This window comes from Engystomops pustulosus, chromosome 6 (genome assembly GCF_040894005.1).
Source record: "Engystomops pustulosus chromosome 6, aEngPut4.maternal, whole genome shotgun sequence".
NCBI lineage: Eukaryota > Metazoa > Chordata > Amphibia > Anura > Leptodactylidae > Engystomops > Engystomops pustulosus.
Genome location: NC_092416.1, coordinates 23,135,206 through 23,279,384, shown reverse-complemented (window position 1 = coordinate 23,279,384; position 144,179 = coordinate 23,135,206). Strand labels below are relative to the sequence as shown.

Here is a 144,179-nt window from a genome sequence, read left to right as displayed (position 1 = left end):
CTTTTTTTTTATGTACAGAGCTGTGTGTGGGCTTGTTTTCTGTGTAACAAATTTTAATATGCTGAAAAAAAATTCTAAATATGGTGAAATTGCCCAAAAAAAGTAGTTGTATCATTTGGAGAACACGGTGAAAGTTGTAAAAACTGAGCCCACAAGAAAATGACGCAATGCTTTTTTTCCCCAATTTCACCACATTTGGAATTTTTTTCCTGCTTCCCAGTACACGGCATGGAATAAAAAATAATGCACTGAGAAGTAAAATTTGTTATGCAGAAAGTAAACCCCTCACACAGCTCTGTGCACACAATTTAAACGCGATATTAATGAAAAGTTTGTGAGTGCAGGCTAAAATTCTGTTCACACGTAGTGATTTTTAGCTAGAGTTAGTTATAGTCAGTAAGTGTCTCCTCCCAGTACCAGGACCGGGCAGACCCTGTGAGGAGAGGAGGCGGCTGCTGTCACTCAGAGAGAAATATTTGGGAACAACACAAAAAATATTTGCACTTAATACAAATGTCCCCAAATGGCAATAGTTTCCTATGTAGTAATAGTCCCTCTCTTATTGCCCCATAATAATAGTAGTGTAACGGTAAGTCACATGCCGGGTGAGGGTGCATGAAGATGGCTCACTGGCTGAGTCCTCTCCATAGCCGGTAAGTATTTGCTGCATATTGCAGGTCTGGCATAGAACTGTCCGGCTACAGGACTGGAGTCTCAAGGCTCGGGGTTAGTGAACCCCCTGGACCAACGTGGATGATGACACAAGCTGACGCCTGGGACTGGAATTGTAGTGGCACCTGGTCTTCACCAGAGCTGCCATAAAGCAGGATGGTCTTGCAGCGGCGAGGTGCCACCAGGTCGTTCCACAGGTGTGACTTGTCCGCGATGGCAGCCAAGATCGAGGTACAGGAACTGCAGGCAAACTCGTAGTCAGGGACAGGCAGATGGTCAAGGCAGGCGACAAAGATGCAAAGTTGGGGACGGAGCAGAAGGTCAAGGCTGGCAGCGGAGGAGCGAGGTCAGGGTCAGGTCCGAGGTCACAACAGGAGGTCGAAACGCAGGAATAACTCACAGGAAACAGCTTTCTCAATGACATTACCACAAAGATCCGGTGTACAGGAAGAGGCATGCAACAGTTTTCTGAAAATGGCAAACGCCAATTAGCTGTGTCCTGGCCCTTTAATTCTTCTGAAGCCGGCGCGCGCGTGCACTAGGGATCGGGAGTGCACGCGCACAACATTGGGAGTCGAGACAGGAGCTGGGACATATAAGAATATTAGGCAACTATGGAGATATGTTTTTTCTTCATTTCTTACAGGACGGATATCTGGAAAACTACAGGTTATACATTTAGGTGAGTATGAATATAAAAAGTATTTGTTATCACTGTAATTAATAAAAAAAACTATATTTTTGTAAAATTAGCATTTTCCAAGATAATTTTAAAAAGTTGATGCTATGACTGGTCCAACAGGCCAAAATATACCCCAATCCAGACCTGGGCCTAGGCCAGATTATACCCCCTTCAGCCATTGTATACCCCCATCAGTAACAGTGTGACATACACAAGAATTACTTCATTTTATTCGGCTTTGATAAGTGAACCATTGCGAGTGAGAAACATTATTGCATCTGTACATAGTAACACGTTGGACAAATCAACGGAAACTTCTTTGTAAACAAACACAATAAAACTTACCCCCTTACAACTATTATCACAGTAATAGTAATTCCCTTCCAACTCCACAAAGAACACACTGTCATACCAAACATCACCAGAGGGGGCACTGCAGGGAAACTGACATCCGGTCTAAACAACTTTATACCCATGAGTATCCTCTGGCGTGGCCGAACTATACTCAGGTATTATTATTATATGTTCTGGCCTGCTATACCAGGTCACTACCTCTTGGTCCTGTATAGGTGAAAGCTGGCACCCACTGAATATAGCCATATTCTAAGACCTATAACTTTTTTATACTTTGGTGAGCAGAGCTATATAAGGAGTTATTTTTTTTATAATTTTTTATTGTTTATTTATTGTTTTTTATTGATCTTTCTTTGAGGACTTTCAATTTTATATTGGTGTCAAAATGGTAAAAAAAATCATCAATTTTGACATTTAGATGTTTTTCCTTTTTCATAAGAGTTTCCCATATGGGACAGTCATTTCTGTATTTTATGTCATGACTGTTTATTTTATAATTGAATTATAGGGACAGAGGGTTGATTAAAATGTTTAAGGTTTTTATTGTATTTTTATATCTTTGAATTCCATTTTTAGGGGGTCTGATTGATCATGCAGTATAAAGTAAGATACTTGTAATAGTGCCCCCTTACATTGCTACCATCACACAGAACACATTGTAATTCTGAAAATCTCCAGAGGTGGCGCTGCAGGGAAATTGAACACTTTCTTCTTAGTGTGACAATAGATTAGAGCTGATCACTGAAGGTCCCAGTAGAAAGACACCATGACAGGATATATGTGAGACTTTTATGAGCCTCTTTAGGAACAGGTCCCGTTCAGGGGTTATGATGTCTACATCTGGAATATTTTGATATTATTTTTCACTCAAAGTAATTTCTGTTTTTGTTCTCAGATGCAGATGGAAAGCAATCAATGACAGGTAAATGCACTGGAGAAATGTCTATTTACATTTTGTGATATGTGGAGCTGGAATATGTAATAAAAGTGTAGATGTCAGTTCGTAATTAGGAAATGTCATCTTGTAGGATACACTGTATATCTTTACAATGAAGGTCGTATTACTACAGTCAATAAAGAAGTTCAAAGGGAGCCTGGACGCCTTTATTGAAATATATTGTATGATAAATTATGGATAATTTGGATAAACTGCCATAAAAACTTGATGAATCTGCCTCTATGAGCCTATGAATGACCATCGTCCAGCCTTGACAATAATATTAGTAATTCTGTCCCAATGTTCTGTATTCCTGGTCTTTATAACAGGATTCCTCATTTGTTGTCACTTTAATTGCGATAAATCAAGTCTACTGAGGCTAAAGATCAAATTTTTAAAACATACAGTACACAATTACAAATTCTGTAACTATAAAATAATAGTTATTTATAGGCCATTGGAATTAAGAGCAGAACAAATATTTATTTGTCCCGGATCTCAGGGGATAAAAGACAAAACAGTTAGCCCTAAAACTCTAGCCTCCAGCAACCCTGCCTGCTTCCCTCAGTGTATCTTAGGCAATATGGTACAACCAGGAAGACAGTCCCTCCCTATGCCAATGTGTGGACACGAAACAAGATGAACAAACAAACAATTCAAAAGGAAAGTAAAAAATCCGGGTCACAACAGACACAAAATTGCAAATACAAGAAATAGTCAGGAATGAGTGCTATTTCAGAATAGAAATAGAATAACAGTAGCCAGGACAATAGAGACCTTAACCAGCAATGGGTATAGCACACCGGGTATTTAACTGGGAAAGAACGAGCTTGTAAAGAACCAGGAGGGGTCAATTTAATCAGCAGCCAAGCCACTTGAGCACTGTTCAGACTGCTGACTGAAGTGAAGCAGAAGAATTTACCATCTTCTCAGCCTGAACATACAAACAGAGGAAGACTCTGACACACATGTAACAAGTTCTGCATTTTCTATAATCATGGAACATGATGTGAGGAAACTCTTGTAATAAGGGGATGATAAATGGGACACTTATTCAGAAAAAACTGAAACAGAGACTTTTTTTTCCTTCAAATCCTACAGGAGAGAGAGCTGGAATAATTTGGGCTATGGATTACAGTGAGTGTGAATATAATAAATTAATAAGTGTCTGTTTTCCATGGATATAATGCTGTAGAATTGTAAAATTGTGGCGCAGACACAATAGTGGTGCACGTCAGACAGTCTGAATAGCTATGGCACTTATAAAGGGGCATTTACTGTACTTTCTTTGACCAGTTTTTAGCACAAAAGGCTTGAAAGTCCACCTGTGGGATTATCAAGACTATCATAGAGCCCAGTTCTGATAAAGTCCATTGTAACAAAAGGGTCTCTAATCTGTTCATGTGAACCATCTGCCCCCCCCCCCCCAACACAGATGAGACTTTAACATTTTAATGACTCAAATTTTTTTTTTATTTCCGTACAAAAAGACACATTTATCAGGTTATAAGAAAATGTAGCAATTAGTGGCCTTGGAGGAGACACGATTTGTCGACTATTCTTACAGGAGGAGTATCTATATCAGTTTGGGCACCAGGGACACTTGACTTAGTAGTGAGTATAATGTATACATTACGGGGCTCAACTACTAAGGGCTCCGCGGCCGCACTTTCGTCGGGTTTCCCCGACTTTTTCGGTTTTGCACCAAATTCCACCGGGATTTTGGCTCACACAATCGGATTTCACGCGACAGAAATCGGGGGGCGTGGCCGACAGAAAACCCTATGGATTCGGCAAAACCGCGGAATTTAAAAAACCAAGTGTGTCGCAAAATCGAGCACTCACATGCACCGAGAAGAACCAGGTGAACTCCGGGGGACCTAGGTGCAGCAGCGACACCTAGCGCACGACCTTAGTGAATCGCCGGAAGATCCGAATCCTCGTCGGAGAACGTGCCACTGGATCGTGGTAAGTAAATCTGCCCCTATATGTTACTTGGGTCAAGTGTTAATTGAACCCGAACCACAAAGTTCGGATTTGTACAGAACTTTGTTGGTTTGGGACTCCCGGTCCCAACCCATAACTTCATTAGAAGTCCAAGGTCAAGGCCTGATTCCGCTTAAGTTCCTCCCATGGTCATTACCCACCATCAGTGCTGGCTGCATCATTGAGAGCAGCGACCCTCCCCAATATGGCAATGCACTGCCGCAGTAGTTTAAACAGTTAACACGCAGGATCGGTGCGGGTACCCTGACCCGAATGGGATTTTAAAATTCAGGTTCAGCCGAGTTCATGTTTACTGCACTGTAAATAAAAAGTTCTAAAATATTAGGAAATTATATTAAAGGACACCTGTCATCAGGTCTGTGTCACTAGTCCTGTCACTACTACCTGTTGGAGCAGCTCACAAGGATCCCATCCCAGCCTTTATCTAGTTATTACATACATTAATCATTGTAAAATCATCTATTTTTTATCATGTAAATGAGGCTGGTCACATGGTCAGAGGCAGTGATGTCACCCCTGTTACCCCTCCCCTCTCCTCCCCCTGCTCATGTCTGTGTGTAATGTATAGTAAAGCATGGCTAGTGTGCTGCTGACATGCTGCATCCTCCTAATACACAGAGACATGTTCTGTTATAACATGTTCTGCTGTAACATGGCTGCCTGTAGCTGTTGTATCTCTATACACACACACACACAGGCTGCAGGGGGCGTGGCCACCAGCAAGTACATGGAGCCATCACATCATTATACAGCCTCACACCATTATACAGGCTGTCAGTCATGCACTGGGGGTGTGGCTGTGCCTCCCACTCATGAATAGAGTGGACAGCTTGAATATGCTAATGCTTCATTGGACATTTCACAGGTCATTTGCATACAGCTTTAGGACCTCATTACTTAGGTTTACAGGCATGTAGAGGGACAATGAAGGGATACAGGCAATGCTCTCTAATGGCAGAATATGAAAATATATTTAGATTAGGGGGTTATTTTGCATGACGGGTTCTCTTTAAATGTTCTGCTCTTGTTTCAAACAGTAAAACCTCAAATTATAGGGATCCCTGAGGAAACCGTGCAGCCAGGTAGGTGACACCACCTAATGTAGAGTACTTTTTTTTGCAGCCCTTTACCGTTTTGTGTTTCCACATTTTACTCCCCTCCTTCTAAGAGACAGAATTTAGTATTTAGTTTGAAGTTTTTCATTTATAGAGCTCTACAAGTAGACAAAGTGTTAATCCTAAAGACTCACGATGATCACCACCTATAGTTTTGCATTAATGTACAGAAAAGGAATAAGATGGGGGAGACGGGAAAAAGGTTGTGAGTAGAGATGGGCGAATTGATTAGAACGAAGTGGAATTCGAAACAATGTGTTGCATGGGGCAGAGAACTCAGGGAAGGAGAAAGGAACACCCTCGATGACATCTGCAGACCTGTAAGCCAATCAGCGACCGGCAGGCTTATGTGATGTCACACAGGCTCACAGCCCTATAAAACTGTCAGCCATTTTCAATCTCGGCATTTTACACTGCATGTGCTGTCTGTAGCGTCTAGCTGTGTTTGCTGTATTGTGCTGTAGTGATTTCTGCTCCTCTCCAAGGGTATGCGTTTAGGGGGATCTCTTTACCCCAAATAGCAGTTCTTTTTAGTTACTGAATTGAAAAGGAAGAAATCTGTTTCATATCCACACTGCTGCTGTAGTGATTTGTGGACCACTCTCAGGGTGTGCGTTTTGGGGCATCTGTATAACGCAAACTACAATATTTTTTTGGTGCTAAAGTTGAGAGCAAGAAATACCTGTGACATCGACCAGTTTATAGAGTGATTTCTGCTCCTCTCCCAGGGTATGCATTTTGGGGCATCTGTATAACGCAAATTACAATATTATAATCCGTTTAAAATCCACATAGTTTATAGAGTGATTTTTGCTCCAATTTAAGGGTGTCCATTGTGGGGTATCTGTATAACACAAATTTCCATACATTTTTGTTGCTAAAGTTGAGAGCAAGATTTACGTGTCAGATCCACGTAGTTGATTAATCACTATGTCAGACAGAAAGGTGGAAGGTGGAGCAGGCAGAGGTCGCAGCACAGTAATGGGACATCACAGCAGAGGTGACTCAGTGAGGCCAGAACAGCAGTTGTCATCTAGTGGCAGTGTGTTGATCAACAACCCAAAAGTTTTTGATTGGTTGACTAGGTCATCCAATTCCTCAAATATAACATCTGACAACCCCAGCCAAGAGTCCGTAGGTTCCTCAGATACAACATTAGTTGGCAAGGCCCAGGAGCAGGTCAGCGGCCCTCACCTGTCCTCAACCAGCCTCTGTCCTGTTCATTTCACTAAGCCAAAGAGCTACTACATGGTCTGGGCTCAGTGCCACTATTCAGCGAGGACGAAGTGTTTGAGGACAGTCAGCAGCTGCTTGGCAGTGAAGAGGTGGGGCAGACATCGACTGCTTCGTGCAGTAGGCAGGCTGTGCATACTAACACCATTGAAGAGAGTTGCAGTGACAGGAAATTGCAAATTGACAATGATGTATCCGGCTCTTGGGAGCTGGGTGTAGCAAGGGATTCATCATCATCGGGCGAAGAGATTGTCAGCTTGCGCATCAGGCAGCGGAGCAGGCAGCAAGTCGCTACTGTGGCCGTGAATCAGCAGGGTGGCAGCATTGCAAGGACAGGAGCCAAACGTCCGTGGGGTACAAATCCCGATTTTCAGGTCCAAGTAAGCAGTTTCACAGGGGCTCAGTGAGGCAGCGCGCGGTAGTAGTCACTCAGTGCATCTCAGTGGTGTGGCAGTTTTTTGTAAAGACACCAGAGGAGCCGAGAGTATGTATATGTTGATTCTGCAGGCAGAAAGTGAAGCGTGGCAAGGGAGCTAACATTCGAGAGTCCTAAGCTGAAATTTCTTTTCCAAAAATGGAAGTAGCAGCCCTTCACAAATATGTAGAAAAGAAGGTGGGCCAGTCCTCAAGCTTATTGGTTTCTTCAGAGGTGCATGTCAACGCGGACCTGTGGAGCTGTAACTACAGTCAGGGCCAGTATATGTCCTTTACGGAACACTGGGTGAATGTGCTTCCTGCCCAGCCACACCAACAACTTGAGTAGGAGATGGTGCTTTCTCCTCCACTTTGTCAAACTGCTGCTCGTGCTCCAATGTCCGCCTCCTCCTCCTCCTTCTTCACCACCACCCCAGCCTCCACAAGTGTAAGTGCTGCTCCATCATACCACATGTGCAGTACACAGCGGTGTCACACAGTTCTAGATGTGGTTTGCCTGGGCGAACAAAGTCACACAGGGGAGGAACTGCATCATTCAACAAGAAACCAATGTGTGGCTTTCTCTGCGACAACTGCAAATCGGAACCATGGTGACAGACAATTGGAGGAACATGGTGTTCGCGCTGCACCAAGGAGGGATGGTCCATGCCTCCTACATGGCGCAAGTTTTCAATCTGGTTGTCAACAGGTTCCTGAAGTCTTTCACCCATTGGCAAGACATTCTAAAAATGGCCAGGAAGCTGTGAGTGCACTTCAGCCATTCTTACAAAGCAAAACACACCCTCCTTGACTTGCAGTGTAAGAACGGCCTCCCCAAGCATAGGCTGATGTTTCCACCTGTTGGAATTCCAGCCTTCATATGTTAGACCATCTGTAAGAACAGAGAAAAGCCATTAATGATTTTTAGATGATGCAAGCGGACAGTAGTACTCCCCTGTGTAAGTCAGCCACTGCCAGCTCATGCTTAACACCTGCCGTTTGCTCAGGCCCTTTGAAGAGGCCACGTTATTAGTCAGTCGCCAGGACTGGGGGATGAATAACGTCATTCCACTGCTTCATGTCCTGGAACAGATGCTGCAAAATCTGTCTGGTCAGGGCACTGAAGAAGTGGCGACTACAACTCATGGCCAGATGAGCTGCGGGTAACTGTGGAGACACTGGAGCAGTTGCGGGAAGCTGCGGAGACACTGGAGCAGCTGCAGGAAGCTGCGGAGACACTGGAGCAGCTGAAGGAAGCTGCAGAGATACTGAAGCAGCTGCGGGAAGCTGCAGAGACACTGGAGTGGCTGCGGGAAGCTGCGGAGACACCGGAGCAGCTGCGGGAAGCTGCGGAGGCTTGGGCGCCGCTGGAGCAGCTCTGGGAAGCTGCAGAGGCTTGGGTGCCACTGGAGCAGCTGCGGGAAGCTGCGAAGGCTTGGGCACCGCTGGAGCAGCTCTGGGAAGCTGCGGAGGCTTGGGCGCCACTGTAGCAGCTCTGGGAAGCTGCGAAGGCTTTGGCACCATTGGAGCAGCTCTGTGAAGCTGCGGAGGCTGAGGCGCTGCTGGAGCAGCTCTGGGAAGCTGCGGAGGCTTGGCCACCGCTGGAGCAGCTCTGGGAAGCTGCGGAGGAGACACTGGGGACACTGGGACCAGGCAGGAGGGGCGAGGTAGCCGAACTTGAGGTGGTTCAAACCTGGACTGGATTTTTGCCAGGAACTTGGTATGGGTAACAATGTCAGGGTCACCACTATCCCATAGAGGAGTAGCCCAGTCCAGCGCCTCTCCACTGAGCAAAGAAAAAACACATGCCAATTTAGTGCGTTCAGGGGTGGACTGGGAGAACGTCAGTTTGTTACCATCAAATTTGTTTGGCATCAAAAAATCTGATCCAGAGTTCGCTGCCGATAAAAATGGCTGGGGGACAGAAGCAACAGGAGGAGTCACAGGAGCCTGCTGCTGGGAGGCAATAATCCGCAGGTGGCAGCGAGTTTGTCCAAGAGTTCTTTTTGCGCAGCAATCTCTTGGGACTGCTGGGAAGGTCACCCAGAAGCTGGTATGGATCCTTGACACTGTCCATGGCTTTTGCAGAGATCATGACCTTGGCAGAGTCCAGTGCCAGATCTTAATGTCACAATCTCAGGGGAATAGTCAGTGGACTCCCTGGACCACCGCGGGGCATAACAACCTTAGCCGCAATCCGGGAGCGGAGTCTAAGTGGACTCCTGGTCTTCGCCAGAGCCTGCCGCAAAGCGGGATGGACTTGCTGCGGTGGGAAGCCACGAGGTCGCTCCATGGTGTGACTAGGCCCGCGGTGGCAGCCAAGGTAGGGACACTGGGCAGGCAGGACCACGGGAAGGCAGGACCATGGGAAGGCAGGACCACGGGAGGGCAGGACCACGGGATGCCAGAACCACGGGATGGCAGGACCTCGGGATGCCAGGACCTCGGAAGGACTGATGGCAGGACCTCGAAAGGACAGCTGGCAGAACCTCGGAAGGATGGCTGGCAGGACCTCGGAAGGACGGCTGGCAGGACCTCGGAAGGACGGCTGGCAGGACCTCGGAAGGATGGCTGGCAGGACCTCGAAAGACCACTAGGATACCGGACCGCCACAGGATTACAGGACAGCCACAGGATTGCAGGACCGCCACATGACTGCAGGACCGCCACACGACTGCAGGGAAGAAGCATGCGGCCTACACGCTGGGAGCCAGAGTGCAGGCCAGAGCAAGGAGACGTAAGTGAGGGCTGGGGGAGCGGGGACCGCGGCAGCAGGCACGGGTGCACCCTCAATCCGTACTGAGGATCGCGGGTGGAACCATGACACCCATCAATATTTGGGTCCGGCAGGTTCGGCCACCTACCAATAACCACTTGCAGCTTGTAATCGCAGGCAGCCATGTTGTTCCCTACTATGTCCTGGCATCATTAGCTGGGTTGTTGCTGCTAATTGCATCCCATAGGTGGCCGTGGCATGGAAAGGATAACATCCGCAACCGTTGTCAACAACAATCGTGGATGTTACTGATGGGAGGGTGAACCTAACCTAGTTTTCTCACTGAAGTCTAGGTTTGTGTTCTGCTTACCCAAACCAGCAATAGTTATTACGAACCCGAACCAGAATGTTCTGCTCATCGATATCCTCTGGTTCTCAAATTCTGCCATATCAGGACATATTTATAAAAATCAGACAACTTTGGTAATAAATGAATTAGAAATTGAATGACTATTGAGAAAAAGCCATATGAGACATGCTTTTCTTTCATTCTTACAGTAGCATCATCTAAATTGATAAATTTAGGTAAGTTATTTATGTTTTCAGTGTAGATAATAAGAAGAAATACTTTTTAGTAAAATTAACATTTTCATTTCTGAGATATTTTAAAAAGTTGAATTCCATGATTCTCTGCCACGCTGCAGGGAGACCACCGGGTCACTACCTGTGGTCCTGTGTAAGTTACAGTTGGGCTAGGGCTTATAGCCTCTGTTATATAGCAGCAGGGACAAGCGGGAGAATATTCAGGAATGACCGTAGGTCATGATTGTAGAATCAGGGGTCAAGATCTACCTGGGGACAGGCAGCACGAATCAGAATAAACCTGCTCAGCAACCAGACTTAGGACAAGTACAAGGAAACAGTTGGAATAGAGAGTAGTAAACCATCTCATGCACTAGCAATGTAGAAGTTTATATTGCTCAGAAGTAGTGATTGAGTTTGATAAATTTCATTATTAACTTCCCTTTATCTCATTTTAAGTGTCATGGCAGGTTTGATAAACAAAGTTTTTCTATGATCACAGCTTGTGGATGAAGGTCCCAAAGGAAGGACACATCCAGATCAGATCTGATCAATTATTTTTAAGAAATATTTTATGCTAAATCAAAGTTCTGGAATATGTGGACAAAAAAAGTAACCCCTTCTGTCTTCATCCCAGGTATAGATGCAGATAAGGAAGCTGAAAGTAAGTGTCATGAAGAAATATCAATTTTGTTTGAGACTTGATAAGAGAACATCAAGGGACAATGTTCTGTGGTATCTGATGTCCCCACATCCATGAATGGGAGAATCTTTTTGTAGTATTATAGTAAGGAGGCTCGTTCCTGTCCCTCTGTAGCTTCTTAAATATTCTCAGCTTCAATGTTTACAAGCATGAGGGGGATTTATCACACATTGAAAAACTTGGACAATAACCTGTGCAAGGTACCGGTGCAGGCTACAGCTAGTGCGGGGCCCGGCCCACTCCACCACCCAACACCGTCCCTTCCCGGCCCTCAACTGAAACTTGACTCAAAGGAACTCTATGACCTTTTGATAAGTTATTGTTTATTCATTTATATGCACTTACTAGGGAAGGGGGAATTTTTCCTATATTTATTTTTTTTACTATGATTTTAAGTTTCCTCTAGTGTTTGAACCCTAGGGGGGCAGTTTACTTCTATTATACCCTGTGATACGGCAGGACAGATGTGATAGATGTGGCCCAGTGACCGACCTGTGTGCCTCGCAGAGGCTCCTCGATGTCATAACAAATAATCATTGGCCCACAATGATGACATTTACCCATGAACCCCCACTGTTTAGTTGCTACAATCACAGTTGACCATGACACTTAAAGGGGTATTTCGGTCATATGATGCCCATAATGCTATAAATAAATGAATAATCAATGTCATTAGTCACAAAATGGAGCTTAAATTGTTTGATTTTATGAAAATGTTATGGGCTCTGTAAAGTAGGCGGAATTATCACCAAGATGGCCGCCACTGCAAACTGCAAGTCCCATGATCCTGCTATGATTTTTCTTTTGTGTACTCTAAATGTTGGAGAATGTTCACCACCATTTCCTAAGGGATCAAATAAAACGATATTGTATTGTATTGTATTGTATCCTTCAGTTCTCAGTAACTCCTCCTCCTTCTTATGCTCTGCTTCTAGTAATGATGTAACAGACTGTCCTGCTCTGTTACCATAGTAACAATGTGTAACTGCCATCACTGCACATCACCTCACTGCAATGATGTCTCACTACAACACTGGTCATACTGGACGCAGGGCAACCAACTGACCACAGCCAAACATAGTGGTGATCATATGAACTGCCCAGGCAGTTTCATATTTTATATATGAATTATGCTTATTCCTGGAATACCCCCATAAACAGATTGACTGCTGCAATTATCACTAGCACCGAGCACGACAGTTAATGGCAGGTGTCTGCTGTATAGTACAGCTGACACCTGCCCAGTATGGAGAATTCACAGCCGTGACAATGCATGCAGTAATGTTGTAGTATGTCTAGAGGTTATTGAGTTGCACATTTGTGTTAATTGCAGCTAATGTTGGCAGTCGTCCAGTTATTGCAGATACAAAATATGGACCAGGAGAAACACTGAGTAACTATGACAATAACTGAGTCCATTAAATAAAATGGGCTCTAGTAAGTGCATGTGAGGCTGGGTTCACACTTCAGGAGGATTCTGACGTGTCCTTACAACGTATGTCTATACAGTGGGATATGTGGCCCAGGGAGCCCCCTCCCCTGAATGCAGGGGAGGAAGGTGTACATCGGCAGAAGCTGGCATTTGGCTGCTGCCGATGAAATGGGCTTTCCCCCAAGTATGCCACTGTCCTAATATGGACAGTGACATCACCGGGTCCCCCCTCCTCCCGAGCGACATATGTGCTTGGCAGGGCTGCATCTTCTCCCCATAGCGATCTATTGCTTCCACTAAGAGCATACGGCGCTCAGGCGGAAGCTGCAGGATAAAAAGATGTAGCTTGCTACAGCTTTCGTTCTTGCTTTTTTTGTCGTACCGGAGGTACAGTCGTATGATGGAGTCAACAACTATGTTTCCGTCTGACACTATTTGTCAATGTATATGCTAAGCATACATGTTGGGTGCTTTCCCGTCGTATGTGCTTTTTGGGGCAGATTTACTTACCGGGTCCTGTCCCGTGTTTCGTTGTCGGCCACGATTCACTAAGATCGTGCGCCGAGTTCCTGCATGTGTCGCTTCCACGCCGAGGTCCGCCGGAGTTCACAATCTTCTTCCCAGTGCATGTAAGTGCAACACAATTCTATATGTTAAAGCTTGCGCGTTGTCCGAATCCGTCGGGTTGTCTGACGGCCCGACCCCCCCCCCCCATTTCTGTCACGTGCAAGCCAACACCGATGCGCCAAAATCCGATCGTGTGCTGCAAAATCCCGGGGCAATTCGGCGCAAAACGGAAATCGTCGGATAACCCCATGAAAATGTGCTCCACGGACCCTTAGTAAATGAGCCCCAATGTATCCGTAAAACGTGGTGTGAACCCAACCTAAACCAACTGCCCTCCACCCCACCACAACTAGAACTTTTATGAGGGACACAATTTATTAATCAGTAATGCATTTCCTATAGAAGTAACTAAACTTTGAACAAAACGTAAACGTAAACTTTCTATATATCCTGTTTAAATGGATCTTAATGTTTATGTTCTGTGACCTTCTTTTCTCCCTGCTTTTCTTATTTATTTAAGCAGTTTGTATAAATCAGCTTTCTGTCCTTTATCAACTGACAGTTAAGATATAAAGAAACCTTAGAAATTGTCTAATGACTTAGAAAAGAACCTGTCTCCAGGAATTACATTTTTAGCTGGTGAGAGGTTGCAATAGCCTATGCTATGCCAATTTTAGAAATGCCTTTATCAGCATTCTGAAACATTTCAGTACTTAATAAAATTTTATTTCACATGCTCCTTGCTCCCAGCCAGCCTTGCTCCCAGGGGAAGGGCAGGTCCTGCAGCAGCCTCTTTTGCCTGTGTCACATCATCCCCCTCCCCCCCCTGCCTGCTCAATAGATATGAAAGAAAGTGGGAGATGGAGCTTGATGAGTGTGGACGACAGAAGATTGAAACATATGCACACAAGCTGCTGCAGCTGCCCCTCACCCACTCCTAGGACTAACCGTTCACTGTTAGTAGGGAGCCGAGTAATGTGAAATAAAATTTTATAACGTACTGACATGGTTCAGATTGCTGACAAAGACATTTTTAAAATCAGCATAGCATAGGCTATTGTAACCTGTCTCCGGCTTAAAATTAGATTCCTGGTGACAGGCTTGTTTTCAGTCCTTACAGACTGTACCTGGATAGTCTAATCTCCCTACAGAGTTGAATCATCAAGGGAAATATTCTTTGGGCATGGAAAGTTAATTATCAGCCTCTTTATCTGTCTGAGGTGGACAGACATAGAAGGCTTTCAGATACCTTGCTCGCTACAGGAGAAAGAGAAGAAAAAATATGCAGAGAATCTCAGAGGATTAGTAAAACTTAAAAAGACAGAACAATGTATAAGGCAATGAGACGATTCATGGATGATTGATTGGAATATTTTTTGTTAATTTTTACAGGAATTGCAATTTTCATTAAATGGTCACTTTCATTTAGTAGTAAGTATAATGGGAGCCATTGTAAGTATGTGTTATCCAAGCTTTTAATGTGAAAAATCGGGCCTCATTTACTAAAGACCTGGTGCCAGTTTTTCTGTCGGACTTTGCACAATCTTTCAGGTATTTAAGAAGTGTCCGCGCCCCATATGTGTCACATGTGACTCTTGTGTCACGGCTGCACTTTGCTTTATGCTACACAAATTTCGTCATTGAAATGGGCTTTGCAGTGTACAGTCGGACCATGCGCTAGGTTTAACGGGCAAAGTCTGACAGAATTGTGTCACATGCCCCATGTTAAATGTCCACCAAAAAAATGTTGGGGCAGTGCAGGAGGTGCCAGATTCATGAAGAACGGGAGCCAGAAATCCTGAATCTGGCACCCCCTGCACACTACACTGCTCTGTTTAAGTAAATGTGCCCCATAATTTCTAATTTCAAAAAACTGAAACTGAACACTGATGTAAAAGGATGAGATGAGAAGCTTTTATAGGGTTGAGGTTACTTAAAACATCTCTGTCTGGAGCTGAGTATAGTAGTTTAGGGAAGAATGCAAATAAGTTTTCCAAGATTAAGCCAAACCAGTGTATCTATTCCATAAGGAACAGACTCCTAACTGTAAACAGCACTATTTCAACCTGGTTGGGTCTCCTCAGTACAGCGTAGGGAACTGATTTGGCTATGTGAGAGGCTATTGACTAGGGACAGACAGTAGGTGTTCTCCTTAAGGAGACATTGCCAATTAAGGCCACCTTAAAGGCGTGTGGAGACTTAAAGCCATAGATGCTCCACTAGGGAATTCTGGGAAGAATGCAAATAAGTTTTCCAAGGTGTTAAATGGATAACAGTTGGGAGTCTGTTCTTTATGGAATAGATACACTGGTTTGGCTTAATCCCACATCATGTTTTTAGACTTCTTGTGGGTCATACTTGATGTTAAGGGGGCTGCATTTCAAGGTAGCAAAATGAGGTATTGTTATCCATTTAACACCTTGGAAAACTTATTTGCATTCTTCCCAGAATTCCCTAGTGGAGCATCTATGGCTTTAAGTCTCCACACGCCTTTAAGGTGGCCTTAATTGGCAATGTCTCCTTAAGGAGAACACCTACTGTCTGACTATAGTAGTTCACTGAGCTACAGAACTCAATATAAGTTAAAAAATAGGTGGGAAAATGCTCTGCAGATATGATCACTGAATATCAGCTTTATAAACACCACTATCCTTTAAAATGACATAAGAATTATGGATTTTGGTGTAATAGAGCCTCTATAAGTATGACTCATCTCGGGCAAAAAAAATATTTTTTAAGTTCTATGTATATGACTTAAGGCTCTTTGCGTGTGACTTTAGAGCTGTTTTGCAGGTTGATGTGTTACATTTAAGATAAAAGAGGGAATATTATAAAGGATATTTGGTGCTGTATCTCAATGTGATTTGGTCACACATACCTCTAGCGCTACGTTTACAAACACAAACCTAACACACGGAGACGGGTCTTGTTCCAGTGATCGGTAACCAATCGCATGTGGTAGGCTAATGGTACCTGTGACCGCACCCTCGGTTGAGTGTGGTAAATTCTGGTATAAAGTTTCCATTATGAGTCACGGCAGGGATGATAAACACATTGTTTTTTCATTGATCACAGCTTTTGAATGAAGGTTCCTTGTTTTTACTCTGACCTGCGTCTCTTCTTGTGGTAAGAAATTAAAGTGTTGAAAAAAGTCACAATGTTTTGTTGTAGAAAACTTTTGCCATTTGTCTTCTTTCAATTTGTATATTTTTTTGTTTGGTTGTTTATTTATTTATTTTTTAACTGTTATAGCTGTTTATTTTTATTTATTTATTTTTTAATACATTTGTATTAATTTTTCCATAATATCAAACACACAGATGCTATTAATATGCATTGTACATGTCTTCTGCATAGTTACATATTCAATATATATAGTATATAAATATCTCATTTATGCTGGTTGGTAAACATCTTTAGGTTAGTATGCTTATTGACATGTAATCTGTACTGTTTGATTTAACTAACTAATATTTATCAGACTACTTCAAGCCGGGGTTAACTCTGTGAGATCCAGTCATGTGAATAGTCAGTAAACTGAAAGGAAACCTAGCATTTCATTTGATGCAGTATAAAGCAAACATACCTTTGTTTAGGTAAACCGAGCTGATAGATTAATTCCTGTCATTTCTACTTGTCTTATTTTCCTAAAAGCATTGTAACAGATGATACATTTTAAAATGGCGCTGGCATCGTGGACCATAACCAAAACATCAAGGCTAAAGAATTTCAAAAATGCATTATCCTGACTTCAATGTGCGGCAGCAGGGAAGGTCTCCAATCAAGAGACTTCATAAGCTGGGAACTCTCCTCCCTCTTCTGTTTCTCTCTAGTTTTTCTATATAGTTTTGTGAAACCAAATAAAGCTTGCGCAGTGCAATTTGTCATTATTTGCATGCTTATTGATTTGAAACGCAGCCAACGCACACTAAAAGAGAATATCTTAAATCCTACCCTATTAATTGGAGGCACTGCTGAGATCCCCGTGAGCAGAACCAGGGTGCCCCCTCATCCCAGCACCGTTTGCAGCCTCGGGGTCACCGCTTCCCAAACAGGACTGATCAACCCAGATCACAGTAAGGTTCAGATTACATATGTTAACCTGCTACTTGCCTGTGACTCAGAGGGTGGTGATACCTGTGACTGTAGGACGCCGGGATTGGAGGCTAAATATGTATAGCCACCTGGTGTCCTGCGTGGGGTCTGAATTGTTAGACACTTCTGTGTGAAATTGAAACACGTGCCTTGGCTGCTGTGTTGAAGGGGGGGGGGAGACGTTCGAAGTTCAGGCAGAGAGGAGTATAGCGAAGCCGCAGTGAAGATCAGGCATAGGGGCCGTTAGAATTAGGAGAATAGGACGGATGTCTGCACATCAGACATAGGGGCTGCCAGAATAAGGAGAATAGGACGGATATCTGCACATCAGACATAGGCCGCCAGAATAGGAGAACAGGTAAAGAATGGGTGTCTAGGGATTTTGATAGGAATTAGGAGAAAAGGGAGATTGTTAAGGGGGGGGGGCTTCTGATAAACCTCTAACTGACACTCTGTAACTGTTGATCGGTGAGCTTGAAGGTCAGCCCTTAGGCCAGTGAGCAGCTGCAGTGATAAGGGTCTCGGACAAATTATGCTGTGGTCTTGGAAGGGAAAGGACGTCCTCCCAGAGGGAACCACTGGCCCCTTACTGGATGTTCTCCTTTTACAGTATGTGGATGACCTACTGTTTTTGTGCCTCCATTTTGCAGGTTTGCCAGAATGCATTTATTGACCTTATGTGTTTTCTGTGACAGAAGGGTTGCAAAGTTTCTCGAGAAACAAACTTCAGTATTGTGAGGAGAAGGTGGTCTTCCTAGGGCACTGCTTTTCAGCCAAAGGCAGATACCTGACAGATGAAAGAAAGCTGGCAGTCGAGAGTATGACCCTGTCCCGAAGGCCCTAAGCCTCTTCACATGTTTCTAGGACTGGCCAGCTACTGCAGGCCTGGGATAAGGTCTGCTGCCTCCAGGTTGATGCTGCCCCTTGATGACTGATTGCCTCTTCGCCATTTTCCCTTAGTCAGGAGGCAATTGATGCATTCCACAGCCTTAAGCTGGCAAATCCTGTCTGCCCAGGCCATAGGCACACCCCACTGGACCAGGCCTTTTATTTTGTTTTGTACTGAGTATCTAGGCCACGCCACAGGTGTCCTAGCCCAGGAACGTGATGGCCTCCCCAGTGGCCTACTATTAAGCCCGGTTAGACTCAGTCATAAGGGGAGCCCCTCATGGGTTAGTAGCAGCTGCCAGCAATGTGCTCAGCAAGGCCAGTGAGTTGATCCTAGATCCTAGATCACTCAGTTGCTATGTAAACCCCACATGACTTGCACAGTGTCCTCACCTAAGTACAGCCCAAGCATCTGAGCAAAGGACAGACAGCTCAGACTCCTGATGCCCAAGGACACACTGACAAGATGCAACTGCTCGTTGCATGGACGAATATTTCGCCAGCTTCGAGAAAATGTCATCTCCCGCCATTTTGATTTGTGGCGTCCAGAAACAGAGCCAATCACAAGCCAGGAGACTCTGCAGTACACCCAGCATCACGGGGTACACTTACATGTCGATAGCAGTGGTTGGCTGGCCTGATCAGGTGACCCTGGAATATACTAGCCACTGCCCGCGGTGCTCGCATCATTCTCTGCCTTGATGCCTCTAGGGATAGAGCTGCTGCTGGTCAGGGATAGCGTTAGGGTGTTCTATTAGATTAGTGTTAGGCAGTAGCGATTCCACAACAGCCCTTGTTAGGGCTACAATAGCTTTATTTTATTTTTTTTTTAATTTGCTTGTGGCTGGGCTTGCTGGCACTAGTAGTGCAGCTACTACCATATTGTGACAAATTTGCAGGGAGACTTATTTTTGGCTCTTAGTGACACACATATCCATTTCAAATAGCTATTTGGGACAATTTATTGGGGGTTTGATTGAATTAGGCACAGTCTGTCGAATTTTTTTTTTTCAAAAGTGAAAGTCACAGCACAAAATCCTTTTGTGCGCTGTCTGTGGCGCAAATGCAATTTCATCTAGCTTAGTCTGCCTGCTACTGTTTAGCAAGCTAGTCTCCAGAAATCCCAATACACATTGGGGCAGATTTACTTACCCGGTCCATTCGTGATCCAGCGGCGCGTTCTCTGTGGTGGATTTGGGTCCGGCCGGGATTCACTAAGGTAGTAACTACAACGTCCACCAGGTGTCGCTGCTGCGCTGAAGAGCATCGGAATGCACTGGAGTTCACCGAGCTATCGTGAATGAAGGTAAGCGCTAGTTTTTTTTTAAAAAGCGGCGTTTTTTCCGAATCCGTCGGGTTTCCGTTTGGCCACGCCCCCCAATTTCCGTCACGTGCATGCCGGCGCCGATGCGCCACAATCCGATCGCGTGCGACAAAATCCCGGGCACTACAGGGATAATCGTCGCAAACCGGAAATATTCGGGTAACACGTCGGGAAAACGCGAATCGGGCCCTTAGTAAATGACCCACATTCTCTCTGCCGGTGAAGCGTACTATACGTCATGTGGGGCGTAATCAAATACGGTCTTTTGTTCACATCAATACCGGGACATTTAAAAAAAATTGTCTGTGTTGGTTAGAAACTAGCCATAGCAATCATCTACTGAGGTTGCTGTCTGATTTCTTCTGCATGTTTTGTTCTCCTATGAGTCCAAAAAAAACTAACATAAAAAAAAAAAATACCAAAAAAATTTACAGTTTATATTTTTCTTTTGTCTATAAAATAGACTTTTTTTGTAAAATGTTGAACCCGAGGACTAAGGGTAGAGGACGAGGGCGTGGGCGTGGGCATCCAATTACTGCAGGGGTCAGAGGCCGTGGTCCTGGGCGGGGTGAGAACCCTACCTGCTGATGTCTCAACTTACTGGGACTCATGGTAGAGCACAGTTGAAGCCACAACAGTGTGAACAGGTGATATCGTGGATTGTGGACAATACTTCAAGTCATTTGTCCACCAGTCAGTCTTCCACGCAGTACACCCATGTTACCCAAGTGAGCACTCCTCCAGTTCCTCCACCTCAACCTCCTTCCCCCCAGTCTGCCCCCTAGCAGGAAAATTTGGAATTTTTTCCGGCACACTCTGACGAACTATTTTCTGGACCCATCCCAGAGTCACAAACCACTTGTCCGGTTGCTGCTGAGCTCTTTTCCGATGCCCAGGTTTTCCACCGGTCGCAGTTTGTGGGTGATGATGACATTGTTGACGTAGTGGAAGAAGTGTGTAAAGAGGTGTCGGACGATGAGGAGACAGAGTTGTCAGACAGTGGTGAAGTTGTTGTCAGGGCAGGAAGTCCGAGGGGGGAGCAGACTCAGGGATCGGAGGATGATGAGGTGACAGACCCAAGCTGGGTTGATAAGCCGGGTGAAGAGGCAGTGGTGGGGCCAGACAGAGAGGTAGGGCCAAAGCTGGTGCATCAGCGCCAAATGTTTCACGAAGTGAATCTCCTGTGGCGAGGGCTAGATGTTCTCAAGCCTGGAGGTTGTTTAAAGAAACAGCGGATGACCAACGGACTGTGGTGTGCAACCTGTGCCACACCAGGATCAGCAGGGGTTCCACCACTACTAGCTTAACCAGCAGCAGTATGCGCAGGCTTATGAGTACTAAACTACCTACTCAATGGAACCAAGGCCGTTCACCTCTGGCTGGGGCCACCACTGCTCCTTCCCCTGTGTCATTTGCTGCCTCTGCTAGTCAGACCCTGCCCAGGAACCCAGCACAAATACCTCCTGCTCGAAAACCACACCTTCGCCACCACGATCCTCCACAGCGTCCACCAATGTCTCCATGCGCAGCGTTCAGCTGTCTATACCCAAGATGCTGGAGCGCAAGAGGAAATACAGTTGCAAACACCCACACACCCAAGCCCTCAACGTCCACATCTCCAAATTAATGAGCCTGGAGATGCTGCCCTGTAGGCTGGTAGAGACCGAGGCCTTTCGCAACCTCATGGCGGTGGCCGCCCCTTGGTATTCGGATCCCAGCCGCCACTACTTTTCCCGATGTGCCATCCCAGCCCTGCACCACCACGTGTCAGACAAAATCATCCGTGCCCTTGACCAATGCCGTTTCTGACAAAGTCCACCTGACCACCGACAGGTGGACGAGTGCTGCCGGGCAGGGCCACTATGTATCGCTGACGGCACATTGGGTTAACTTGCTGGAGGCTGGGACCGAGTCTGACCCTGGGGCCGCTCATATACTGCCGACGCCGAGGATTGCGGGGCCTACCTCGGTCAGGGTCTCTCAGGCCTACTATGCCTCCTCCTCCTCCCACCCCTCCTCCACCTCCTTCTCTGAATTACCATCCGTGGGCATGGCACCATCAGTCGGTAGCTCTAGGCGCTAAGCGGCAGCAGGTGGTGCTCAAACTGCTGAGCCTAGGCGATAAAAGGCACACCGCCCAAGAGCTATTACAGGGCAACACGACGCAGACCGAATTGTGGCTGGCACCGCTAAACCTGAAGCCAGGCATGGTTGTGTGTGACAACGGCCGTAACCTGGTGGCGGCTCTGCAACTCGCCAGACTGACACATGTGCCATGCTTTGCGCTCGTCATAAGAGACGGAGGAAGAACATTTCCTTGTTGATAGCCAGAGCACCCTCTGGTCTGTTTCTCAGCGCGTATCGGAGGAGATGGAGGAGGAAGAGGAGGAGAATGTCGGTGAGACAGAAGAGGGGACCATTGCTCAGTCCTTATTAACTGTTCAGCGTGTATGGGCAGAAGAAGAGGAGTTGGAGAAGGAGGAGGAAATGGAGAGTCAGGACAGTGAGGGTATACAATTCTAGCGCGTTGGGACTCTGGCGCATATGGCAGATTTCATGCTAGGCTGCCTATCCCATGACTCTCACGTTCGAAGAATTTTTTCCAGCTCCGATTACTGGGTATTCACTCTCCTGGACCCACGGTACAAGCAAAATCTTTCCACTCTCATCCCTGGAGAGGAAAGGAGTGTGAGAATGCATGAATGCCAGCAGGCCCTGGTACACAAGCTGAAACAGTCTTTCCCATCTGACAGTGCTAGCGGCAGAGGGCGTACTTCTGCGGGACAAGTAGCGAGGGAGAGTAGGCGAGCAGGCAGCTTGTCCAGCACTGGCAGGGGTACGCTTTACAAGGCCTTTGCCAGTTTTATGTCACCCCAGCAAGACACTGTCACCTGTCCCCAGTCTCAGCAGAGTAGGGGTGATCTTTACAGAAAGATGGTGAGGGAGTACATAGCTGACCATACCATTGTCCTAAATGATCACACAGCTCCCTACAACTACTGGGTTTCAAATCTGGAAATCTGGCCCCAACTGGCGCTGTATGCCTTGGAGGTTCTTGCCTGCCCTGCCGCTAGCGTGTTGTCCGAGCAGGTTTTCAGTGCAGCTGGTGGCATCATCATCGATAAGCGTACACGCCTGTCGACTCACAGTGCTGACAGGCTGACGCTTATCAAGATGAATCAAGCATGGATTTCTCATGATTTCCATTCTCCACCAGGTGAAAGCAGCTCAACCTGAATAATTCTCATGTATGCACTCTTCCTCCTCCTCCTTGTACACTAAAACAGAGGCAACTGGCTTTTTTTTGCCAGAGCCAACTGGCTCTAGGTATAGTATTTATTTTTTCTGGAGGTCCACCTACCCGTTCCTCTGTTTTAAAAAATTTTTGGGAGTTCCACATACAGGTACTCTATCTATTTAATTTTTCTGGAGACCAACCTACCTGGTCCTCTGTTTTGAAAACTTTTTTGGACTGTTATATACAGGCACTATCCAAATGTAATTGTCTCCATAGCAGCCTCCACACTTTTTCTTTATAGCAGCTTCCACACGTCGTCTTTATTGCTGCCTCCACAGGTCGTCTTTATAGCTGCCTCCACACGTCGTCTTTATAGCTGCCTCCACACGTTTTCTCCATTGCTGCCTCCACACGTTGTCGCCATTGCTGCCTCCACATGTCGTCTCCATAGCTGCCTCCAAAAGTCCTCTCCTTAGCTGCCTCCACAAGTCGTCCCCTTAGCAAATGAGCTGTGTCAGGCTACATTTTCGGGTATTTTACCGGCTGTGATTTTCTGTGTTTTATATGGGTCACTCATTTTGACAATGGATGCAAAGCTGTAAGACTGAGTGTACGTCCCCCCCCCCACATGCCTCCACACGTCGTCTCCATAGTTTTCTCCACACATTGTCTTCATAGCAGCCTCCAGGTGCCGTCTCCATAGCAGCCTCCAAATGCCGTCTCCATAGCTGTCACCATACGTTGTCTCCATAGCAGCCTCCACATGTCATCTCCATAGCTGCCTCCAAAAGTCGTCTCCATAGCTGCCTTCAGCTTAGAAGTAGTTGATTCTCCTCAGTGTTTTGTGTGTGGATGGAAGCTAGGTTTCTGATGTTTTGAGACTAAGTGAACTACACCAAGTCACTATGTAGCCAAGCTCTGCCCAGCAGGGGTTATTAGAGTGACAAAATTCAGTCAGCTGCATGGGGAGACATCCAGGAACTTCTGTATACAGGTATTAACATAAACTATATCTGTATACTCCTATATTCTCCTACACTCCTCCAGTGCTGGATCCTTATATCCTCATATGGTACTACGTTGCAGTGTCAGTCACAGTACCAGTTTCTTCTACAATATCTACATCTGTATACTGTCAGGACAGAGAAGGGGGTGGATGCTTTTAGGTTCTGTCACGGAAGCGGCACTCCTAAAACAAACAATTCTTCTCTACTGACAGTCAACCATAAGGCAGGGAGGAAAAACCAGACACAAAGTACTGGAGCCAGGCCGTTTCACGCAGTCCTGCACTTAGTCTAGCCTACATAAGGTGCTAAGAGGCATAGCAAGTTTAATACTCACCCAATAGCATCATTGGTTAAATTGTGTCACGTGTGTGAAGGTATGTGCAGGGTCACTTGACCAAGTCAGCTGAGGGAGACAGAGGGTACAGAAATCAAACTATGCCTCCTCCTTCTGACATGGCCAAGTAACCGACCCCACCTATTAAAAATACATGTAAGGCTATATGTAATCTTGCATGCATTACCGAAGACACTCAAGGGCATCATGCTCCCCTCCATGCGACCCATCATCTCAGGTTAAGGGTCCCTCAATGAACATCTGGGAGGCTAGTTGGACCACCTGCTGCAGTCGTTGGTTTAACTGACCCCTCGTTACTTAAGGAACATAAGAGATGTTTTGTCCACTATGAGGGATGGAATTTGGAAGGAGGAATTTTTATGGATGAGCTGTGACATTGTAGCTTTAAACTCGTCAATATAACGTGTAACAAATATATATTGGAAGTATGTTATTATCTTTTGAAACACAATCAATTTATGTTTGAAAAACAAATTTTTCTGCAGGTCTGTGGTGTTAGCATGGGGCCATTTTCTCTATCTTTAGCAAACTTCATCATGTCATGGTGGGAGGAATTCAACATACTGGGGCACATTTACTTACCCGTTCTGTTGTGATCCCCTTCGTGCGTTGTCCGATGACGATTCGGGTCTGCTGCGATTCACTAAGATTGTGGGTCCAATTCCCTGCATCTGTCGCTTCCCCCGCTGAGGTCCACTGGAGTTCACCTTCTTCTTCCCGATGCATGTAAGTGCTGATCTTGCAACACATTTTGCTTTTTAAATTCCACGGTTTGACCAAATCAGTCGGGTTGTCCACGCCCACCAATTTGTGTCGCATGCAAGCCGGCGCCGATACAATACAATCTGATTGCGTGCGCCAAAAAACCAGGGCAATTCAGGGCAAAACGGAAAAAAAATGCGGAACCCAACGAAAATGAGGCATTCGGACCCTTAGTAAATGTGCCCCATTCTCCCCAAACAATCCATTTGTGGGTCATGGGGAGTGGTACGGCAGATACATCGATGACCTCTTGCTTATATGGAGGGGCGATGTGTCTATTGTGCCACTCTTCAAGACTTACATTAATCAGTTTAATTTAAGATTTACTCATGTCATGCCTAAGGAAAGCATTGAGTTATTGGATCTAAAACTCATTGGAATTCCGAAACTTGAGGTGAACACAAAAACACACAGAAAAGAAACTGCAGGTAACCCGATACTGCATGCGAATAGCCACCACCCACAACACACGATGAAGGCTATACCGGTAGGGGAACTGACTCGAGCTAAACTGAATTGCAGCACTCCTGACTATCTAGTGGAAGCGAATAATGTCTGCACAAGACTAAAAGCAAGGGGATACAAAAAAGTGGATGCTAGATAGAGCTCAGAATATTGTGGACAAAAAAGATAAAAATAGATTGATCCCAACTACCAATTATACTGTGACTTGTGGTAACAAATTGCCTAAAAAACAAATTTCAACTTCAGTACTTCAGTACAGTTCCCAATTTCATGATCTCAGGGATATTGTATATAAATACATTCCATTACTAACTGATGATCCCACTATGGAAAAGATGTTGAAGGATGACTGCAGAGTGGTATCCCGTAGGAATCACACATTAGGGAATAGAGTTTCACCATCTCTATTTCAGAGTATCAGTCAGCCTTATACATGGTTGAAAACTCAGGGTTTCTATAAATGTAATGCCACTAGGTGTAAAACATAAACATTTACAACTAACACTTTGGTGGATATTTATCATATGCTGGCACTCGTGCACCAGGAGGCTGGCATAGAAATAAACGCAGCTGGCAACTTGAAAGTCGTCGACAGCAATGAAGGCGCCGGCGCAGGGACAGTAGCCAACGACCGAGCCAATAACTTTTTTTTCTAGTGACCGAGCCAAGGAATTTAAAATCAAGCAATTGCTAAATTGTAACACAGACAAAAAGCTAACGTTGGGTGCGTTGATGTGGGGATCCACGGGTGTGCACCAACAATGCCAGAAGGAGAGAGGAGATAAAAGTGTGAGAGATTCAAGTGTATTCTACTGGGAGTGAGATATATATAAAAGAGTGACTCTCACCTTATCCAGTACAGAATGGAGCATGTCATAAGTGAATTAAAGGAGAGGAGCTGCTGCCGACGGGACTCCTGGTCGGAGCATCTAGTGGTGACGGACTTGGCGGTGTAGTGAAGATCCATGAGGTACTCGAGGTACTGTCCCGAGTAAAGCAGAGGAGGGATATAAACTAAAAACTGAGAGATAGGGAAGCATAATGGCTCCTTACTCTGGATACCCGATATCCAAAAGGAATGAACTTTAAAAATGAATTCCAATATCACTATTAATTGTTTTCTGCAGTATTGTTGATGTTATAGACATGTATCTTATAGAGATGAGATCAAGAGGCCCTCAACAATCACTAATGTATGCAAGGGCTGTATCAATCACCAAAAATCAAAAATAGAACTAAGCAAGAAAAAAGATTAAAATATAACGTTTAATTACACTTTCTCAAGGTTATTAAGCATAAAATTCACTCACAAATAGAAGTTTGAATATCGTTTCACACCCACTGGTGTATAATCGTAGACGATATTGACACTCGGGGGTGTCATAACAACAAGTAATCAAATGGTTCTCAACCAGGGGGATATCTGGCTTCAAATCACAAGGATGTTGATCTAAGCACACAATCAATTAGGTATCAAAATCTTATCGACAACTGTAGTTACGGGCCAGAAGATAAGTGATCAGTGCCCATAAATAATAGTGCTCACGATGCCAGAACACTCGAATATGTTTATATATCCAAACAATGCAACATATCGTAGGACCAACAAGGTATTCAGGCAAAAAAAAGGAATGTTCTTACCAATTCCTGAAGACCCATTTCTGCTTTAATTAAGGGAGATTGGACGTAGTAGGCCCTGACACTGACCTTATTCATGCCCAAACTCCCGTCCTTACAAGGACGGTCCACAGCTGTCCCTAAATATCCACTCCTGGAAAGTAAACCGTAGTCAAATTCCCAACGCGTTTCTTCCGCTTTCTTGCGGATTCATCAGGGGACATAAATATTGTAGCAATCCAAGCAACGCATGGAGGTAGTAAGGTTACTCATTGAGGTACACAGCAGTGGCTGCTATACTTCGTTATCCTGGCATAGTGACGCTCGGATAGGCGGCTGGCGTGTGCCCTCAATTAAAGCAGAAATGGGTCTTCAGGAATTGGTAAGAATTGGTAAGAAAAAGTGGCAGTAAAATGTAACTTTTATTAAATATATTTAAAATATGTGTAATAAATATGAACAAAAGTTCAAGATCTAGACAAATAGGGAAAGTTCAGGGGACGGTCTCCCATGCAGATGTAGACCCCTGTAATTTGATCTGCATGGATTCCCTTAGATTGAGGGATTTGTTAGAGGGTATCGTTATTGTGTTGTAAAGATGTTATTTATAGCTTACGTCCTGTGTTATATTGATTAAAGCCTTTGCGTCCTCTGTCCTCATCTGTTAGTCGATTTGTGTCTGTAGCTAATTTGTTTACACTTTATTTTGTAACTCACTTACAATGAAACAGTACTGCATATCTCTGTAATTTCCTTGCCCATTCTTTGTGAGGACATATTTGTCCGGGCTATGAAGCGTTTAATGACACTGTTTATTGCAGTTGATATGTGCACAAGGCGTTGTTTTACACACCCTGTACACACCAAGCGCTTAGTGTAGCATCGACCCTAGTATTCAGAGAAGGATGCTCACACGGCTGGTATCGCTACTGCCCCGTTGTTGTGCTTCCGTACAGCCTTACCAGACAGGATCCAAGAAGCAATAACTTGCCGTGCCCGGACTGTGTTCTGAGAGTGACGCTCTCTCACTCTATTTGAGAGTGCTGAGCTTCTGTGCACAATCACGGCACAGGGAAAGTAACTACTTGTGCAATGAGAGATATATAGTAGAAAGTCTTGGTGTTAGCTAGTGGCATCTGAACGACATCACATAAGAGGAGTTGTGTAGACGCGATCGTGCACAGAAGCTCAGCACTCTCAAACAGCGATACCAGCCGTGTGTGCATTGTTCCCTGAATACTAGGATCGATGCTACACTAAGCGCTGTACTAAACGCTACACTCGGTGTGTACAGGGCATATAAAACAACGCCTTGTGCACATATCAACTGCAATAAACAGTGTCATTAAACGCTTCATAGCCCGGACAAATATGTCCTCACAAAGAATGGGCAAGGAAATTACAGAGATATGCAGTACTGTCTCATTGTAAGTGAGTTACAAAATAAAGTGTAAACAAATTAGCTACAGACACGAATCGACTCACAGATGAGGACAGAGGACGCAAAGGCTTTAATCAATATAACACAGGACGTAAACTAAATAACATCTTTACAACAAAATAACGATACCCTCTAACAACTCTCCCAGGCTGCAATGATCAGCTGTAAGGTGTCTGTAATGAAGCTTTTTTGATAATCCTTGGTCTAATTACAGGTGAAAAATTTGAAACTCCAATTGTCACTGGGGCAAAAAAAAATTTTTGTCTTGAGCTACAATTACAAAATATTCATTTCCGACTTACATACAAATTCAACTTAAGAACAAACCTAAAGAACCTATCTTGTACGTAACCCAGGGACTGCCTGTACTGACAAAACTTTGAGTGTCTATAGATTATTGATTTCATCAATGATCTCTCTTTGGGTGGAGGAAAAGAAAATCATCAAACGAGGGGCACAAAATTAGAATTTTTCTGTTGACAGAGTGGGTTGTGGTTTCATCTATTGTGACCTTTTGTTGTTCTTTTCAGTGGTGCCGTTTATTTGCACATTTTACATAAAAATATGTCATTTTTTAAAATGGATGTGTTAGGTTCGCAGGGGAGAACGCTGGGACTTCTGGTCCTTCCTCTGATGCTTCTGGTGGTGCTAGCAGCGTTCTACGACCTCCGGCGCATCTCCACGCAGACTCCACCTCTCATCTGCAACCAGCGGTCTCTGGTGCATGCTCCGGGCAGCAGCTGTTAAGACCATGCGCTGTTTAGGGATTGTGTTTTGGACTGCTGGGAGTTGTGGTACCTCATCATGGTGCCTGCGATTGTGCTTGGTTATTCTGCCCCATGAGTGGTTAATTCTCAGTAGTTGTCCAGCTCCTATCAGGTTCTGGAGGTGGGGCTCTGGCTGCATAAATTGCAGCTTCTACAGTCACCTGTGCCAGTGTTTGAAATCACTTTCATCACTTGCTCCTTGCTATAGGTTTGACCTACTCTTGTTCTGTATTGTTGTATCTCGGCTAGTTCTTGATGTTGACCCCTTTGCTTACTGATTTTGCCCTTGACGTACCATCTCATTGTGACCCGGCTACTTTACCACTCTTATGTGTTTTATGTTTGTTAGTCTGTTCGTGTTGTTCCCTTCCCACCTTAACCCTTAACCAGTGTATGCCGAGTCTTCAAGTAGTTGCCCCACGGTTTAGCGGTTTAGTCTTCTGTGTTAATCAACCCTAACAGGATGGTGCTAGTCGATGCAAAGAAAGAAGGAAAAGTATGCAACTACAGGCCTGGTCAATAATCTGGAACACCAATATTTGTATTTATTTACCTCATTTATAACACTAGTTTTAAATTACCCCCGCTGGAGCTTCGACCTCTTGGTAAAAACAGATTTAACCGGTTAAGGACCGGCCCTTTCCCGTTTTTACATTTCCATTTTTCACTCCCCACCTTCAAAAAATCTATAACTTTTTTATTTTTACACGTAAAAAGCTATGTGATGGCTTGTTTTTTGCGTAACAAATTGCACTTCATAGTGATTGCATTGAATATTCCATGCCATGTACTGGGAAGGGGGAAAAAAATTCCAAATGCAGCGAAAATGGTGAGAAAACGCATTTGTGTCGTATTCTTGCGGGCTTGGATATTACGGCTTTCACTTCATGCCATAAATGACGCATCTAATTTATTCTTTGGGTCAATACAATTACAGGGATACCAAATTTGTATAGGTTTTATAATGTTTTCATACATTTACAAAAATTAAAACCTCATGTACAAATTTTTTTTTATTTTGCCGTCTTCTTGTGCTTATAACTTTTTCATACTTCGTTGTATGGAGTTGAGGGTGGTGTCATCTTTTGCGACTTTTGATGATGTTTTCAATGATATTATGTTTAGGACTGTACGACCTTTTGATCACTTTTTATAGAATTTTTAATTTTTTTTTAAATGGCAAAAAAGTGCCAGTTTTGACTTTGGACACTATTTTCCGTTACGGGGTTAAACGCAGTGAAAAACTGTTATTATATTTTCATAGATCAGGCATTTTTGGACCCGGCGATACCTAATGTGCTTATGATTTTTACTGTTTATTTATATTTATATCAGTTCTAGGGAAAGGGGGGTGATTTGAATTATTAGGTTTTTTTATTATAATTATTTTTATAATAAAATTTTTTATAACTTTTTTTTAATTTTTATTTTTACTGTTTTTCAGACTCCCTAGGGTACTTTAACCCTAGGTTGTCTGTACGATCCTACCATATACTGCCATACTACAGTATGGGGATTTTACTCCTCATACATTACAATGTGCTGATAGCACATTGTAATGAATGGGTTAACCCGAAGTAGCTTCGGGTCTTCGTGAGACCCAAAGCTACCATGGCAACGGATCGCCACTCCCCGATGATGTCACGGGGAGCGACGATCCTTGGAAAGATGGAGGCGCCCATGCGCAAGAAGTCACCCGCGATCGGTGCCGGCACCGATCGTGGGTGTTACCGGTAAGCCTTTGCTGCAATATGCAGCAGAGACTTACCGGCTATGGAGAGGGCTCGGCATGCGAGCCCTCTCCATGCATCGGAACGCGACCGCCGCCGTGAATACACGGCGGGCGGTCGCGAACCAGTTAAACTCCACCAGTTTCTACCTGTAGACCAGATTAGAACTAGAGGAAGCGCAAGGCGTGAAATGGCCATCGGTCCTACACATGTGGACATCTTCGGCTCCTCCATGTCTGTATTGAGCTTGTTGTTTGATATGCTTTATTTTTTGTGACATAAAAAAGTTTGATTTGAAGTTTTCCATAATAGTCCATGTGACCTATATTACACCTTACAATTTGACCACCAGTCTACTAGAGCCAATACAAAGTAATATATGTTTAATTTCAATAAAATATGTACAGTCAGTACCCGGGTTATGTAGGATCTGTAGGTTTGTTCTTTAGTTGAATTTGTATATAAGTCAGAACTGTATATTTTATAATTGTAAGCCCATCCAAAATGATTTTGCTCCCTGTGACAATTGGATTTTAAAAATGTTCAATTGTCAGAAGATCCAGGAGTAACAATAAAGCTTAGTTGTAGACACATCTGATAACTGAAAGCTGATTATTGTAGCCCAAGGCTAAAGTACAGTAAGTTAACAACATCCAGAGGTCCGCTTGTAACTAGGGGTCGTCTGAAAGTTGGGTGTTCTTAAGTAGGTTCTGTATAGGATATAAAGGATATGTTTAGGCATATGATATTAAGAATGAAGGTCAAAAATCCCTCTTTTATAGGGTTTTTCTGGACTCTAATGACGCATTACAAGAAGTTTACACAGTGACTTACTATAAATCATCACATTGTTCCTCTGCCAGACTCCGCGCAATGCGCTGAATGTGTCTTTCACAATTATGAAGGGCGGTGCACCGGAGGTGATTGTTTATTTTTTGGCTTTCATGAGCTAAGATCCTATAGAATACAATATAAAAACACTGGAATATATTGTAAGAGTCACAGTCTAGAGAAGAGGAGCAGGTAAGTAGTTACATTTATAGGTAGTCATGTAGAAGTTTACACATTCACTAGAGATTTTGTTTACATCTTTTAACATAGAGATTAACATTCTCTAAATATAAAATTGCTAAAATCGTCAATAAGGAAAATTTTACAATATTTCAGATTCAAATTTAAATATGAGAATAATATAATAATATAAACTGTTAAAGAAAAAAATATATAACAAGTGGTTAGTTAGGAGATGATTTGGTTCCAGGAATGAAAGATTAAAACAACGATGTATTGTACCTTAAATTACCAGAACCTTATAATGAAGTCTCCATCTAACCACCAAGAACTTGACATAGCTCCGAAGTCCCTAATTCAGGGCCCTTGTGTATTTGTAAGAGTAAAGTAAAGTTTTGTACATTCCTCATTCTGGAGGACCCTTAAATCCATACTTTCAAGGACCGTTACCAGGATTTCTTTATAGGACTATTACTAGGACTATTAGTAGTAATATTTGAGGACTATTACTAGGACTATTACTAGGACTATTACTAGGGCTATTACTAGGACTATTAGTAGGGCTATTACTAGGGCTATTACTAGGGCTATTACTAGCACTCTTACTAGGACTATTACTAGGACTATTACTGGGACTATTACCAGGACTATTACTAGGTCTATACAAGGACTATTATTAGGGCTATTACTAGGACTATTACTAGGGCTATTACTAGGACTATTACTAGGGCTATTACTAGCGCTCTTACTAGGAATATTACTAGGACTATTACTGGGACTATTACCAGAACTATTACTAGGTCTATACTAGGACTATTATTAGGGCTATTACTAGCGCTCTTACTAGGACTATTACTAGGACTAACACTAGGACTATTACTAGGACTATCACTAGGACTATTACTAGGGCTATTACTACGACTATTAGTAGGGCTATTACTAGGGCTATTACTAGCACTCTTACTAGGACTATTACTAGGACTATTACTGGGACTATTACCAGGACTATTACTAGGTCTATACAAGGACTATTATTAGGGCTATTACTAGGACTATTACTAGGGCTATTACTAGGACTATTAGTAGGGCTATTACTAGGGCTATTACTAGCGCTCTTACTAGGACTATTACTAGGACTATTACTGGGACTATTACCAGGACTATTGCTAGGTCTATACTAGGACTATTATTAGGGCTATTACTAGCGCTCTTACTAGGACTATTACTAGGACTATTACTGGGACTATTACAAGGACTATTACTAGGTCTATACTAGGACTATTATTAGGGCTATTGCTAGGACTATTACTGGGACTATTACCAGGACTATTGCTAGGTCTATACTAGGACTATTATTAGGGCTATTACTAGCGCTCTTACTAGGACTATTACTAGGACTATTACTGGGACTATTACAAGGACTATTACTAGGTCTATACTAGGACTATTATTAGGGCTATTGCTAGGGCTATTATTATTAGGGCTATTACCAGGACTTTTACTAGGTCTTTTATCAGGACTATTACTAGGTCTTTTATTAGGGCTATTACTAGGACTATCACTAGGACTATTATTAGGGCTATAACTAGGACTATCACTAGGGCTACAACTAGGACTATTACTAGGACTATTACTAGGACTATTACTAAGGCTATCACTAGGACTATTACTAGGACTATTACTAGGAGTATTACTAGGACTATCACTAGGACTATTACTAGGAGTATTACTAGGACTATTACTAGGATTATTAGGACTATTACTAGCCTAGTACTTGGCCTCCTATTACTTATCACTGTTCTCTGTTCTTATGTGTAAAAACTGTTTCTTTCTCTTTATTCACAGAAATGCGGAGTCTCTGGATCTCTCAGTTATGGATATTGGCTGCAGTATTTTATGGTGAGAGATCACATTGTATATTTTATGCCATTTACTTTCTATTACAAGCTATAGTAGTTCCACTCTGATGGCCCCTTAGGAAGTGCCACATGCACCGCATAGACTATACATAGCGGCTTATAAAAGACAAGAACAGGAACAGAGTGATGGTCATAAGGAAATCATGTAGGACAATGATAAATAGAGAACATACAGGAGGCAGGAAGATGAGAAGCCTGTAACCAATCACATGTGGTCATTCTTAGCTAGAGGTAGTTACAGTCAGAAATAGGGCCGGATTATGGGTCCCAGTGACATGGAAGCCAATGCGGGGCCCCTCTCTCACAACTATATATGTAAAAGATACCACATATTTATACCATTTCAAATATCAGCCTAAGCGCTAGAGATATTAGAAACCTTTCGTTACTTTTAGATTGGCTTATAAATTCCTTCCTATACTACAATTTCCAAAAGATCCCTTTAAAATTCTACCCACAGCATTTTCACAACACAAAGAACATACCAACATACTGAAAATGAACAATAAACTCTATAAACAGACCAGTACTACCAATAATTTACCACATATAAACTCAACTTATTGATGATCGATACCGCCATATTGTTATTATACAAACACCAAGGACAATATCACTATTGCTATTTCTGTACAGTGCCCGGAAAATTTCACTATACCATGTCCACTACATAATGAGGCTCATTTAATTTCTCCCCGCCTGCTGGAGTTCACCGATAATGCCCTGTGCCACAATTCACTAAGGTCGTGCGCCCGATATCCTGCATGTGTCGCTTCCCCGCTCAGGTCCGACAAAGTTCACCGTCTTTTAAGTGGTGCATGTAAGTGCTTGAGGTTTCGACACAATTTGAAATTAAATACCGCGCTCAGTCCGAATCAGTCAGATTGTCCGACAGCACACCCCCTGATTCGTGGTGCATGGAAGCAGCGCAGCTGCGCCAAAATCCAATAAACTAAAGTGCAATCCACTATATTTACCACTATATAGTGGTGATGTCGTCACTTCCTTCAGTGTGTACTTCCAGGTGACTTCTTCCAGCCATGACAAAGCTCTACGGGTTTATGAAACAGACATGGTTATCATCATGATATAGTATACTCCTCACACTTGACCCCCCCCCCCATATATAATATTTACCCCTCACTCAACTGACCACACTGACCACACTGACCACACTGACCACAACTACCTCCACATGTATCATACAAACAAATAGTCACAGCACAGGGGGTTAATACACACAGTGACATCACAGCACAGGAGGTTAATACACAGTGACATCACAGCACAGGGGGATAATACACACAATGATGTTACAGTACAAGACCAAAGTTATCAGTAAGAAATAAAAATAACCAATGACAATAACCCCACGCCACATATAGGTAGCGGGGATAGGTTTTTATTATAAGCCAGTGCATGGAGAACCAGGGTATGACAGATATCAATGCCATTTGTATCAATTGAGTCTATCGAGGCCAAGGAGCTAAAACTCATCCCTTTTACACATGCAGGGGGGATTTTTCATGACTTACAGGGACTTTCGTACAAGACCCGATACATTTATTCCTTGCATATGGCCAGGTTTGTGCCTATTTCCCCTATTTCCCCACCATCTCTACTGCAAGTTGACCGCTCTCATCCTGTGCCACACATTACATTACTTGACCAGTTCCGGGCAGGGCCTGGTATAGAGCTGTCCAGCTACACAACTGGAGGCGGGAGCCTATTGGTGTATCACCTACACTTGATAAGTCTCCTCCCCCACAGTATACAATTCCAAATTGTGTAACGTGTTCTTAAAAATACTAATAGACAAAAGCTAAGGGAAATGGAAGGAGAACTAGGGGCAAGGACCAAGGGGTGGGAAGATTCAAAATCTATTAAGGTAAAGTTAATTTTTAAAAATGTATGGGAAACCAGGTGTATTTCATTACTTAGTTCTCTGTAAGTTGGACATTTCCTTAAAGGGAACCTACCACCACAAATCTACATATAAAGGTAGATCGGGTGGATGAATAGGACATGAGGATAGCCCTTTTAAGGGCTAATCCTCATGTTCCCGCACTTTTTTGGTAACTTTTATTAAACTTGCATGCAAATTTTGTTATGCGGCTACTGGGGCGTGGAGTAGCCGCATCTGAGGTTACATGGCGTGGCTACTCCACGCACCGCTACCCTCTTTTCTCCTCCTACTCACAATCTTTGGCGCGCAGCTCCTCGTAGCTGCGTGCCCTCATCCAAAGATCCTGCCGTGTGCGCATGCGCATGCGCAGGACAGCAGGCCCCCGCCTGCGTGGCCACTGCTCTGAAGCCGGAGCCGTACAGGCGTGGGCCTGCTGTTCTGCACATGCGCAGACGGCAGGATTGTCGGACGAGGGCGCACAGCTACGAGGGCGTACAGCTACGAGGAGGAAGAAAGAGGCTTATTGGGTGGTAGAGTAGCCGCGCCATGTAACCTCAGATGCGGCTACACCACGCACCAAAAAAGTGCGGGGACGTCCTATTGATCCACCTACCCCCCGATCTACCTTCATAGGTAGATTTGTGGTGGTAGATTCCCTTTAAAGGAAACCTACCACTTAAAAGTGGTAATTTTTACACACATATACATTACATTCTGAAGTGCTGGAGAGCCAGTGATGTCACCGAGCTCTCCAGCACTTCAGAATCCGGCGCACAAACGGGCGCGCGCATAATGCGCCGTGCCCTTGTGCGGTGCACCAAGATAAAAGTTAATATTACTTATAAATCGGCGATAAGGGGTTTATTCTACTAATAAAAATATGCTCCGGCACCAGCTCACCCTGAGCTGGTGCCATGTATGTGTGTGTAAGAATTACCACTTTCAAGTGCTAGGTTTCCTTTAAATCAGGATCCATTTATAAGAACGAGGCAACTATGGAAATAAAGGGATAATAAATTGGAGGATTATTTATAAACAGCTGGACAAGAGATGATTTTCTTTCTTCAATTCTTACAGGACAGATATCTGGAAGACCATTGGCTATGAATTTGAGTGAGTATGATCATAAAAAGAATAAACAGGCGACTTGGCACAATATCAGCCTTGCTACGGTAAAAAGATGTTTTGTGGATACATTCCACAATGCTAGGTTGTGCTCAGGGACAGGCACAACTCTGGTGAAAGCTTTTCGGTGTGAAAGGGGTTTTCCCACCTGTGGAAAGGGCCTAACTTGCTGATCGGAGGAGGTGTCAGTGATGAGACCCCCACAGATCATGAAAAATCAGGGTCCTATGGGGTCCCAGGTACCGCAGTCATACTCCTCATCTCTCTGAGGGAGTAATGGCACAGACGGCCGGTCATGACCATTCTGCTTCATACATCTCAATAGAGCCGATGGAAATTGCTGAGCACTGGGTCACTGAGACCCCCACCGATCAGTAAGATCGGAAGTAAGTAGATACAGGGATATTTATAATGAAAAAGTGAAATATGGGAAAATGATATCCTTAATCCCTTGAAAATAAACTATTTAATGGTGCAGATCCTCTCAGATTATTCGTTTAAATGTTCCCTTTTCCTAACAAATAAAAACTCTGAAAGAAATCTGAGAGGATCTGCACCATCAAATAATTTATTTTCGAGGGATTGAGGATTTCATTTTCCCATACGTCAGGGTGAGCTGGTGCCGGAGCTTATTTTCATTAATAAAATAAACCCCCGATCGCTGAATTCTAATTTATAATAAAATTTGTCTTGGCACACCGCAGTAGGGCACAGCGCACCATGCACGCGCCCGTACGTGCTGGCGATTCTGAAGTCCCGTGAACCGGTGACGTCACCGAGCTCTCTCCGGCACACTCGCACCTGCGCAACTTCACACGGGGAAACAGGCAGTGAAAAGTTGCGCAGGCGCTAGTGTGTGTTGCGTGCCCTACTGCGGTGCCCCGAGACAAATTTTAATATAAATTATAATTCAGCGATAGGGGGTTTATTTTATTAATCAAAATAAGCTTCGGCACCAGCTTACCCTGTGTGTGGTCTCATTTTTTGCGAGATGAGAGGATGTTTTTATTGCTACTATGTTGGGGACTATAACCTGTTTTTACTTTTTATTACATTTTTTATGAGTTCAACAAATTCAACATCAGAAATAACATCAACATCAGAAATTAACCAAAATGTAATTTTGATAAGTCAGGAATTTGGGATGTTTATGATTAGAGATGAGCGAGTATACTCGTCCGAGCTTGATGCTCGTTCGAGTATTAAGGTACTCGAAACGGCTCGTTGCTCGGACGAGTATTTCCCCTGCTCGAGATCGAGCATTTAATTAAAAAAACACAGTGAAGAACAATGAAGAATAGAATAAAAACAGTGAACACAGTGAACACAGGATCATTTAAGTGAAAAACACAGTAAAGAACACAGTGAAGAATAGATTACAGATGTCCGGCACATCTGCGTACTTGTCGGAAGATACGCGCGGAACGGTGCGAACAAAATAGTATGTGAAGAACAATATATATGTGTGAAGAACACATTGAAGAACACGGTGAGCAGGACAGAGACACCGGGGAGCAGCACAGAGACACCGGGGAGCGTCACGGAGACATCGGGCAGTGGCACGGAGACATCGGGCAGCGGCACGGAGCGGCACGGAGACATAGGGGCAGGGAGACATAGGGGCAGGGAGACATAGGGGCAGGGAGACATAGGGGCACGGAGACATCGGGGCACGGAGACATCGGGGCACGGAGACATAGGGGCACGGAGACATCGGGGCACGGAGACATCGGGGCACGGAGACATCGGGGCACGGAGACATCGGGGCACGGTGACATCGGGGCACGGAGACATCGGGGCACGGAGACATAGGGGCACGGTGACATCGGGGCACGGTGACATCGGGGCACGGTGACATAGGGGCACGGAGACATCGGGGCACGGTGACATCGGGGCACGGAGACATCGGGACACGGTGACATCGGGGCACGGAGACATCGGGCAGCGGCACGGAGACATCGGGCAGCGGCAAGGAGACATCGGGGAGACTTCAGTGGAAGAAGAGCAGCGGATCCCGGGACAGCGTATCTCCCGACAAGTAAGCAGATGTGCCGAACATCTGTAATCTATTCTTCACTGTGTTTTTTACTTAAATGATCCTGTGTTCACTGTGTTCACTTATTTTATTCTATTCTTCACTGTTCTTCACATCTGCTAACTTGTCGGGAGATAATATACGCGCGGAACAGTGAAGAATAGATTGCAGATGTTTGCATACATCTGCTAACTTATCAGAAGACATTATTTTTCAATTAATTAACACATTTTATTCCCGAACCTTGGTCCCTTTGAAAAATGCTCGAGTCTCCCATTGACTTCAATGGGGCTCTTTATTCGAGACGAGCACTCGAGCATCAGGAAAAGTTCGTTTCGAATAACGAGCACTCGAGCATTTTAGTGCTCGCTCATCTCTATTTATGATATTTTTTGTTTATTTATTTTTATATCAGTTCTAGGGAAAATTAGGTGATATGAGCTTTCATATTTTTTTTTTATTTTTCTCATTATTTTAGTTTTTTAAATTTTTCTTCTGGTGGTTTTTAAACCTCCAAGAGCACTTTAACCCTTGGTTGTATGATCACTTCTTCCATATACTGCAATACTGCAGTATTGCAGTAAATGGCAGCCATGCTAGTGATGTATAAGCATCTGCCTCCAGCAGAATAGAATAGTATAGATAGATAGTTATTGATCACCCCCTGATGAACTCACAGGGGCAGATTTACTTACCCGGTCCATTCGCGATCCAGCGGCGCGTTCTCTGCAGTGGATTCGGGTCCGGCCGGGATTCATCAAGGCAGTTCCTCCGACGTCCACCAGGTGGCGCTGCTGCGCTGAAGAGCAGCGGAACGCACTGAAGTTCACGATCCTATCCTGGATGAAGGTGAGTGCAAGCTCCGCGACACAATTTCCTTTTTTCCGAATCCGTCGGGTTTTCATTCGGCCACGCCCCCCGATTTCCGTTGCATGCATGCCGGTGCCGATACGCCACAATCCGATCGCGTGCGCCAAAATCCCGGCGCAATTCAGGTAAAATTGGCGCAAATCGGAAATATTCGGGTAACACGTCGGGAAAACGCGAATCGGGCCCTTAGTAAATGACCCCCACAGTGTCAAATCCAATATGGTGGTGAGCATTTACTTAGTTAACACCCATGATTGGTGCAAGCCAATTTCACATTTTCTACTTTTTAGTCAAAAAGTCATAGCACATTTTTTTTGTTGTTGAAAATATTTGCCATTTGTCTTCTTTTTTACAGTTTGTTTATTTTTTTTATAATGTTTATAGTTTGAGCAGTAAGTTCTCAGATTTTCAAGAGATTTAAAAAAAAGGAATATTTTTGGTGATTTAGTTTAGAGGTACCTTTTAGATGCTTATGTATCAACCCCCACGGGGTGACCCTTCTTCTTACAAAGGTGGGGTTTTTGCATATTGCAGCAAACACCCACCACTTATACCACAGATCGTGGATACCAACTGCTTGATTGCTACCGGCTGATTCCCCACTGGCATTTAAAAAACGGCGGAGATGCCACCATCTTTGTGATGGTCGCTCCGAGTGACATCATCAGGTAGCAGCTTTCATCTGCCATGACAGCCTCGGGTCTTTGTAAGACCCGAGGTTGTATGGCTTCCGCAGATTCATTACAATATGCCAGTGGCTGTATAAAAAAAAAACATATACTGCAATACAGTGGTATTGCAGTATTTGGTAGGAACGATCAGAGAAGTATCCTAGAGGGTCTAAAAAATTGTTTTAAAAAAGTCAAAACAATAAAAAGCACGTCTTTTACTCCATTTTACATAACATCAAAAAATGTAATAGAAAGTTATCAAAAAGTTGCATAGTTTTCAAAATGGTAGCACTGAAAACGTCAGCTCATTTTGCAATAAATGACAGCACAACAGCTACAGACACCAAAGTATCAAAAAGTTATTAGTGTCAGAGGAAACAAATTTTTTTTCGTAAACATGTGTTTAGTTTTTGAAAATGTATGAAAACACAATATAAATTTGGTATCACCGTGATCGTACCGAACCAAAGAATAAAGTAGATGTATCCTTTGGAGCATGCGGTGAAAGTTGTAAAAACTGAGCCCACAACAAAATGACGCAATGCTTTTTTTTTTCCAATTTCACCACATTTGGAATTTTTTTCCTGCTTCCCAGTACACGGCATGGAATAAAAAATAACACACTGAGAAGTAAAATTTGTTACACAGAAAGTAAACCCCTCACACAGCTCTGTGCACACAATTTAAATGCAATGTAAATGAAAAGTTTGTGAGTGCAGGCTAAAATTGTGTTCACATGTAGTGATTATTAGCTAGAGGTAGTTATAGTCAGTAAGTGTCTCCTCCCAGCACCATGACCGGGCAGACCCTGAGAGGAGAGGTGACGGCTGCTGTCAGAGAAATATTTGGGAACAACACAAAAAATATTTGAACTTACCCGTATATACACGAGTATAAGCCGACCCGAGTATAAGCCGAGGCCCCTAATTTTACCACATAAAAATGGGAAAATCTATTGACTTGAGTATAAGCCGAGGGTGGGAAATGCATTGGTCACAGCCTCCCCAGTATATAGCCAGCCAGACCCTGCCCCAGTGTATATAGCTTGCCAGACCCTGCCCCAGTGTATATAGCCTGCCAGACCCTGCCCCAGTGTATATAGACTGCCAGACCTTGCCCCAGTGTATATAGCCTGCCAGACCCTGCCCCAGTGTATATAGCCTGCCAGACCCTGCCCCTGTGTATATAACCTGATAGGCCCTGCCCCAGTGTATATAACCCCCCCCCCCGTTGTGCAGCACAACAATACCATTGCAGCGGATGGATCGCACAGAAGATCTACGGGGGCCACCGGAAAGGTGAGTTTTGATTTTTTTTTACTCGAGTATAAGCCGAGTTTGGGTTTTTCAGCACATTTTTTGTGCTGAAAAACTAGGCTTATACTCGAGTATATAAGGTAATACAAATGGCCCCAAATGGCAATAGTTTCCTATGTAGTAATAGTTCCTCTCTTATTGCCCCATAATAATAGTTGTGTTTTTTAAAAATATATTTTTTTGTATTTCAACATAGTAACACACATGACACATTAACAGTGGCTTTATTTGTGATCCTACACGATAAAACTTACCTCCTTGGTGCCATTCTTGCAGAAATAGTGCTACTCTACCACCTCCACACAGAACACACTAAAAAAAGATGTCATTGCTTATTTAAGTTACACTCGGGGTACACTCTATAAGGGAAATTTATCGGAATTGGTCCACCAATCCTGAAATCATCAAAAGTGTTTATCTTCCTATGCAGGAGGTGCAGCCAGCGCTCCCACCCTATGGATTTGCACTCACTAAAGCCACCCAATATTCTTCACTGAATGTTCACAAGTTTTTACCCAACACTATGGCAGGGAGAGCCTGGCCTAGCTTTGCCGGGATAAATCCGGAGCTCTAAGCCTCCTTATTTGTCCACTGCAGAGTGGGTGGGGGTTGGGACATGGCTTCCATCATACATCAGCACATGATAAATTCCCCCTATATCTTTATACATTGGAGGTTGTATTGTTTAAGTCAACAAACAAGTTCAAGAGGGGCCTAGATGCTTCCTACGGATGGAGCCTTGATCCAGGGATTTTTCCTACCTTATTTGTAGTTATAAAGAACATGGGCTGGAATTGTGACTATTTCCCCCACTAATGTTGACTCCATGATAAGTAAGTGTGTAGTGGGCCACTCTCGACCCACACAGCACATTAGCTATGGCTTGCCCCAGTTTCGGGCAGGGTGCGTCATAGAACTGTTCGGGTACAGGACTGGAGGCTGAGCCTCTTGGTATTTCCGGTGCCAGCTCTTGATAAATCCCCTCCATTCATATTATACAATTGCTAATTGTGTAACATCTTCTACAAAAAATATATATATAGAAAAAGCCCAAAGGAATTGGAAGGAGAACAGGGGGCCCTGTTGGGAAGATTCATACATTTTTAAAATGAATGGAAAACCAGGTCCATTTTCTCATGTAGTTCCCTGCAAGTTGCACATATAAGAAAATTAGGCAACTATGGAGATAAAAGGGCTAAATTGGAGGATTATTTAAAAACATCTGGAGAAGAGATTTTTTTCTTCATTTCTTACAGGACAGATATCTGGAAAACTATGGATTATACATTTAGCCTAGTATGAATATATAAAGTATTTGTTTCCAGTGTAAATAATACAAATTTTGGTAAAATTAGCATTTTCCAAGATCTTTTTAAAAAGTTGATGCTATGACCACTGGCAAGAATATACCCCCAATCGGTGAAAGCTGGCACCGATCGTAGGTGTTAACTCTTTAAATGCCGCCAGGCTTTGTATCCTCATGGAGATTTTTTAAAACCCACACAAAAAATATATCTTTCTTTATGTCTAGCCATAATCTAACGCCTATAACTTTTTATACTTTGGCATGCATAGCTCTATAAGGAGTTATTTTCTTTTCAGGGCCAGCAGTTATTTTTTTTATTGATCTTTCTTTGAGGACTTTCAATTTTATATTGCTGGTAAAAAAAAAAAATCATCATTTTTGACAGATGTTTTTCCGTTTTCAGAGTTTCCCATATGGGACAGTCATTTCTGAATTTTATGTTATGACTGTTTATTTTATATTTGCATTGCAGGGACAGGGGGATGATTAAAATGTTTAAGGTTTTTATTGTATTTTTATATCTTTGAATTCTATTTTTTAGGTACACTTAGAGGGTCTGATTGATCATGCAATATAAAGTAATATACTTGTAATAGCTACCCCTTACATTGCTACCATCACACAGAACACATTGGGGCAGATTTACTTACCTGGGCCCCGTTGCGATCCCGCTTTGCGTTGTCCGCCGTAGATTCAGGTCCGGCACGATTCACTAAGATCGTGCGTCCGAGTTCCTTCCTGTGTCGCTGCTGCGCCGAGGTCCGCCGGAGTTCACCTGCTTCTTCCTGGTGCTTGTGAGTGCTTGATCTTGTGACACAAAACCTTTTGTTAAATTTCGCAGTCTGTCCGAATCCGTCGGGTTGTCCGACAGCCACGCCCCCTGATTTCTGTCGCGTGCAAGCCGGTGCCGATGTGCCAAAATCTGATCGCGTGCACCAAAATCCCGGAGCAATTAGGCGCAAAACGGAAATATTTGGGAAACCCGACGAAAGTGCGTCCGACGGACCCTTAGTAAATGAGCCATGCGCTGCAGGGAAATTGAACACCAAGGGTTTATTTACTAAGGGTCCGCTGCCGCACTTTCGTTGGATTTTCTGATGTTTTTGGAGATTGCATGGCCGTGACTGGTATTTTGCAGGGGATTGTGTGGCACGCAATCAGATTTTGGCGCAGCTGCGCGGCTTTCATGTGACAGAAATCAGGGGGCGGCCATTGGATGACCCAACTGATTTGGACTGAGCGCGGGATTTAAGATTCAATTTGTATCTCATGACAATGCACTTACATACACCTGGAAGAAGAAGGTGAACTCTGTCGGATGTGAGCGGGGAAGTGACACATGCAGGATATCAGGAGCATGATCTTAGTGAATCGTGCTCAGGGAATGGGGGTTTTTTACTAAGGGCCCGAATCTCGCAATTCCGTTGGGTATCCCGAAGATTTCCGATTTGCGCCGAAATTTTGGTGCACGCAATCGGGTTGCATGCGAAGGAAACCGAGGGGGGCGTGGCCATTGGAGAACCCGACGGATTCGGAAAAAACGCGTAATTACAAAAAAAAAAGGGTTGCTTGATACGCGCTTACCTGCACCCAGGATAGGATGGTGAACTCCGGTGAACTCCAGCGGACATCGGCGCAGCAGCGACACCGGGTGGATATCGGTGCACGGACCTTAGTGAAATGCCGGAAGACACGAATCCTCGTCGGAGAACGCGCAGCTGGATCGCGACTGGAACGGGTAAGTAAATGACCCCGAATGTGTGCTCAGAAAATGCACTTTCAGGGAACTCCGCGGTAGGTAAGTAAATGTGCCCCTTACTCTTTAGTTTGCCAATAGATCAGAGCTGACCACTGAAGGTCCCAGTAAAACGACACCTTGACAGGTTATATGTGAGACTTTTATGAGGAACAGGTCTCGTTCAGGGGCTATGACATCTACATCTGGAATATTTTGATATTATTTACACACAAAGTGATTTCTGTTTTTTGTTCTTAGATGCAGATGGAAATCAATCACTGACAGGTAAATGCACTGGAGAAATATCTATTTATATTCTGTGATATGTGGAGCTGGAATATGTACTGAAAAGTGTACATGGTAATTCTTATTTAGGAAATCCCATCTTGTAGGATACACTGTATATCTTTACAATGGAGGTCGTATTGCTACAGTCAGGTCAGGTCAAAGAAGTTCAAAGGGGGCCTGAATCGCTTTATTGAAATATATTGTATGATAAATTATGGATAATTTGGATAAACTGCCGTAGCAGACTTGATGAATCTGCCCCTATGAGCCTATGAATGACAATCATCCAGCCTTGACAATAATATTCGTGTGTCATGGGCTCACCTGTGCACCCGCCAGCGCATCCCCCGCGCACCTTACCTGTTCCGGCTCCTGTCTCTTCTTCATCTGCAGTGCGTGCGCATTCCCAACTCCTAGGGTGCGCACGCGCTGGCCATTTTCTGAAAACTCATATAAGCCTGCCTTGTCATGTACACCCTGCCGTAGCTTTGTGCTACCTAGCCATTGTGAAAGTCTCCCTGTGATACTCCTGTGCTCCGTGCTCCTGCTGCAGTATTCCTGCGTTCCTGCTTCAGTGCTCCTGTGTGTTCCTGCGTTCCTGTTCCTGTGCCCTGTGTGTTCCTGCGATCCTTTTCAAATGTTCCTGCATTCCTGTTCCCGTGCTCCTGTGTGTTCCAGTCCATTCCTGTGTTCTTGATCCCATCTGCCTGGACCTCCCTTTGCCACCTGCCCTGACCTTGTGCCTAAACTTTATCATGAGACTGTCTCCTACAAAGGTACCTTGACCTTTGCTGCCACCGCGGGCTAGTCGCACCTGTGGTATGACCTGGTGGTACCCCGCCGAAGCAAGACCATCCTGCTTTGCAGCGGGCTCTGGTGAAGACCAGGTGCCACTTAGATTCTGGTCCCAGGTGTCGGCTAGTACCATTTGACGTGGTGGTCCAGAGGATCCACTGATCCAAAATCCTGACAAATATTAGTAATTGTGTCCCAATGTTCTGTATTGCTGGTCTTTTTAACAGGATTCCTCATTTGTTGTCACTGTCATTGTGATAAATTGAGTCTACTGAGGCTAAAGTTCAAATTTTAAAACATACAGTACACAATTACAAATTCTATGACATTTATTTTTACAAAAAATAATAGATATAGGCCAATGGGATTAAGAGCAGAACAAATATGGCTTATTTGACTTCGATCTCGGGGGATAAAAGACAAGACAGTGAACCCTAAAACTCCAGCCTCCAGCAGCCCTGCCTGCTTCCCCAGTGTATCTTAGGCGATAAGGTACAACCAGGAGGACAGTCCTGGCCAATGCCAATGTGTAGAGACAAACACACAAACAATTCAAAAGGAAAGTTAAAAATCCGGGTCACAACAGACACAAAATTGCAAATGCAAGAGATAGTCAGGAATGAGTGCAATTTCAGACAAGAAATAGAATATAAGTAGCACAGGTAATAGAGACATTAACCAGCAATGGGTATAAAACACCAGGTATTTATCAGAGAAAGTAGGCTGCTCCAGTTGAAAGGGGCAGAACTCTTAGAGTCTGAGCATGTTACCCATTGCTGGCCCTCAACAAGATTGGAAAGGGGGTCGATTTAATCAGCAGCCAACTGTCAAAATTGAGCTCTGTTCAGACTGCTGGCTGAAGTGAAGCAGAAGAATTTGGCATCTTCTCAGCCTGAACATACGGACAGAGGAAGACTCTGATATAGATGTAACAAAAACCCTGCAAGTTCTCCATTTCCTATAATCATGGTACATTTACAAGGATATGGGGAAACTCTTGTAATAAGGAGGTGATGGTTATTCAGAAAAAACTGAAACAGAGCCTTTTTTTCTTCAAATCCTACAGGAGAGATATCTGGCATAAAATGGGCTATGAATTACAGTGAGTGTGAATGCAATAATTTAATAAGTGTCTGTTATCCGTGGATATAATCCAGTAGAATTGTGGCGCAGACACATTAGTGGTGCCTGTCGGACAAGATTGCTGTGCCCGGTCCAACTAACCAATAACACATCCCTTTAGGTGCACATTTTTTTCTGTCTTGTCGGACACCGAGCAGCCGCGACACAAAACTGGTCAGACAGAAAACAGACACACAGAAAACTAGCACAAACAATTAAATAAATGTGGGCTACTGTATTTAGATTAATATATGTTGGGGATTGTGTATCTTGGAGATTCCCCTTATGTTCTATTATAGATTATTATTATGTGTTAAGTTAAAGAGTTGATATATGTGGTCATTATATACACAACAATGATAATTCCTTCTGTTCTCATCTCAGGTGAAGAATCAACTGGAGGTAAATGGACTGAAGAAATTTCAATTCCGTTCAAGATTTGATGACAAAATTAGGGCAAATTTTTGTGGTGTCCATTCGTTCCCCAGCACTAGGGTCTGGTTGGTCTTCCATGGGCTTCAATCTGCATCCTGTCATTTTCCTGTAGAACATGTCCTACTACAACCCTGGAGATGAACTGATGGCCCCTCATCCATCGTTGGGTCATGATTTTTGGAATATTTTCATCAGGACCCTCTGCTGCTTTTTTTCTTTTCTACTATATTCAGCTCATCGTGCACCTGTGGGGTTATCAAGACTATCATAGAATGAGCCCAGTCCCGATACATTCCCCTAATGAGTCTATTGTAACAAAGGGCTCACTAACCTGTACAAGTGAACAATCTGCACTACCCCCCCCCCCCCAACACAGATGGGATTCTGGCACAGGAAAATTTTAATTACTAAAAAAAATTACTAAACACTTCATTTCCTTACATCAAGACAAATTTATTATGTAGTAATGGAGAAGACACATGTTTTGTCGTTTATTTTACAGGAGGATTATCTCTATCAGTTTGGGCACCAGGGACACTTTGGCTTAATAGTGAGTATAATGTATGAAGTATATGTTACCCAAACTTTGCGGGTAAAAGATGGTGTCAGATTTCCGGTAAATTAAGATTTTAATTTTCCAGAGATTCTATATAAACGGTAGCTGCAATGTCAGATTGTACTTTTTAAATGATATTTTATTGTTGTTTAACTTGGGTCAAGTGTTGATTGAACCCGAACCACAACATTCAGAATGTTGTGGGTTTGGGACTCCCGAACCTAACCCATAACTTAATTAGAAATTGGAGGTCAAGGCCTGATTCACCTCAATTTACCCCCGTGGTCATCACCCACCATAAGTGCTGGCAGTGTCATTGGGAGCAGCGCCCCTCCCCAAAATGGCAATGCACAGCCGCCGTCGTTTAAACAGTTAACACCCAGGATCGGTGCCAGCACCTGGACCTGAACAGGATTTTAAAATTCAGATTCAGCCAAGCTTATGTTTTAAATGGATCCTCTCAGCACTACTTATATAAACATATATATTATCCTGTATTTGGGGATCGTTGAGAACAAACAAAGAGTCTTCCAGTAAAACCTGTTTTCTGCAATGTAAATAAAAGGTTCTTGAATATTAAGAAGTTATATTATTTTTTCTGTTCTTGTTTCAAACAGTAAAACCTCAAACTATAGGGATCCCTGAGGAAACTGTGCAGCCAGGTAGGGGGCGCCACCTAATGTGGAGAACTTATCCTGACACATGGATGATACATTCTGTTGTCCTATATATATTATATCTTAAGATAAACCTGCGATCATTGATTAATTTTGAAGTCATTTACCGTTTTGTGTTTCCACATTTTACTCCCCTCCTTCTCAGAGACAGAATTTGGTATTTAGTTTGAAGTTTCCATTTATAGAGCTCTACAAGTAGACAAAGTGTTAATCCTTAAGACTTACGATGATCACCATCTTTAGTTTTGCATTAATGTACAGAAAAGGGATAAGATGGGGGAGACGGGAAAAAGGTTGTGAGCATCACTTAAAATGTAAATTTTATTTATTATTTGATTAGATACAATGACATCTCTTGTGACTGGTGTTACACAGTCACCGCTATTGGAATTGATTTTCAGGGGATTATAAAGGAGAGGTCTCCTTTGTTGGATTCTCCACTCTCCTTTATATAAATTAATTAACCCTTTATTATCTTGCATAAAAGGCTCCACACGACGCAGGCTAGGTTGCAATGTCCAAACGGCCTTAGCCTCACTGGCATCGAAAAAATAACCACCATTTTATATGACCCAGCGGCGCGGTGCTTCCACATTTGCCAATATGGACCTGAACAGGATTTTAAAATTCTGGTTCAGCCGAGTCCATGTTTTTAATGGATCCTCTCATCATTACTTGGGTCATATGTCCAATCTGCCTTAGCCTGCCTCAGCCACTATTCTGATGCTGCCACCCGCCTGATGCCACATATCTGTTGCCAGTTGCTCCATCTGCCTCCTACCATCTTTACCAGGGACTGGAATTGTCCGCCACATCCACACTATATCATTGTGCCACTGTGGGTTCCTACTCCTTCTACTGCTGATGTCACCTCCGCACTAAATCATAGTGCCACTCTGTGGGCTACTGCTGATGCCACCTCCACACTATATCATTGTGCCACTCTGTGGGCTCCTGCTACTGCTGACGCCACCTCCACACTATATCATTGTGCCTCTCTGTGCGCTCCTGCTGCTTCTGCTGACGCCACCTCCACACTATATCATTGTGCCTCTCTGTGCGCTCCTGCTGCTTCTGCTGACACCACCTCCACATTATATCATTGTGCCACTCTGTGGGCTCCTGCTTCTGCTGATGCCACCTCCGCACAAAATCACTTTGCCACTCTGTGGGCTACTGCTGCTTCTGACGCCAACTCCGCACTAAATCATTGTGCCACTCTGTGGGCTCCTGCTCCTTCTGCTGCTGATGCCACCTCCGCACAAAATCATTGTGCCACTCTGTGGGCTTCTGCTACTGCTGATGCCACCTCCACACTATATCATTGTGGCACTCAGTGGGCTCCTGCTGCTGCTGATGCCACCTCCGCACTATATCATTGTGCCACTCTGTGGGCTCCTGCTTCTGCTGATGCCACCTCCGCACGAAATCATTTTGCCCTTCTGTGGGCTACTGCTGCTTCTGACGCCAACTCCGCACTAAATCATTGTGCCACTCTGTGGGCTCCTTCTGCTGCTGACGCCACCTCCACAATACATCATTGTGCCACTCTGTGGGCTCCTGCTGCTGCTGACGCCACCTCCGCACGAAATAATTTTGCCACTCTGTGGGCTCCTGCTTCTACTGATACCATCTCTGCACTCCATAATTGTGCCACTCTGTGGGCTCCTGCTACTGCTGACGCCAACTCCGCACTAAATCATTGTGCCACTCTGTGGGCTCCTGCTGCTGCTGACGCCAACTCCACACTCTGTCATTGTGCCCCTCTGTGGCCTACCATGTTGCCGCCACCTCCACAACTCTGACCTCATGCTGCTGCTGCTGGTGCCACCTTTGCATTTCTTTTTTGGCAAAGACCTAATATTTGCAGGAAAACTGTTGCTGCCGTCGCCGCCTCCATGCTCTATCATTGTGTCACTCTGTGGCTTTCCCTGTTGCTGCCACCATGTTGCTGTCACCTGTGGGCTCCTGCTGCTGCTTCTGCTGCCGCCACCTCCACACTCTTATCATTGTGCCACTTTGTGGCCTCCTGTTGCTGCTTCTGATACTACCTTTACACTATATCATTGGGCCACTCTGTGGCTTTCCAAGTTGCTGCCACCATGTTGCTGTCACCTGTGGGTCCTGCTTCTGCTGCCACCACCTCCACCCTCTTATCATTGTGCCACTTGTGGCCTCCTGCTGCTGCTGCTGCCGCCACCTCCACACTGTTATCATTGTGCCACTTTGTGGCCTACCATGTTTCCACCACCTCCATAATTTGTCATTGTGCCACTCTGCCGCCTACTCATGCTGCTGCCAACTGACCGCTGTTTTCCTGTGATTTTCATAATGCTGTTTTCTATGATGTTGCCACTATGTTTCCCCCTTCATTTCATCTGTCAGAAGGAATGAAAAGCCTCAGGATTGATAGCCAAAGGCAGAAGTGGATACAGAACACACAGGACATGCTAATATCTCATTTACTGGTCAGCTCTGTTTTGGATCAACTCCTGTTTGTTTTTGGCCTTAGCAATACTGATGGATTATTGACCGATTGAAAGAGGACACTGACGCGTGAAAAGAAGGGCAAAATGATCAGTGATGTCAATGCAAAATTACTGCCGACACCCTCTGCACTCTTTTGGGGGGTTTCTACATGTATCTGCGTGTAACAGAACAGGTTCTGTCGTAATCTATGGAATCATCTGATGTCAGTGTAAAAAGAGTGCACTCTTTGATGTTATAGTGGGATCTTGGACCTCAGCTCAGTCCTTTCGAGCTGGCACAGATGTTACCTTGTCAGGCTGCATTGCCGCTTTACTTATTTGGTGAAGTTGGCCTCTGTAAGTGCCCATGGAAGTGAAGAGTGAAGCGATTCTAAGAGCGGCAGCTGTCATGTGCGTGTCTTACTAAAAGACCAAACCACGCTCCCTATGCATATTTAAGCATGGCACAATGTTCTACAACACCCTACAGGCTCTTTTCAGCTAGGAAATACCTGTTTTAGTGCGATTCGTCATGATTCGATTTGTGTCAAATCGAATTTTTTAGAAAAATTCAACGAATCAGGACAAACCGAATTTTAACAAATTCGCCCCCATCTCTAATGATATGATAAACTATGGAGAATGGATTTCTACAGCACGTTGATCAAGGGAATTATTCTGCCCATTTGAGGAGATTTACACTTGCCATGTTAAAGATTATTTTCCGTACGGCTAGTGAAGATCTAAATGTAAGAAAAAAAACTTGAAGCAAAAACATGTTTCTGTTTAATTCCTACAGGAAAGACATCTGGAAAAAAAGAGACTATAAATTTCAGTGAGTATAATAAGCGTAATAAATTACAACCTTTTAGTAAAATTTGCATTTTCATTTCCAAGAAAAGTTGAATTGCTCAGTGCTACAACCACCAGGTTTGATCTGCTCCTATATAGGATGAAAAGAGACACTTTTCATGGACTGAATGGACTGAGGTCAGGGCTGGTATCATGATTGTAAAGTGCAAAAAGTAGATGAATAACAACTCACATCCAATTCAATAGTGTTGAGTGAGGCATGGACCACCCCTCTGCAAGGGCAAGATCATGCTGAAATAATAAGTCCATGGTCCAGCCAAGCTCCAAACACAGTAGTTTCTGTATTAAGTTGTATATAACATTACATAATATCCACTCCGACAGACATAAATGGCCGTCGCATTTCAGACAGTGGACCAGTCCTTAATTGTAAGTATAGACCCAGTGGTAAAAATGTAGGTTGGGGCAGGCAGTACAAATTTACAAGTCATAGACAAACCTGGGATGTGACATAGGTAGTGATAAGCAAATCAGAAACACCCATCGGTAACACCCATGATCGGTGCAGTTTGCTTGTCATAATTTTAAAAAACGCAATCAGTGCTGGCAGCTTGCCCGGAGGGTAAGGCCTGAACATAAGACCAAACTTCTGGATTAAATGAAACTAGCCATAGGCCAAAATGGTGGATACATTCACTTACACTCAAAATGGCTGAAGCAGAAATATAACTAACCTTGAATAAAAAGTGGTCATGGACGAACATCCGTAAGACTAGAGAGCAGATAACATTACGTGGATCTCCATAAGGATTTTTTACACATTGATTCTCACAAAAAGAACATATTGTGATCCGATTATTATTAATACACATGTTGTATTGTGCAAACTGGAAATGTATTATATATTAAGTTAAAGTTTTGGAATATGTGGATATTATATACACAAAAAAGATAATTCTTTCTATTTTCACCTCAGATGCAGAATCAACTGGAGGTAAATGTAATGAAGAAACCTCAATTACCTGCAAGATTTGATGATAGGAAATCAGGAGAATCTTTTGTGACATATATTCCCATAATAATTTATTCCCGCCATCATGGTATTTACAGTCCCCGGGTTACATACAAGATAGGTTCTGTAGGTTTGTTCTTAAGTTGAGTTTGTATGTAAGTCGGAACCGTATACTTTATTATTGTAACCCCAGTCAAAAATTTTTTGGTCTCTGTGACAAGTGGATTTTAAAAATGTTGGATTGTCATAAGAACCAGGATTAATAATAAATCTTAATTACTGGCACCATTGATAACTGTTAAAGCTGTTTATTGTAGCCTAGGACTAAAGTACAGTAAATTACCAATATCCAGAGGTCCGTTTGTAACTAGGGGTCGTGTGTAAGTCAGGTGTTCTTTAGTAGGGGACCGCCTGTATTGGGCTCTGTCCTCCTCCCTCTTATCATAGTAGTCATTATCCTAGAGGACGTGTCCTACAGCGACACAGAACTTGTATCGATGACCCTTCATCCAGTTGTCCAATTACTAAAGATCCTGAATCTAAATCCTGTATAATCAAAGAAAAAGAGAAAAAGAAAAGTTTGGCACTCACCACGTATTTAAAATGTATCTTCTTTATTTCTTTGCATCATTAAAGGACAGCATACACTACAGGGAGAGAAACATGGTAACGCGGAAGCGTTTTTAAGGGACGAATCGTTTTGCGCACCTAGGGCTTCATCTTGCGATAGGCAAGATGAAGCGCTAGGTGCGCGAAATTTTAAATACGTGGTGAGTGCCAAAATTTGATGATGCCTGAATGCTCTGTCCTGTGTCAGACCCGGTTTTGAGCACCACCACCTGCACTCGTTTATATGTTACACTTCTCCAAAAAGAAGAATTGGCTAGAAGGATTCCGACACACTCCACTTGTAATTTCTATAAGACAAGGTCTAAGAAGCAGTGCCCCTTGTACTCTTATTCTTTTTGATAAATCCTGTATAACTATGACACTGAGTCCTCTGAATGGAGGGGGTCTCTTATTAATGCATGTGATCTATCTGCCCCCTCCCACAGCCCACCCAGGAGTGTGACATAGCACAATGTTATTACTCAATTTCTAATTGAATTTCTAATTGAAATGTTCTAATTAGTTTTCTTAAATCAAAGCAAATGTATGAGGCAATTAGACAATTTAGTAAGTTATGGATGATAGACTGGATGGACTGGAGTCATGATTTGTCATTAATTCTTACAGGAAGAATATTAATTATTCTAAGATTTGCAATTTCGGATATCAGTAAGTATAATAAATATGTGTTACACAAGCTTTCAGTGTAAAAGATGACGTCTAATTTCCGACAATGTATCAATTTAACTTGCAATCGATTTTATGGAATATTTTATTGCTTATCTATGATGTATCACAGTATAGTCTTGTGTAACTTGGGTGATATATAATGTTCTGTATTTGGGGATCAGTGAGAACAAACTAAGACTCTTCCAGTAACACCCAATTAGTGGCTTTTCGCCAAAAAGTTGTAGAATTTTAAGGAATAATAATAATTATTCTGTTTTTATTTCCGACTTAAGACTGTGAACAGACTTTTTAGTTTTTTTGCTCCCCTCCTGTAAAAATCTAGTACTTTTAAAAAATTGTATGCAGAGTTGTTTGAGTGCTTGTTTTCTGGGTAACAAATTGTGCTTCCTATTGATGGTATTTAAAGGAAATCTACCATGAGGATTCAGAAGTAGACCTAATGGTAGTTCCTTCTTCCTGCCTCTGCCTTAATCTGTAATTTAATAATACTGGAACCTAACTTGTCAAAAATTGTATTTTAGTAATATTTAAATTAACTGCAGAGACTAATGGGGCATGTACTAGCCTCAGCTCCTAGTGCTAGTACACACCCCAGTTGCCTCTGAAGCTAATTTACGTGTTTCTAAAATAAAGTTTTTAACAAGGTTCCAGGGTTATTAAATTACAGAGAAGGGAAGAGGCCAGAGGAACCTACAATAAGATCTACTTCTGATAGTAGATTCCTCATGGTAGGTTTCCTTTAATACCCCAGAAAGTAGAAAACAAAATAAAAATGCAGTGGAATTGACCAAACAACGCTTTTGTGCCAAGTTCTTGTGCACTTTGTTTTTACTGCATTTACTGGGGCACATTTACTTATCCAGTCCTGTCGAGATCCCCGATTCGGCGGTCTGACGAAGATTAAGTCCGGCGCACATTACGCAGCTCGTGCGCTCGTGTTCCTGCATCCGTCACTTCCCCGCCGAGGTCTGCCGGAGTTCACCTTCTTCTTCCTGGTGCATGTAAGTGCATGTCTTCCGACACAATTCAAAATGTTAAATCCCGCGCATAAAACGCATCGGTCGGGTTGTCCGACGGCCCGCCCTTCCTTTGTGTCACGTGCAAGCCGGCGCCGATGCGCTCAATTCTGATCATGTGCGCCAAACCCCCTGTTAAATGCGGCGCACAACGGAAATCGACGGGAAACCCCACAAAAATGCACTCTGCGGACCCTTAGTAATTGAGACCCACTGTGTTCTCCAAATCTTCTCTGGGTCGATATGATCGTGGAAGAGCCAAATTTGTAAAGGGTTTTATTTGGTTTTAATCGACTATAAAACTTTAAAGCCTTTTGTACGAAAACACAATTCTTAGTTTTACCATATTCCAATGACAATAACGTTTTCATACTAGAGTGTACAGAGCTGTGTACAATTAAACATCAAAAGGTGATGTTTACATTGCTACATATTGGGGACTGTTGGACCTTTTGATCACTTTTCATTTACATTTTTCTGTGTTGCAGAATGGCATAAAAGTGTTGATTCTTACATTTGGGCAACATTTTCCACCGCCAGGCGGAACAGTTTTTATATGTATTTAGATACGATATGATACACCTTCATTGATGCCGCGGGGGATATTATTTTGTACATAGATATAGCATAGGTTACATTTGCCGTTGCACGTTATACAGACATATGTTGACATTTGGCAGACAAAAAAGCATACAGTGAGCAAACCTTTAGGAGTTACTTCGGTTGGTTTCTATTGTTGCTTTCCTAATGTACTAGTTACATGATTGGTTACTACAATACATCACAGTATGGTGCAACACAAGATAATATAAGGGTATGAACAGGTTACATGCTTACAATTGACGTTCGCAGTAGATACAACATGGGTCCCATGGGTATCATTTTTTAAATATCCTTTTATTCTTGGAGGACGTTAGCTTTCAGATCAAACATAGATTTTCATTTTTTCCCCAAAATTTCCTAGCTGATCTTTTTGGGATCACTTTTTTCTCAATAAATTTGAAAAATAAATTATCAGTGTCCCCCCACCCATTTTCAAAAGTAAACCCTTCAAACTATTAAAAACGGCTTTTAGGAAGATTTTTAACCCTTTGAGCGCTGCATAGTAATTAAAACAAAACGAAGGTGACATTTAAAATGGTTTAATTCCCAAAGGATTAAAGGAGAAATCACATCTTAAAAATGTGTATGCAATTTCTCCAAAGTATGGAAAGACCCCACATTTGGACATTACTTACTGAATGAGGGCACAGTAGGGAAGGAGGACTATGCAACTGCCAGTTTTGTCCTATTGTAGGCTATTGTTCTGTCCCCTTTTGTAGGCTATACATTATTTTTTCCATTAGTGGGGCCATGTGGCAATCATCTGCAATATACCCTGCAATACTAAGCAAATGCATAGGCTGACACTGTAACTGTAAGATCTTGTCACAGACGGGATCTTACAGGCACTGCCTGTGGACAGCCATGGGGTCCTTATTGAAAAAGATTGCCACCTCTTGAAGATGGTGTAGGGGCTTAACAAGGGGGAGAGATCCCCAGCAGGCAATTTAATAGCCACATCAAGCTGACAGTGGGTGTTATACCAGTTTTGGACCTTACATACACTAAAACACAATTCTTTCTGTTTTCATCCCAGGTGTAGATTCAGATGAGACTAATTAAGGTATGTGTAATGGGGAAATATGATTTGTGTTTGAGATTTAATGATTGGTATCTGTTCACGTGATAATTAATTCTGAAACCTATAAGCTCTTTCCTGGACTCCACTCTACTTTCTCATACAAGCCTACTATGTCCTACTATGTCCTACTACAACACTGCACTTTACTAATGCCTCCTTTTCCATTACCGGGATAAACGTTTTGTAGTTTTATAGTCAATGGGGGTCATTTATCTTATTTCCCCCTTCTCTGAGCTCTTTTTGCGCCTGTTGTGAGTCTATTTTTTGCACCTCATTTGTCTGTTGTTTTGGCTCTTTGCCAACTGCAGGGTTTTTAACATTGCCTTTGTAGCCTTTGCATGTTTTTATTCCTATTTTACTTCTTTCACTGATTTCTAAAAAGTTTTTGTATTTTAGTTCAAATGAAAAGTTACCACTCCACTTCACAAGTTTATTGGCTTCTTGTGATGTGACCTTCGGAGTCCAGAGCTGTTGGACGAAATTGTATGCACAATTCCAATAAAGAAATGTCTGAGAAAGGTCAGGGAATAAGCCAGGCCACTTTTTAGAAAGTAGATAAAAACAGTGAAGCAAATCCCTCTGTCACCAATATTTGTGTGAATCTATTTCAAATTAGGCGCACACCCCAAAAAAGCATTAGCAATTGCTCAAAGATTGACTAAATATTTTCACAATTTGCTAGGTACATGTGCAATATCCCCCACCGGGGCCTAGCCTTTTCTTGGGGCCTGGAGGCAGCCGGGGCCCAGAATACCGGAGTGGCTGGCGATTACGGCCTAGGGCACGCTCATGTCACGGGGCTTGGTATGGGGACCGGATGGTTGTCCTACATCTTGGCAGGTCTCCAGCGGCTGGTGTGTGCAAGAAATATGGAGGGAGAGGCTGATGTACTGGTTTCTCCCTGGGCAACCCCTGAGTGTCTGTATGATAAGTCCCTGGGTAATGGATGGGGAAGCCCGTGGTGGGAAGCAGTCGTATCCAGGGATAAGATGGAGGCAACATTGTGCAAATCAACTAACGGTTCTTTATTGAACAATAGGTAGCAGGCAGCGGGCCAAAATGGTCAAACAGTAGATTCATATTCTGATACTGGAGTGGTCCTGGAGAGTGGTCTGCAGGAATAGTGCACCAGCCTGATAGTATATATAGGCTGGAATAATTGAGATGGAGCTGTGTCCAAACTGTGGAAACAGCAGCTCTGGGTTTGAGTCTCCTGACTCAGCTCCTGCGCTTGGTTTCTGTGACAGCTCTAAAGGTGTGCTGCACACTCTCTCTCTCTCTATGGAATCAGACCTGAGACAGACCATGAGGTCTGACTCTCTGCTCTGAAGACTGGACCATGTGATTCCCCTGCACAGGGGTTTTATACTGCCCCTGGTCAGGTAGTAGCACCTCTCCAATCAAACTCCAGCTTACAATACAGCCAAGTGATTGGATAAAATCTTACACCCATTTAACTATTGCCTCTCCAGGCAGAGGTTACAGTTGAAGGTTTACCTAAAAGTTCTCCCTGCATTATCCTCTGGGTGAGTTGCGAAGGCTCACCAGATGGATCCTGACAGGACAAGGGCCTGCAACAACCCCCTTGCCTATACATTGCCCTCATTGTGTCAGATGACTGAAACAGCCTGAATTAGAAGAAAGGGAGAAGATGGAGGGGGTAGGAGAGGTATTTACAGTTCAGTTAGGTGTAGATGTTTAGTGTTAGTAATTATTGTTATATACAGGCAGGGATGCATCTGCCATGAGGTGAGATGAGAATCTTGCCTCAGGCAGTAGATGCCTGAGCGCTGAAGGGGGTAGCAGGGAATGTATATAAATTATATAACTGGTGGGCTGCATATTCTATAATCAAAGCAGCTAAATTTGATGCATAAGGATGTATGGATAATATAACAGGGAAGGGGATTTCATATTACATAAAAAGGGCCTCTTTATAATATAAATACATATACTAGGGGCAGGGGCTGACTGGCTGTATACTAGGGCTTGGGCTATCTATATAAATAGGGGTACTGGCTGACTATATAGTAGGAGGCATGGGCTGGCTGGATGGCTAGATACTTGGGAGCAGGAGGCTGGCTAGCTATATAATGGCGGGCATGGGATGGCACCAATGCATTTCCCACCCTAGGCTTATACCTGAGTAAATAGGTTTTCCCAGTTTTTTGTGTTAAAATTAGTAACCTTGGCTAATATTCAGATCAGCTTATACTTGAGTATATATGGTATATGGATGTATGTATAATATAACTGGGGAGTGTAGATATTAAAATATGGATGTATGGGTAACATAATAAATGCCAGGTGCTCTATGTACCATAAATTATTTTTGGGGTGCTATATTTGCATATACTATATACCTCTTCTCCCTTCTCTTCTCTTCTTCCACTCTTGAAACACTGATAGCAAAAAGGCAGGAAAAATGCTAACACAGGAATCCAGTATCTGTTGGTTCAGATGCTGCACATCTCGTATCTTCACAGCATAGACAACTGCCTTAGGATGATCCCAAAGATAAAAGTTTGAGGGAGTCCGCCTGGAAGCCAGTGCTAGCACTTCTATGTGTATAAAGCATCCATATGGGTCAGGGTATTGGTGTCAGCACTGCCTCTTTTATACCCTCTATAACACTCATGCTTACGCCCCAAAATTTGCTCCAGTCCTGACAAGGACGGTTCCAGCTTAACACTTAGTAATAGGATACCCTAGTGCACCCTGCTAATACAAATACACAGAAATTCCCGACACGTTTCACAATCAGTGGACCCTTCATCAGGAAAATAGACCTGAAAAATAAATTTCTGCAGATATCTGACAGTGGTCTGCTTTTTTTTATCTAGAGTTGCAAAAATGAAATATACCAAATCTGACTTACATACAAATACAACTTAAGAACAAACCTATAGATCCTTCCTTGTATGTAACTCAAGTACAGCGTGTAATACATTTACTTCTGCTTTATTAGTCCCCAAGGATGCAAATGTGAGTCAGAAAGTTAGGTAATGTAAGATATACAGGATGACTTAATGGATTTACTGTTTGTATTATATCTTTTGTAGTTGAGTAGTAACAGATAACAGCAAAAATTTACATAATGTGAGTAAATTTAAATCTATCTATCTATGTATCTAGTTACATTGTCTCTTAACTGTATTGGCTATTTCCAAGGGTCTTTTGTAAGCGGTCGTCTGGTTTTCATGGTTAACACCAAAACAACTTTTTGGACATTATAAGGAGTCACCATTTCAGAAGACGTTCCAGTTTAGTGACAGTAATGGGTTGTGCTCTGTAGACAAGTTTAGGTTAGGGCATCTATTGATGGAGATCAGGAAATGGCTGTAGAAGCAATCTTTACCATTATGCTCTTAACCATTTATTAAGGAAAGGCGTCCTAAATTAACCAAGAATTTGAGGGGATATGTGGGACAAACTATAAAATTGTAGAGGGTCTACCAAGAACACTGGACCTGCTGGTATACAGAGGAGATCTAGAAGGATAAATGAAGTGTTGGGTTAGGTGATCGCTGGCCCCTGACATTACACATATCTCATATAAATCTAGAAAATTATATTTTACACAAATTACTTTACAGATAAAATCTCTCAGGTTTGTAGTTTCTTTACATAAATACAAGAAATAACAAAATCCTTGTCTCTTTATCCCAGATTTTGCAATTTGACGTCCAAACTTCCTCAAGAAATTCCTGGTATAAACCAAGAGATCCGAAAATTGTTATCATCTGTAATCAACATCACAAAAAGGGATTTGGGGAGGGGGATGACAAATATCTCTGTATCAATTTATATATTTATTCAAGTCTAAATTTACTTTCACTTAGACCTGGAATCAATGATCTTTAATTTTCTAATGAACTTGTAACCTAAATCAGTAAAATCATTAAAAGTTATGCAACAATGAAATGTGTCATTAACATTCAATGCTTTAGGTTTACACAAATAATAATTCTAATAATGTTATAAATTATATATCCCTGCACCAGATCCTCCACCAAAGGGACATCAGAGGGAGTAGACAGCGGAAGAGGAGGGCGAGGAATACAACCACAAATAACAGAGCCGAGCCTGTGGACCCTGAGTCCAGGGAAATGTAGGAGAACTTAACCCATGGTAGTAGATCAGCCTAGTTGTCTTGACGGGCAGAGACGAAGACTGGTTCATCCTCTCTACTTGATCATTCGACTAAGGGTGGTAGGCAGAGGAAAAGTCAAGGTTGACTTGCAGCTGGTTAAAAAAGGAACACAAGAATTTGGACACAAACTGGACTCCTTGATAGGACACGATTAGAGATGAGCGAGCACTAAAATGCGAGCACTCTCGAATAACGAGCCCCATTAAAGTCAATGGGAGACTCAAGCATTTTTCAAGGGGACCAAGGCTCTGCACAGGGAAGCTTGGCCAAACACCTGGGAACCTCAGAAAAGGATGGAAACACAACGGAAATGGACAGGAAACAGCAGGGGCAGCATGCATGGATGCCTCTGAGGCTGCTTAATCACACCATTATACCAAAATTATGGGCAACAGCATGGCCATGACAGAGTGACCGAATGAGGCTAGATAGCATCTAAAACATCCAATAATTGACCCTAACACTATAGGGGACAGCATGCAGAGGCAGAGGCAGCAGTGGCAGGCTAGAGAGTCTCATGGCGACTTACCCGAAATGGACTCAGGTTTCACCAAAGGAGGTGAAATGATTTCCTATGTGTACAAAAGGTTGACGGTATATTTAGTCGATAACACAGCATGGTGGCGACATAGTGACCAAGTTCCATAACGTATCTGGTGAAACACCCGAAAAATGAGCCTGACACAGCTCTTTTGATAAGGGGACAACATGTGGAGGCAGCCATGGAGACGACTTCCATGATTAAGAGCGACAGTATGGGGCATTCATATTGCGCTGCTATGATTGCAACTTCAGGTCTCCAGCATGGCGGCGACAGATGGGCCGAGTTCCACTATGTACCTGGTGAAACACCTGAAAATTCTGCCTGACACAGCTCGTTTGATAAGGGGATGATGTGCTGCATATCCTCTCGTGCTCCAGCGTCTGGGGTATAGAGAGTTGAAATGAGACATTGGTGGACGCTGTAGAGGATCGTGGAGTCAAAATGGACAGGAAACAGCAGGGGCAGCATGCATGGATGCCTCTGAGGCTGCCTAATCTTGGGATGGAGCTGGCGGTCCACTGCCAGGCGAGCTTTCACCTGTCCAAGCCCCTGTCTCTCGGCTCCTCCCCACCCAAAATGGGCGTGGGGGCCAGAAGCGTTTACTTTGAAAAAATTATCATTTTCAAAGCAGGCCGGGTCGTTTGAATATTTCACCTAGTAATAATGGAATAGCATAGTGGTTCTATTTTTAATTGTTTTTACGGAAATGGTTCCATGATTAAGAGCGACAGTATGGGGCATCCATATTGCACTGCTATGATTGCAACTTCAGGTCTCCAGCATGGCGGCGACAGATGGGCCGCGTTCCACTATGTATCTGGTGAAACACTGGAAATTCTGCCTGACACGGCTCGTTTGATAAGGGGACGATGTATGGAGGCAGTGAACTAGTAGTAGATTAAAGGTGCTGCAGTTAAAACTATGTTAGTTGGATCTTGAGATGGAGCTGGCGCTCCGCTGCCAGGCGAGCTTTCGCCAATCCAAGCCCCTGTCTCTAGGCTACTCCCCAAACAGCACTTCTTAGAACCTTTTGTATAAGATCAAGTGTAGTAGCGTTCTTATAAGTTTAGGATATGGCGGGTGGGGGGAATGTAAACAGATGCGCAAGAAGCGCTTAAATAATATTGGTAAATGATAAAAGTTTGCCAGTATATTTTGTGGATTACACAGCAGGGTGGCGACAAAGTTAACAAGTTTGATGTGGAAGCCATGAAAACAACCCAAAATTCTGCCCGACACAGCTAGTTTGATAAGGGGACGATGTATGGAATCAGTGAACTAGTAGTAGATTAAAGGTGCTGCAATTAAAACTATGTTAGTTGGATCTTGAGATGGAGCTGGTGCTCCGCAGCCAGGCGAGCTTTCGCCAATCCAAGCCCCTGTCTCTAGGCTACTCCCCAAACAGCACTTCTAAGAACCTTTTGTATAAGATCAAGTGTAGTAGCGTTCTTATAAGTTTAGGATATGGCGGGTGAGGGGAATGTAAACAGATGCGCAAGAAGCGCTGAAATAATATTGGTAAATGATAAAAGTTTGCCAGTATATTTTGTGATTTACACAGCAGGGTGGCGACAAAGTTAACAAGTTTGATGTGGAATCCATGAAAACAACCCAAAATTCTGCCTGACACAGTTCGTTTGATAAGGAGACCATGTATGGAGGCAGCTATATGGATGACTTTTGGAGGCAGCTATGGCGATGACGTGTGGAGGTAGCAATGGAGACAACGTGTGGAGCCAGCTAAAAAGACGACATGTGGAGGCTGCTATGGAGACAATATAATTTGGATAGTGCCTGTATGTGGCAGTCCAAAAAAGTTTTCAAACCAGAGGAGCAGGTAGGTGGTCCTCCAGAAAAATTAAATAGATTTAGTGCCTGTATGTGGCACTCCCAAAAATTGCTTAAAACAGAGGACCGGGTAGGTGGCCCTCCAGAAAAATTAAAAACATAGAGTACTATAGCTAGAGCCAGTTGGCCCTGGAAAAAAATAGCCAGTTTCCTATGCTTTAGTGTACAAAGAGGAGGAGAAGGAGGACAATGAGGAGGAGGAGTGCATACATTATTCAGGTTGAGCTTCTTTCACCTGTTGGAGAATGAAAATCCGGAGAAATCCAGGCTTTATTCATCTTGATAAGCGTCAGCCTGTCAGCGCTGTCAGTCGACAGGCGTGTACGCTTATCGGTGATGATGCCACCAGCTGCACTGAAAACCCGCTCGGACAAGACGCTAGCGGCAGGGCAGGCAAGAACCTCCAAGGCGTACAGCGCCAGTTCGTGCCACATGTCCAGCTTTGAAACCCAGTAGTTGTAGGGAGCTGTGTGATCATTTAGGACGATGGTATGGTCAGCTTCGTACTCCCTCACCATCTTTCTGTAAAGATCAGCCCTACTCTGCCGAGACTGGGGACAGGTGACAGTGTCTTGCTGGGGTGACATAAAACTGGCAAAGGCCTTGTAAAGTGTACCCCTGCCAGTGCTGGACAAGCTGCCTGCTCGCCTACTCTCCCTCGCTGGTTGTCCCGCAGAAGTACGCCCTCTGCCGCTAGCGCTGTCAGAAGGGAAATACTGTTTCAGCTTGTGCACCAGGGCCTGCTGGTATTCATGCATTCTCACACTCCTTTCCTCTCCAGGGATGAGAGTGGAAAGATTTTGCTTGTACCGTGGGTCCAGGAGAGTGAATACCCAGTAATCGGTGCTGGAATAAATTCTTTGAACGCGAGGGTCACGGGATAGGCAGCCTAGCATGAAATCTGCCATATGCGCCAGAGTCCTAACGCGCAAAAATTCACTCCCTCACTGGCCTGACTGCCCATTTCCTCCTCCTCCAACTCCTCCAACTCCTCTTCTTCTGCCCATACACGCTGAACAGTGAAGGACTGAACAATGGTCCCCTCTTCTGTCTCGCCAACATTCTCCTCCTCTTCCTCCTTATCCTCCTCCACCTCCTCCGATATGCGCTGAGAAACAGACCTAAGGGTGCTTTGGCTATCAACAAGGGAATCTTCTTCCCCCGCAAAGCTTCCGACTTCATGCTGACCAGAGAGTTTTTCAACAGGCCAAGCAGCGGGATGGTGAGGCTGATGATGGCGGCATCGCCACTGACCATCTGTGTTGACTCCTCAAAGTTACTCAGCACCTGACAGATATCAGACATCCACGTCCACTCCTCATTGTAGACTTGAGGAAGCTGACTGACCTGACTACCAGTTCTGGTGGAAGTTGACATCTGGCAGTCTACAATCGCTCTGCGCTGCTGGTAAACTCTGGATAACATGGTTAATGTTGAATTCCACCTCGTGGGCACGTCGCACAACAGTCGGTGAGCGGGCAGTTGGGGGCGGCGCTGCGCTGCCCTGAGAGTGGCAGCATCTGTGCTGGACTTCCTGAAATGCGCACAGATGCGGCGCACCTTTGTGAGCAAATCAGACAGATTGGGGTATGTCTTGAGGAAACGCTGAACTATGAGATTTTACACATGGGCCAGGCATGGCACATGTGTCAGTCTGCCGAGTTGCAGAGCCTCCACCAGGTTACGGCCGTTGTCACACACAACCATGCCTGGCTTCAGGTTCAGCGGTGCCAGCCACAGATCAGTCTGCGCATCACATGACCTGTAATAGCTCTTGGGCGGTGTGCCTTTTATCGCCTAGGCTCAGCAGTTTGAGCACCGCCTGCTGTCGCTTAGCAATGGCACTGCTGCTGTGCCTAGAGATACCGACTGATGGCGCCATGCCCACGGATGGTAATTCGGAGAAGGAGGAGGTGGAGGAGGGGTGGGAGGAGGAGGTGGCATAGTAGGCCTTTGAGACCTGGACCGAGGTAGGCCCCGCAATCCTCGGCGTTGGCAGTATATGAGCAGCCCCAGGGTCAGACTCGGTCCCAGCCTCCACCAAGTTATCCCAATGTGCCGTCAGCGATATATAGTGGCCCTGCCCGGCAGCACTCGTCCACGTGTCCGTGGTCAGGTGGACCTTGTCAGAAACGGCGTTGGTCAGGGCACGGATGATGTTCTCTGACACGTGCTTGTGCAGGGCTGGGACGGCACATCGGGAAAAGTAGTGGTGGCTGGGGACCGAATACCGAGGGGCGGCCGCCGCCATGCGGTTTCGAAAGGCCTCGGTCTCTACCAGCCTATAGGGCAGCATCTCCAGGCTAAGCAACTTGGAGATGTGGACGTTGAGGGCTTGGGCGTGTGGGTGGGTTGCGCTATACTTCCTTTTGCGCTCCAGCGTCTGGGGTATGGAGAGCTGAACGCTGGTGGATGCTGTGGAGGATCGTGGAGGCGAAGATGGGGTTTTCGCATGGGAGGTGTTTGGGCCGTGGTCCTGGGCAGCGGGCTGACTAGCAGATGACACAGGGGAAGGAGCAGTGGTCTGCCCGGCCGGAGGTGAACGGGCTTGGTGCCATTGAGTGGGGTGTTTAGCATTCATATGCCTGCGCATACTGGTGGTAGTTAAGCTAGTAGTGGTGGAACCCCTGCTGATCCTGGTTTGGCAAAGGTTGCACACCACAGTCCGTCGGTCATCCGGTGTTTCTTTAAAGAACCTCCAGACTTCTGAAAATCTAGCCCTCGCCACGGGAGCTTGACTACGGGCAAGCACTGGCAAGCACTGTGTTCACCCGGCCTATCAACCCAGCCTGCTCCCCCCTCGGACTTCCTGCCCTGACAACAACTTCACCACTGTCTGACAACCGTGTCTCCTCATCGTCCGACACCTCTTTACACACTTCTTCCACTACGTCAATAATGTCATCATCACCCACAGACTGCGACTGGTGGAAAACCTAGGCATCAGAAAATTGCTCAGCAGCAACCGGACAAGTGGTTTGTGACTGTGGGAAGGGTCCAGAAAACAGTTCCTCAGATTTTGGTGGGAAGGGGCAGACTGGGGGGAAGGAGGCTGAGGTGGAGGAGCCGGAGGAGTGCTGATTTCGGTGACATGGGTGGACTGCGTGGAAGACTGACTGGTGGACAAATGGCTAGAAGCATTGTCCGCAATCCAAGACATCACCTCTTCGCACTGTTCTGGCCTCAACAGTGCTCTACCACGAGTCCCAGTAACTTGAGACATGATGAACCTAGGGAGTGTAGCTCTGCGGCGTTCCCCTGCTCCCTCATCAGCAGGTGGTGTCTCACCCCGCCCAGGACCACGGCCTCTGACCCCTGCAGTAGTTGGACGCCCACGTCCACGCCCTCGTCCTCTACCCCTAGCCCTCGGGTTAAACATTTTCCAAATTAAAGTGTAAACTTTTAATGTTTTTTTTTTTGTGTTTATTTTTTTTTATTTTTATTTTTTGTTAACAAAACGATGCTTTCCTATTGCTATGGCTAGTTTTTAGCCTACACTGACAGTACACAACTGGATTTTGTGCTGTGCCTGATGAGTTTGAGCTATAAAATGAAATAAAGGTAAAAAAAATAAATAAATCAGCAGACTCTGCCTAATTCTAATCAAACCCCTAATAAATTGTCCCACTACGGTGTTTGAGGTGGATATGCATGTCACTAAGAGCTAAACACAACGGTCGCAGGTCTCCCAGCAAATTCCTCACAATATGGTACTAGCTGCACTACTAATGCCAGCAAGCCCAGCCGCAAGCAAACAAAAAAAAGGAAAATATAACGCTATTGTAGGCCTAAGTAAGCCGTTGGGGTTCTCCTATGGCTATTTTGTAGCCGACACTGAAAGCACACTGCTTTGCAAGATGAGTTTGAGCTATAAAATGAAATAAAGGTAAAAAAAATAAATAAATCAGCAGACTCTGCCTAATTCTAATCAAACCCCTAATAAATTGTCCCACTACGGTGTTTGAGGTGGATATGTGTGTCACTAAAAGCTAAACACAACGGTAGCAAGTCCCCCTGCAAATTCCTCACAATATGGTACTAGCTGCACTACTAGTGCCAGCAAGCCCAGCCACAAGCAAATAAAAAAAAAAAAAGTATAACGTTATTGTAGCCCTAAGAAGGGCTGTTGGGTTCTTGTAGAATCACTCCTGCCTAACACTATTCTAATAGAACAGCCTAACGCTTTCCCTGACCAGCAGCAGCTCTCTCCCTAGCGGCATCCAGACACAGAATGATCCGAGCAGCGCGGGCAGGGGCTAGTCTATTCCAGGGTCACCTGATCTGGCCAGCCAACCACTGCTATCGACGTGTAAGGGTACCACGTCATGCTGGGTGGAGTGCAGAGTCTCCTGGCTTGTGATTGGCTCTGTTTCTGGCCGCCAAAAAGCAAAACGGCGGGAGCTGCCATTTTCTCGAGCGGGCGAAGTATTCGTCCGAGCAACGAGCAGTTTCGAGTACGCTAATGCTTCAATGCATTAAGCTCGGATGAGTATGTTCGCTCATCTCTAGACACGATGTGTAGCGGAAGACCATGCAGCCGGAAGATATGTTTGAAGAACAAACTGGAAAGCCGTGGGGAAGACAGAAGACCTAGAAGGGGAACAAAATGGGACATTTTGGAAAAATGGTTTGTCACCATTCAGATGAAAGTACTGCCCGAAGAGACAATAAGATTCGTGATAAATTCCATTGCCATGTGAGACCACGAGCGTCTGGATATCAAAAATAGAAGTAACAGTCCAGCCAGTTTGAGACGAGAGGCTTTGTTGTGGGCACCGGAGTAGCAGGATCCATCGGGGTCTCCATCATTTTTATAAGGCATAGAAAGTCTAAGCCTAGGTTCTGGTGTTGGTGGACAAGCCGGGATGACAGGAGAAGTCGCCGAGGTAGTCGCTGGAACGGCCACAGGATTAGTCACAGGGGCCTGATGCTGAGGCTGAGAGTCAAGCACCCATTGAAGGGCGGCAGCAACTTGGCCTAGATGTTCTCCTTGGGAAGCAGTCTGCTGAAGCTGCCGGGCGACAACACCAGAAAGTTCAGCCAGGCACGCGGGAAAGGAATGAAGGAGAAAGATCACGGGAACACAGGAGAAGGAACTTGAACACAGGATACACAAGAACACACAGGAATGGTGGAGACACAGGAGGGCTTTCTCTTCACAGGAATGGCTTAAAGATCCGTCAGGGAATAATAGGAGCCGCCGGATTAAATGCAGACCCGGAAGTGGCCAGTGCCAATCACCGGTGTGCAGGCCCTTTAAATCTCAAAGTACCGTAGGGAGCGGGGATGCGCGCACGGACTAGTCAGGACAGGAGCATGGAGAGGTAATGCCGGGATCGCGGGGATACTTGTGACAGCCCCCCAGTAATATATATATATATATATATATATATATATATATATATATATATATATATATATACATATATATATACAACCACCATTACTACATATTTATACAGCCCACCTAGAGATTATATAACCCTACCAGTAATATGTATTTATACAGCCCACAGTAATATATAACCCCCCCCCCTAGTCTGCACCAGGACACTGACACCCCATGGGCTATACAGTCAGTCTATGGTAGAGCAGGAAACATATTGTTTTCAAATCAGTTCTCCTCAACTGTTGTAATGTGTTTCAAAACCATCTCCCTCTGGTGTGAATACAGTGCTTAAAAATGCAGGACACAGCCTCAAATCCAAAATTTACAGTAGCATTCACTCCTGCATATAACCCTCCCTCACATGGCCTGTAAATAACCCCTCAAATTGCTTGTGTCCTCTACTGTATATAACCCCCTCACATGGCTTGTGTCCTCTCCTGTATATAACACCTCACATGGCTTGTGTCCTCTCCTGTATATAACACCTCACATGGCTTGTGTCCTCTCCTGTATATAACCCCCTCACATGGATTGTATCATCTCCTGTATATAACCCCCTCACATGGATTGTATCATCTCCTGTATATAACCCCCTCACATGGCTTGTATTCTCTCCTGCATATAACCCCTCACATGGCTTGTATTCTCTCCTGTATATAACCCCTCACATGGCTTGTATCCTCTCCTGTATATAACCCCCTCACATGGCTTGTGTCCTCTCCTGTATATAACCCCCTCACATGGCTTGGGTCCTCTCCTGTATATAATCCCTTCACATAGCTTTTATCCTCTCCTGTATATAACCCCCTCACATGGATTGTGTCCTCTCCCGTATATAACCCCCTCACATGGCTTGTATTCTCTCCTGTATATAACCCCCTCACATGGCTTGTATTCTCTACTGTATATAACCCCTCACATAGCTTGTGTCCTCTCCTGTATATAACCCCTCACGTGGCTTGTATCCTCTCCTGTATATAACCCCCTCACATGGCATGTATTCTCTCTTGTATACAACCCCTCACATGGCTTGTATCCTCTCCTTTATATAACCCCTTACATAGCTTGTGTTCTCTCCTTTATATAACCCCTCACATGACTATAACCATCTATAGTAACAGCCCAGTCATAGCTACTGTCCAGCCATGTCTCGCTGATACCCACTGTATCATATTTTTGCTCCAATATCAAGAGTTCCAGTTCCTCCATTTTGTTTGTGAGGCTTCTGGCATTTGTGTACATGCACTTTATATGGTTTTCCCTGTCCGTATTCCTTTTGTTCTTATTCCCCACTCTCATTCCAGCCTCCTTCCTCCCCCATGGACTATGACTCTTCCCAGCTCTCTATCTACACTGTCTTTTTGCCCTGCACATTCTAGTTTCCCTCCCCCCAAGTCTCTAGTTTAAACACTCCTCCAACCTTCTAGACATTTTCCCCCAAAACAGCTGCACCCTCCCCATTGAGGTGCAGCCCATCGCTACTGTAGGGCCGGTAGCCGACAGAAAAGTCAGCCTAGTTCTCCATGAACCCAAATCCCACCTTCCTACACCAACTTTTCAGCCACATTCTTACCTCCCTAATCTGCCATTCTGGTGTGGCACGTGGTACAGGTAGTATTTTAGAGAAAACTGCCGTATATACTTGAGTATAAGCCGACCCGAGTATAAGCCGAGACCCCTAATTTCAACACAAAAAACTGGGAAAACCTATTGACTCGAGTATAAGCCGAGGGTGGGAAATGCATTGGTTACAGCCTCCCAGTATATAGTCTGCCAGCCCCTGTAGCATACAGCCTACCCAACCCCTGTAGCATACAGCCTACCCAGCCCCTGTAGAAGGAAAAAAAATAACACTGTACTCATCTTTCCGACGTCCCCCATAGGTCCTCTTCTGTCTCAGACTGTCTCAGACAGAAGAGGACCTATGGGTGACGTCAGAAAGGTGAGTTTTGTCTTTATGTTTTTAGTTGACTCGAGTATAAGCCGAGTTAGAGTTTTTGAGCACAAATTTTGTGCTGAAAAACTAGGCTTATACTCAAGTATTTAAGGTACCTTTGAGGTCCTTGCCCTGAGATTATGGCCTTAGTGCCTGAAAATGTCCTTCCACCTACCTCTTACTTTGTCATTGGTACCAATATGGACCATAATCACTATATCCTCCTAGAAATCTGGCAACCCAATCCGCAACATGCCGAACCCGAGCACCCGGCAAACAACACACTGTTCAGTATGCACTTTGTAACAGATTGCCCTGTCTATTCCCCTAATAATGGATCCCTGCGCTGTCCGATCACCTAGAAAACAAACTTATAATTAGCAGCACAGAGCGTGTGGACAAGATGTTGGGCACTCCGGGTTGCTAATTATGCACGCACCTGCTTGGTGGAGAGGGACAGGGCCTGGTACTGCTAATTCTAAGGCTACATTCACACGAACGTATTGGGGATGCACCTAATCTATGTATAAAACATTTTTAGATTATGCACTTTTTATCATTGCAAAGATGAATTTTGTATATGTTTATATGTTTATCTTTACGATTAATTATTCACTTCGCAATTCAGAGTCATTCAGTAATAATGTCAAATTGATGAAATGTATTCTGCTGAATAGTGTATTTACTTCCTATCTAACCCCTTATTGACGTGGCATGTTTTTTGTTTTTGCATTTCAATTTCCACTCTCTACCTTTAACCCCTTAAGGACGCAGAGTATTTTCGCTAATTTCTCGCTCTCCATCTTCAAAAATCCATAACTTTTTCATTTTTCCGTGTACAGAGCTGTCTGAGGGCTTATTTTGTGCGTAACAAATTTTACTTTCCCTTGATGTTATTTATTATTCCATGCCATGTAGTGGGAAGCCGCAAATAAATTCCAAATGTGGAAAAATTGAAAAAAAACTGCATGTGCGTCATGTTCTTGTGGGCTCAGTTTTTACGACTTTCACTCTGCGCTCCAAATAACACCTCTACTTTATTCTTTGGTTTGGTGCGATCGCGGTGATACCAAATTTATACAGGTTTTATTGCGTTTTAATACATTTTCAAAAATTAAACGAATGTGTACAAAAAAGTAAAAAAACATTTTGCCATCTTCTGACGCGAATAACTTTTTCATACTTTGGCGCATGGAGCTATGTGAGGTGTCATTTTTTGCAAAATGAGCCAACGTTCTCATTGCTACCGTTTTGAGGACTGTGCGACATTTTGATCATTTTTAATTACATTTTTTATGTGATGTAAAAAGGTGTAAAAGTCGCGTTTTGAACATTTGGGCGCCATTTGCCGTTCCGGAGGTCACCGCTGTCAATAACCGTTTTTATATTTTGATAGATCGGGCATTTTGGGACGCGGCGATACCTAATTTGTCTGTGATTTTTACTATTTATTATATTTTATATCAGTTCTAGGGAAAGGGGGGTGATTTGAACTTTTAATATTTTATTATTTTTTTACATTTTTTAAACTTTTTTTTTTCTTTTTTTTCCCACTATTTCTTAGACCCTCTAGGGTACATTAACCCTAGATGGTCTGATTGCTCCTGCTATATACTGCAATACTGCTGTATCGCAGTATATGGCATTTCTGCTCACTATACATTACAATGAGCCACAGGCTCATTGTAATGCATATGCAGAAGCCATGTATCCTCGGGTCAAACGAAGACCCGAGGCTACCATGGCAACCGATCGCCGCCCCCCGATGACGTTCGGGGGAGCGGCGATCGGAGGTAAGATGGCGGCGCCCATGCGCCGCCAAATTTAAAGTGCCGCCGGCGACTTTGCCGGCGGCAAAGAAAAGGTTAACACCCGCGATCGGTGCAAGCACCGACCGCGGGTGATAGCGATGGGTCTTTGCTGCGATATGCAGCAAAGCCCATCTCTGCATGAAGAAGGCTCAGCCCGTGAGCCTTCTTCATACAACCTTCACAGCTCCGTGGCGGATATATCCGTCACGGAGCGTGAAGGGGTTAAGAATCTATAGCTTTTTCATTTTTGCATTTAAAGAGCTGTGTGACAGCTTGTTTTCTGCATAACAAATTGCACTTCATAGTGATGGTATTTAATTTTCCATGCTGTGTACTGGGAAGCGGGAAAAAAATTAATGTATTTTACGGCTTTCATTCTGCACCCCAAATGCCATGTCTACTTTATTCTTTGGGTCGGTGCGATCACAGGGATAACAAATTTATATAGGTTTTATAATGTTTTCATACATTTACAAAGATTAAAACTTGTACAAAAACAATTTTTTATTTTGCCATCTTCTGGCGCTCATAAATTTTTCATACTTTGATGTACGGAGCTGTGGGTGGTAACATTTTTTGCGAGGTTTTGATGACGTTTTCAATGGTTCTATTTTTAGGACACTACGGCCTTTTGATCACTTTTTACTTCATTTTTTTATATTGTTCCAAATGGTAAAAAAGTTCCATTTTCAATTTTTGGGCGCTATTTTCCATTACGGGGTTGAATGTCATGAAAAACAATTATTATATTTTGATATATCAGGCATTTTTGGATGCAGCAAAGCCTAATATGTTTATGATTGTTACTGTTTATTTATATCAGTTCTAGGTAAAGGGGGGTAATTTGAATCCTTAGGTTTTTTAATATAATTTTTAATTTATTTAATTTTATAATTTTGTTACTTTTTTACTTATACTTTAACCCTTGATTGTCTGATTGATCCTATGATACACTGCCATAGTACAGTATGGCAGTGTGTGGGGATTTTCCTTCTCATTCATTACAATGTACGAATCGTGCCACCATCTTTTCGAAGCCTCCAGCAACTTTGCTGGTGACCATGGATGCGCTACCACTTGCCGGCTTTAGAGAGGGCACAGCACGTGATCCCTCTCTATTCATCCGCAGCCGACATGTGGCATACTAGCACCTCACACATCGGTAAGGGGTTAAACCACTTTACTTACCTTTTGCTTGAAAAACTGTGGAGTAAAGTTTACAGATTTTGTTTCACCATTTTGAAGGGCTGGCATTTCTTTTGTTCATTTGTTCTTTCGTTCGTTTGTTCTTACTTTCTATTTTTCTTTCTCTCTCTCTGTTTCTTTCTTTCTTGTTGTGTAGTAAGCTTCATTTTTTATGATTTGTAGTTTTCCATATAACTCCAAGTGAAATATATTACGCCGTACAATTTATTGCCTTATCATAATTTATCCAAGTTTCTTCATGTGACCACCAGTCTACACTCAGCCGAGAGCCATTACAGAGTCATTTATGTTTAATTTAAATAAACTAAGCAATGTTTGCTAACATATATAGCATATGTGTAGGCATATAATATCATGAATATATGGTAAAAGGGTTGGCCACTCTTCAAATAAGTTACCCATGTGCCTTTACTGCCTTAATAATAGCCCCTCAATGTTAATCACGTCATTCAGTTTTCCTGATACTTACTTTTGTGTTGTCTACAGTCTCTCCATGATGCTTTTTTTTTTACCTGTGTGAGCACTGATGGATAGGAGGAGCTACAGTAGAAGATTATGCCCCGACAGAGTGCATCAACTTTTTTTTTGGTGCACCTTTAACATGGGGCGTACAACACACTTCTGTCGGACTTTGCATAATAAATATGGCGCACAGTCCGACTGAGCACCGGAACACTCCCTTCGGTGCAGAAATTTATGTTGCATAAAGAATAGTGCACCACAAAAGGGTTGCATGTGACACAAATGTAGCACGGACACTTCTTAAATACCTGTGTTGTTTCCCCCTAAAAAAAATCCTAAGTCCAACAGAAAATCGGCGCATGGCCCTTAGTAAATGTGGGTCTATGACTCGTGCTCCTCCCCTCTCCCTGTGTTTGTCAGTGAGAAGGACAGGGAGAGAGAGGTGCTGTGGGAGACACCAGGAGGACAGGCTGGAGCATTCAGGGAGAAGAAGGGGAAGACTAAAGCTCTCAAAGATGGCAAAGTTATAGGTACAAATACATGCAGAGACATGTCCAATGGAAGAGAATAATTGAAAATGGTCAACTCCTTCAAGGACAGGATGGGAACTTCTTCTAGTGACATTAATGCTATTATTATAGGGTTTTATGGGACCCTCTGAGGAATGTGCTTCATAGAGGGGAGAGGAAAATCAGTATTCACATAAAATTTTTCCACAGGAAGACGTGAAGAGGTTTTCACAGTCACTTACTATAAATCGTCACATTGTTCCTCTGCCAGACTCTTCTTTAACAATTGGCACAGGCGGCGCACCGGAGGTGTTGTTTTATTTATTTTTTTTATAAATTGACTTTCATGAGCGAAGATCCTGTAAAATACAGTATAAAAACACCACCCCATGTCCTAATGGTTACAGTCTTGAGAAGACGAGGAGAAGGTAAGTAGTGACATTTATAGGTTGTCATGTAGCAGTTTACACATTTTTCTAAATTATTTTGAAAATAGCAATGACCATTCTTCAAATGTAAAATTGTTTAAATTCTCAATAAGGGAACATTACCAAAAGTACGGACACATATTCCATTTTAATTAATTAAAATAATTAAATAATGAAACAATATAAACATGAAGAAATGTAATGATGTACAGAAGCTACCGGTCTCCATCTAACAACCAATAACTTTATATATAGTTTTGCATGTATATACAATATGATTAATACAATTAATAAAGCAATGGGAATTGGACACTTTACTTGATGTTTTGTAATGTGTGTAAGTGTTGGAGGGGGGGCAGGATATAAGGTAATTTACCAATATACATCTAGTAATAGTTCTGCTCCGCTTTTCTGATGTGTAAAGTGAAGCCTCCTGTCCTTTACCTTGTCAGCCAGACCTTCCTGTCCATAAAATGGCTGCAGATGGAGGGTCATGTGATCTCTAATTGTCCATGAACAATCGCCCTGCCAGAGACCACATGACCCTCCATCTGCGGCCATTTTATGGACTGGAATCTCTGGATGATGAGGTAGAAGAGAGGAGGCTTCACTTTACATATTAAGAAAGCAGATCAGATCTATTACTAGATGTATATTGGTAAACTACCTAATATTCTGCCACCCACCCTCACATACATTACAAAAAACATGAAGTAAAGAGGTCAACCCCTTTAAGTTTCCTATTCATGGCCCTTGATGATTGTACATAGTAAAGTAAAGCTATTTGTATCTCTCACTCAGCAGAAACCAACAAGTCTAATATTTACTAGGACTATTACTAGAACTATTAGTAGGACTATAACTAGGGTTATTATTAGGACTATTACTAGGACTATTACCAGGACTACTACTAGGGCTATTACTAGGACTATTACCAGGACTATTGCCAGGACTACTACTAGGGCTATTTCTAGGACTATTAGTAGAGCTATTACTATAACCATTGTGAGGAATATTATTAGGACTATTGCTAGGGCTATTACTAGGATTATTATTAGGACTATTATTAGGACTGTTAGTATAGTTATTACTAAATCCATTGTGAGGAACATTATTAGGACTATTACTATGACCATTACTAGGACTATTATAAGGATTATTACCACGATTCTTACTAGGGCTATTACTAGGAATATTACTAGGAATATTGCTAGAACTATTACTAGGACTATTACTAGGAATATTACCAGGACTATTACATGGACTATTAGTAAAGCTCTTACTATGACCATTATTAGGACTATTATTAGGACGAATACTACGGCTATTACTAGGACTATTATGAGTACTATTACTAGGGATATTACTAGGACTATTACTAGGGCTATTAATCGGGCTATTACTAGGACTATACTTGGACTATTTTTAGGACTATTACTCGGGCTATTTCTAGGACTATTACTTGAGCTATTACTTGGGCTAGAACTATTATCAGGACTCAGGGCTGCATCTGCCATGAGGAAGGATGAAAATCTTGCATCAGGCGGCAGATATCAGAGGTGGCAGAATGGCAGCCTGGATGATTTAAGAGGCAACTCGTGACCTATCGTCCAGCAGAGGTTCTTGCTGACTGCTCTCTGCTCCCCCCTGCACAGGTCATTAACTATTTAGTTAGGATCATTTTAGCTATCAGCCAACTAACCCCTCAAGCCACCATGACGTTCCCCAATGTTATGGGCAGCAGTGCATAAAGACACCATGACTTCTGTCTGTCACTCTGTCACAAAACGCAGGGTAACAGGATTCATCCTGTAGTTTCTGAGCGCTAAGGCTCTGAGCAACATGTCAGCGGAGGGATAAAAGTCCCCCCCAAAACTTTCCCTGGCTGAACTCACCTTATCAGTATCTGATCTCCTCATTTTCCTTCACAAATAAAGGAGTTCAGATGCCTAGAGTGACCCTCCACACCATAAATCAATGGCACACCACAGACAATTAACCCCTTCACTGCCCAGCTGCATACCTCTGCCATCTGTGCTCTCATCTACATTTTGATCTAACTTTGAAGAAAACCTAAAGAGTTAATTAAGCTCCTTAAATACGTTTTTTGAATAATTTAAGGGGTGTAGTTCAAACATTTAAAAAAGTTTTTCAGTTATTTCATAAATAAATTCAAAATATGTCACTCAAATGTTTCAAATAACATGAAGTTCAATGTGTCACAAACAATTTGAATTCTGAAAAATCGGATCCACAACATGGATTGCGGGGGCACCTACGCCATGATACCAGACCAGGGCCGGACAGTGCACGGGTGCATGTCTCGGAACGCGGGGTCACCCGTGACACTAGGACTATTACTAGGACTATTACTAGGGCAATTACTAGAGCAATTACTAGAGCTATTACTAGGGCTATTACTAGGACTATTACCAGGACTATTACTAGGACTATTACCAGTCTAGTACTTGGCCTCCTATTACTTATCACTGCTGCCTGTTCTTTTTTTCTTTCTCTTTCTTCACAGAAATGCGGAGTCTCTGGATCTCTCAGTTATGGATATTGGCTGCAGTATTTTATGGTGAGAGATCACATGAAGCTGGTTATTTATTCTGGGTGATTTTCTATGACAAGTTACAGCAGTTCTGATGGGACTTTAGTAACCACCACATCACATGCACCAAGTAGTCAGAGGGGCTCAGCATAGACACGGCCGGGGACAATGTCCTGGCCATAAGGAAGTATATTAGAGAATGACACAAAAACAGAAACTGTCCCAGGCCCCTGCCCCTTGACAAAGGCACTAGTCCAGTTCATCTTTTACAATAATAAAGACACTTTTTAAGTGAAGATGTGCCATATTTGTGGATATTCCAGCCTTGCCAACAAGAAATGTCCTTATGGGGGTTTTCATATCTGATGTGTGATTTCTGGAATATGTTGATCCTATTTTAACAAGTAATTCCTCTGTTTCTATCTCAGATACTGATGGAAAATTTTCAATACCAGGTAAATGTCCTGGAAAAATGTCTATTTATGTACAAGATTTTAGGTTAGGAAATGAGGAGCCTCTTTTGTGATACAATGAGCTGGAATATGGAATTCTGGATGTATCACCAGTGTATTGAAAAGATGTAATTTCTCATTCAGAATACACTTTATAGGGGACATTTATTAGTATCCGAGTGCCAATTTTTTCCTAAAATCATTGCAATCATTGCAGCCAGCGTCCCCACTGCATTGTTTTGCACTACCTAAAGCCTCCTTACATTCTCAACTTAACGTTCACAAATTTTTACATAAAACTATGGCAGGCAGAGCCAGGCACAGTTTTGCCCGGTGGCAGCCGCCCTTGGGATACACCAGTAGGGTCTAAGCCTCCTTATGAAGGAGCTGGTGGTGGTGCTGGTGGGAGGTTGACATGGCTTCCATCATACACCAGCATATAATATATTCCTACCATATATTAAAGTCAACAAAAAATTCAATAGGGGCCTAGAAGCTTTTATCGAAAGATTCTATGATAAATTATGGAGAATAAATTTCTAGAGATAGAGCCTTATTTGTTGTTATAAAGGACATGGCCAATAATGGCAACTCCTCGTGAACTGGGTGTGTAGTGGAGCTCTCTTACCCCGTACCTCACATTAGCTATTACTTGGGCCAGATCCAGGATTTTTTACAATAATTTCGGTTATAAAATATGTTGATCAAATTTTAACAAAAATGTAATCCCCCTGTTTCTATCACAGATGTTGGTGAACAAATACCGATATCAGGTAAATGTACTGGAAAATATCTATTTATTTTTAAGATTTTAGGTTGGGAAACGAGGAGCCTCTTTTGTGATCCAATGAACTGGAATATGGAATTATGGATGTATCACCAGTGTATTAATAAATGCAGATGCTTATTCAGGACAGGATAGATTTAGGATATACTCTATACATAGGGACATTTATATACTCTATTTGTATACTCCACTCTATAGAGGACATTTATCAGGACTTGTCCGCCAGATCTTTTGGTGTATAAATCCTGAAATCAGGGTTTTCATATGTGGTGTTAAAGTAATGTAAATGTGATATAAATGAAAAGTGTGTGAATATAGGCTAATATCGTGTTCACATCGCATTTACGTAAATGCAGTACAACATTGAGTTCACTTTGGTTTAACATAAACTTGGTTTGAATCAACATAATTTATTGAATGGAAATTCCATGTAAATGAGAGGTGTGTGAGTGCAGGATGATATCGCGTTCACATGGCGTCTTTCTAAATGCGGTATAGACGCGGCTTTTTCATGTTACTTTTCATGGGCTTGAATTAACATGATTATGAATTTAACATAATGAAAACACAACCTAACACCAAATTAAATATGTTGTTCACACAATCGGGGAAGTTTCTCACCCCTCCCACCTACATCGGGCACCATTATAGTTTTTATTCTTTGAGGTATACTGTGGCCTGGGCTGACTTTATAACTCGGAGGATCCTCTAGTATAGGCTACTTTATACCTCAGAGGATCCTCTGGTCTAGGCTACTTTATAACTCGGAGGATCCTCTGGTCTAGGCTACTTTATACCTTGGTGGATACTCTGGTCTAGGCTACTTTATACCTCGGAGGTTCCTCTGGTCTAGGCTACTTTATACCTCGGAGGATCCTCTGGTCTAGGCTACTTTATACCTCAGATGATCCTCTGGTCTAGGCTACTTTATGCCTCAGAGGATCCTCTGGTCTAGGCTACTTTATACCTCAGAGGATCCTCTGGTCTAGGCTACTTTATGCCTCGGAGGATCCTCTGGTCTAGGCTACTTTATACCTCAGAGGATCCTCTGGTCTAGGCTACTTTATACCTCAGAGGATCCTCTGGTCTAGGCTACTTTATACCTTGGTGGATACTCTGGTCTAGGCTACTTTATACCTCGGAGGATCCTCTGGTCTAGGCTACTTTATACCTCAGAGGATCCTCTGGTCTAGGCTACTTTATACCTCGGAGGATCCTCTGGTCTCGGCTACTTTATACCTCAGATGATCCACTGGTCTAGGCTACTTTATGCCTCAGAGGATCCTCTGGTCTAGGCTACTTTATACCTCAGAGGATCATCTGGTCTAGGCTACTTTATACCTCAGAGGATCCTCTGGTCTAGGCTACTTTATGCCTCGGAGGATCCTCTGGTCTAGGCTACTTTATACCTCAGAGGATCCTCTGGTCTAGGCTACTTTATACCTTGGTGGATCCTCTGGTCTAGGCTACTTTATACCTTGGTGGATCCTCTGGTCTAGGCTACTTTATACCTCGGAGAATCCTCCGGTCTAGGCTACTTTATACCTCAGAGGATCCTCTGGTCTAGGCTAGTTTATACCTTGGTGGATCCTCTGGTCTTGGCTACTTTATACCTCAGAGGATCCTCTGGTCTAGGCTACTTTATACCTCAGAGGATCCTCTGGTCTAGGCTACTTTATGCCTCGGAGGATCCTCTGGTCTAGGCTACTTTATACCTCAGAGGATCCTCTGGTCTAGGCTACTTTATACCTTGGTGGATCCTCTGGTCTAGGCTACTTTATACCTTGGTGGATCCTCTGGTCTAGGCTACTTTATACCTCGGAGAATCCTCTGGTCTAGGCTACTTAATACCCCAATGTATCCTCAGGTATGCCCCTAACTATACTCAGGTATAATCAGGGATGGGGTTATTCTGGCCTACTACACCAGGTCGCTATCTCTTCAATTGGTCCTGCATATTTGAAATCTGGTCCTAAAGCAAATAGACCCTGTCACATTGCACCAGGAGACAACCAAGAGGGACTTCAGTAATGGGCTGGGGTTGTGTCTGGCATCATTAGCTTAGAGTCAGTCGTTAAAATATAGGTTGGGGCAGGCAGTTCAGGTTTGTAAGTCAGAGACAAACTGGGTTTCAATAAAGGTAATCAGCAAGACAAGGTCAAGTAAAAAATAAAAAAGTCAATTACGTGGAAAATATTCAGAATGTAGAATCAAGAAGCCTCTCAAGAAGTAGAACCCTAAGAGCAAATACTACTCAGGAGCCCTTTCAAAGAAGAGAGTTAAATTTATGGGTGAGTATATTACAATACTTGTGGATATTACACATTTTTACACAATTTGATGCTTTCAACCAATTTGCATATATTTACATCACCTAGTAGAACTTAAATTTTTCTGGAAGCCAAATCAGTGCAATATCTCAGCATTACTGATGAGTAGACCCCAAAGTTCAAGTTTGGCCTACTTCACCTGAGCCCAAAACTAAAAATTTGTTTTAGGCTTGAAGCCAAAATCCCCGATTTAACACACCCACCGATCGTTGGTGTTAACTCTTTAAATGTTGCAAGCAACGCTGCCTGGGTTTGTATCATCATGGAGATTTCAAATTAAAGGCTTTGAAACCCGACAAAAAATATTTCTCCATGCCTATATATTTTAACATCTCTACATTTATTTTATACTCTGGTAAGTATTTTTTCAGGACCAGCAGTTATATTCATTGATCTTTCATTGGGGACTTTTCAAATTTATACTGGTGTTGAAATGGTAAAGAAGCATTGATTTTGACATTAAGATGTTTTTTAGAGATGAGCGAACATGCTCGTCCGAGCTTGATGCTCGGTCGAGCATTAGGGTACTCGAAACTGCTCGTTACTCGGACGAATACTTCGCCCGCTCGAGAAAATGGCAGCTCCCGCCGTTTTGCTTTTTGGCGGCCAGAAACAGAGCCAATCACAAGCCAGGAGACTCTGCACTCCACCCAGCATGACGTGGTACCCTTACACGTCGATAGCAGTGGTTGGCTGGCCAGATCAGGTGACCCTGGGATAGACTAGCCGCTGGCCGCGCTGCTCGGATCATTCTGTGTCTGGATGCCGCTAGGGAGAGAGCTGCTGCTGGTCAGGGAAAGCGTTAGGGTGTTCTATTAGCTTACTGTTAGGCAGGAGTGATTCTCAAAGAACCCAACAGCCCTTCTTAGGGCTACAATAACGTTCTACTTTTTTTATTTTAATTTCCATTTTTTACCATTTTGTGAGGAATTAGCAGGGGGACTTGCTACCGTTGTGTTTAGCTCTTAGTGGCACACATATCCATAGCAAAGACCGAAGTGGGAAAATTCAGTAGGGGTTGGATTTCTATTAGGCAATAACTCAGTGTCATCTCATCTGGCATAGTAGTGTGCTTCCTTTGATACTTGGCTAGAAAATAGCCATAGGAGAATACAAACAGCTTCTTGAAGCCTACAGTAGCGTTCTATATATTTGATTTCTGGTTGATCTGCTGGTGGCTGTAGTTTCTGCAGTGCATGTACTTGCCAATTCTGAGCAATTTGTAGTGAGACTTGCGACCGCTGTGTTCTGCGCTTAGTGGCGCACATATCCATAGCAAAGGCCGAAGTGGCAAAATTCAGTAGGGGTTGGATTTCTATTAGGCAATAACTCAGTGTCATCTCATCTGGCATAGTACTGTGCTTCCTTTGATACTTGGCTAGAAAATAGCCATAGGAGAATACAAACAGCTTCTTGAAGCCTACAGTAGCGTTCTATATATTTCATTTCTGGTTGATCTGCTGGTGGCTGTAGTTTCTGCAGTGCATGTACTTGCCAATTCTGAGCAATTTGTAGTGAGACTTGCGACCGCTGTGTTCTGCGCTTAGTGGCGCACATATCCATAGCAAAGGCCGAAGTGGCAAAATTCAGTAGGGGTTGGATTTCTATTAGGCAATAACTCAGTGTCATCTCATCTGGCATAGTACTGTGCTTCCTTTGATACTTGGCTAGAAAATAGCCATAGGAGAATACAAACAGCTTCTTGAAGCCTACAGTAGCGTTCTATATATTTGATTTCTGGTTGATCTGCTGGTGGCTGTAGTTTCTGCAGTGCATGTACTTGCCAATTCTGAGCAATTTGTAGTGAGACTTGCGACCGCTGTGTTCTGCGCTTAGTGGCGCACATATCCATAGCAAAGGCCGAAGTGGCAAAATTCAGTAGGGGTTGGATTTCTATTAGGCAATAACTCAGTGTCATCTCATCTGGCATAGTACTGTGCTTCCTTTGATACTTGGCTAGAAAATAGCCATAGGAGAATACAAACAGCTTCTTGAAGCCTACAGTAGCGTTCTATATATTTGATTTCTGGTTGATCTGCTGGTGGCTGTAGTTTCTGCAGTGCATGTACTTGCCAATTCTGAGCAATTTGTAGTGAGACTTGCGACCGCTGTGTTCTGCGCTTAGTGGCGCACATATCCATAGCAAAGGCCGAAGTGGCAAAATTCAGTAGGGGTTGGATTTCTATTAGGCAATAACTCAGTGTCATCTCATCTGGCATAGTACTGTGCTTCCTTTGATACTTGGCTAGAAAATAGCCATAGGAGAATACAAACAGCTTCTTGAAGCCTACAGTAGCGTTCTATATATTTGATTTCTGGTTGATCTGCTGGTGGCTGTAGTTTCTGCAGTGCATGTACTTGCCAATTCTGAGCAATTTGTAGTGAGACTTGCGACCGCTGTGTTCTGCGCTTAGTGGCGCACATATCCATAGCAAAGGCCAAAGTGGCAAAATTCAGTAGGGGTTGGATTTCTATTAGGCAATAACTCAGTGTCATCTCATCTGGCATAGTACTGTGCTTCCTTTTATACTTGGCTAGAAAATAGCCATAGGAGAATACAAACAGCTTCTTGAAGCCTACAGTAGCGTTCTATATATTTGATTTCTGGTTGATCTGCTGGTGGCTGTAGTTTCTGCAGTGCATGTACTTGCCAATTCTGAGCAATTTGTAGTGAGACTTGCGACCGCTGTGTTCTGCGCTTAGTGGCGCACATATCCATAGCAAAGGCCAAAGTGGCAAAATTCAGTAGGGGTTGGATTTCTATTAGGCAATAACTCAGTGTCATCTCATCTGGCATAGTACTGTGCTTCCTTTGATACTTGGCTAGAAAATAGCCATAGGAGAATACAAACAGCTTCTTGAAGCCTACAGTAGCGTTCTATATATTTCATTTCTGGTTGATCTGCTGGTGGCTGTAGTTTCTGCAGTGCATGTACTTGCCAATTCTGAGCAATTTGTAGTGAGACTTGCGACCGCTGTGTTCTGCGCTTAGTGGCGCACATATCCATAGCAAAGGCCGAAGTGGCAAAATTCAGTAGGGGTTGGATTTCTATTAGCCAATAACTCAGTGTCATCTCATCTGGCATAGTAGTGTGCTTTGATACTTGGCTAGAAAATAGCCATAGCAATAGGATAGCATTGTTTGGTTTTAAAAACTCAAAAAAAAACAAAAAACACAAAAAAAAAAAAAAACACAAAAAAAAACAAAAAAAAGTAAAAAAAAAAAAATAAAGTTATAACTCTCATTTTAAAAATGTTTAACCCGAGGGCTAGGGGTAGAGGACGAGGGCGGGGACGTGGGCGTCCAACTACTGCAGGGGTCAGAGGCCGTGGTCCTGGGCGGGGTGAGACACCACCTGCTGATGAGGGAGCAGGGGAACGCCGCAGAGCTACACTCCCTAGGTTCATGTCTGAAGTTACTGGGACTCGTGGTAGAGCACTGTTGAGGCCAGAACAGTGCGAACAGGTGATGTCGTGGATTGCTGACAATGCTTCGAGCAATTTGTCCACCACCAGTCAGTCTTCCACGCAGTCCACCCATGTCACCGAAATCGCCACTCCTCCAGCTCCTGCACCTCAGCCTCCTCCCCCCCAGTCTGCCCCCTCCCAGGAAAATTTGGCATTTGAACCGGCATACTCTGAGGAACTGTTTTCTGGACCCTTCCCACAGTCACAAACCACTTGTCCGGTTGCTGCTGAGCAATTTTCCGATGCCCAGGTTTTCCACCAGTCACAGTCTGTGGGTGATGATGACCTTCTTGACGTAGTGGAAGTGTGTAAAGAGGTGTCCGACGATGAGGAGACACGGTTGTCAGACAGTGGGGAAGTTGTTGTCAGGGCAGGAAGTCCGAGGGGGGAGCAGACTGAGGGATCGGAGGATGATGAGGTGACAGACCCAAGCTGGGTTGAGAGGCCGGGTGAACACAGTGCTTCTGAGACGGAGGAGAGTCCTCGACCTGAACAGGTTGGAAGAGGCAGTGGTGGGGCCAGACGGAGAGGCAGGGCCAGAGCTGGTGCATCAGCGCCACTGTCAACTAGTGAAGCTCCCGTGGTGAGGGCTCTTGCGGCGAGGGCTAGATCTTCAGAAGTGTGGAGGTTCTTTAAGGAAACACCGGATGACCGACGGACTGTGGTGTGCAACATTTGCCAAACCAGGCTCAGCAGGGGTTCCACCACTACTAGCTTAACTACCACCAGTATGCGCAGGCATATGAATGCTAAGCACCCCACTCAGTGGCAACAAGCCCGTTCACCTCCGGCCGTGCACACCACTGCTCCTTCCCCTGTGTCAGCTGCTAGTCAGCCCCCTGCCCAGGACCCTGCCACAAAAACCCCATCGTCGCCTCCACGATCCTCCACAGCATCCACCAGCGTTCAGCTCTCCATACCCCAGACGCTGGAGCGGAAACGCAAATATAGTGCAACCCACCCGCACGCCCAAGCCCTTAATGTGCACATCTCCAGATTGCTTAGCCTGGAGATGCTGCCCTATAGGCTAGTAGAGACCGAGGCCTTTCGCAACCTCATGGCGGCGGCCGCCCCTCGGTATTCGGTCCCCAGCCGCCACTACTTTTCCCGATGTGCCGTCCCAGCCCTGCACCAGCACGTGTCAGACAACATCATCCGTGCCCTGACCAACGCCGTTTCTGACAAGGTCCACCTGACCACGGACACGTGGACGAGTGCTGCCGGGCAGGGCCACTATTTATCGCTGACGGCACATTGGGTTAACTTGGTGGAGGCTGGGACCGAGTCTGACCCTGGGGCTGCTCATATACTGCCGACGCCGAGGATTGCGGGGCCTACCTCGGTCCAGGTGTTTCAGGCCTACTATGCCTCCTCCTCCTCCCACCCCTCCTCCACCTCCTCCTCCGAACTACCATCCGTGGGCACGGCGCCATCAGTCGGTAGCTCTAGGCACAGCAGCAGTGCCGTCGCTAAGCGACAGCAGGCGGTGCTCAAACTGCTGAGCCTAGGCGACAAAAGGCACACCGCCCAAGAGCTATTACAGGGCATCACGGCGCAGACTGATCTGTGGCTGGCACCGCTGAACCTCAAGCCGGGAATGGTTGTGTGTGACAACGGCCGTAACCTGGTGGCGGCTCTGCAACTCGGCAGACTGACACATGTGCCATGCCTGGCCCATGTGTTAAATCTGATAGTGCAGCGTTTCCTCAAGACATACCCCAATCTGTCTGATTTGCTCACGAAGGTGCGCCGCATCTGTGCGCATTTCAGGAAGTCCAGCCCAGATGCTGCCACTCTCAGGGCAGCGCAGCGCCGCCTCCAACTGCCCGCTCACCGACTGTTGTGCGACGTGCCCACGAGGTGGAATTCAACACTGACCATGTTATCCAGAGTTTACCAGCAGCGCAGAGCGATTGTAGACTGCCAGATGTCAACTTCCACCAGAACTGGTAGTCAGGTCAGTCAGCTTCCTCAAGTCTACAATGAGGAGTGGACGTGGATGTCTGATATCTGTCAGGTGCTGAGTAACTTTGAGGAGTCAACACAGATGGTCAGTGGCGATGCCGCCATCATCAGCCTCACCATCCCGCTGCTTGGCCTGTTGAAAAACTCTCTGGTCAGCATGAAGTCGGAAGCTTTGCGCTCGTCACAAGAGACGGGGGAAGAATATTCCCTTGTTGATAGCCAAAGCACCCTGAGGTCTGTTTCTCAGCGCATATCGGAGGAGGTGGAGGTGGAGGAGGATGAGGAGGAAGAGGAGGAGAATGTTGGCGAGACACAAGAGGGGACCATTGTTGAGTCCTTCACTGTTCAGCGTGTATGGGCAGAAGAAGAGGAGTTGGAGGAGTTGGAGGAGGAGGAAATGGACAGTCAGGCCAGTGAGGGGAGTGAATTCTTACGTGTTGGTACTCTGGCGCATATGGCAGATTTCATGCTAGGCTGCCTATCCCGTGACCCTCGCGTTCAAAGAATTTATTCCAGCACCGATTACTGGGTGTTCACTCTCCTGGACCCACGGTACAAGCAAAATCTTCCCACTCTCATCCCTGGAGAGGAAAGGAGTGTGAGAATGCATGAATACCAGCAGGCCCTGGTGCACAAGCTGAAACAGTATTTCCCTTCTGACAGCGCTAGCGGCAGAGTGCGTAGTTCTGCGGGACAAGTAGCGAGGGAGAGTAGGCGAGCAGGCAGCTTGTCCAGCACTGGCAAGGGTACGCTTTACAAGGCTTTTGCCAGCTTTATGTCACCCCAGCAAGACACTGTCACCTGTCCCCAGTCTCGGCAGAGTAGGGCTGATCTTTACAGAAAGATGGTGAGGGAGTACGTAGCTGACCATACCATCGTCCTAAATGATCACACAGCTCCCTACAACTACTGGGTTTCAAAGCTGGACATGTGGCACGAACTGGCGCTCTACGCCTTGGAGGTTCTTGCCTGCCCTGCCGCTAGCGTCTTGTCCGAGCGGGTTTTCAGTGCAGCTGGTGGCATCATCACCGATAAGCGTACACGCCTGTCGACTGACAGCGCTGACAGGCTGACGCTTATTAAAATGAATAAAGGCTGGATTTCTCAGAATTTCCAATCTCCACCAGGTGAAGGAAGCTCAACCTGAATAATTGATCCACTCCTCCTCCTCCTCCTCATTTTCCTCCTTCTCCTCCTCTTTGTACAGTAAAGCAGAGGAAACTGGCTATTTTTTGACAGGGCCCACTGGCTCTTGCTATAGTACTTCATGCATTTAATTTTTCTGGAGGGCCACCTACCCGGTCCTCTGTTTGAAACAATTTTTGTGAGTGCCACATACAGGCACTCAATCTATTCCATTTTACTGCAGGGCCACCTACCTGCTCCTCTGGTTTGAAACATTTTTGGGACTGCCACATACAGGCACTCAATCTATTCCATTTTACTGCAGGGCCACCTACCTGCTCCTCTGGTTTGAACAATTTTTGGGACTGCCACATACAGGCACTCAATCTATTCCATTTTACTGCAGGGCCACCTACCTGCTCCTCTGGTTTGAACAATTTTTGGGACTGCCACATACAGGCACTCAATCTATTCCATTTTACTGCAGGGCCACCTACCTGCTCCTCTGGTTTGAACAATTTTTGGGACTGCCACATACAGGCACTCAATCTATTCCATTTTACTGCAGGGCCACCTACCTGCTCCTCTGGTTTGAACAATTTTTGGGACTGCCACATACAGGCACTCAATCTATTCCATTTTACTGCAGGGCCACCTACCTGCTCCTCTGGTTTGAACAATTTTTGGGACTGCCACATACAGGCACTCAATCTATTCCATTTTACTGCAGGGCCACCTACCTGCTCCTCTGGTTTGAACAATTTTTGGGACTGCCACATACAGGCACTCAATCTATTCCATTTTACTGGAGGGCCACCTACCTGCTCCTCTGGTTTGAAACATTTTTGGGACTGCCACATACAGGCACTCAATCTATTCCATTTTACTGCAGGGCCACCTACCTGCTCCTCTGGTTTGAACAATTTTTGGGACTGCCACATACAGGCACTCAATCTATTCCATTTTACTGCAGGGCCACCTACCTGCTCCTCTGGTTTGAAACATTTTTGGGACTGCCACATACAGGCACTCAATCTATTCCATTTTACTGCAGGGCCACCTACCTGCTCCTCTGGTTTGAACAATTTTTGGGACTGCCACATACAGGCACTCAATCTATTCCATTTTACTGCAGGGCCACCTACCTGCTCCTCTGGTTTGAACAATTTTTGGGACTGCCACATACAGGCACTCAATCTATTCCATTTTACTGGAGGGCCACCTACCTGCTCCTCTGGTTTGAAACATTTTTGGGACTGCCACATACAGGCACTCAATCTATCCCATTTTACTGGAGGGCCACCTACCTGCTCCTCTGGTTTGAAACATTTTTGGGACTGCCACATACAGGCACTCAATCTATTCCATTTTACTGCAGGGCCACCTACCTGCTCCTCTGGTTTGAACAATTTTTGGGACTGCCACATACAGGCACTCAATCTATTCCATTTTACTGCAGGGCCACCTACCTGCTCCTCTGGTTTGAACAATTTTTGGGACTGCCACATACAGGCACTCAATCTATTCCATTTTACTGGAGGGCCACCTACCTGCTCCTCTGGTTTGAAACATTTTTGGGACTGCCACATACAGGCACTCAATCTATCCCATTTTACTGGAGGGCCACCTACCTGCTCCTCTGGTTTGAAAAATGTTTGGGACTGCCACATACAGGCACTATCCAAATTAAATTGTCTCCATAGCAGCCTCCACACGTTGTCTCCATTGCTACCTCCAAAAGTCGTCCATATAGCTGCCTCCATACATCGTCCCTTTATCAAACGAGGTGTGTCAGGCAGAAATTTGGGTTGTTTTCATGGATTCCACATCAAAGTTGTTAACTTTGTCGCCACCCTGCTGTGTTATCCACAAAATATACTGGCAAACTTTTACCATTTAGGGATATTATTTCAGCGCTTCTTGCGCATCTGTTTACATTCCCCTCACCCGGCATATCCCAAACTTATGAGAACGCTACTACACTTAACTTGGTGCAGGCTGGGACCGAGTCTGACCCTGGGGCTGGTCATATACTGCCGACGCAGAGAATTGCGGGGCCTACCTCGGTCCAGGTCTCAAAGGCCTACTATACCTCCTCCCACCCCTCCTCCACCTCCTCCTCCTCCGAATTACCATCCGTGGGCATGGCGCCATCAGTCGGTAGCTCTAGGCACAGCAGCAGTGCCGTCGCTAAGCGACAGCAGGCGGTGCTGAAACTGCTGAGCCTAGGCGATAAAAGGCACACCGCCCAAGAGCTATTACAGGGCATTCCACATCAAAGTTGTTAACTTTGTCGCCACCCTGCTGTGTAATCCCCAAAATATACTTGCAAACTTTTACCATTTAGGGATATTATTTCAGCGCTTCTTGCGCATCTGTTTACATTCCCCTCACCCGCCATATCCTAAACTTATAAGAACGCTACTACACTTGATCTTATACAAAAGGTTCTTAGAAGTGCTGTTTGGGGAGTAGCCTATAGACAGGGGCTTGGATTGGCGAAAGCTCGCCTGGCAGCGGAGCGCCAGCTCCATGCCAAGATCCAACTAACATAGTTTTAACTGCAGCACCTTTAATCTACTACTAGTTCACTGCCTCCATACATCGTCCCCTTATCAAACGAGCTGTGTCAGGCAGAATTTTGGGTTGTTTTCATGGCTTCCATGTTAACTTTGTCGCCACCCTGCTGTGTAATCCACAAAATATACTGGCAAACTTTTATCATGTACCGATATTATTTGAGCGCTTCTTGCTCACCTCCTTTGGTTCCTCTCTGCCACCCATTGGTTTGAAGCCTGAGTCCATTTAGGGTATGTCGCCATGACACTCTCTAGCCTGCTGCCGCTGCCTCTGCATGCCGTCCCCTATAGTGTCAGGGTCAATTATTGGATGTTTTAGATGCTATCTAGCTTCATTCTGTCACTCTGTCATGGCCATGCTGTTGCCCATAATTTTGGCATAATGGTGCGATTATGCAGCCTCAGAGGCATCCATGCATGCTGCCCCTGCTGTTTCCTGTCCATTTCCGTGGTGTTTCCATCCTTTTCTGAGGTTCCCAGGTGTTTGGCCAAGCTTCCCTGTGCAGAGCCTTGGTCCCCTTGAAAAATGCTCGAGTCTCCCATTGACTTCAATGGGGTTCGTTATTCGAGACGAGCACTCGAGCATCGGGAAAAGTTCGTCTCGAATAACGAGTACCCGAGCATTTTAGTGTTCGCTCATCTCTAATGTTTTTCCTTTTGCAAAAGTTTCCCATATGGAACAGTCATTTTTGTATTTTGTTATAAATCCCTTTATTTTATATTTTCATAATAGGGACAGGGGGTTGATTAAAATGTTAAGGTTTTTATAGTGTTTTAATACATTTGAATTATATTTTTTTAGTTACACTTAGATCCTAGGAGGTCTAATTCATCGTGCAATATAAAGTAATACACATGTAATAGCGCCCCCTTACATTGTCATGCTGAAAATCTCCATAGGTGGCGCTGCAGGGAAATTTAACACTTAGTTTGCCCATAGATTATAGCTGATTACTGAAGGTCCCAGTAGAACGACACCTTGTGCGGAGATTATGGGGCTCATTTACTTACCCGGTCCATTCGCGTTCCAGCGGCGGCTTCGCCGACAAGCGTTCGGGTCTTCCGGCGATTCATGAAGGTCCTGCGCCCGATGTCCACCAGGTGTCGCTGCTGCGCCGAGGTCCGCCAAGTTGCGTCGGAGTTCACTGATCTCTTCCTGGTGCATGTGAGTATGGCGCGTGCGACCAATTTTTTGTTTTAAATGCGGCAGTTTTTCCGAATCCGTCGGGTTTTCGTTCGGCCACGCCTCCCGATTTCCATCACGTGCGCCAAAAATCCGGGGCAATTCAGGGAAAATCGTCGCAAATCGGAAATATTCGGGTAACACGTCGGGAAAACGCGAATAGGGCCCTTAGTAAATGACCCCCTATATGTGAGATTTTTATGAGCCTCATTAGAAACAGGTGATGATAGTGGTTATGATGTTGACATTTGGAATATTTTGATATTATTTTCACTGTTTTTGTTCTCAGATGCAGATGGAAAGCAATCGATGACAAGTAAATGCACTGGAGAAATGTCTATTTATGTTTGAGGACAATATTTTGTGATATGATGAGCTGGAATATGTATCGGAAAGTGTAGATGTCAATTCTTATTCAGGAAATCGCATCTTGTAGGATACATTGTATGTCTTTACAATGGAGGTTGTGTTACTACAGGCAACATATACAGTTAAAATATATTGTATGATAAATTATGGAGGATAGATGGAGTATATCTGCTCCCATGAGCCTATGAATGACTATCATTCAGCAATGTCTATAATATTAGTAATTTCGCCCAATGTTCTGTATACCTGGTCAGTATAACAGGATTCCTGTTTTCTGCATTTTAGATAAAAAGTTGTAGAAAATTGAGAAATTATATTATTGTTTTTGTTTTTGTTTCAAACAATAGAATCTAAACCTGGAAGATGCCCCGAGGAAGCAGTGCAGTCAGGTAAGGGGCACCACCTAATGTGGAGTACTTATCCTGACACAGGGATGATATACCTTGAAATACCGAAATAAAATATGTTGTTCACGCAATCAAGGGAAGTTTCAGGGAAGGAGTGAGCACTCCTCATCCTTCCCACCTTCAAAGGGCACCATTATAGTGTTTATTCTTTGAGGTATACTATGGCCCTGTATGACTTTATACCTCGGAAGATCCTCTGATCTAGGCTACTTAATACCCATAGGTATCCTCTGACATGGCCAAACTATACTCAGGAGAAATCTGGGATGGGGTTAATCTGGCCTGCTACACCGGGTCACTACCTCTTGAATTGGGATGAGTAGATCCCAAAGTTCAAGTTTGGCCTAGTGCACCTGAGCCCAAACCTCAAAATTTGTTATCGGTTTGGAGCCAAAACCCCCTATTTAAAACCCCATTTAATCAGTGCTGGCACCAATTGTGGGTGTTAACTCTTTAAATGCTGCAAGCAATGCTGCCTGGGTTGTATCATCATGGAGATTTCAAATGTATTGCTTTGAAACCCGACCAAAAATATCTTTAAAAAAAAAAAAAATCTTTCTCCATGGCCATATTCTAACATCTGTAACTTTTTTTTTATACTTTCATGAGTATTTTTTCAAGACCAGCAGTTATTTTCATTGATCTTTCTTTGGGGACTTTCAAATTTATATCGGTGTCAAAGTGTCAAAGAAGCATTGATTTTGACATTTAGATATTTTCCCTCTTTCAAAAGAGTTTCCCACATGGGGCAGTCATTTCTGTATTTTATGTTATGGCTCCCTTTATTTTGTATTTGTATTATAGGGACAGGGGGTTGATCAAAATGTTTAAGTTTTTTTTTAAGTATTTTTATATCTTTGAATTCTATTTTTCGATACACTTAGAGGCTCTGATTGATCATGCAATATAATGTAATGCACATGTAATAGCGCCCCCTTAAATTGTCATACTGAATATCTCCAGAGGGGGCGCTGCAGGGAAATTAAACACTTTTTTCTTCGTTTGCCCATAGATTAGAGCTGATCACTGATGGTCCCAGTAGAATGACACCTTGTGGGTAGATTATATGTCAAGTTCAAAAGGGGCCTGGAAGCCTTTATTAAAATATATTGTATGATAAATTATGGATGATAGATTTCTAGAGAAAATTGGCATAGAACCCTTGGTATATCTGCCCCTATGAGCCTGTGAATGACCATCATCCAGCAATGTCGATAATATTAGTAATTCTGTCACAATGTTTTGTATTCCTGGTCTTTATAACAGGATTCCTGTTTTCTGCATTTTAGATAAAAATTTGTAGAAAATGAAGAAATTACATTTCTATTTTCTCTGTTCTTGTTTCAAACAATAGAAGAAAAACCTGGAATGTGCCCTGAGGAAGCAGTGCAGTCAGGTAGGGGGCACCACCTAATGTGGAGTACTTATCCTGACACAGGGATGATATATTTTGAAATAAACCTGTCATCAATGATTAAAGTATACACCCGAATATTTACTACAAAGACAGGAAACCTATTGACTCGAGTATAAGCTTAGCGTGCAAAATGCATTGGTGCCAGCCCATGCCGTCTGCAATGTAGCCAGCCAGCCCACAGTATATAGCTAGCCAATCCCATGCCCCCCGTATTTAGCCAGCCAGCCCCTCCAGTACATAGCCATCCCTTTCCTCACATCCAACCCCTAGTATATAGCCAGCTAGCCACTGCCCTCTAGTATATAGACAGCCCACTGTCCCCAGTATAAAGCTATCAAGCCTCCTGCTCCCTAGTATATAGCTGGCCAGCCCCCGCAGGTATATAGCCATCCCATTCCTCACATCCAGCCCCTAGTATATAGCCAGCTAGCCCCTGCCTTCTAGTTTATAGACAGCCACCTGCCCCCAAGAAATTAGGATGCCCCCCAGCAGTATATAGCCAGCACCTTCCCTTGTATAAAATCAGCACCTGCCCCCGTATAGATAGCCAGAGCCCCCAGTAAAACTGCAAAAGATAAATACAAAGCTTACCTTCCCTTTACCCCCATGATTCTTCTCTTTTTCAGTCTGGCAGTGTCCTGCCAGATAGAAGAAAAGAAGTCCTGCGGGAAGGGGGGGCTGGCAAAAGGTGGGATTTGACTATTTTTTTTTTTTTACTCGCGTATAAGCAGTTTGAGGTTTTAAGCACTTTTTTGTGCTGAAAACTAGGCTTATACTGAAGTATATATAGTCATTTTGCAGTCCTTTTCCATTGTGTGTTTCCACGTTTTACTCCCCTCCTTCTAAGAGCCACAACTTGGTATTTAGTTTGATGTTTCCATGTACAGATCTGTATAAGGGCTCATTATCTGCAGGACAATATGTATTTCCTAATGGATAATAACATGTAATGTTGGTATAAAGTTTAAAAATTCAGCATAATTAATAAGAAAAATGTAATTGCGCTATTTTTAGTAGGCCTTGGGAAGATAAGTTATAGGTCTATGTCTATGACCTTCATTCAGAATTTAACAGAAAAAAATTAAACAGAAATATGTTTTTATCTAATTCCTACAGGAGAGATATCTGATTGAATATAGATTGCAGTAATAAATATAATAAATTACAACCTTTAAGTAAATTTAGCATTTACCTTTCCAAGAAAAGTTGAATTACTCAATGCTACAACCAGCAGGTCACCACCCTTTGATCTGCTCCTGTAGTTTGAAAAGAGCAACTTGAGACATTGGATGAGGTCAGAGCTGCCATAATGAGCGTAGACCCAGTGGTAGATATGTAGGATGGGGCAGGCAGCATAAATAGGACACCGGACATAAGTGGTCATGGCCAAATGGGTTCTAGTTACCCCTCAGTAACACTTGTGATTGATGCAGTTTGGTCATCACAATTTAAGGAACACAATCAGTGCTGGCACAACCCAAACTTCTGACTGAAATCCAGTTTCAGGGACCCAAACCCATAATTTTTGGCATGGACCTAAACATTTTCCGAAGGCTGAGAATGGTCCCTAACCAGTAAGAACTGTCTTTTGCTTTTGATTTAAATAACATATGCCACCAAATTACATCCCCAGTTTCTCATACTGCTCTGGTGTGATTTTGGTTTACTATTTTTCCATTCTTTTCTAAGTCATGAGACTGTTCTGGGTTTCTTGGCCATAACTTTCTCACCAAGGATGTTCTAGATATGGGGCTGGCCATTTTATTGTTTCATTGTTTTTAAGGAACTGCTTTTCTCATTTTGCTGTGTGACTGGGGTCATCCTCCTGCATGTAAATTACTGGCTGAGTGATGAAAACAAGCAGGGAACCATGTATTGATGAAGAAGTTATTGATAAACACATGCATTCACTAGAGCATGTAGCTGTATGAGAGGTCTAACTCCTTCTGCAGAAAACATTCCCCAATCCATAACACTTCCTCCACCACCTTTCACTGACATCTTTACATATAGTGGATCCGTCTTTGGTTAGTTTGATAATGAACAATGTTTTCCTTTAGACCCAAATAAATTAAACTTGCTTTCATAACTAAATTGAACTGTGGACCACATTCTATACATCCAAACAACATGCTCCTCGGCAAAGGTTAGTTTAATCTTTTAATTCTATTGGCTATTGAAAGGTGTGGTCACTGCAGAGTGGGCTTTCACTCCAAATGCTCTTAATGTTGTGACACTGTATAACAAGATAGATCCTTTCTCTGTTTAGTACTGAAATGGCAAAAACTGCTATAACTGTAGCACAGAGAAAGATCTACATTTTTAGAAGGATACAATGTTCCCTAAGCAGTAGTAATTGTACAAGCTTTTGCTTGGATTGACATATGCCACCACAGGACATCCCTAGTTTCCCATACTTCTAAAATTCGGAGACTGTTGTGGGTTTCTTGGCTATAACGTTCTAACCAAGGATGTTCCAGAAGTTTTCTATTGGGTTTAGATCAGGACTCTGGGCTGGCCATTTTATTTATTCAATGTTTTCAAGGAACAGATTTTTCTGTTTTGCTGTGTGACTGGGGCATTGTGGTGCATGTAAATTTTTGGCTGAGTGATGAATGCAAGGTGGGAACCATGTGTTGCTGAAGAAGGGCATGTGGCTGTATGAGAGGTCTAACTCCTGCTACAGAAAATATTCCCGAACCATGACACTTGCACCACCACCTTTCACTGACTTCTTTACACACTTTGGGTTCAATCTTTACCCACTTTGATGATGAACATAACGTTTTCCATCTGACTCAAATAAATAAACTTGCTTTAATCACTAAAATGAACAGTGAACCACGTGACATTTGAATTCTTTTGGCTATTGAGTGCTTTGGTCACTGCAGAATTGGTTTGCACTCCAAATGCCTATAAACGTTGTGACACTGTATAAAAAGACAGATCAGCTGAGGGCAACCAGTCTTATTGGGATACTTGCATGAGTTTGTGATTCTGTAAAGATTCAAAATTCTAATCTAGAACAACCAACTTCTCTTGCTATGTGTGATGGGGTCACCCATTTGTTCTGCATCTGGATAACCTGCTGCTGGAGGATTTCAGTCACTTTGGTATGGCATAGCATTTTTACAAAGGGGTTTTCAGATATTTAATAAAATTGCTGCCAGATTAACAATATCTAACCAATATCTAATTTACATTTTTAACATTTAATTTTCAATAAACACGATTTATAGCAGCTGTATTTCTATACATGAAATCATCACATGACCCTCCTCAATCACATACAGCCAGGCTGCTGACAGTGAAGAGGGGAACAAGGATGGAGGACTAGATATGTGGGGATCCTAGGTAAGACCTGGGGAAGGGATTCCTTGTTGTGATGGAGAGGGGGTAACCTTTGGCGTTGTCAAATTAAACTTGAGTAAAATCTGGGACAGGGTTTTTCTGGCCTACTGCACTCGCTACCTCCTGAATTGTTCCTATATAGGTGAAAGCTGGTTCTTAAGCACTTTTACTAAGGGTTGTGGTGTGCACTTTTGTTGAACCGTGCACGTTCTTCATGGCTAAAACGGTTTGCACAGGTATTTAAGGAGTGTGTGCGCTGGGATTGTGGCGCACATGACCCTTTTGTGGCACATCTGCGCTGGCTTCCATGTGACACAAATTAGGGGGCATGATGTCGGTCGTTCCGACTGATTTGGACCGAGCCCCTTATTTAACTTTCAAATTGTGTCGCATATCCTATGTTAAAGGTGCACTACAAAAAAGATTAACTCTGTCGGACCTGAGCACGGAAGTGACACATTCATGATTTCTGATGTACAATCTTAGTGAATCGCCGCACCCTGCATTATACACGAACAATTAACTTCTAGTGAACTCTAGTGACTTTGTAAGTAAATGTGCCCGATTGTCATACTGAACATCTCCTGAGGTGGCGCTGCAGGGAAATTGAACACTCTCATCTTGGTTTGCAAATAGGTTAGAGCCGATCACTGAAGGTCCCAGTAGAACGACACCTTGTAGGTCTATTATATGTGAGCCTTATTAGAAACTGGTCATGATAAGGTTTATGATGTTTATAGCTGGAATATTTTGATATTATTTTCACAATTTTAATCTATAAAGAAATTAAGAGCAAAACCTATCTAGCTTCTCTGAATCAGTATTTGTAATGGGGACGAAAGACAAAACTCTTACTATATTACCATATTAAGATATATGTTGGGGTTGTGTAAACTGGAGATTCCTTTTAATGTTCTATTATAGGTTTTTAAAGGGTTAAGTTAAAGAGTTGATATATGTGGATATTATATACACAAAACTGATAATTCCTTCTCTTCTTATCTCAGATGAAGAATCGATTGAAGGTAAATGGACTGAAGAAATGTCAATTCCATTCAAGTTTTGATAATGAAATCAGGGAAAACTTTTTGTGTCCGTTTATGTAATCATTAATTCCCTACCACTAGGACCTGGTTGGTCTTTATTGTACTTGTCTAGCATAAAAGACATGAAATACCATTATACCAACTCATTGTGCACCTGTGGGGGTATCAAGAATATCGTAGGATGAGTCCAATCTCAATAAATTCCCCGAAATGAGTCCCTTGTTACAGAGCGCTCCCTAATCTGTCCAAGTAAACCATCTGCCCTCCCAAAACAGCTATATGAAATATAAGGAGCAGCGACCCTCCCAAATATTGCAATAGGCAGTAATTTAAATAGTTAGCAACCGCATTCAGGTTCAGCTTTTTAGGTTCAGGTTTTTAATGGATGCTCTCATCACTACGTGGGTCATATATATTATACTATATTTGCTGATCGCTGACAACAAACAAACAGTAAATCCTTTTTTCTGCATTTTAAATAAAAAGTTGAAGAATTTATAATAATTTCTCTGTTTTTGTTTCAAACAATAGACATGAAACGTCGAAGGAACTTCAAGTACACAGTGCAGTCAGGTAGGGGGCACCACCTTATGTGGACTACTTATTCTGACACATGGATGATACATCTTGAGATAAACCTGACATCAATGATTCCTGTATATACTCAAGTATAAACCAACCCGATTATAAGCCATGGTACAGACAGCCCCTGTCCCCAATATATAGCCAACACCCTGTCTCCAGTATATAGCCAGCCCCCTGCCCCCAGGAAATAGCCAGCTCCCTAGTATACAGCCAGTGCATGTCCCCCAGCTAGCCGATAGTATATCGCCATCCAGCCAGATACCAGTATATAGCCAGCACCTGCCCCCATATATAGCCAGAGCCTGCCCCTGTAAAAACAGAAGACCTGCGCAGGGGACCCATAAAAATGAGGGGTTTGACTATTTTTTTTTTTTTACTCAAGTAAAAGTTGAGTTTGAGTTTTTCAGCACTTTTTTGTGCTGAAAACTCAGCTTATACTAGAGTATACATAGTAATTTTGCTGCCCTTTACCATTATGTTTCCATGTTTTACTCCCCTTCTTCTAAGAGACAGAACTTGGTACTTAGTTTGATATTTCCATGTACAGATCTGTATAAGGGCTCTTTTCCTGCAGGACAATATGTTATTACTAGTGGATAATACCATGTAATGTATGGGGAAGCTGGTATAAAGTTTTAAAATTTAGTGTAATTGATGAGAAAACTGCAGTTGCGCTATTTTCAGTACGTTGTTGGTCTATGTCTATGACCTTTCAGAAAATTTTTTAAACAGAAAAGTTGCTACTCTTTCCTTTGGTCTTTTTCGGTGTCAAGACCTTTTGTGGTTGCACCCAAACTCGGCTTAACAGAAATTGATAAGTGCCACTATAACTTCAATACAAGAAATATGTTTTTATCTAATTCCTACAGGAGAGATATATGGAAAAATTGATTATAGATTACAGTAATAAACATATTGGGGCTCATTTACTTAGGGCCCGAATCTCGTTTTAACGTCGGGTTACACAAATTTTACAGTTATTCGCCGATTTTCCCTGAATTGCCCCGGAATTTTGGCACACGCGATTGGAGTGTGGCGCATCGGTGCCGGCATGCACGTGATGGAAATTGGGGGCGTGGCCATCAGAAAACCCGTCGGATTCGGAGAAACCGGCGTGTTTTAAAAAAAAAAGTGTTGTTTGACACGCGCTTACCTGCACCCGGCCTGGCTTGGTGAACTTCAGTGAACTCCGACGGAATTCAGTTCAGCAGTGACACCTAGTGACATGGGGGGAACTACCTTAGTGAATCACCGGAAGACACGAATCAGCGTCGGAGAACCCGACGCTGGATCGCGAATGGACCGGGTAAGTAAATCTGCCCCAATAAATTACAACCTTTAGGTCAATTTAGTATTTTCATTTCCAAGAAAAGTTGAATTACTTAATGCTACAACCACCAGGTCCCCACCCTTTGATCTGCTCCTGTATGGATTTAAAAGAGAAACTTCAAGAATGGGCTGAAGTCAGGGCGGCCATCATGAGCATAACCCCAGTGGTAAAAATGTGGGTTGGGACAGGCAGTACAAATAGGTCATAGATAGAGATGAGCGAACATGCTCGTCCGAGCTTGATGCTCGTTCGAGTATTAAGGTACTCGAGACGGCTCGTTGCTCGGACGAGTATTTCCCCTGCTCGAGATCGAGCATTTAATTAAAAAAACACAGTGAAGAACAATGAAGAATAGAATAAAAACAGTGAACACAGTGAACACAGGATCATTTAAGTGAAAAACACAGTGAAGAACACAGTGAAGAATAGATTACAGATGTTCGGCACATCTGCTTACTTGTCGGAAGATACGCGCGGAACGGTGCGAACAAAATAGTATGTGAAGAACAATATATATGTGTGAAGAACACATTGAAGAACACGGTGAGCAGGACAGAGACAACGGGGAGCAGCACAGAGACACCGGGGAGCAGCACAGAGACACCGGGGAGCAGCACGGAGACATCGGGCAGCGGCAGCACAGAGACATGGGGCAGCGGCAGCACGGAGACATGGGGCACGGAGACATGGGGCACGGAGACATGGGGCACGGAGACATGGGCACGGAGAGCAGCGGGGCACGGAGACATGGGGCACGGAGACAGCGGGGCACGGAGAGCAGCGGGGCACGGAGACATGGGGCACGGAGACATGGGCACGGAGAGCAGCGGGGCACGGAGACATGGGGCACGGAGACATGGGCACGGAGAGCAGCGGGGCACGGAGACATGGGGCACGGAGACATGGGCACGGAGAGCAGCGGGGCACGGAGAGCAGCGGGGCACGGAGACATGGGGCAGGGAGACATGGGGCACGGAGACATGGGCACGGAGAGCAGCGGGGCACGGAGACATGGGGCACGGAGACATGGGCACGGAGAGCAGCGGGGCACGGAGAGCAGCGGGGCACGGAGAGCAGCGGGGCACGGAGAGCAGCGGGGCACGGAGACATGGGGCACGGAGACATGGGGCACGGAGACATGGGCACGGAGAGCAGCGGGGCACGGAGAGCAGCGGGGCACGGAGAGCAGCGGGGCACGGAGAGCAGCGGGGCACGGAGAGCAGCGGGGCACGGGACAGCGTATCTCCCGACAAGTAAGCAGATGTGCAGAACATCTGTAATCTATTCTTCACTGTGTTTTTCACTTAAATGATCTTGTGTTCACTGTTTTTATTCTATTCCTCACTGTTCTTCACATCTGTTAACTTGTCGGGAGATAATATACGCGCGGAACAGTGAAGAATAGATTGCAGATGTTTGCATACATCTGCTAACTTATCAGAAGACATTCTTTTTCAATTAATTAACACATTTTATTCCCGAACCATGGTCCCTTTGAAAAATGCTCGAGTCTCCCATTGACTTCAATGGGGCTCGTTATTCGAGACGAGCACTCGAGCATCTGGAAAAGTTCGTCTCGAATAACGAGCACTCGAGCATTTTAGTGCTCGCTCATCTCTAGTCATAGACATAAGTGGTCAGAAGAAAATCAGTTAAGTTTTCGGTTGGCCGAGTTTGGGCAAACCTTGAACAAGGTTTGGTTCGGGTACCTTAACACTTATTGGTAACACCGGTGATCGGTTCAGTTTTGTTGTCACAATTTAAAAAACACAATCAGTGCTGACAGCTTACAATCAGGGTTGAGCCTAAATATAAAACCCAAACTTCTGGCTGAAATCCAGTTTCTAGGACCCAAACCCATAATTTTTGGCATGCACCTAAATACTGCAGTTCTGGTCCCATCATCCCTAGACATAAGTAATCATTAAAACAATGGAGATTAATCTCCATGTCCTGCATTTAAATTTCTGGAGTGATGAACACAAGGAGGGCGCCATGTGTTCATGAAGAAGTTCTTGATAAACAGCATTCACTAGGGCATGAAGCTGCATGAGAGGTCTAACTCCTTCTGCAGAAAACATTCCCCAAACCATGACACTTCCTCCACTACTTTTACTGACTTCTTTACATATATGGGTTCAGTCTTTCCTTAGTTTGATGATGAACAATGTTTTTCATCAGACCCAAATAAATTAAACTTGCTTTCATAACTAAAATGAACTGTGGACCACATTGTCTATGTCCAGAACAACATGCTCCTTAGCAATGGTCAGACTAACCTTTTAATTCTATTGGCTATTGAGAGGTTGAGTCACTGCAGAGTGGGCTTTCACTCCAAATGCTCTTAAAGATTGTGACACTGTATAACAATAATTAAAGATCCAGAATAAAAACTAAAGATCCAGAATGTGAACTAGTTTGAAACCTGAATAGCTAGGGGCACTTACTGGGTCAAAGAGGGGGTCTCTAATTATTACGAACTATCTGCCCCCTACTACAGCCCAGCTAGGAGTGTGACATGGGACGATTTCTATTAAGTCATAAGTTTTCTTAAATTGAGCCAAATTTAGAAGGTAATGAGACAATTCAGTAATTTATGGATGATAGACTGGATGACCATATAGGAGAGACATGATTTGTTATTCTTACAGAAGGATTATCTCTATCAATATCTGTTAATGATAATGGTAAGTATAATTAATATTTGTTACACAACCTTTCAGTGTAAAAGATGACGTCTAATTGCCGGCCCCTTAACATTTTAATTTGCAATAGATTTTATGCAATACTTTATTTATGGTTTATCACATTATAGTTGTGTTTATAACATACCGTAAGTCACATGGGATCAATGAGAACAAACTAAAACTCTTCAAGTAAAAACCATTTAGTGATTTTTCATTAAAAAGTGATAGAATTTTAAGAAATAATGATAATTTATTTATTCTATTTCAAACAGTAAGAGTAAAAGACTTTTCAGTTTTTTGCATTTCTATCTCCCCTATCATAAAAATCTAGAATTTAAAAATGTACATTTTGTTTAATACAGAGCTGTATAAGGGCTTGTTAATTTTACTTCCTAGTGTATTTAATATTCCATACCTTGTACTGGGAAGTGGGAAAAAATGACAAATGCAGTAAACATTTAAAAAAAAGTTTGCACTCGGTTTTATTGGAATTCTCAGTAGGATCACAGAAATGCTAAATTTATATTGGGTTTTATAAGGTGTCATTCAACTTTAAAAATTCTAAACCTTTGTATAAACCTATATATTGTTTTACAATATGGTGATGCATATAACTTATTTATACTTGAGTCTACAGATCTGTGCATGGCTACATTCACACGACCATATAGGCGACATATGTACGGCCGCAAGCTTGCAGACTTACATACTTCCCGCATAGACGGGAATGAGGGCATGGAGCGATACGGCGCACATACGTGTGGCACCGTACCTCTCCATTCACAGGGAAAAGATAGAACATGTCCTATCTTTCCCTGTGTGCACAGGCCGTACTCTCTGCATTTCTATGGAGAGGGGAGGAATTTAACTTTTGTTCTCTAATTATGGTCTGCATTGGTCTATATTTTGAATATTTTGAAATACAAAATTGCTAAATGTATACAGTGGTGGAGTTTACATCCATAGGCTTAGAGCACATGACTATGAAACCAGAAGAAGTTTCCGGCTAGGTGGAAATGGGAGGGGTGAGCGTTCCTTAACCCACCATCCTCCATAGGGAGCCAGAAGGACACTCCGCAATATGGGCAGGAAAAGCACCTGCTCTATATTTTGTGTCACCTGGCTCAGTCATGGTATATATAATGTATGTATAACGTTCATGTGCATGAGGCCTTTTTTAATATCTGACGTGTAGAGTGCAGGCACGGATACAATTCCCACAATTGTGATCAAATTGTTATCCTGATGTTGGGGATTGTATAATCTGGAGGTTTCATTTAAGGTGCTAATATAGGTTATTTAGGTTTAAGTTGTGAAATCATTGGATATTATGTACTCACAAATATAATCCTTTCTGTTTTCTTCTAAGGTACAGAAGGTGATGAAAAAGATGGAGGTAAATCAACGGGATAAATTTCAATTGAGTTTAAAATTTGATAATCGTAGTTTAAGGGCAATCTTTTGGGGTAATGATTGTGTACCACTAGGGCCTGGTTTTTCCTGCACTGCATTCTCCATCCTCTGGTGGGAATAAATGTTGGAGAGATTATGTGGTCGGGATTCAGATATGTTTTGGATAAATCATTACAAAATTATTATTTGGTGACTCTTTCATGTGTTGTTAAAATATTTTAGCATTTTTAGCAAATGTATTTTTTATTGTAACAAAGTGCTACCTTAATACATACAATTTAATAGCATTTATGCCACAAATTTTGTTATTTAACATGTCTGTTTTAGAGTAGCTGGGTGTCATATAGGGTGATATTTTTTTAACATTTTACATTTTTTCATGTACACTCACCGGCCACTTTATTAGGTACACCATGCTAGTAATGGGTTGGACCCCCTTTTGCTTTCAGAACTGCCTCTATTCTTTGTGTCATAGATTCAACAAGGTGCTGGAAGCTCCTCAGAGATTTTGCTCCATATTGACATGATGGCATCACACAGTTACCGCAGATTTGTCGGCTGCACATCCATGATGCGAATCTCCCGTTCCACCACATCCCAAAGATGCTCTATTGGATTGAGATCTGGTGACTGTGGAGGCCATTTGAGTACAGTGAACTCATTGTCATGTTCAAGAAACCAGTCTGAGATGATTCCAGCTTTATGACATGGTGCATTATCCTGCTGAAAGTAGCCATCAGATGTTACAGGGTACATTGTGCTCATAAAGGGATGGACATGGTCAGCAACAATACTCAGGTAGGCTGTGGCGTTGCAACGATGCTCAATTGGTACCAAGGGGCCCAAAGAGTGCCAAGAAAATATTCCCCACACCATGACACCACCACCACCAGCCTGAACCGTTGATACAAGGCAGGATGGATCCATGCTTTCATGTTGTTGACGCCAAATTCTGACCCTACCATCCGAATGTCGCAGCAGAAATCGAGACTCATCAGACCAGGCAACGTTTTTCCAATCTTCTACTGTCCAATTTCGATGAGCTTGTGCAAATTGTAGCCTCAGTTTCCTGTTCTTAGCTGAAAGGAGTGGCACCCGTTGTGGTCTTCTGCTGCTGTAGCCCATCTGCCTCAAAGTTCGACGTACTGTGCGTTCAGAGATGCTCTTCTGCCTACCTTGGTTGTAACGGGTGGCGATTTGAGTCACTGTTGCCTTTCTATCAGCTTGAACCAGTCTGGCCATTCTCCTCTGACCTCTGGCATCAACAAGGCATTTCCGCCCACAGAACTGCCGCTCACTGGATGTTTTTTCTATTTCGGACCATTCTCTGTAAACCCTAGAGATGGTTGTGCGTGAAAATCCCAGTAGATCAGCAGTTTCTGAAATACTCAGACCAGCCCTTCTGGCACCAACAACCATGCCTCGTTCAAAGGCCTCAAATCACCTTTCTTCCCCATACTGATGCTCGGTTTGAACTGCAGGAGATTGTCTTGACCATGTCTACATGCCTAAATGCACTGAGTTACAGTGTGATTGGCTGATTAGAAATGAAGTGTTAACGAGCAGTTGGAAAGGTGTACCTAATAAAGTGGCCAGTGAGTGTATTTTATTATTCAATTTTAGTCCTTTAATGGTCATAATAGACCTTATTTTTTATTTTTTCAATTAAAAATTTTTGTTGAAATAGTTTGCATTGCAGCCCTAGTTACAGGTAAAAACTGCCCTTCTTTAGAGATATTGGGGCTTATTTACTAAGGGTCTGCCTCAGCACTTTGGATTTTTTTTTCCGATGTTTTCGGAATTTGCGCCGCTGAGACAGGTATTTAACTGGGGATTGTGTCGCATGCGATTGGATTGCGGCACAGCTGCGCCGGGTCCCGTGCGGCAGAAATTGGGGGTGGCCGTCAGACAAACCGAATGATTCGGACTGAGCGCAGAATTTAACTTACAAATTGTGTAGCAAGATCAAGCACTTATATACACCAGGAAGATCAGGAAGAAACATGCAGGATATAGGGCACACAATCGTAGTAAATTGCGGCACAACGCATTATCGTCGGACAATCCACTTTCGGGGAACTCCTCGGACCGGGTAAGTAAATGTGCTCCATTTACTTTACATTTCTCTGTTTGGGGAAACCTCTTAGCATACAAGCACCATTATACGAAAATGAGACAATTCAGACTGGATGACTGGATAGGAGAGTCATGATTTGTTATTCTTACAGAAGAATTATCTCTATCAATATGTGTTAATGTTAATGGTAAGTAGAATTAATATTTGTTACACAACCTTTCAGTGTAAAAGATGACGTCTAATTGCCAGCCGCTTAACATAGTAATTTAAGGGCAATCTTTTGGGGTATCTGTTATTGAAATAATTGTTGAAATAGTTTGCATTGCAGCCCTAGTTACAGGTAAAAACTGCCCTTCTTTAGAGATATTGGGGCTTATTTACTAAGGGTCTGCGTCTGCACTTTCGGTTTTTTTTCCCAATGTTTTCGGAATTTGCGCCGCTTAGACTGGTATTCAACTGGGGAATGTGTCGCATGTGATTGGATTGCGGCACAGCTGCGCCGGGTTCCATGTGGCAGAAATCGGGGGTGGTCGTCAGACAAACCGACTGATTCGACTGAGCGCAAAAATTGTGTAGCAATTTTCTGATTTGTGTAGGATTTCTGATTTGCCTCGGGATTTTAGCGCACGAGATCGGATTTTGGCACGTGGGCGCCGGCTTTCATGCAACAGAAATTGAGGAATTTAAGAAATAATTTGTGTCGCAAGATCAGCACTTACATGCACAGAGGAGAAGCAGTTGAACTCCGGCGGACCTCAGCGCAGCAGCGACACCTGGTGGACATCTGGCGCACTACCTTAGTGAATCCCGGCAGAACCCGAATCCTCGTCGGAGAACCCGCCGCTGGATCGCGAATGGACCAGGTAAGTAAATGTGACCCATTGTGATCAGACTTGATCAATTATCAAGTAATGTATTGGGAATAATATTAGTAATTATTTTATGATAAGTCAAAGTTCTGAAATACATGGACATTATATACATAAAAAAATAATTCCTTCTGTTATTATCTCAGGTGCAGAATCAGATGTGGAGACTGAAGGTAAATGTAGGGGAGAAATATCAAGTGTGCTTGAGATTTAATAGTTGGAAATCAAGTGCAATATTTTCTGGTGTTCCTTATAAATGAATGGGGAAAGCTTTTTCGAGTATTATAGTCAAGAAGACCTTTGATCATTTATTATATTATACTAGGTAATATATAGGGAAGTTGGTATAAAATTTGAAATGCAGTGAAATTAATGAGAAAAATACAGTTCCGCTATTTTCTTATCAGCGACCCTCCCCAATATTGCAATAGGCAGTAATTTAAACAGTTAGCACCCAGGATCAGGCTCAGCTGAGTTCATGTTTTTAATGGATCCTCTCATCACTACGTGGGTCACATATATTATACTATATTTGCTGATCGCTGAGAACAAAAAACTGTAAATCCTGTTTTCTGCATTTTAAATAAAAAGTTGTAGAATATTAAGAAATTATAATAATTTCTCTGTTTTTTGTTTCAAACAATAGACACTAAACGTCGAAGTAACCCTGAGAATACAGCACAGTCAGGTAGGCGGCACCACCTTATGTGGACTACTTATTCTGACACATGGATGATACATCTTGAGATAAACCAGCCATCAATGATTACCATATATACTGACGTATAAGCCAACCCGAATATAAGCTGAGGTACCTAATTTTACCACAAAGAACTGGGAAAACCTATTGACTCGAGTATATGTCTAGGGTGAGAAATACATTGTTACCAGCCCATCCCCCCCCCCTCCCCTGGAATCTAGCCAAACCCCCAGTTTATAGCTAGCTAGCCTGGATTTTGGTCCAATCTTCTTCCATTCTTTTCTAGGTTTTGAGAATGTTGTGGGTTTCTTGTCCATAACTTTCTCACCAAGGATATTTCAGAGATTTCGGGTTTAGATTATGACTCGGAGATGGCCATTTTATTGTGGCCATTGTCCTGCGTGTAAATTGCTGGAGTGATGAACACAAGGAGGGCGCCATGTGTTAATGAAAAAGGTCTTGATAAACACTTGCATTCACTTGGGCATGTAGCAGAATGAGAGTTCTAACTCCTTCTGCAGTAAACATTCCCCAAACCCTGACACTTCCTCCACTACCTTTCACTGACCTTTCTTTAGATACATGGCTTCAGTCTCTCATTAGTTTGAGGATGAACAATGTTTTTCATAAGACCCACATAAATTAAACTTGCTTTCATAACTAAAATGAACTGTGGACCACAGTGGCTCATTGTAATGAATGTGCTGCAAAAATGCCATATATTGCAATACAGAAGTATTGCAGTATATGGTAGGAGCGATCTGACTATCTAGGGTTAATGTACCCTAGATGGTCTAAAAAATAGTGAAAAAAAAAAGAAAAAAAAAGTTTAAAAAATTTAAAAAATTAATAAAATATAAAAAATTCAAATCACCCCCCTTTCCCTAGAACGGATATAAAACATAATAAACAGTAAAAATCACAAACATATTAGGTATCGCCGCGTCCCAAAATGCCCAATGTATCAAAATATAAAAACGGTTACAGGCGGCGGTGACCTCCGAGGCGGGAAATGGCACCCAAATGTCCAAAATGCGACTTTTACACCTTTTTACACAACACAAAAAATGAAATAAAAAATGATCAAAATGTCGCAAAGACCTCAAAATGGTAGCAATGAAAACGTTGCCTCATTTCGCAAAAAATGACCCCTCACACATCTCCGTGCGCCAAAGTATGAAAAAGTTATTAGCGTCAGAAGATGGCAAAAAAATTTTTTTCTTTTTTGTACACATTAGTTTAATTTTTGAAAATGTATTAAAAAATAATAAAACCTATATAAATTTGGTATCACCGCGATCGCACCGATCCAAAGAATAAAGTAGGTGTGTAATTTGGAGCGAAGAGTGAAAGTTGTAAAAACTGAGCCCACAAAAACGTGACGGTGCGGGTTTTTTTCAATTTTTCCACATTTGGAATTTTTTTTCAGCTTCGCAGTACACGGCATGTTAGAATAAATAACATTACGGGAAAGTAAAATTTGTTACGCACAAAATAAGCCCTCACACAGGTCTGTACACGTAAAAATGAAAAAGTTATGGATTTTTGAATTTGGAGAGCGAGAAATGAGCCGAAAAACCCTGTGTCCTTTAGGGGTTAAAATAACGCTGAACGTGGCACGTCCTGGGCTGATTCCTGAATGGTGAATTTTTTGCTGGGTGATGGCCTGGGTGCCCACAGAGAGGGCTCCAAGTGCAACCTCTGGCACCCGTGCCATAGGTTCGCCATCACTGTTCTAGGTGATACAGAGTCGAAGATCCAGGCACTTGAATTGATTCTCCCCTCCAGATGTTCAACATGACTCAACTCATGCAATAAGTGACTCTTCTAAGAGAGAGAATGTTGAAAAGATATTTCATAATGTATCTGAAGGTGACTTCAGCTGAATGTGGAAAATTTCAATATAAAGTTCCATTTGTCTTCTATTAATAGTCACAGCAGATTCGATAAACACTCCAATGTTTTTCTATGATAACAGCTTGAACACAGATCTGATCAATTATCAAGTAACATGTCGGGGATTAATATTGGTGATTATTTTATGATAAGTCACAGTTCTAAAATACATGGACATTTTATACATAAAAAAATAATTCCTTCTGTTTTCATCTCAGGTGCAGAATCAGATGTGGAGACTGAAGGTAAATGTAGGGGAGAAATATCAAGTTTGTTTGAGATTTAATTATTGGAAATCAAGTGCAATGTTTTCTGGTATCTGATGTTTCCTTATAAATGAATGGGGGAAGCTTTTTCGAGTATTATAGTCAAGAGGAACTTTGATTTTCCTGATCATTTATTATATTATATCAGGTAATGAATAGGAAAGTTGGTATAAAATTCTAAATGCAGTGAAATTGATGAGAAAAATACAGTTGCACTATTTTCTTAGTTTTCATGGCTTTCACTGTGCGTTTCAGGTGACATATTTCCTAGATTTTTGGGTTACTATACTCAGTAATACTCCAAATTTAATAGCTTTTTAAATTAATTTTTTAATATTTCGGTGTACAGAGCTGTTCAATATTATTAGTTATCTATAGCTGTATAGTCACCAAACAAGTTCTAGAGGGACCTGGACGCCTTTATTGAAAGATCATATGATAAATTATGGAGAATGGATTTCTACAGAGCATTGATTCGGGGAATTATTCTGCCAAATTATTATTCTGACATGTTTTTTCTATAATTAAATTGGTTATGAATCACAATGAGTATAATACATATAATATAATTACAACCTATTAGTAAATTTAGCATTTTCAGTTCCCAAAAAAGTTGAATTATTCAATTCTACACCCACCAGGTCACAAGCGTTTAAACGGCTCCCGCATAGCTTGCATACTGTTGTGGGCTAGATAGAGGAAATTCAGGATTTGGCTAAAATCTCTGCAGACCTATTAAGCCAAATAAATTAGGTTGGGGCAGGCAGTACAAATGTGCAAACCTGGGATTTGACATAGGTAGTGATGAGAAGACCGATTCAGGTTTGGGTTGGGCAAAGTTCGGTTGGAGTACCTGAATCTAAATATCCATCGTCAAATCATGTGATTGGTGTAGTTTGCTCTTCACAATTCAACAACTGCAATAGGAGCTAGCAACTTACCGGCAGGGTTGAGCCTGAAGGCAGAACTGGAACATCTGCCTGAAATTGATTTTTAGGGACCCAAACCTGCAATTTTTGGCATGCACCTGAACATTACAGTTCTAGTTCCCTCCTCCCTAGACATAAGTAATCATTAAAACAATGGAGACTAATCTCCATTGATCAACATTTGAAGGACTTTATGTAAGGGGTACACCGCGCAACTAGAACAGTGTTATATTAAATAAAGTTTATTAACATAAAAAGTTTTTTTTTTAAAACATGATGATGAAAATTGGAGAACGCCATGAGTGTAACACAGAGAAACATAATAACCAACTTTTCAGAAGGCTACAGCAGTCACTAATCAGTAGGAAGTGCACAGGCCTTTGCTGTGAATGAAATTGCCCTGCATGTAAATTGATGAACACAAGCAGGGCACCATGGGGGACATTAATCATAGTGGGTCTCAGGTTCGCCTATTTTTGCGCCTGGTTTGTTCTTTTTTTTTTGGCTTATGATCTATGATGGATCTCGTTCTGCCTTTTGGAATTGTCACATGTTCGATTAATTTGCGCCAAATTTGTCTCTAATTTTTACCCTACAAAGTAAATCTCATTTGTGACTAATAATGGAAGGAGATACAAAAAATGTGACAGAACGTTCAGGGCTTAATTTTTATACCAAAAAAGACTCAGCTTGTACAATGTCTGGACTACAAGTGCAGGGACTAAAATTTACAGAAAAAATTCTTGCTCAAATGAGTCTTTGCGTTTTTTATAATAATGTCCAGGAAACGGAGTCTGATAATATTCTCAGATCTGTACAATAAGACAATAATCACTCCCAGAGATGATCCAATAGACAATGATGAAGTCGTTACTGGAGAAATTTTACATTTTAAAACTGCTCCGAAGTATTTTCCATGTTGCATAGAGATAAATTTTAATTTGGGAAGCGAAAACCTTTGGCTTTAGTAATGAAAAGTGAAGTTTTTTTGAAGTGCAGCTGCTCTGAGTAGGTGCATTTTTGCACCTTTTAGGCACAAAATTGTGATAGATCCTGAGCAAACATCTGTATAGCAGCCTCTCACTATGTCAGATAAGGCGCAGGGACTCAGAACCACTCAGTGCCGGACTTTGATGTGCGCCTGAAAAAGTCGCAAAAATGTGCCAAATTAGCTAACTGCGCCAGATTTTTGCGCAAAAAAACATGTGTCCCCCCATATGCTGCTGAAGAACATTTGTCTAACTCCTGCTAAAGAAAATATTCCCCAAACCATGACATTTCCTCCACAACCTTCTTCTTTGCACAAATTGGGGCAGAATTATCAAGCTGTCTAAAAGTCAGAATATTCTTAGTTGCCCATGGCAACCAATTACAGCTCAGCTATCATTTTACCAGTGCTCATGAATTAAATTAAATGAATTAAATGAATTAAATGAATTAAATTAAATTAAATGAATTAAATGAATTAAAGGGGAGTTCTGATTGGTTGCCATGGGCAACTAAGAATATTCTGACTTTTAGACAGCTTGATAAATCTGCCCCATTGGGTTTAGTCTTTCCCCAGTTTAATGAGGAACATAATGGGGCATATTTATAAAATAGTGCAAACTGAACTGTAATGTTCAGAGAGCGCTAGATTTATAAATTGTGGTGCACGTTCTCCGACAGAGTGCACAAACTTTTTTTGGTGCACATTCAACATGGCACGTGCAATACACTTCTGTTGGACATTACATGATAAATTTGTTGCACGGTCCGCCTGTGCACTGGAATGTCCATTTTAGTGCTGAAATCATATGAAGAATAGTGCAGCCACTAATCAAAAGGGTTGCATGCGACACATGTGGCACAGACACTTCTTAAATACTCCCATGCAAGCAGTTTGCGCATAAAAGAACTTTCAAAGACCAACAGAAAATGGGTGCTTGAGATCCTGAGTAAATGTGCCCCAATATTTTCCATCAGACCCAAAGAAATTAAAATTATCGCTATAACAAACTGTGGAGCCCTTCAGTGTTATTGTGTTTCTGTTTTTGATTCTAAAAGGCAGAGATTTTTGATGCCTCTGTATACAGAGATTTTTGAGGGCTTTTTAGCTGAAGGAAGAATTGTACTTTCTAGGAGCACAATTTACTATACCATGTGATAGGTGTTATGTCTGACGTTGGAATTATAACAAACGGTAAATATCCAGGACAAATGTCTATTTATGTTGAGATTTTAGGTTAAGAAATGTGGACACTATTTTGTGATATGTTAAGCTGTAACATGTTAGTATAGATGTAACACGATTGTACTGAAAAGTGTAGATGTCTATATAGGAGATCACAATTTTTGGGACACACTGTTAGGGAGATTTATCATACCCTTCGTAAAAACCCAGCGCCTCTGGTACTACCGGATACAACAGAAGGCCGAAGCAGCAGCTTTTATGTGGGGTGGGTACACAGGCATACAATTCTACACCATGCCCTATCCAGCATAGAATTGTGCTTTTATTTATTTTTAAAGTTTAGTCAATACAATGACTGCCGGGTCACTACCTCTTGGATTGGTCTTGTATAGGCTGGAGCTGAGGGAGCTGAGACCAGGGGACAGGCTAGATAAATTGAATGGGCTGAGGTCTCTGCTGACATCATGAGTGTAGAGTCACTGCTCAAAATGTAGGTTGAGGCAGGCAGTGCAGGTTTGGATGTCATAGAGAAGCCTGGGTTTAGACATGTGTAATCGGGAATACAAAGCTGCAATAATATTAACTTGGTAAAGAGTCAGACTGCAGAAATAACAAGAAGCCTCTCAGGATCTTACACTCTAAGGTCTCAATCAGACGGCCTTCTGCGAAGATGTATATGCGGCCACAAATTTGTGGCTGCATATACGTCCCCATAGATGGCAATGGTGGAACGGCAGTGGTACGGCAGCGGACTGTTCGGCTCCGTACACCAGGAAAGGATACTCCTCCTCCTCTCCAACGCATTCTGTTGTGCCCGCCCGGCAGGGCCATATCCTATTGATGCATTTTGCAGATAAATCGTTACAAAATTAATATCTCTTTACTGTGAATTTTAGAAATTTTATTTTGACTATAAAAAAGTGTTACCTTAAAACAGACAATAAAATTTTATATCCAAAAGTTGTTATATAACAAGTTTGTCTCAGGGTAACTGGGCATCATGTAGGGTGATGTTGGAGAGGAGAACACATTTTTTAATATATTTTTTTATTTGTTCATTTTTTTTTCACTTTTTATTTACGTGCAGTCCTTCAAAGGTCAAAATAGACCTTAAATTAATTGTCCTGGAGATCACATGTTTCATACTGTTATCAGCTGGGGACTTAGAAGTAGAAGACCAGCCACTCAATTACAAATTACAAATCCAATATCGTTTTTCCGAATTTTCAGAATCGACTATTTTAAGGGATAATTACTGTTTTGAATGAAATTTGCACCCCCTCAAACTATCAGAAACAGCTTTTAGGAAGATTGTTAACCCCTTGAGATCTTCATAGCTCTAAAATTTACACATTTCCAAAAGATAAAAAGAGAAAACTCATCTTACAATTTGTTCTGCAATTTCTCTCAAGTACAGAGACCCCCCACATGTGGCCGTTACTTGATTTATGGGCGCACCACGAGGCGCAGAGTGGAGGGAGCACCCTGCAGCTGCCAGGATTTTAGTTTCCTCATTGGTCCCATTTGTAGACTATAACATTTTAGCTTTTTCGTTATTGGGGCCATGTGATGGAATTTTTTTTTGTGGGATCATGCTTTTTCCAGTATTACCATTTTGGGGTTGGTATCACCTATTGGTGAAAATTTCTGAACATTTTTTTGAGGGCAGGAGTAGAAAAACATCAATTCTGTATTGAATTTTTTTAACTTTTTTTTTGGTGTTCACCGTTTAGCCCAATGATCATATTATCTTTATTCTATGGGTCGATGTGATTACGGTGATACCAGAATATTTTTTCTTATGTTTTATTAAATTTGCCAAATAAAACCCTAATGAGGGGAAAAATGTATCATCTGTTCATTGCTGTCTTCCAAGTGGCATAACACTTTTCCTTTTTTGGCTACGAAGCTGGTTGATGGCTTGTTTTTTGTGGGACATGTTGTACTTTGCAACAGTATCATTCTGGAGTACATATGTTTTTTGATGACTTTTTATTGCATTTTTTGTGGGATGAAATACGTAACAATCATAATTTTTGTTGATTTTTTAAAATTTTTAAGGTGTTCATGAAGCGGGTTCAATAAGGAACTTTTATGAATCTATGGGTCATTATTAGAGATGAGCGAGCACTAAAATGCTCGGGTACTCGTTATTTGAGACGAACTTTTCCCGATGCTCGAGTGCTCGTCTCGAATAACGAACCCCATTGAAGTCAATGGGAGACTCGAGCATTTTTCAAGGGGACCAAGGCTCTGCACAGGGAAGCTTGGCCAAACACCTGGGAACCTCAGAAAAGGATGGAAAAACCACGGAAATGGACAGGAAACAGCAGGGGCAGCATGCATGGATGCCTCTGAGGCTGCATAATCGCACCATTATGCCAAAATTATGGGCAACAGCATGGCCATGACAGAGTGACAGAATGAAGCTAGATAGGATCTAAAACATCCAATAATTGACCCTGACACTATAGGGGACGGCATGCAGAGGCAGCAGCGGCAGGCTAGAGAGTGTCATGGCGACATACCCTAAATGGACTCAGGCTTCAAACCAATGGGTGGCAGAGAGGAACCAAAGGAGGTGAGCAAGAAGCGCTCAAATAATTCGGTACATGATAAAAGTTTGCCAGTATATTTTGTGGATTACACAGCAGGGTGGCGACAAAGTTAACATGGAATCCATGAAAACAACCCAAAATTCTGCCTGACACAGCTCGTTTGATAAGGGGACCATGTATGGAGGCAGTGAACTAGTGGTAGATTAAAGGTGCTGCAGTTAAAACTATGTTAGTTGGATCTTGGCATGGAGCTGGCGCTCCGCTGCCAGGCGAGCTTTCGCCAATCCAAGCCCCTGTCTCTAGGCTACTCCCCAAACAGCACTTCTAAGAACCTTTTGTATAAGATCAAGTGTAGTAGCGTTCTTATAAGTTTAGGATATGGCGGGTGAGGGGAATGTAAACAGATGCGCAAGAAGCGCTGAAATAATATCGGTAAATGATAAAAGTTTGCCAGTATTTTTTGTGGATTACACAGCAGGGTGGCGACAAAGTTAACAAGTTTGTTGTGGAAGCCATGAAAACAACCCAAAATTCTTACTGACACAGCTCGTTTGATAAGGGGACCATGTATGCTTACATGTCATGCCAGTAGCTGCACTGGCTGCCAGTCTCCTTTCGAATAGTTTAAAATAATAACCCTCATCCATAAAGCTCTGTATAATGCTGCACCCCCCTACCTCTCCTCTCTTATCTCAGTCTATCGCCCAACCCGTGCTCTTAGATCCGCCAGTGATCTTAGATTAACCTCTACCCTAGTGCGGACCTCCCACTCGCGTCTCCAAGACTTCTCTAGAGCTGCACCAATTCTATGGAATGCTCTGCCCTGGACTATCAGACTAATACCTAACCTCCAAAGTTTCAAACGTGCTCTTAAAACCCATTTCTTTAGGCAAGCCTATAACACTCATTAACTGCATGAAGTTTTAACTCTTCTACTAACCCGTCCTGTGTCGTCCTCCCATCTGTTATCCAGCAACCAACAGGCACCAGACTTCTCTACAGTCCCATTCACCCTGGACCTGGTATATAAGATGACGGCTGAGTGGTTCAAGCGACAGCAATTCCATTTATTATATTTTGTTCTATTCCCTAAGAAGAATGGCTTGACCATTAAATATTCTTTTACCTCGTGTTACCCCATCATCTTCATAATGGGTTCAGGACTAACGGGTTCAGGACTAACCCGTCCTGTGTCGTCCTCCCATCTGTTATCCAGCAACCAACAGGCACCAGACTTCTCTACAGTCCCATTCACCCTGGACCTGGTATATAAGATGACGGCTGAGTGGTTCAAGCGACAGCAATTCCATTTATTATATTTTGTTCTATTCCCTAAGAAGAATGGCTTGACCATTAAATATTCTTTTACCTCGTGTTACCCCATCATCTTCATAAACCGTAAGCTCTGGCGAGCAGGGACCTCACTCCTGTTGTTCCATACAAATGTTGTGCTCTGTTACATTACATTTGTATTTGTTTCCTATGATTTGTAAAGCGCTACGGAATATGATGGCGCTATATAAATAAAGATTATTATTATTATTATGGAGGCAGTGAACTAGTAGTAGATTAAAGGTGCTGCAGTTAAAACTATGTTAGTTGGATCTTGGGATGGAGCTGGCGCTCCGCAGCCAGGCGAGCTTTCGCCAATTCAAGCCCCTGTCTCTAGGCTACTCCCCAAACAGCACTTCTAAGAACCTTTTGTATAAGATCAAGTGTAGTAGCGTTCTTATAAGTTTGGGATATGGCGGGTGAGGGGAATGTAAACAGATGCGCAAGAAGCGCTGAAATAATATTGGTAAATGATAAAAGTTTATTAGTATATTTTGTGGATAACACAGCTGGGTGGCGACAAAGTTAACAACTTTGATGTGGAATCCATGAAAACAACCCAAATTTCTGCCTGACACACCTCGTTTGATAAAGGGACGATGTATGGAGGCAGCTATATGGACGACTTTTGGAGGTAGCAATGGAGACAACGTGTGGAGGCTGCTATGGAGACAATTTAATTTGGATAGTGCCTGTATGTGGCAGTCCCAAAAAGTTTTCAAACCAGAGGAGCAGGTAGGTGGCCCTCCAGAAAAATGGAATCGATTGAGTGCCTGTATGTGGCAGTCCCAAAAAGTTTTCAAACCAGAGGAGCAGGTAGGTGGCCCTCCAGAAAAATAGAATAGATTGAGTGCCTGTATGTGGCAGTCCCAAAAAGTTTTCAAACCAGAGGAGCAGGTAGGTGGCCCTCCAGAAAAATTGAATAGATTGAGTGCCTGTATGTGGCAGTCCCAAAAAGTTTTCAAACCAGAGGAGCAGGTAGGTGGCCCTCCAGAAAAATTGAATAGATTGAGTGCCTGTATGTGGCACTCCCAAAAATTGTTTAAAACAGAGGACCGGGTCGGTGGCCCTCCAGAAAAATTAAATGCATAAAGTACTATAGCTAGAGCCAGTGGGCCCTGTCAAAAAATAGCCAGTTTCCTCTGCTTTACTGTACAAAGAGGAGGAGAAGGAGGAAAATGAGGAGGAGGAGGAGGAGTGGATCAATTATTCAGGTTGAGCTTCCTTCACCTGGTGGAGATTGGAAATTATGAGAAATCCAGGCTTTATTCATCTTAATAAGCGTCAGCCTGTCAGCGCTGTCAGTCGACAGGCGTGTACGCTTATCGGTGATGATGCCACCAGCTGCACTGAAAACCCGCTCGGACAAGACGCTAGCGGCAGGGCAGGCAAGAACCTCCAAGGCGTACAGCGCCAGTTCGTGCCACATGTCCAGCTTTGAAACCCAGTAGTTGTAGGGAGCTGTGTGATCATTTAGGACGATGGTATGGTCAGCTACGTACTCCCTCACCATCTTTCTGTAAAAATCAGCCCTACTCTGCCGAGACTGGGGACAGGTGACAGTGTCTTGCTGGGGTGACATAAAGCTGGCAAAAGCCTTGTAAAGCGTACCCTTGCCAGTGCTGGACAAGCTGCCTGCTCGCCTACTCTCCCTCGCTACTTGTCCCGCAGAACTACGCACTCTGCCGCTAGCGCTGTCAGAAGGGAAATACTGTTTCAGCTTGTGAACCAGGGCCTGCTGGTATTCATGCATTCTCACACTCCTTTCCTCTGCAGGGATGAGAGTGGAAAGATTTTGCTTGTACCGTGGGTCCAGGAGAGTGAACACCCAGTAATCGGTGCTGGAATAAATTCTTTGAACGCGAGGGTCACGGGATAGGCAGCCTAGCATGAAATCTGCCATATGCGCCAGAGTACCAACGCGTAAGAATTCACTCCCCTCACTGGCCTGACTGTCCATTTCCTCCTCCTCCAACTCCTCCAACTCCTCTTCTTCTGCCCATACACGCTGAACAGTGAAGGACTCAACAATGGTCCCCTCTTGTGTCTCGCCAACATTCTCCTCCTCTTCCTCCTCATCCTCCTCCACCTCCACCTCCTCCGATATGCGCTGAGAAACAGACCTAAGGGTGCTTTGGCTATCAACAAGGGAATCTTCTTCCCCCGTCTCTTGTGACGAGCGCAAAGCTTCCGACTTCATGCTGATCAGAGAGTTTTTCAACAGGCCAAGCAGCGGGATGGTGAGGCTGATGATGGCGGCATCGCCACTGACCATCTGTGTTGACTCCTCAAAGTTACTCAGCACCTGACAGATATCAGACATCCACGTCCACTCCTCATTGTAGACTTGAGGAAGCTGACTGACCTGACTACCAGTTCTGGTGGAAGTTGACATCTGGCAGTCTACAATGGCTCGGCGCTGCTGGTAAACTCTGGATAACATGGTCAGTGTTGAATTCCACCTCGTGGGCACGTCGCACAACAGTCGGTGAGCGGGCAGTTGGAGGCGGCGCTGCGCTGCCCTGAGAGTGGCAGCATCTGTGCTGGACTTCCTGAAATGCGCACAGATGCGGCGCACCTTCGTGAGCAAATCAGACAGATTGGGGTATGTCTTGAGGAAACGCTGAACTATCAGATTTAACACATGGGCCAGGCATGGCACATGTGTCAGTCTGCCGAGTTGCAGAGCCGCCACCAGGTTACGGCCGTTGTCACACACAACCATGCCTGGCTTCAGGTTCAGCGGTGCCAGCCACAGATCAGTCTGCGCCGTGATGCCCTGTAATAGCTCTTGGGCGGTGTGCCTTTTATCGCCTAGGCTCAGCAGTTTGAGCACCGCCTGCTGTCGCTTAGCAACGACACTGCTGCTGTGCCTAGAGCTACCGACTGATGGCGCCGTGCCCACGGATGGTAGTTCGGAGGAGGAGGTGGAGGAGGGGTGGGAGGAGGAGGAGGCATAGTAGGCCTGAAACACCTGGACCGAGGTAGGCCCCGCAATCCTCGGCGTCGGCAGTATATGACCAGCCCCAGGGTCAGACTCGGTCCCAGCCTCCACCAAGTTAACCCAATGTGCCGTCAGCGATATACAGTGGCCCTGCCCGGCAGCACTCGTCCACGTGTCCGTGGTTAGGTGGACCTTGTCAGAAACGGCGTTGGTCAGGGCACGGGTGATGTTGTCTGACACGTGCTGGTGCAGGGCTGGGACGGCACATCGGGAAAAGTAGTGGCGGCTGGGGACCGAATACCGAGGGGCGGCCGCCGCCATGAGGTTGCGAAAGGCCTCGGTCTCTACTAGCCTATAGGGCAGCATCTCCAGGCTAAGCAATCTGGAGATGTGCACATTAAGGGCTTGGGCGTGCGGGTGGGTTGCACTATATTTGCGTTTCCGCTCCAGCGTCTGGGGTATGGAGAGCTGAACGCTGGTGGATGCTGTGGAGGATCGTGGAGGCGACGATGGGGTTTTTGTGGCAGGGTCCTGGGCAGGGGGCTGACTATCAGCTGACACAGGGGAAGGAGCAGTGGTGTGCACGGCCGGAGGTGAACGGGCTTGTTGCCACTGAGTGGGGTGTTTAGCATTCATATGCCTGCGCATACTGGTGGTAGTTAAGCTAGTAGTGGTGGAACCCCTGCTGAGCCTGGTTTGGCAAATGTTGCACACCACAGTCCGTCGGTCATCCGGTGTTTCCTTAAAGAACCTCCAGACTTCTGAAGATCTAGCCCTCGCCGCAAGAGCCCTCGCCACGGGAGCTTCACTAGTTGACACATTTGGCGCTGATGCACCAGCTCTGGCCCTGCCTCTCCGTCTGGCCCCACCACTGCCTCTTCCAACCTGTTCTGGTCGAGGACTCTCCTCCGTCTCAGAAGCACTGTGTTCACCCGGCCTCTCAACCCAGCTTGGGTCTGTCACCTCATCATCCTCCGATCCCTCAGTCTGCTCCCCCCTCGGACTTCCTGCCCTGACAACAACTTCCCCACTGTCTGACAACCGTGTCTCCTCATCGTCGGACACCTCTTTACACACTTCCACTACGTCAAGAAGGTCATCATCACCCACAGACTGTGACTGGTGGAAAACCTGGGCATCGGAAAATTGCTCAGCAGCAACCGGACAAGTGGCTTGTGACTGTGGGAAGGGTCCAGAAAACAGTTCCTCAGAGTATGCCGGTTCAAATGCCAAATTTTCCTGGGAGGGGGCAGACTGGGGGGGAGGAGGCTGAGGTGCAGGAGCTGGAGGAGTGGCGATTTCGGTGACATGGGTGGACTGCGTGGAAGACTGACTGGTGGACAAATTGCTCGAAGCATTGTCAGCAATCCACGACATCACCTGTTCGCACTGTTCTGGCCTCAACAGTGCTCTACCACGAGTCCCAGTAACTTCAGACATGAACCTAGGGAGTGTAGCTCTGCGGCGTTCCCCTGCTCCCTCATAAGCAGGTGGTGTCTCACCCCGGCCAGGACCACGGCCTCTGACCCCTGCAGTAGTTGGACGCCCACGTCCCCGCCCTCGTCCTATACCCCTAGCCCTCGGGTTAAACATTTTTAAAATGAGAGTTATAGCTTTAATTTTTTTTTAACTTTTTTTGTGTTTTTTTTTTTTTTTTGTGTTTTTGAGTTTTTAAAACCAAACGATGCTATCCTATTGCTATGGCTATTTTCTAGCCAAGTATGAAAGCACACTACTATGCCAGATGAGATGACACTTAGTTATTAAACAAAATAAACGTAAAATAAAAAAGGACAAATGGCAGACTGTGCCTAATTGAAATCCAACCCCTACTAAATTTTCCCACTTCGGTCTTTGCAATGGATATGTGCGTCACTAAGCGCAAAACACAGCGGTCGCAAGTCTCACTACAAATTGCTCACAATTGGCTAGTAGATGCACTGCAGCAAGTACAGCCACCAGCAGATCAACCAGAAATCAAATATATATAACGCTACTGTAGGCGTAAGCCGTTTGGATTCTCCTATGGCTATTTTCTAGCCAAGTATGAAAGCACACTACTATGCCAGATGAGATGACGCTGAGTTATTAAACAAAATAAACGTAAAATAAAAAAGGACAAATGGCAGACTGTGCCTAATTGAAATCCAACCCCTACTAAATTTTCCCACTTCGGTCTTTGCAATGGATATGTGCGTCACTAAGCGCAAAACACAGCGGTCGCAAGTCTCACTACAAATTGCTCACAATTGGCTAGTAGATGCACTGCAGCAAGTACAGCCACCAGCAGATCAACCAGAAATCAAATATATAACGCTACTGTAGGCGTAAGCCGTTTGGATTCTCCTATGGCTATTTTCTAGCCAAGTATGAAAGCACACTACTATGCCAGATGAGATGACACTGAGTTATTAAACAAAATAAACGTAAAATAAAAAAGGAAAAATGGCAGACTGTGCCTAATTGAAATCCAACCCTACTAAATTTTCCCACTTTGGTGTTTGAGGTGGATATGTGTGCCACTAAGAGCTAAACACAACGGTAGCAAGTCCCCCTGCTAATTCCTCACAAAATGGTACTAGATGCAAATAAAAAAAAAAAAAAGTATAACGTTATTGTAGCCCTAAGAAGGGCTGTTGGGTTCTTGGAGAATCACTCCTGCCTAACAGTAAGCTAATAGAACACCCTAACGCTTTCCCTGACCAGCAGCAGCTCTCTCCCTAGCGGCATCCAGACACAGAATGATCCGAGCAGCGCGGGCAGCGGCTAGTCTATCCCAGGGTCACCTGATCTGGCCAGCCAACCACTGCTATCGACGTGTAAGGGTACCACGTCATGCTGGGTGGAGTGCAGAGTCTCCTGGCTTGTGATTGGCTCTGTTTCTGGCCGCCAAAAAGCAAAACGGCGGGAGCTGCCATTTTCTCGAGCGGGCGAAGTATTCGTCCGAGCAACGAGCAGTTTCGAGTACGCTAATGCTCGAACGAGCATCAAGCTCGGACGAGCATGTTCGCTCATCTCTAGTCATTATGGATGCGGTGATGCTATATATGTGCTGTTTGTATTATAATATTGACTTTTTTTTGCATAATATGCCTCTTTATTCGTTATTGGGCTAATGGGCGTTTTTATTAATTATTTTTTTTTTAACAACATTTTTTTTACACTTTTTCACTATTTTTACCATGGGAAATAAACAAGCAATCATTTGATTGCTTTTTCATTATAATACCCTGCAATACTGATGTATTTCCGGGTATTAGCTCTATTATTCTATGCAAAGCCATAGGCTGACACTGTGCCTTAAAGATGATGTTATAGGCTACATCCTACAGGCACTGCCTGCAGACAGCCCTTGGGTCCTGATCGGACCTCAGGGCTTCCATGACAGAGATCACGCCCCCACCAAAAAAAAACATGGGGGGAGGATTGTGGGGGAAAGACACCAGAGAGGCAAGTTAAATGCCCTAGTCCCATAAAGGGACATATTACAATCAGATGTGATCAATTAGCAAGTTAATATTAACTTAAAAATTTGGTTATTTTATGAAATATTTTTATTATATTTATTAATATATTTCTAAAATATATGAACATTATATACATAAGAAATGTATTTCTTCTGTTTTTATCTCAGGCGCAGAGGCGCTTAAAGGGTAAGTGGAGGGGAGAAATATCAATTGTGTCTTTCCGCATGCTCCAGGTTCACTAGTTTGCGCTAGTTTTGATATATGTGGGCCAATGTGTAATTTCAGAAAAATGAAAGATGAGCTGATAATATTAGATGAGAAGCTTTTAGAAGTCAGAGATTACTTAAAACATCCCTTTCTGGGACCTTGGAAAAAGGTTATGGGGTTCGTTATTCGATACGAGCACTCGAGCATCGGAAAAAGTTTGACTTGAGTAACGAGCACTCGAGCATTTTAGTGCTCGCTCATCTCTAGTTACGTTTTACTTATGGTACTAGTACATTCTGCTGGATTTCTCATAGTTGGGATAATAGATGAATATGTCTTAAAGAAAACCTATCTCCAGAATTTTACCACCCTAACTAACAACGCCCGCTGATAAAAGGATACAAGTTCACCCCATATCACCTAAAATTAGCTGCTAGTGGGGCCCTGTAGCTTAATTACAGCTGTTTTTCTGATATGCAAATTAGCTTTCCTGACACATGTCCGCTGGATCTGACTCTTCTCTCTCCCACACCCCATTATTCTGACTGACAGGTCTTGAAAGATGCATGTGAAGTGATTTGGACCCACCGCTGGGCTTACCAGGGTGGTCTGTGGCTCCGATGGCAGCCGGGTTCTGCCAGTGGCTAGCAGGGCCTGGCTGTAACACACTGAGCATGCTGCATGCTCAGTGTGTTATACAACACAGTGAGGCACACGTATCATAGTTTCAGCTAGTCAAATTGTCAAATTTTAGCCGTTTTTGCACCATTTTTGCGACTTTTAACTCTGTTCTTTTGTGCAGTGTGCCTTTTGTATCACTTAGGTTTCACTTTTTTGCGCCTTTTTTGGCGCAAATCTGCACCTGGGCAGGTGCAAAGTGAGTTTTTTTTTTTCATGGAACCTGATTTTAACATGTAACTTGGAATTATCACATACTTTAACTGTTTTACTTTAACTGTTTAACATTTTGCACAGTAACCTCTTTTGTCAAAATTCTTTTGTCACACGTAGCGGTTTAATTGCATTTTTAATGCATTTTGAAACTAATTACAACAGCTGAGCGGAGGTGATTTGCCTAACTTCATTTAACCTAGGGCAGGGGCGTAACTACAGTGGTAGCAGCCATCGCAGCCGCTATGGGGCCCACAGTGTCAGGGGGCCCCGTCATCCTACCTGACATACTAAAGAGTGGAGAATGTGCACCATTATATACATATTGGGGCAGGTTTACCAAGTGTCTGAAACCAATCACAGCTCGGCTTTCATTTTACCAGTGCTCATAAATATTTTAAAAGGGAGCTGTGATTGGTTGCCATGGGCAACTAGAAATATTGTGACTTTCAGACACTTGATAAACCTGCCCCATTACGCTGCACATTGTATAGCAGTGATGGCGAACCTTTTAGAGGCTGAGTGCCCAAAATGCAACTCAAACCCAACTTACTTATAGCAAAGTGCCAAGACAAAAATTAAAAAAAAACCCACATAGGTGTTTAATATAGGGACTCCTGTAATAAACGTTAAAAAATCCTGGCAGTGTACTGTTGTCCGCTGCTCGCCTAAAACTGTTGTATACTGTTCAGGGGAAGGATTGGGGGCAGAGCTCAGGTACACCTGCAGCTGATAACCAGCATTATAGAGAGAATTGCCCCATTTTAATATTGATGTATTTTATTTATAGCTATGTCATATGTCACACATAGGGGTCTGCTGACCTTTATATGTGACCCCAATCCCAGTGGTGTAACAAGACACCAGTGGGCCCTGATAGATAGATAGATCATTTTTCTAGATACATAGAGATAGATATGAGAGAGAGATAGATACATAGATAGATACATAGATAGATACATAGATAGATACATAGATAGATACATAGATAGATACATAGATAGATACATAGATAGATAGATAGATACATACATAGATAGATAGATACATAGATACATACATAGATAGATATGAGAGAGACAGATACATAGATAGATAGATACATAGATACATAGATAGATAGATACATAGATAGATAGATAGATAGATAGATAGATAGATAGATACATAGATAGATAGATAGATACATAGATACATACATAGATAGCTATGAGAGAGACAGATACATAGATAGATAGATACATAGATACATACATAGATAGATACATAGATATGAGAGAGACAGATACATAGATAGATAGATAGATAGATAGATACATAGATAGATAGATAGATAGATAGATAGATAGATACATACATACATAGATACATACATAGATAGATACATAGATAGATACATAGATAGATAGATACATACATAGATACATAGATTGATAGGAGATAGATACATACATACATACATACATACATAGATACATACATAGATAGATACCTCCCAACTTTTATTGAGGAGAAAGAGGGACAAAATTGCGGCGCGCTTAGCGCGCCGCGGCGATTTTTTCACCCACAGAAGCCACACCCTGGCCACGCCCCCTAACCACACCCGCTGACCACGCCACTGCTTATACCTCCAACGCATCCACTGACACCAATGTATATATAGCAGCAATATACATATATATATATATATATATATATGCTGATTAACCCCACTGGCACCAAAGTATATTTATGTATATAATTGGGGGGCATATTCCACTCCCCCTAGACAACGAGCGTGTCCCCCCTAGACAACGAGCATATCCCCCCCCCTAGACAACGAGCATGCCCCCTCCTAGACAACGAGCATGCCCCCCTCTAGACGAGCATGCCCCCCACTAGATAACGAGCATATCCCCCCCCCTAGACAACGAGCATGTCTCCCCCCTAGACAACGAGCATGCCCCCTCCTAGACAACGAGCATGCCCCCCTCTAGACGAGCATGCCCCCCACTAGACGACGAGCATGTCCTCCCCTAGACAACGAGCATATTTCCCCCCTAGACAACGAGCATGTCCCCCCCCCCCTAGACAACGAGCATGCCCCCCCCCCCATGGCTGCGTGCCCTTTTTTGTGTGTTTGTGTTATTTGTGTCTTCCAGGACCGTGCCTGCTGTGGATTGCTTCGGATTCGAAGGATTACATCGATGACCGACATTTCTAACAAATAAAATGGTCAACGAGGGTGTGTCTGCGTTCTTTGTTCAATTAAACTTAGATTTGTTAAAAACGGTGTGATTTCTTTTTTTGCGACACTCTTCATAGTTTGCCGTAGTAGTGGTGCCGGCTAGATGACGGTGCTCATTACTAAGGGCTGGCCTTAGTGTTTGCTTTAATTTTTTTGGCAAATTCACACTAACGCCCTTACCATTACCCCGGTACCCACCGCCACCAGGGGTGCCGGGAAGAGCTGGGTACAAACCAGTACCTGACCGTCTATAGATGGTCAGGTAGTGGGGCGGCTGCAGGCTGTTATTGTTGCGCTGGAATAGCCCCCTAACAGTGGCCTATCCCAGCTCAGTAATGGCAGGCTGCTGCTGCTTTTTTGTATCTGGCTGATTTGAAAAATAGGGGACACCCCATGCCGTTTTTTCTTCAAATTTTTGATAAAAATATGCATGGGGTCCCCCCTTACAAGGGGGCTCCCAGGCTGTTTCCCTCATTTTTTCCAAAAAATGGGGAAAAAAAATGGCATGGGGTGTCCCCTATTTTTCAAATCAGCCAGCTACAAAAAAGCAGCAGCAGCCTGCCATTACTGCGCTGGGATAGGCCACTGTTAGGGGGCTATTCCAGCGCAACAATAACAGCCTGCAGCCGCCCCACTGCCTGACCATCTATAGACGGTCAGGTACTGGTTTGTACCCGGCTCTTCCCGGCACCCCTGGTGGCGGTGGGTACCGGGGTAATGGTAAGGGCGTTAGTGTGAATTTGCCAAAAAAATTAAGGCAAACACTAAGGCCAGCCCTTAGTAATGAGCACCGTCATCTAGCCGGCACCACTACTACGGCAAACTATGAGTTTGTCGCAAAAAAAGAAATCACACCGTTTTTAACAAATATAAATTTAATTGAACAAAGAACGCAGACACACCCTCGTTGACCATTTTATTTGTTAGAAATGCCAGTCATCGACGTAATCCTTCGAATCCGAAGCAGTCCACAGCAGGCACGGTCCTGGAAGACACAAATAACACACACTGTGGCAGATGCACTGAATTATTGTGACATGTCCCCAAAATGGTATTAATTTAAGTGTCATCTCATACCGCATAAATGACACCTTAAAGAGGACCTGTCACCCAGAAATTCGCCACTAGATGTTACTAAAGTAATCAGCTCCTAGTGCTAAAACAAACGCAGCGGTGTTACACAGAAACCTCTGATAACGCTGATTAACACTGCTGCGCTGTACACTACAAACGCCGGACCGCTCTCAAAGTGGCGTATTCATGAGGGGGTGGGATTGTGGGCATGACACGCGGCAGTCACTGCCGGCCTATGGAACGAGCGGGGCAGTCAGGGGAAGAGGGACCGCCCCCTCATGAATACGTCGGACCCCTTTGAGAGCGGTCTGGCGTTTCTAGGATACAGCGCAGCGGTGTTTGTTAGTGTTATCGGAGGTTTCCGGTAACGCTATCAGTATAGCACCGCTGCGTCTGTCTTAGCACTAGGAGTAGCTTACTTTAGTAACATCGCTGGGCGCGATCACACGGTGCGTATTGCCTGCGTTTTCATTGCGTTTGAAATGCATTACAACAGCTGAGAGGCGATTTAATTACTAATTAAATTACTGTTTACGCTTGTTAACGCATGCATTGACATTGCGTTTAGAGTGCATTCTGTAAATGGAAACGTTAACAGTAATGTAATTAGGCAAATCGCCTCCTCAGCTGATGTAATGCGTTTCAAACGCAATGAAAACGCAGGACATAATGCACTGTGTGTACGCGCCCTCCTAGTGCTGTTTTTCAGGGTGACAGCTCCTCTTTCCACAGCTCCGCACACCGAAGTATAGAAAAGGTTTTGGTCTCAAAGTATGGCAAAATGAAGAATTTTTTTTCTACAAAAGATTTACATTTTTTAAAAAATCTAAGACACAATAATTCTTTTCAATGTTACCATTTTTAGGACAGTATGGCCTTTTAAACTATTTTTTTACATGTTTTATATTTTTTGCAAGAAGAGTTGTTCTTTTTAGTGTCTTATTTTAGAGTGCAGAACTTTTTTTTTATCACTCTTTAGGAAATTTTTTTTTAAAGGTATTTATTAAAAATGATCTTTTTTCAGAAAGTTTTTTCCTTTTTTTTCCCTGGCGTTTACCGTGCGGGTCCAGTAATGATTCTGTATTATTATACAGATTGTTACGGACACGGCAATACCAAATATGTGGCGTTTTTTTGTGTGTTTGTGTGTTTTATACTTTATTAAGTGTTTTTGTAGGAAAGTGACATTTTAGGGGCTTATATTTTTATGTATTTATTTTTTATTTATTCTAATGTGTAGTGTTCAGTGTTTTTACATGTTTTTACTTTTCCATACTTGAACCAGTGATGCTCTGATACACTGCTCTACAATACTTTTTCATTGTAGAGCAGTGTAAACTGTCTGAGCGTGCAGACTGGCAGGGACATCGGGCAGCTCCGGGGCACATGCCAGTCCTCGGAGCTGGCCAGAAGAGGATCGAATCCCCCGGTAAGCGGCGCGGGGGATCCGATCCATAGCGGGAACCCCCTCACACGCCGCGGTCATGCTTGACCGCGACGTGTAAGGGGTTAACACCCGCGATCGGAGTCGGCTCCGATCGTGGGTGTTAGAGCGCGGTGACATTGCGATTATTGCAGGGCTTGTACGTCACAATGCTGACATACAAGTCCTGATAGATGTGTCCTGTCACACAGATACAGGTTACTGTGGGGGTCAGGCTGTGTCCTACCTCATCCCATGCTGGACGTCTGCAGCTCCTTTGGGGGGTAAGCACATCACACAAGGTGCTGCTCTCTCTCCTCTGTGCTGCTCCCTGCACCTCCACAGCTTCAGGAGAAGGAGCAGAGGAGTGTGCAGGGTCCATGGCCGGGGCACACAGCAGCCGCTCTGCAGGTGACCCCCCCCCCCCCCTCCCCGGGGGAGGATAGGGGCCGTGCTGTGAGCTCATACTTCACAGCAGCCGCTCTGCAGGTGACCACCCCCCCTCCTCACACATCCCTCGGCACAGCTCACACAGGGGGAGGAGGGGTGGCCGGGGGAGGACAGGGGCCGTGCTGTGAGCGCACACTTCACAGCAGCCGCGTTGTCTCCTCTGTCTCTGCAGCCGATGTGTCCCGGGACCAGGAGACGGGACTCAGTCTCTTGGCCCGGGACAATGCAGAGCAGAGCGTGACATTCTCTTAACCTCCCGGGGCGGCGGGACACGGCTTAAAAACCGTGACAGTCCCGCCGAAAGCGGGACGGTTGGGAGGTATGCATACATACATAGATAGATATGAGAGAGACAGAGAGACAGATACATAGATAGGGGAGGATGAGCTGATGCTATACTTTATTTATGTCATTTATTACCTTTCTATACTGCAGCAGCTACATGCAGCCCGGGCTCTGGTGATTCCTCTTCCCTCCTCTCCTCTCCTATTGGCTGGTCGGGTCAGGTGACCAGCCCTCTGTGTGAGTCCCGGCTTTAGCAGGGGGGAAGGCAGAGCAATGACTGCCTTCCTTGCTGCCATTACTGTGCTCAGGGGTCCCAAAAGAGCACATGGAACAGTGACAGCTGCTGGACCCCTGTATCTAAGGGCCAGATCCTTATGCCCCTGCCCAATTCTATTATGTGGGAGCAGCTGTATCATGCTGCTCTCTTCTCCACGCAGTGGTTTCTATGGGAACCACAATAACATTCAGTGCTCCCGACAGCCGGAGGTGCGTGCCCACAGGAACAGCTCTGCGTGCCGCATGTGGCACGCGTGCCATAGGTTCGCCATCGCTGTTGTATAGCATAACATGTATTTAACATATATGTGATGTATATATGCTCTATATGTGTGTATAAATGTTTGATTATAACTTGGATGTGTGAGTATACAAATATGTATATTTCTTTAGTGAGAAGGGGGGCCTCATGCAGAAAATTAAAAAAAAAAAATTGTAATAAAAAATCCTAAAAATTCAAATTACCCCACTTCCCGTAGAACTGATATAAATATTAATAAACAGTAAAAATCATAAACACATTAGGTTTAATCCCGTAACGGAAAATAGCGCCCAAAGTCGAAAGTGGCACTTTTTTGCCATTTGGAAAAATATTTAAAAAATCAATAAAAAGTGATCAAAAGATCACACAGTCCTAAAAATGATAGAAATGAAAACGCCATGAAAAGTCACAAAAAATGACACCACCCACAGCTCCATACACCAAAGTTTGTAAATGTATGAAAACATTACAAAACTTATACAAATGTGGTACCCCGTAATCGTACCGACCCAAAAAATAAAGTAGACAGGTCATTTGGGGTGTACGGTGAAAGCTATAAAATCCAAGCCGAAAGGAAAACGGCGCAAGTGCATTTTTTCACCATTTTCACTGCATTCCGATTTTTTTTTCCTGCTTTCCAGTACACGGCATGGAATATTAAATACAGTCACTATGAAGTGCACTTTATTATGCAGAAAATAAGCCCTCACACAGCTCTGTACATGGAAAAATACAAAAGTTGTAGATTTTTGAAGGTGGCAAAACAGGGTAGAAGGGGTATGCAGCTGCAGATTCAATCGTGCGGTGTCTTTGTGGGAAGGATGGCAGAAAATTTAGGATGTTTAGAGTTAGTGAATGTTGTTATAACCCGGCACGGCCACATCTGCCATGAGGCAAGAGAAAAACTTTGCCTTAGGGGGCAGATGTGCAAGCCCTGACGGGGGAACAGCAGTTTAAGAGAATGTAATGTGGATGGTTTCTGTATATAAAGGACGATGCGTATAAAGGACAAACAAATATATGCAAGCAAGTTTATAAAGTATACAAAAAACATGGCAGGATAAGAATAAAACACTTAAAATTACACTGGAGGTTTAATATGGCAACCCTTAGCAGAGCTCATCAGGAGGTTGTTGGGCTACTCACTTTTTAGCTAAGAGGGAATACAGGAGGTCCCCTAATTAAGAACACCTGACTTGCAGACAACCCCTAGTTACAAACGGACCTTTGGATATTGGTAGTTTCCTGTACTTTAGTCCCAGGCTACAATAAACAGCTATAACAGTTATCAAAGGCGTCTGTAATGAAGATTTAGTGTTAATCCTGATTCCTTGGACAATCCAACATTTTTAAAATCCAATTGTCACAGAGACCAAAAAAAATTTGTCTGGGGTTACAAGGATAAAGTATACAGTTCTGACTTACATACAAATTCGACTTAAGAACAAACCTACAGAACCGGTGTCGTACGTAACCCAGGGACTGCCTGTAAGTGTCCTATAAAAATCATGAGTAAAAGCAACGATATACAATAATGAGGTACAAGTTGAGAGATGGACAAACCATGTCTACGTAAGGTTACATCTGCTTTATCTTTGGAATAACTTTGGGTATGGTATGATCATTTATGATCACGCATGATTATGTAGGCAGGGATTGGTCATCTCTCAACGTATACCTCATAATTCCATATCGTTGCTTTTACTCATGATTTTGCTAGAGCCACTTATTCCCTCTTAGCAGAGCTTATTAAGGGGCTGTTGGGTTGCTCACTCTTTAGCCAAGGGTTGCTATATACCAGTGATGGCGAACCTTTTAGAGGCTGAGTGCCCAAAATGCAACTCAAACCCAACTTACTTATAGCAAAGTGCCAAGACAAAAATTTAAAAAAAACCCACATAGGTGTTTAATATAGGGACTCCTGTAATAAACGTTAAAAAATCCTGGCAGTGTACTGTTGTCCGCTGCTCGCCTAAAACTGTTGTATACTGTTCAGGGGAAGGATTGGGGGCAGAGCTCAGGTACACCTGCAGCTGATAACCAGCATTATAGAGAGAATTGCCCCATTTTAATATTGATGTATTTTATTTATAGCCATGTCATATGTCACATATAGGGGTCTGCTGACCTTTATATGTGACCCCAATCCCAGTGGTGTAACAAGACACCAGTGGGCCCTGTTAGATAGATAGATCATTTTTCTAGATACATAGAGATAGATATGAGAGAGAGATAGATACATAGATAGATACATAGATAGATACATAGATAGATACATAGATAGATACATAGATAGATACATAGATAGATAGATACATACATAGATATATACATACATAGATAGATACATACATAGATAGATACATAGATAGATACATAGATACATACATAGATAGATATGAGAGAGACAGATACATAGATAGATAGATACATAGATAGATAGATACATAGATAGATAGATACATAGATACATACATAGATAGCTATGAGAGAGACAGATACATAGATAGATAGATACATAGATACATACATAGATAGATACATAGATATGAGAGAGACAGATACATAGATAGATAGATAGATAGATAGATAGATAGATAGATACATACATAGATAGCTATGAGAGAGACAGATACATAGATAGATAGATACATAGATACATACATAGATAGATACATAGATATGAGAGAGACAGATACATAGATAGATAGATAGATACATAGATAGATACATAGATAGATACATAGATAGATAGATACATAGATAGATACATAGATAGATAGATACATACATAGATACATAGATTGATAGGAGATAGATAGATACATACATACATACATACATAGATAGATACATACATAGATAGATACATAGATACATACATAGATAGATATGAGAGAGACAGATACATAGATAGATACATAGATAGATAGATACATACATACATAGATAGATATGAGAGAGACAGAGAGACAGATACATAGATAGGGGAGGATGAGCTGATGCTATACTTTATTTATGTCATTTATTACCTTTCTATACTGCAGCAGCTACATGCAGCCCGGGCTCTGGTGATTCCTCCTCCTCTCCTCTCCTATTGGCTGGCCGGGTCAGGTGACCAGCCCTCTGTGTGAGTCCCGGCTTTAGCAGGGGGGAAGGCAGAGCAATGACTGCCTTCCTTGCTGCCATTACTATGCTCAGGGGTCCCAAAAGAGCACATGGAACAGTGACAGCTGCTGGACCCCTGTATCTAAGGGCCAGATCCTTATGCCCCTGCCCAATTCTATTATGTGGGAGCAGCTGTATCATGCTGCTCTCTTCTCCACGCAGTGGTTTCTATGGGAACCACAATAACATTCAGTGCTCCCGACAGCCGGAGGTGCGTGCCCACAGGAACAGCTCTGCGTGCCGCATGTGGCACGCGTGCCATAGGTTCGCCATCGCTGCTATATACAGTCGAAATAATCCAGTGGTCCAGCCAGGTTCCAAAGAGTGTTCAAATTTTATTCAATAATAATATCAAAAACATCCACAGTGTAGATCCTGTCCACCAACGCGTTTCAGACGGCTTAACCGTCCTTAATCATCAGACCATGATTAAGGACGGTTAAGCCGTCTGAAACGCGTTGGTGGACAGGATCTACACGTGGATGTTTTTGATATTATTATTGAATAAAATTTGAACACTCTTTGGAACCTGGCTGGACCACTGGATTATTTCGACTGTTACCTTACCTTCCCAAACGAGGTGGGTCCCGTGCCGGCTCCATACATGAGGAACAATGGGCTGGAGGTGTGCTGGAGTTTTATCCCCTTTTCCAATGTGAAGGTTGCTATATACACCCTCAAGTGTCATTTGAAGTGTTTTTATTCTTGTCTCTATTTGTGATGTGTTTTTTCTTTATCCCTAATAAACTTGGCTGTATATATTTCTTTGTCCTTTATACGGATCTAACTCTTTTTCTTGTAGTCTGCATATTTGTTTTTGATGCGTGGACGCTCTTCATTTTGATCCTGCCTGTCTCCCTTCCAGCAGTTGACTAGGGGGATGTATATTATTTAGCGACACTTTTATTTAGTTGACTTTATTCTGTAAGTGAATGTGTTATACTGGGTGGGTCATTTATACTGATACACCTAAATAAGTTGGGAATGGTTTGTGATATCAACTTTTCTGTTTGTGGCACATTAGTATATGGAAGGGGAAACTTTTTTTAGATGGGTATTGACCACGGTGGCCATTTTGAAGTCGGGGATCAGGAGTTTTCTGGTGGGGAAGGGGGTGGGAACATTTACATTTTTGCCTCAGACAGCAAAAATGCCTTAATCGTCTCAGTCGTCTATTTAACTATACCTAACTTACAGAGGACCCCTAGACACCTCTCTGTCCACCGTGACCTGTGGTAAAGGTTCTGGGTGATGGTAATTCACTGAACTTTAGTCTCACGCAATGAGAAACTGTAAAGGTGTCTGCAATGAAGATTTATGGTTAATCCTCTTTCCCGTGAGATAAAAAATTGAACAAAGTCAATTGTCACAGGCACAAATATTTTTTTATCTGGAGTTACAATTATAAAATATACAATTCTGACTTACATACAAATTCAACTTAAAACAAACCTACAGAGGCTTCCTGTGTATAAATTGGGGGCTGAATGTAATGCAATTTATGAAAATGTGATGCAAAAGTTTAGGTAATTTAAGATCATCTAATGTATGTATTGTGTGTATTATATCTTTTGTAGATGAGTAGTAAGAGATGACAGCAAAGACTGATTACATAATGTGAGTAAATCTATCTCCTATTATCTATCTATCTATCTATCTAAATATCTATCTATCTATCTATCTATCTATCTATCTATCTATCTATCTATCTAAATATCTATCTATCTATCTATCTATTTATCTATCTATCTCCTATCTATCTATCTCCTATTATCTATCTATCTATCTATCTATCTATCTATCTATCTATCTATCTATCTATCTATCTATCTCATATCTATCTATCTATCTATCTATCTATCTATCTATCTCCTATTATCTATCTATCTATCTATCTATCTATCTATCTCCTATCTATCTATCTATCTATCTATCTATCTATCTATCTATCTCATATCTATCTATCTATCTATCTATCTATCTCCTATCTATCTATCTCCTATCTATCTATCTATCTATCTATCTATCTATCTATCTATCTATCTATCTATCTATCTATCTCATATCTATCTCCTATCTATCTATCTCCTATCTATCTATCTATCTATCTCATATCTATCTATCTATCTATCTATCTATCTATCTACATATATATATATATATATATATATATATATATATATATATATATTCATATCCACATATATCCAAAAAATGAAAACAGGCAGCACTCCAATTAGTAAAAAAACAAACTTGAGTGTTTATTCCACCTCCAGGAACATTTCGTGTTCCCAGCCTTTGTCATAGCATATGTGGATATGCCTTCCGCATATCCACACACACATATATATATATACAAATAGAAAATAAGCAGCACTCCAGACGTCCAAGTCAAGTGAAAAGTGGTCCTTTTATTCCATGTGCAGTAGCGACGTTTCGTCTCGTGTTGAGCCTTTTTCAAGCCAAACAATTAGTGTATGGGGTGGGTATATATACAAAATACAATGGTCACATGACCTACAATAGGCCTGCCCATAGAATCTTAATATACATGACTAGTGCAAAAAACACAATATTACAAATGCAGTGCCTGTGTACAGCTGATCCACAATACACCAGGGTATATATGACATAATGCTGGTGAAATAAGACTGTGTGCGAGATAATACATTGTACATAATCATTATACAAATATAAATATAAAGTGCAGCAAGTGTTTTAAAATCCCCGGCTTGCGTTCCAAACATGCGTGCCAGCTACTCGCTGGCTCCAGTGCACACACAGCAACAAGCTGAGTGGAATAAAAGGACCACTTTTCACTTGACTTGGACGTCTGGAGTGCTGCTTATATTCTATTTGTTTGTACATGGAGGAGTTATTGACTTGACTCAACAAAGCGTGCACCCACAATTGATTGTTTTTAACGTGTGCTGCCTGGACTTTCCTTTCGTATATATACACTCACTGGCCACTTTATTAGGTACACCATGCTAGTAACGGGTTGGACCCCCTTTTGCCTTCAGAACTGCCTCAATTCTTCGTGGCATAGATACAACAAGGTGCTGGAAGCATTCCTCAGAGATTTTGGTGCATATTGACATGATGGCATCACACAGTTGCCGCAGATTTGTCGGCTGCACATCCATGATGCGAATCTCCCGCTCCACCACATCCCAAAGATGCTCTATTGGATTGAGATCTGGTGACTGTGGAGGCCATTTGAGTCCAGTGACCTCATTGTCATGTTCAAGAAACCAGTCTGAGATGATTCCAGCTTTATGACATGGCGCATTATCCTGCTGAAAGTAGCCATCAGATGTTACAGGGTACATTGTGCTCATAAAGGGATGGACATGGTCAGCAACTATACTCAGGTAGGCTGTGGCGTTGTACCAAGGGGCCCAAAGAGTGCCAAGAAAATATTCCCCACACCATGACACCACCACCACGAGCCTGAACCATTGATACAAGGCAGGATGGATCAATGCTTTCATGTTGTTGATGCCAAATTCTGACCCTACCATCCGAATGTCGCAGCAGAAATCGAGACTCATCAGACCAGGCAACGTTTTTCCAATCTTCTACTGTCCAATTTCGATGAGCTTGTGCAAATTGTAGCCTCAGTTTCCTGTTCTTAGCTGAAAGGAGTGGCACCCGGTGTGGTCTTCTGCTGCTGTAGCCCATCTGCCTCAAAGTTGGACGTACTGTGCGTTCAGAGATGCTCTTCTGCCTACCTTGGTTGTAACGGGTGGCGATTTGAGTCAAAGTTGCCTTTCTATCAGCTCGAACCAGTCTGCCCATTCTCCTGTGACCTCTGGCATCAAAAAGGCATTTCCGCCCACAGAACTGCCGCTCACTGGATGTTTTTTCTTTTTCGAACCATTCTCTGTAAACCCTAGAGATGGTTGTGCGTGAGAATCCCAGTAGATCAGCAGTTTCTGCCCTTCTGGCACCAACAACCATGCCACATTCAAAGGCACTCAAATCACCTTTCTTCCCCATACTGATGCTCGGTTTGAACTGCAGGAGATTGTCTTGACCATGTCTACATGCCTAAATGCACTGAGTTGCCGCCATGTGATTGGCTGATTAGAAATTAAGTGTTAACGAGCAGTTGGACAGGTGTACCTAATAAAGTGGCCGGTGAGTGTATATATCAACAGATGTAAGCATGCCTCCCCCCTTTAGCTGACATTTCTTACTAAATCTCTGTAGAAGTCACATTGTCACTTACCTGTCTTGGCTCCAGATATTCCCAAGGATCTTTTGTAAGAGGTCGTTTGGTTTTCATTATTAATCCCAAAACAAGGATTTGGACATTATAAGGAGTCACTATTTCAGGAGACGTTCTAGTTTAGTGACAGTAATGGTTCGTGCTCTGTAGACAAGCCTAGGTCAGGGAAAGCAGTTTTGTACAGATGGAGGTCAGGAAATGGATGTACAAGTAAAAATTACTTTTATGGCCTGAACCATTTCTCGTGGGAAGATGTCTTAAATAAACCTGGAATTTGGGAGGACATCTGGGCCAAACTGTAGAATTGCAGGGGGTCTACCAAGAACACCGGACCAGCTGGTATATAGAGGAGACCGGGCAGGATAAGTGAAGTGTTGGGTCAGGTGATCGCTGAACTCTGACATTACATATATCTCATATATATCTAGAAAATGAAACTTTTCACAAATCACTTTGGTTTGCAGATAAAATCTCTCAGGTTTGTAGTTTCTTAACATAAATACATGAAATAACAAAATCCTTGTCTCTTTATCCCAGATTCTGCGATTTGACATCTAAACTACAACATCACCAAGAAATCTAATGCCCGGTATAAACCAAGAGATCCGAAAATTGTTATCACAACATCACAAACAGAGATTTGGGGAGGGGGAGAAAAATATCTCTGTATCAATTTATGTTTTTAATCAAGTCTAAATTTACTTTCGCTTGGAACTGGAATCAATGATCTTTAATTCTCTGATGAACTTGTAACGTAATGCAGTAAAATCAATAAAAATGATGCAACAATGAAATGTGTCACTGGCATTCAAGGATTTAGGTTTACACTAATAATAAGAATATGATAATGAAATATTGTTATTATTTGATACAAGGACTGATGCAGCTCAATATATAAGCAGAGAAAGAAAACACTTCCACCGCTACGATACAACTAACTGAGAAGGTTCCCAACCTGCAAACCTGTAACATCTCTGCTCCCCCCACATCCGGCCGCAGGGATCACTTCCATCTGCTGCAGGTTGGATTTATATTTACAACACAAGTTATGAAAGTTACTCATCATGGTAAAATGGTGTCCAATTTTTTTCAATAAAGGCATATATATATATATACTCAGCCCTCACCCAGTAATACATATATATACAGCCCCCCCCCACACAGTAATACATATATATACAGCCCCCCCACAGTAATACATATATATATACAGCACCCCAGTTATTCATATATATATATATATATATATATATATATATATATATATATATATATATTTTCATATACATCGCCTCCAGTAAAACATATATATCTATAGAGTTCACCCAGTAGCACATATTCATACAGCTTGTATGAATACATATTGTTCTGCCTCTGCAGTCCATGATTACAGATAAGGAGATCCATCAACCTGACTTTCTTGTTAATAGTGCTATACCGTATATAAAGGATAGGAGTAGTAATACAGTGATGTGCACATATATACAGTATAGGAACAGTAGTACTGTGCTGCACACATATATACAGGATAGGAGTAGTAGTACTGTGGTGTGCCCATGTATACAGGATAGAAGTAGTAGTACTGTGCAATGTCCATATATACAGGATAGGAGTAGTAGCACTGTGCTGTATCCATATATACAGAATAGGAGTAGTAGTACTGTGCTGTGCCCATATATACAGGATAGGAGTAGTAGTACTGTGCTGTGCCTAGATATACAGGATAGGAGTAGTACTGTGCTGTGCCCATATATACAGGATAGGAGCAGTAGTACTGTGCTGTGCACATATATATACAGGATAGGAGTAGTAGTACTGTGCTGTGCCCATATATACAGGATAGGAGTAGTAGTACTGTGCTGTGCCCATATATACAGGATAGGAGGAGTAGTACTGTGCTGTGCCCATATGTACAGGATAGGAGTAGTAGTACTGTGCTGTGCCCATATATACAGGATAGGAGGAGTAGTACTGTGCTGTACCCATATATACAGGATAGGAGTAGTAGTACTGTGCTGTGCCCATAGATACAGGATAGGAGTAGTAGTACTGTGCTGTGCCTATATGTACAGGATAGGAGTAGTAGTACTGTGCTGTGCTCATATATACAGGATAGGAGTAGTAGTACTGTGCTGTGCCCATATATACAGGATAGGAGTAGTAGTACTGTGCTGTACCCATATATAAAGGATAGGAGTAGTACAACTGTACTGTGCCCATATATACAGGATAGGAGCAGTAGTACTGTGCTGTGCTCATATATACAGGATAACACAAAAACAAGAAAAAAAAGAGATACAGAGGACGGCGCCTCAAATAATATCGTCTGGGAAATGGATATTTATAGTAGACACATATATTGTGCTCACCTTATAGAATCCTTGGTGGAGTGCATGTGTAGCCCAACCTGGGGTCCAGTGCAAGTTCCGGTATTAGTCCAATGATGTGACACTAGTTTCTCAGTAGCGTATGTAGTCGCTCCCAGTGCTCAAAATAACCGGTTGTCAAAAAAACAGACACCGGTAATGCATATAGAGAGTATGAGAGAAAGGTATGAGCACTATCATTACTAATAACATTACTAATGTTATTGCTGTACTACTTGTCCATATTTTGAAAAAGGGTCCAAACCTTTCTCTCATACTCTCTCTATATATACAGGATAGGAGTAGTAGTACTGTGCCGTGCCCCTATATACATGAAGGGAGTAGTAGTACTGTGCTGTGCCCATATATACAGGATATGAGTAGCAGTACTGTGCCCATATATACAGGATAGGAGCAGTAGTACTGTGCTGTTCCCATATATACAGGATAGGAGTAGTAGTACTGTGCTGTGCCCATATATACAGGATATGAGTAGTAGTACTGTGCCCATATATACAGGAAAGGAGTAGTAGTACTGTGCTGTGCCCATATATACAGGATAGGAGTAGTAGTACTGTGCTTTGCTCATATATACAGGATAGGAGTAGCAGTACTGTGCTGTCCCCATACATACAGGATAGGAGGAGTAGTACTGTGCTGTGCCGATGTATACAGGATGGGAGTAGTAGTACTGTGCTGTGCCCATATATACAGGATAGGAGTAGTAGTACTGAGCTGTGCCCATATATACAGGATAGGAGTAGTAGTACTGTGCTGTGCTCATATATACAGGATAGTAGTAGTAGTACTGTGCTGTGCCCATATATACAGGATAGTAGTAGTAGTACTGTGCTGTGCCCATATATACAGGATAGGAGTAGTAGTACTGTGCCCATATATACAGGATAGGAGCAGTAGTACTGTGCTGTGCCCATATATACAGGATAGGAGTAGTAGTACTGTGCTGTGCTCATATATACAGGATAGGAGTAGTAGTACTGTGCTGTGCTCATATATACAGGATAGGAGTAGTAGTACTGTGCTGTGCTCATATATACAGGATAGTAGTAGTAGTACTGTGCTGTACCCATATATACAGGATAGGAGTAGTAGTACTGTGCTGTGCCCATATATACAGGATAGGAGTAGTAGTACTGTGCTGTGCTCATATATACAGGATAGGAGTAGTAGTACTGTGCTGTGCTCATATATACAGGATAGGAGTAGTAGTACTGAGCTGTGCTCATATATACAGGATAGTAGTAGTAGTACTGTGCTGTACCCATATATACAGGATAGGAGTAGTAGTACTGTGCTGTGCCCATATATACAGGATAGGAGTAGTAGTACTGTGCTGTGCTCATATATACAGGATAGGAGTAGTAGTACTGTGCTGTGCTCATATATACAGGATAGGAGTAGTAGTACTGTGCTGTGCTCATATATACAGGATAGGAGTAGTAGTACTGTGCCGTGCCCCTATATACATGATGGGATTAGTAGTACTGTGCTGTGTCCATATATACAGGATATGAGTAGCAGTACTGTGCCCATATATACAGGATAGGAGCAGTAGTACTGTGCTGTTCCCATATATACAGGATAGGAGTAGTAGTACTGTGCTGTGCCCATATATACAGGATATGAGTAGTAGTACTGTGCCCATATATACAGGAAAGGAGTAGTAGTACTGTGCTGTGCCCATATATACAGGATAGGAGTAGTAGTACTGTGCTTTGCTCATATATACAGGATAGGAGTAGCAGTACTGTGCTGTCCCCATACATACAGGATAGGAGGAGTAGTACTGTGCTGTGCCCATGTATACAGGATGGGAGTAGTAGTACTGTGCTGTGCCCATATATACAGGATAGGAGTAGTAGTACTGTGCTGTGCCCTTATATACAGGATAGGAGTAGTAGTACTGTGCTGTGCTAATATATACAGGATAGGAGTAGTAGTACTGTGATGTGCCCATATATACAGGATAGGAGTAGTAGTACTGTGCTGTGCTCATATATACAGGATAGGAGTAGTAGTACTGTGCTGTGCTCATATATACAGGATAGGAGTAGTAGTACTGTGCTGTGCTCATATATACAGGATAGTAGTAGTAGTACTGTGCTGTGCCCATATATACAGGATAGGAGTAGTAGTACTGTGCCCATATATACAGGATAGGAGCAGTAGTACTGTGCTGTGCCCATATATACAGGATAGGAGTAGTAGTACTGTGCTGTGCTCATATATACAGGATAGGAGTAGTAGTACTGTGCTGTGCCCATATATACAGGATAGGAGTAGTAGTACTGTGCTGTGCTCATATATACAGGATAGGAGTAGTAGTACTGTGCTGTGCTCATATATACAGGATAGGAGTAGTGGTACTGTGCCGTGCCCCTTTATACATGATGGGAGTAGTAGTACTGTGCTGTGCCCATATATACAGGATATGAGTAGCAGTACTGTGCCCATATATACAGGATAGGAGCAGTAGTACTGTGCTGTTCCCATATATACAGGATAGGAGTAGTAGTACTGTGCTGTGCCCATATATACAGGATATGAGTAGTAGTACTGTGCCCATACATACAGGAAAGGAGTAGTAGTACTGTGCTGTGCCCATATATACAGGATAGGAGAAGTAGTACTGTGCTTTGCTCATATATACAGGATAGGAGTAGCAGTACTGAGCTGTGCCCATATATACAGGATAGGAGTAGTAGTACTGTGCTGTGCTCATATATACAGGATAGTAGTAGTAGTACTGTGCTGTGCCCATATATACAGGATAGGAGTAGTAGTACTGTGCCCATATATACAGGATAAGAGCAGTAGTACTGTGCTGTGCCCATATATACAGGATAGGAGTAGTAGTACTGTGCTGTGCTCATATATACAGGATAGGAGTAGTAGTACTGAGCTGTGCTCATATATACAGGATAGTAGTAGTAGTACTGTGCTGTACCCATATATACAGGATAGGAGTAGTAGTACTGTGCTGTGCCCATATATACAGGATAGGAGTAGTAGTACTGTGCTGTGCTCATATATACAGGATAGGAGTAGTAGTACTGTGCTGTGCTCATATATACAGGATAGGAGTAGTAGTACTGTGCTGTGCTCATATATACAGGATAGGAGTAGTAGTACTGTGCCGTGCCCCTATATACATGATGGGATTAGTAGTACTGTGCTGTGTCCATATATACAGGATATGAGTAGCAGTACTGTGCCCATATATACAGGATAGGAGCAGTAGTACTGTGCTGTTCCCATATATACAGGATAGGAGTAGTAGTACTGTGCTGTGCCCATATATACAGGATATGAGTAGTAGTACTGTGCCCATATATACAGGAAAGGAGTAGTAGTACTGTGCTGTGCCCATATATACAGGATAGGAGTAGTAGTACTGTGCTTTGCTCATATATACAGGATAGGAGTAGCAGTACTGTGCTGTCCCCATACATACAGGATAGGAGGAGTAGTACTGTGCTGTGCCCATGTATACAGGATGGGAGTAGTAGTACTGTGCTGTGCCCATATATACAGGATAGGAGTAGTAGTACTGTGCTGTGCCCTTATATACAGGATAGGAGTAGT

The 144,179-nt window shown here is 43.3% G+C and overlaps 3 long non-coding RNA genes across 4 annotated transcripts; all 3 read left to right on the top strand.

Moving 5' to 3' along the window:
• Positions 1-77,976: 77,976 nt before the first annotated feature.
• LOC140065587 (uncharacterized) lies at positions 77,977-94,069 on the top strand. Of its 2 annotated transcripts, XR_011847966.1 has the most exons (6): positions 77,977-78,032; positions 78,434-78,460; positions 79,204-79,230; positions 92,184-92,210; positions 92,611-92,652; positions 94,025-94,066. It is a non-coding gene; the product is annotated as an uncharacterized lncRNA (long non-coding RNA). The 2 variants fall into 2 exon arrangements; XR_011847967.1 differs by lacking the exon at positions 92,184-92,210 and having other exon boundaries at positions 94,025-94,069.
• A 4,944-nt stretch (positions 94,070-99,013) lies between these two features.
• Positions 99,014-106,765, top strand: LOC140065586 (uncharacterized). The gene is made up of 4 exons (XR_011847965.1): positions 99,014-99,057; positions 103,051-103,086; positions 104,456-104,482; positions 106,728-106,765. It is a non-coding gene; the product is annotated as an uncharacterized lncRNA (long non-coding RNA).
• A 3,490-nt stretch (positions 106,766-110,255) lies between these two features.
• LOC140065585 (uncharacterized) lies at positions 110,256-138,828 on the top strand. Its single transcript, XR_011847964.1, has 3 exons — positions 110,256-110,286; positions 135,551-135,590; positions 138,745-138,828. It is a non-coding gene; the product is annotated as an uncharacterized lncRNA (long non-coding RNA).
• The last annotated feature ends 5,351 nt before the right edge of the window (positions 138,829-144,179 follow it).